General features: G+C 38.7%; 10 protein-coding genes across 12 annotated transcripts; 3 read left to right on the top strand and 7 right to left on the bottom strand.

The window, feature by feature from the left end:
* The first annotated feature begins 5689 nt into the window (after positions 1 to 5689).
* On the top strand, positions 5690 to 7321 carry LOC124282641 (orexin/Hypocretin receptor type 1-like). The gene is made up of 2 exons (XM_046718669.1): positions 5690 to 5752; positions 6145 to 7321. The coding sequence occupies exon 2, from the start codon at positions 6171 to 6173 to the stop codon at positions 7212 to 7214; it is 1044 nt and encodes a 347-aa protein (XP_046574625.1). The 5' UTR covers positions 5690 to 5752; positions 6145 to 6170; the 3' UTR covers positions 7215 to 7321.
* A 4369-nt stretch (positions 7322 to 11690) lies between these two features.
* Positions 11691 to 23907, bottom strand: LOC124282627. Its single transcript, XM_046718658.1, is given in 5 exon segments — positions 11691 to 14490; positions 14492 to 14897; positions 18764 to 18786; positions 21614 to 22879; positions 23773 to 23907. Coding segments are annotated over 5 exon segments (2667 nt in total). The 5' UTR covers positions 23863 to 23907; the 3' UTR covers positions 11691 to 13608.
* Positions 23908 to 29168: 5261 nt separating this feature from the next.
* On the bottom strand, positions 29169 to 31402 carry LOC124282596. The gene has a single exon (XM_046718616.1). It carries the CDS (start codon positions 31388 to 31390, stop codon positions 30041 to 30043), a length of 1350 nt encoding a protein of 449 aa, XP_046574572.1. The 5' UTR covers positions 31391 to 31402; the 3' UTR covers positions 29169 to 30040.
* A 3912-nt stretch (positions 31403 to 35314) lies between these two features.
* On the bottom strand, positions 35315 to 36636 carry LOC124282628 (5-hydroxytryptamine receptor 1A-beta-like). The gene has a single exon (XM_046718659.1). The coding sequence runs from the start codon at positions 36634 to 36636 to the stop codon at positions 35374 to 35376; it is 1263 nt and encodes a 420-aa protein (XP_046574615.1). The 3' UTR covers positions 35315 to 35373.
* A 3031-nt stretch (positions 36637 to 39667) lies between these two features.
* On the bottom strand, positions 39668 to 49625 carry LOC124282629 (cholecystokinin receptor type A-like). Its single transcript, XM_046718660.1, has 4 exons — positions 49189 to 49625; positions 46080 to 46654; positions 45403 to 45564; positions 39668 to 40864 (listed from the first exon to the last, which is right to left on the bottom strand). The coding sequence occupies exons 2-4, from the start codon at positions 46624 to 46626 to the stop codon at positions 39843 to 39845; spliced, it is 1731 nt and encodes a 576-aa protein (XP_046574616.1). The 5' UTR covers positions 46627 to 46654; positions 49189 to 49625; the 3' UTR covers positions 39668 to 39842.
* A 3613-nt stretch (positions 49626 to 53238) lies between these two features.
* On the bottom strand, positions 53239 to 55792 carry LOC124282630 (gastrin/cholecystokinin type B receptor-like). The gene is made up of 2 exons (XM_046718661.1): positions 55714 to 55792; positions 53239 to 54668 (listed from the first exon to the last, which is right to left on the bottom strand). The coding sequence occupies exon 2, from the start codon at positions 54638 to 54640 to the stop codon at positions 53396 to 53398; it is 1245 nt and encodes a 414-aa protein (XP_046574617.1). The 5' UTR covers positions 54641 to 54668; positions 55714 to 55792; the 3' UTR covers positions 53239 to 53395.
* Positions 55793 to 62708: 6916 nt separating this feature from the next.
* LOC124282597 (protein FAM8A1-like) lies at positions 62709 to 71222 on the top strand. Its single transcript, XM_046718617.1, has 6 exons — positions 62709 to 63298; positions 65753 to 65857; positions 66173 to 66293; positions 66757 to 66883; positions 68794 to 68945; positions 69693 to 71222. Exons 1-6 carry the CDS (start codon positions 62902 to 62904, stop codon positions 69841 to 69843), a joined length of 1053 nt encoding a protein of 350 aa, XP_046574573.1. The 5' UTR covers positions 62709 to 62901; the 3' UTR covers positions 69844 to 71222.
* A 5371-nt stretch (positions 71223 to 76593) lies between these two features.
* On the bottom strand, positions 76594 to 88542 carry LOC124282599 (protein disulfide-isomerase A6 homolog). Its single transcript, XM_046718618.1, has 12 exons — positions 88393 to 88542; positions 83792 to 83939; positions 83117 to 83174; positions 82359 to 82485; positions 82038 to 82153; positions 81401 to 81622; positions 80007 to 80153; positions 79508 to 79665; positions 79006 to 79078; positions 78481 to 78566; positions 78116 to 78212; positions 76594 to 77826 (listed from the first exon to the last, which is right to left on the bottom strand). The coding sequence occupies exons 1-12, from the start codon at positions 88397 to 88399 to the stop codon at positions 77758 to 77760; spliced, it is 1308 nt and encodes a 435-aa protein (XP_046574574.1). The 5' UTR covers positions 88400 to 88542; the 3' UTR covers positions 76594 to 77757.
* A 4774-nt stretch (positions 88543 to 93316) lies between these two features.
* On the bottom strand, positions 93317 to 102787 carry LOC124282600 (clathrin light chain A-like). 3 transcript variants are annotated; one of them, XM_046718619.1, is made up of 6 exons: positions 102595 to 102787; positions 100890 to 100936; positions 98512 to 98688; positions 95368 to 95482; positions 94954 to 95065; positions 93317 to 94335 (listed from the first exon to the last, which is right to left on the bottom strand). In XM_046718619.1, the coding sequence occupies exons 1-6, from the start codon at positions 102734 to 102736 to the stop codon at positions 94164 to 94166; spliced, it is 765 nt and encodes a 254-aa protein (XP_046574575.1). In that variant the 5' UTR covers positions 102737 to 102787; the 3' UTR covers positions 93317 to 94163. The 3 variants fall into 3 exon arrangements, with proteins under 3 accessions (XP_046574575.1, XP_046574576.1, XP_046574577.1); XM_046718620.1 differs by lacking the exon at positions 98512 to 98688 and adding an exon at positions 100066 to 100113 and having other exon boundaries at positions 102595 to 102785; XM_046718621.1 differs by lacking the exon at positions 98512 to 98688 and having other exon boundaries at positions 102595 to 102785.
* A 269-nt stretch (positions 102788 to 103056) lies between these two features.
* Positions 103057 to 116767, top strand: LOC124282631. The gene is made up of 10 exons (XM_046718662.1): positions 103057 to 103352; positions 108577 to 108768; positions 109189 to 109327; positions 110044 to 110122; positions 111129 to 111534; positions 111570 to 111674; positions 112044 to 112102; positions 112642 to 112784; positions 113562 to 113730; positions 114111 to 116767. The coding sequence occupies exons 1-10, from the start codon at positions 103119 to 103121 to the stop codon at positions 114259 to 114261; spliced, it is 1677 nt and encodes a 558-aa protein (XP_046574618.1). The 5' UTR covers positions 103057 to 103118; the 3' UTR covers positions 114262 to 116767.
* The last annotated feature ends 5129 nt before the right edge of the window (positions 116768 to 121896 follow it).

Raw genomic sequence — 121896 nt, forward strand, 5'->3', positions numbered from 1 at the left:
CGCCGCATCAGAAAGTGTGCAGCTATTCGCGGCGAGGGTTACAGGGAGGGTTCAAATCGAGACAAACAATAGCGTCAAATAACCAGCTTTATTTTCGTGTTCGAATCTTGTGGAAACATAACATTATTAAATTGTTGATGCTTCTAAGCATAGACAACATATATTTCCTGGTATCATTGTAAAACCAATGAGCAAGGAGAATTTCATTTAGTAGTTTTACCATTTACTGTTGAGTTTGAATCGGGACGTGAGCTTTGTACCACATTTAAATCTATTAGATTTGACGTTTCAAAGTCACATCCTTCTGTGCTAAGGGTGAAGCTGTCGCTTGTAGGTTTCGATGGTGGTGGGACGAGTTAAATTTAATTTGTGTTTAATTTCTCAATAACACAGCAAACCAGTTCATTTGTTTCCGTGCAAGGGACCAGTTTATTTCAAACACTGCAGGCTTAACGCTAACGTTGCATCGGCAGTGATACACTCTGTGGCATATTTCGAATAGAATAGAGCCAGATAAATACGTGGTTTGGCTTAAAGGAGAATACGAACGAAAACAAAACTTTTGATATATCGTAAAGGATATTCTAAAAGTCACATTCCGTGATTAAAATTGAACAAAAAAAGTTTGTAAAATAGCAATAAAAACACAAAAACGTACTCGTATTTCCGCCTATTACGGAAACACCCGACAGTTAATGAGCAGAGGGGGTATCACGTGACATGACGTCATAAGTGCCTGTTGCTGATGGCTTCCTCTTTGATTTTACCTCACAACTTAACAGTGTCCGTGGATTCTGAAGCAGTAAAAGATGTTCCTGATGTCATTTCTGAAATGGATGTTAGACCGTATCAATACGATCCGATTTTACATCTTGCAAGACAATCTTCCACTGAAGATGAAGAAGAAGAATCAAGCGAAACGGAGGCACCGCTTGAGGTCAAAATAAATGTAAAAATAGACCATATAATTTAACAAGATTACTATTTGTCAGCAAAATGTCATAGTTCCAGCCAGCAAACTCACTCCTATAAATATATGACTAGTCACTAAGAATTATTTTTTTAAAAATGTGATTACAGTTCATTTTGTGTCAACGGGGTGACTGTAGGGTGTCTGAGATTTAAAAACAAATAATATGCTTCAGACGAGGGAAAATAAAAAATTATCTGCTTCAAACATTACACTGGAATTATTTTGTTGAAAAACATTAGGATCCTAGTTCTCATTAATAACGTATCAAGTCTCGATACAAGATCCCAGCCTGGTCGAGCAGAGATAATATTCGCGACGCAGATAAGTTATTCCCCGAAAACTGGCGAATTATAAAATACTAGTCAAGACAACGTATGTTTCCCTTTTGTTTGGTTATGGAAATAGTTATGGTACTCGGTCATAGCCTTAGAATGACATCCTGTCAGCCAATGAGTATACAGAACAACTTTCACGGCACACACTACTGACAAATAGCGAGTCTGATGCCGACGTGTGTAATTGGACAAAATGGAAAACAATGAAAGCAACAAGTACTTCCTGATTTGCCGCTGTATTCGGCAATGTTTCGAGTTGACTGCATCAAACCGAAAAGAACGTTATAGCGAAACATTTTCAGGCTCAAGTGAAATCTCTTACTGATTTTGATAATATCATCATCATCATATATACATTTGTATAGCGCCGATATCCAGCTCCGCTCAGCTGCTCAAAGGCGCTTTGTTTTCCCTCGTTCACTGGATGTCAATCTCAACGGCACATCGTATTGTCAATCTCAACTCCCTGGGAGCATACAAACTCTTGCAAACAATATATATTCATGTGTACCAGTCGAACTGCCCCAGCTACAAAATGCCCCAGCAAATTTGGTCATTCATTCTAATTTGTTCAAATTTATTTATAATGATTGAATATATGCCGTAAATGCATAAATTTTGTCAACTTGTTATGATATTATGTTCTTCATATAAAAGTTATTAAGAAGTAATATTTCTGATAAATGTTTCATCAGTAAACTCATAACTATGTATATACTTACATATGAAGAACATAATATCAAAGTTGACAAAACTATGCATTTATGGCCTATATTTATTCATTTTAAATAAATTGGGGCATTTTGACTACCCCACTGGGGCAATTTGACCAAATTTGCTGGGTCATTTTGTAGCGGGGGCAATTCGACTGGCAATCGGACTTGATTTAATTTATGTTAAAAATACCACAGACAGTAAGTTGTTACAGGGAATGGTGGAGTATAATTAATGAATCTCGTTGTTACTTTTTCCTTCATCAGCCTAGCTTGGGGATTTCCATACCCCATGCGTGCATGTCTCTTTCATATGTGTCGGACTCGGAATGATCGGCGCATTTCTCCTGCCGAAATCTGTCATTTCACTTTGAAAAAGTGGTGGTTCTTTCCCATGTTCGATGATGCCGTGCATCCCCAGGCAGCGCAATACACCATCGTACCATTGAAAAACGGTAACCCCCATTACCCCTACATGCCACTACCCCTACAGCTTATAACAACATAGTTTACGGTCTGTTGCACTGTTAATCCCCTGCCTGTTACCTATTCCATACAATGGACTAATCCCTTAAGAGACATAATAACACACAACTAAAAGATAGAGAATGATTTTATTGAAGGTTGATATCATTTGTCATTAATTTTTGTCTTCAAAATTTTAATAAGGATTAACAATAATTTGTCATCATGATTAATTGATGAACATTAACAATTAATTGTTAACATTCAATGTACATAGTACAGAGTTGATACCCATAGTACAGTGTTGATACTAAACCCCTTTAAATAGAAATATGATTTTTGTCTTAATTCCGTGTATTTATTGCATGTAAAGAAATAATGCACAGCATTTTCGACTGGATGTCCACATGGGCACGGGGGCTGTCGATGATGTCTATCAAACCTATCAGCATTCAAATCAAATCAGTTTAGATCAAAAATAATAGTTTTGTTATATTGTCTTAATATCGAGTTTTTGAATCGGGATAAAGTATCAATATTTTGAATTTCAGAACTTAAAGAATTCCATAGTTTTATTGTATCAGGTAGAAATGATCTGGCATATGTCGTCGGTAAGATGAAAGATTTGTAGATAATTTCTAAACTTTTACGCGATAATCGATATTTTAAACTTCTTGAACATTTAATCAGTGGGCTAACTTTCTTTTCATAGAGTTTATGTGGATATCCCAGTAACAGTTATTTTGAAGGGTCAAGCCTGGATGATTATGATTATCTACGTCTAGATTATCACACCGTTCATTGTAAGATCAGGTTTAATGCTTCTATTTAGTTTTCTACTGCACTGTATTGAATTTGTTTTGTTAGGATTGAATGAAACCTTCCATTCTTTGGCCCAATTTGAAATTCCTAATAAGTCCTTATTTAAACAGTCTGCAGCTATGTCAGGATCATCAATTATAACGTATAGAGACGTGTCGTCTAATATTACTAGCAATATCAGCTACAAAATCATTAATATATATTATGAACATTAGGGGTCCTAAGACTGGGGTTTCAATATTACTGTGTACCTTTCATCCTAGCACTAAACAACATTTAACAACCTACACACTACCCAATTTGTAAAATTGTTCTACTCACTAGAGGTTTATCTTTCATCATGAAACTAAAACAACTTTTAGCTAATCCCAAATTTCCTTGACACAAAACACTATCCAATTTGTAAAATTGTTCTACTCACTAGAGGTTTATCTTTCATCATGAAACTAAAACAACATTTAGCTAATCCCAAATTTCCTTGACACAAGACACTAAACAACAGATTAATCCCTCCCATTGATCTCATCTTGGATCCTCTGTATACTCTATGCACTAACCCCTCCCTTGATCTCATCTGTATACTCTATGCACTAACCCCTCCCTTGATCTCATCTGTATACTCTGTGCACTACCATTGTAACCTTACTCCTGCCCCACTACGAAGCACTGTAACACGTGTGGTCTCATCTTAGGCAAGCGAACATGTTCGCAGTTGCCTCTGTTCAACCAGCAGTGAATGGGTACCCGGTAGAATGAAATGGGCATATGACTGTTAACCTTCGATGAGGAGCGATGAGTTACATACGAGGCACTGCAAACTACAGCATAAGTTGTTATTCCCAGACTATAATTAACAGCGGATAGCTTTTTGTCAGCTGGTTAAAGCGACAAAACAGTTTCCATTGTCACAAGAAAACTCCACTGAAAATCGAGTCAGCTGCTCAAATCCATCTATATCGTAAGCATGTGATTATGAATCACTATCAAACAGTGACCATATCAAGCTGTTCGCAGAAGCTGAGAGTATCCTGCGCTATCGGTCACAAACACAAACAAAGTCAATATTCCTGAATAATGGGTAAAAGCACTATATAATTATTATTTCTGTCCTAAACGACAAACGGTCATTCTTATACAATACACATGCAGCACTGTGCAAGGGTATATAACTGGCTTTCATTTGTGTGTTCTCAAGACAGCAATGGGATGGTATATACAATCGGCGTTATTGATATTATGTTCGAGGACATTATATGTAATCGCTTTCTTTATCTTCAAGTATGATCTTTATTACATTGAAAGCGGTCAGAGAATAAAGGCATCACGTTCATGATTAAACTGATGTCCGGTTCAGATACCTTCCTATATAAATAACTAAACTTGCAAGAAGCGCACGCAGTAGAATATTACAAAACAATAGTTTATCTGCCGACTCCTTATCAATTACCTTAGTGTTCTCAAGATTCCTGCATGATAGTACGGGACAAATCATATATTATGTAGGTGAAGCATGAGTGCTAAGGAAAAAAAAGTGCAAAACTCTTCCTATAACATAATAGACCTCTACTTAAAGCAAAGATTCGTGTTCGAGTCCGACTATATCATAAGCATGTGTTTATCGCTATCACAGTGATGACGATATACAATCACATCATATCCCACCGGTGACATCCGTCACAAAGACACGACGCAAGCAACTAATCTTTTCACCTGTAACAAGAGCGTATCGTACAATTCAATACCTGGAATTGCATACGTTTTCACACTGATGTATAGGTTTGGAAATGTCTAACATGCCTTCTGGACTAACGCTAAGTCTCTGAAAATATATACTTTTCAAGAAACAAAATAATTCCATTTAAATTGAAAAGGTGTCCCAGTGAGATGGGAGATTCAGCCTAAACCTGTGGGAAATCTGGATTTCATTTCGATTTTTCGCATTGCAAAAAGGGTAGATTTAGGGAATGTGAGACAGGCTACATACCTACCATAAAACGTTTCAAAGGTATACTAAGGCTTTGAATGTTATCAAAACAAAATGAATTTTTGAAACAGGCAATTTAGGGAATGTGAGACAGGCTACATACCTACCATAAAACGTTTCAAAGGTATACTAAGGCTTTGAATGTTATCAAAACAAAATGAATTTTTGAAACGGGCAATAAATCGGAATGATAAGCCGGAAGGGTATTGATTTGACTGTACACGAACCACATCAAGGCCAGGTGAACCATCGATGAACCGACAATTACATGAAACTAAAGTTCACCATTGTCCTTGGCCCGCCGAAATAAACGTGCAACCAGGGTTAACCTTGGACACATGATGGGTGACTCACGGACAGAGTACAACGTACAAAGTACGTGCATGTATGTGTGTACGAGTGGAATGCAGGATGCTAGTGGTTGGTTTAGATACACCATAATCCTGGGACATAACACACGGTAGGTAAGTTACTGGATACAATGTTATAAAATATATCAGAATCACTGAGGACGTCACTCCATTTCTTCTGACCTAAAACATAAACATCACCATGGCCGCTAACCTGGTTAAGACTTGGTTAATGATTTCATGTAAAGGTGTTCGGACATATGACATTTATCGATGAAGACTGATACAATTTTAGGTCGTAGCCAAGTGGATTAAGCGTTCGCTCGTCACACCGAAGACCCGGGTTTGATTACCCATATCGGTACTATGTGTAAAGCTCATTTCTGGTGTCCCCCGTCGTGATATTGCTGAAATATTGCTGAAAGCCACGTAAAACTAAACTCAGTCATCCATGGACAATGGACAGCAATGTTAATCAAAAGGCATTTTCCATTTTGTGCAGATCCTCTCGGTTTATTGTTTGTGACCATGAACCTCAGCCGTCAAGAAATTGACCTTTACCTTCGTCAACAAGACAACCAGTATGCAACTGAGGTTCTGCCTGTCATCTTGTTCCTCGCCATGCTGATGATTACTGGTGTTCTCGGCAATTCACTCGTCTGTTATGTATATCTCGTCAAGTTAAAACAAGGCACAACCCGATATTTCATTTTAGCATTAGCGGTATACGATCTTGTCAACTGTTGCGTCTGTATTCCCGGTGAAATAGCAGACATGAGTCACAACTACACATTTGGTGGTAATGGTTTATGCAAAATTATGCGTCTGCTCCTGTCATTCACATCCTACTCGTCAGTGACCGTACTTTTACTTGTGGCTTTTGACAGATACAGGAAAATATGCCAACCATTTCACAAACAGACTTCACCCAGATTTGCCAGGATCGCAATTACTGTATGTTCACTTTCTGCGTTCGTAGTGTCTTTGCCAAATGTCGCTCTCTATGGTTCAAGGACAATATCTACAAGTGACGGCCACGTCAACGGCTCCGACTGCACCACTGCCGACGAATACATCAGGACACCCTATCCTCTCATCTTTAATGGAGTTGAGTTCATCGTCTTCATCATCTCAACCATCAGCCTTACTGTCCTCTACTTCCTTATATGGAAACGTATTGCCAGGCAACATGAATTCAGAAGAAGCGCTGGGTCAAGACAAATAAACGATGTCATACATTTAAGCATGAGAGATCCAAATAATTTTAACATATGCCCTTCACATGCAATGTCCGTACTGGAAAAGGGAGCGAAAAAGACGATATCAATGTTGCTTCTAATTACCCTGGTGTTTGTGCTGAGCTTTCTCCCCCACCTCTGTGTTATGGTCGCCAGAGCAGTCAACAGCAATTTGTATGATGGCATTCATGGAGCTGGATTGATCGCCTATAATTTGTTCGTTAGATCGTATTTCTTCAACAGTGCCTGCAATCCAATCATATACGGCTTCTGCAATGGGCAATTCCGTCTCGAACTTAGGCAAATATGGCGGAAATTGATGTGTCGAGCGTAAATGTGAGTTGGATTGAACACCGCTTTGAAAAGTACTGAAAAAAAACAATCAACTATGTTTTTTTGCTTGCTTGTTGTTAACGCCGCACTCAGCAATATTCCAGCTATATGGCGCAGGTCTGTAAATAATCGAGTCTGGACCAGACAATCTAATGATCAACATCATGAGCAGCGACCTACGCATTTTGGATACGATGACTATGTGTCTAACCAAGTCAGCGAGTCTGATTACCCGATACCATCAGTCGCCTCTTACGACAAGCATGGGTTGCTGAAGACCAATTTCTAACCCGGATCTTCACGGGTACAATCAGCTGTGCCAAATATAGGACACACATGAAAACATAATTTGACCAAACCATTATAGAACTACTACAAGGTTGAAAACAGTCGCCGATACAATGTGCCCTGGACAAAATGTGATACCAGCATGAAATTCGTCAACGTGAACATTATCCTTGGCTGCGCACTTTCTTTTGTCCAGCAATATGGTAAATCAGTTTCATGAGGGAAACAATGAGAAGATATGAGGTGTATGGTGCTGACCAAACATTAAAGATCCTACACTGGGCGAGTTCATGACCGGTGCATCCTGGCATTTCAAAGAACACTACTCTTGACGTCTTTGCCTACTGGACAAGCGTGCCCCTACCCAATTACTCTATATCCGACATAACAACGTCCACTGCTTGATATGATATTTACATATTTGATAATGGGTTTACAAATAATGCTAATGCAGTACGTATGCTTGTAATAAATCATCGTCTATATTTTCAGCAAATTAATTACATGCACATTACTATATTCATATGTAATTTGTTCGTATATTGCGCCATGTTATGTATGCTGTCAATGTATAGGCCGAAGATGGCTAAAAGGATAAGGAACCTGCTGAGTCTTCCAGAGTGGGTCAATTCGGGGCGACATCTTGTCACTGGTAGAATGCACTAACTGAAAAAGACGAATCAATTGAAGTAGAAAAAACCCATTCTGCCCTGTCCCAGGTCTGTGTTGAGCAAATTGTGATTCTCTAAACCAAACTGGGCTGATCAATGCAAAAATAGATAGACCAAACAAACTGCCCATCCATGTTGACCAGTCGTTGTTGACAACCTGGGTGTTTAACAAATAAGATAAATTTGTCAACAAATGGTTGACAAATAAGATAGACTCGTATGACAGGTACCCATGGTGGGACACCAGCCTAAATGTAGGCGAAGAACAGTGAAATGAAATGTCAGTGCAGAAGAATATCCAGCCTTGATTAGCTGCTGACACAGATTCCATTTGGTGTACAGGGCAAAATAACTGTTTATGTGAACTCTGTTACACGGGGATTAAGCCATGCCTACAACCGAAACTCACACAATTGTCATAACTCAAATTGTTACTCATATCAAACAATGGGCTGCTTTAAGCAGAGATTTATTTGTATCATTGCGATTTATTGTATTTAATAAATACAGGCGGAGTGACACCCGTCCATGCTGTCGTACTCAAGCTCACTATTAAAGACATCTGTCAGAGGTGTGCCAGATACATCCTCGGTTATATTTGCATGACTTTGTTATACACATGGAATATTACATTCACCCAATACACGAACGTCTTTAAAGAGGCAAAGATTGGTCGGTCTGAGTTCATAGAATACACATAAAACTCCCATTATTAGCAGAACCATTATGCTGTCATTTAACTTTCGGCCAATGATCCTTTAATTACTATTTATTTAGATATTTACATTACTATTTAGCCACGATCCTTTAATTGCTGTTTGGTCAAGATCTTTATATTTTACTCTTTTGTCATGAATCTTTAATTACTATTTCTTCCGGGATCGGGTGGTCAGGCTCGCCGGCTTGGTTGACACATGTCATCGGTTCCCAGTTGCGCAGATCGATGCTCATGCTGTTGATTACTGGATTGTTTGGTCCAGACTTGATTATTTACAGACCGCCGCCATATGGCTGGAATATTGCTGAGTACGGCGTAAAACGTAACTCACTCACTCACTATTTCTTCAGTTTCCTCCCAAAATCCTGATAAGCTGTATTAACAATGTGCCACGAATCCTATCTCTCAGTCATATGTATTAAAAGTTGAAAGACAAAAGATGAAACAACTAGAAGCGTTAATGTATTAGCTCACTACTCTTACGATATCCTCCAAAATCACTACTATCTAAAGCAACAAAGATAGTGGTCCATTGGACAGTTAAACCCTTTATTGTGCTGGGTGCTTCAGACCCTCACAGGCCGAAATACAGATATAATAGGCGTGAAACAATGGGTGTTGTATGTCGCCGTGAGCACTGAACAGTTATGTCACTGCCGGCCCTGTTCTTGAGCATGAACAAAGACCCTAAGTGCAATCATATTAACACAGTCAGTCGCTGACGTCGTTGACCACCCTAACCAGGACATGTTTTTTCCTCGCTATAATTTACTGGCATGTATGATCCAGATTTGACTATTTACAGGCAGCCTTGTGGAAATGACAAATAAATATATTTGTTCTTTTGAATTTAACTTTTACAGACAATAATGTTCCAGACACACGGGGAAGGTGGAAGAGCCAAGCGGTTAAAGCATCTCCTCACGCCAAAGACCCGTCGTGAAGCCCATTCCTGGTGTCCCCGGTTTGAGGTCGTCCCAGAGAGTTTCGAAAACCAATCTTTCATTAAAAAAATACACCATACGTAACATCTAAAACTTAATGCATCTGCCAAATATCGTTGTTCTAAACACTTCATATTAGGTTCCAAAAAGATATTGCAGTTTGAAAGGATAGAAAATTATAGTCGTTTTTGCTTTGATCTATTAACGAAGACGCCAATGAGACATAAAAGCTTACCTGCATGAATGCAGCAACATCATTCGTGACAATGTTAATATCAATGTTCAGTTGTCAATAACAGTAAGTTCATAATACAGTGTAGGTTCATAATTCCATGGTTCAATTGAAGGGGCAAGAAAATAACCCAGAAACGTTGTGTTTACAATGAAAAGAAGTTGACATCCATAATATTTTGTCTTATAATGTCATGTTGTATTAAAAGTAACTTGGTCATTAACAGCCATTAAATGTGTATATGTGCACAATATTGCCTTAAAGCTACAATAAAAACACAAATTTTGGGTAGGTTAAAGGTCACATGCAACGTAAAACACAACTTTGCAGATTCTGATACCTTTCGGTATGGACTTACCGAAACAAATCATCAAAAAAGCAAATTCAACTTAAAAAGTTTAAAAATAACGCGATGAAAAAATACGAGCGAAATTGGAGTTCAAACGTTTCACTAATTTCCCCCCGACTTTTCGGGGGAAAACTGGTTTCAACAGCTGGGCTGCGCTCATAGCACGGGCGCAGTGAAATAGGTTTGCGCAAATTGGAAGCGGGCTGTCCGGTGAATACTCGGTGAAGGCTTTTTACTAATGTTTTGTTGATATCTCACAGGCGCGAGCTTTTTATATGTTATGACAGTAAATAAACCGTTTATATAATTTCATTTGTCTATTTCACCACACGTTCTTCTTACCGAGTCACTTTCTCAGTTCGATACTTAAAAGCAATGTCATTATTTAGCGTTGACAGAGTTTCTAACTGTGATATAGATATGTCGTTGTCACACACAAAACTCAATGTCTTGTTTTATTGACACCTGTGTGTCTGCCTGCCTGTCTGCTAATGACAATATTCAATACACAACTGGGATCACTGACCACATACAATTTGAACTTAACACTAATCAGGATATACACCATAAACAAAATGCATTGATTTATGGCCCGAGTTCGGTCTCTGTCACATTATGTAATTACACAGACAGGCAGGTGTGATACTTGAACACATGACATGTTATGATGTCTGTTGATTGCAAAACGTTATACACAAAAAATGAGCATGTATTTACAAAACCCAACATCTCTATATATACACACACAATGAGCCGTGAGGGCATCTGCAAATGAAGAAGCCGTTACACTTGAGTGCACACCCACCCGCTCTGACTGGGTTCGGTATCCCGGCGGTTGTATCCCATAACCCCTACATGCCACTACCCCTACAGCCCAGTACCCCTACAATTAGTTAAAACAACACAAGGCATTTACCTGTCTGGCATAATGAACTGACCCAAAGAGAGATTAGTGCATAGAGTATACTGCTTCGTTTCTTGGGAAGTAAACCCGAGTACACAATATTGCACTTTTGATTTGCAATTGTACGCTTATAATTTTGTTTATATGTTTTTTCATAACCAGCAATGTATATTATATGTCATGAATAAGTGATAATTGTGTTTTAATTATGTTTGATTTTTTGGTTGCATGTGACCTTTAACCAATTCCTCTTCCGGGTACAGGAAGTTGAACACACGAACCCAAGTTCCGCACCAAATGTCACCTACATGAAAATATCCCTGCATACATTCAGCATGAGTCATAGAGCTAAAGAAAGACAATACTAAATATTGAAAAACATGGTAAGTTTTAATTACTGGATGGATGTACAATCACATCTGTGAGATGATTCTGCCTGCACTGAAAAGTGGTTCTTAACTACGGAATCTGATTTGGTGCAGTCTAACCTACAAGCCTATTTGCTTTATATCATGACGCGTCAGCGTTGTGTGGAAGACAGACCGGAAGCGATGCATGACTTGCACATTTCTAATTGTGACAGAACCCACATCCACTGGTATGGTTAAAATCATTATAAGGGGCCGTTCATAATTTATAGGGGTCGGGGGGTGGGGGGTTGATATGATTTTAGTGGGCGGTCACCCATTTTGTTCTGGGGAGCTAGGGGGTTTCAGCAATTTGGTACATAAAAATATGTTTAAAATTATGCCTGAATAGGGGAAGGTGATTGATCTTGTACATGACATGCAGGGGGTCACTTATTTTGTATATAAATTTTAGGGTGGGTGTCATTCACATTGTACATGCTTCTCCATAAAAATCATCACACACACACCCCTAGCCATAAATTATGAACGGTCCCTAAGGGCGAGCCAGCGATCATTGAATCCGGACACACCTTCTAATTCCAATTGACTTCCTTTACAAAACTGACACATAATCGATAATTTAGGCTCTTCATTCCTATGTTGTATATTGTATTCGGCAGCATAATGCTATTCATCATGTAAGAACTACAAACTATTACACACAAAGGACAGGGGCGTGTCACGTTCAGAAACAGCGTTAGAAAGACATATAGGTATATAGACCCTATCCTTGTACTATATAAAAGGACCAGGGTTGGGTCTATATACCTATATGTCTTTCTAGCGCTGTTTCTAAGCGTGACACGCCCCTGTGACACTAAGGGCATGAAATAGCATGTTACCACATGACGTGACGTTTTGCATCCTGGTTGCAGTCTGACACAATTGTTTACAAATAACCTAGCTGCCAAGGAATACCTTCAAATTAGGTCATTGTAAGCAGGAAAAAATGGGATGAGCTTCGGGATTAACTAATGTTAACACAACGCATGAGGTTATTCGCTATACTATGGAATCCTGAAAGGGACATTGTCGCATTATCGCCCTTGCAAAAACAAGCAAAAAGTGTCAAAATTAACCTAAGTGCGACAGTGCGACATCGCGACAATGTCCCTTCTAGGATTCCATTCTATACAGATATTTGTGTATTTCGAACTACAGTATACTACACTTATAACGAACCGGCTGATATAACGAACTACGTGTTTGGACCAGGCCACGTGGTGTATATGTCACAGTCAATCCGTCAAACCAGTCATTTGACCAAATGACTGATTGTTTCAGGCATTTGACCAAATGACAGATTGACTGTAACATATATACCATTCGAAATATGCGTATGACGAACTACGCTTGTAACGAACGAAAGTGAGTGTTTTTCTTAGTTCGTTATAACCATATTTTATCATAAACTGTTCCCAAAAGATAAGTTCATCATATATTATAAGACATATGAAATGAAATGCTACAATATATAGTGTTGATCATTTGCATCTTAATTGTCCAACAAATAAAGTATATATGCAACACGAAAAACATAAACGATTATTGCGTGCAGGTAAATTGTTCAAAATAGAAAACATCAAATGTGGTAAAAATGCAACATTATGAAAACGTTTTGTGGTTATCATTTCCAGTTGTTTTTTTTGTTGTTGTTGTTTAACGCACTGTCAGGTCGGTGAGAATGGAGTCGAGACAATCAGTGGTTGATGTTATGAGCACCGATCCACGCCGTGGCAGGAAGACACGGTATCGACCAAGTCGCAGAGTCCTGGCATCTGATCTATTTGGTACCTTCTTGCCACTAGCTCAGATTGGTGAAGACAGGTTTTAAACCGGTGGAGGTCAGCACATATAAATGCAACATATGACAATAAAACTACGATGCTTGTCGTATGCGACTAAACCTTTTCACAACAGCCACGAGTTCCTGGCGAAACCGTGGGTTGCAGAAGCTGTAGATGATGGGGTTGAATGCACTGTTGATGAAGTAGGACTTGAAAAAGAAGTAGAAAGCACCAAACTGTGGCGTGTCAACTTTATCAAAGAATTCCTTGTTGACCGCTCTGGCTGCCATGAGACTCAAATGAGGCAGGAAGCTCAATACGAATGCCAAGGTTATCAGAAACAACATCAACGTTGTTTTCTTTACCGCTGCATCGCTCCTCTCGGGGGATGCGTTATTTGAGCGTTGTGACGTCGTTGGAACAGGATTCTCAACTTCTTTTTCAGATGGCACTTCGCTGGCTATATCGTCTGCAGGACACGAGGATGCGCATTCATTGTGAACATCAGATGTACGTTCCGTCGACGTCTCCAGTTCGCAAACAAACGCTGCATTGTCCTCATGATATACTGTTTCATGTTCCTGTCGAGATTTCGTCACACACCCAGTATCAGCTTCAACACATGAACTCGAATGACATTTTCTAGATTGTGTCTTCAACTTCCGTCTGTAATTCCGCTGTTTTCTTATCCGACGCCATATAAGCGAATACAATACACTCAGTGATACGGTCGTTGTAAGAAAAATGGTTAAATTGAATCCGTTGTAAATCAGTGGATATGGTGTCCCGACATATATATCAGGCGTGCTGCAGTCCGATCCATTAATGGCGGCAACGTCAGTGGTAACGGTCCGTGGTCCATAAAATACACTTGCAGGAATCCCCACCACAACCCCGACTGTGCAACAGGCACTAATGGCCATCTTGGCTGTTCGGATGTCCATCTGTTTCTGAAACGGCCGACATATCTTCTTTGTATCTATCCACGGCTACTGGTATGAGAACTAGGCCTGAAGACACTGACGTGAATGTTACAAACACGCGCATCGTTTTACACATGATGACGTAAGACCCGAATGTGTAGCGATATCGCATATCTGCGATGTCAAATGGACAACTGACCACACAGTTTATTAGGTCAATGACCGCGAGGGACACAATGAAACATTTGACAGTGCTGGACTTAAACTTGACCAAATACACACAACAGACCAGGGAGTTGCCGATTATGCCCGTTGTCATCAACACCGACACAAGCACGATAGCTGGTAGATATTTGTAGGCGTAGATGTCGTCATAACGACGTAGGTGGACGTTCACGTCGTGGTCGCTGAGGGTTGTGTTTGTGCCTGACATTGGAGATGGTTGCCCTCTGTGGATGCTTTAATGTATACTAGTACCTAGGAAGAATTTGAATAATAGCAATGGTTTTAAAGAAGCATTTGCATTCAATGTACTGAGTACAAACCATGAATATCCTCTTAGATACTCAGAAAATAAGAGCCTATTAAAAATTAATAAGCAAAATTTTGGAGTTTAGTTTAGTTTAGTTTTACGCCGCACTCAGCAATATTCCAGCTATATGGCGGCAAAATATTGGAACACTGTTATGGACCTCTACTGTGATCAGGTTTGAGACTGGGCATCATGAGATTCTAGAAAATGATTTGAAAAATCATTATGATTGAGACTGTTGAAAAAAATTGAAATTAAAGGCAAGACTATTTGTATGGATGTCAATTGCTTTTTTGTGACGGACACCTGATGAAAGAGTAAGAATATACTTTCAAACGTCGTCTCCATCACAATAAAGAAGTTGACATCCATTAAAAAAGTCTGGTCTTTATGTGTATCACTTCTAAATGCCATTCAAACACTCAAAATTGACATTGTCTGCCACCAAAACAACCTTAATGCAAGACGTATCACCCAAATACAAAGCTTTGCTTATAGCTTAACATATACCCATGCCAATAATGGTTGTCACCGCCCTCCCCACCCCAACCCCACACACACCTCCCACCCCACCCCTCTCCAATTAATAAAATTGAAGGGGGTGACAACCGGAAAATATACATACAGCCTCTACACATCCTCTCCCCACCACCACCTTCCCCCGCCCACTCCTCTTATCCTCCCGTACACCACACGGTAAGGCCCTTAGTGACTTAGATACAGATTAAACGCAAGAGTTACACGCTCGTGTAGGGTGTCCTAATAACAAAGATTATACTTACAGAGGTAGCGTGCCTATATCGTTTAACAGGTGTATAACTTGCTCAAGAGTCTTAACCATAAGGGTATTGAGATAAATGATTAATTCAAGTATGGAGTTCAGGCAATCTTATCAATCTTTTCACGTCATTTTTATCGCATAGATAGTAGCGTGATATAAACCTACCCAGAATTCTCGCTGCTTTTCTTCACCTCCAAGGCACTCTTATCAAGTTTGTGAAAGTGTTGAATAAACCATCTGATGTTTTTTCTCTTAACTCTCAATAAATGTCAGCTTTTGTATTGTTTAGGAAATGGGAACTGTTAAGTCTTGTTTCACGTAAAATAGTTACTTGTGCTGCATATTATTGCATTACGAAGAAATAACGCCTACATACCTGTGACATCCCAGGTTTAAAGGACGAAAGCAAAGGCCAGGGACACAAAACTACAACATGCCTCAGTAAACAGGGAGGTGCACCAACGACAAGTGTTGGGAGATAAAACCTGCACATGCGCCGTCACACAAACATCTTAAGCCTTGACACTCAATTCAAGTGTCTTGTGATATGACTTAAAATACATCTTACATAAAAAGTCTGTGATAGTGAATAGCTAAATACATTTTATATTAATATAGGTCTTTAAGTGAATGGAAGCGAATTACTTGTCAAAAATGTTATATTTGTTTCCTTGGTGAATCAATTGTCTCACTGCGTTGAACAATGAGTAAATATACTCTCCCAAAAAAGAAACGCATATAGGAATTTCAACTCTATTTTTTATGTTTATTTTGAAACATCTTGTAGGCTTTATGAGTCAATGAAATATAGCGAAATTGCAAACTGAGAATGCAGACTTATCCGTCTTTGGCACCAACTCGAGGAAAGTCAGTTTGAGTGTCACATGGAGACGTGGGGTGGCGCTGAAGTCAATACCTCGTGTGACCACCGTGGGCATCCAGAACTGCACGGCATCGACTCGGCATCGAACGAATAAGTCTCAGAATCTCGTGTTGCCCAATCGCAAGCTCACCCTGCATGCAGTGCCTGTGCGAGTTGCTGAAGTGTCTGGGGCTGAGGGTTACGGCGTCGCACCCGTCTGTCCAGGGCATCCCACAGATGTTCGATCGGGTTTTTAAAAGTCCGGTGATCTTGAGGGCCAGGGGAGCACATTGATGTTGTGGTTCTGGAGGAAGTCTCTAGTGTGACGTGCTGTGTGGGGCCTGGCATTGTCCTGTTGAAACAACTCCCTCTGGAGATCAATGATTGGAAGGAGGTGTGGGCGTAAGATTTGCGTCACAGTACCGTTGAGCTGTCAGGTTGCCCTGGATCATCGCCAAATCACTTCTCCTACGGCAGGTGATCCACCACACACACACACATCACACACACATCACTTCCCCGGCCGAATCTGTCCACCTGGGGAACGCAAGCGTCGGCGAAACGTTCACGTCGACGTCTGTACACCCGCATTCTTCCATCGCGTCGTTCCAATAGAAATCGGGATTCATCACTGAACCAGATTCTACGCCAATTCGGTAGGTTCAGGCCTGAATGTTGGTGCACCATTGAACTCGATGTCGACGATATTGCGTAAACCAGCCTCTCTCAACCTGTTCCTAGCGGTCTGTACAGCGGTCTGTGCAGCGGTCGATGACGCAGGTGATGTACCCGGATGTAGCGATCCTGCGCCGCAGTGGTCTCTCGAGGTCGCCCACTACGAGGGGCATCTGCTACCGAATTCTGCCAGCGATATCTCTCCCAGAGCCGTGAAATGGTGCTTTGGTGAACATTCATGCGTCGGGCAACTGCACGTTGAGACTGGCCAGCTTCAAGCAAACCAATGGCGATATGACGGTTGGCTTCACTTAGACGTGGCATTTTGCGTTCGTCAACAATATTCCAAATACAGTGAATAATCGACAGACAGCGATCAACCTTTTATACCCATCATTGAGACTATCTGATCCCCAACTTTCACGTGCATTGCATGTGAATTGTGTATTCTGTGACACTACACGCCGAAATTGAAAATCATGCTGTTAAATACGGGTATTTTACGGATGGTGCGTTTAGTTGTGATGTTTCAAAACATAAACACCATAGGACTCATAAACAGAGCAAACCCTTTTGTAAAATGAATCACGTTTTAATTCATTGCTACATGAAACTGCTATTTTCATGATGTGTTTCTTTTTTGGGAGAGTATATATAAAAGTTGTATTTGAGGAAGTATATCTAATGTCAGATGAGTGAAATATTTTTTCAGTGACTCAGCCAGCGGTGACCTAGATCCGCTTTCTTCACTTGTTTGCGAGGTTGTTGAGCGTGACGATGCCTTTTAACAACTACTAAAATAAACCCGCACAGACGGACAAGAAAACACTCATACATTAAAGGCCATGAAATGCCTCCCTCTCATGTCAAGTTGCCATGTCATGACCAAACAGAACGGCTGTTCATTGCGGCGTTAAGCCCTATATTTCCCATTGACACTGTACGCGTAAGGTACATCATAATTCCACATCTCGTTTACAAAGACTGTGGATATATTTCACTGGTATTTTGACATAATTTTTATTCTAGCAATTCAACCAGTAAGGAATGATTGTGAAATACAGTTGTAAACAGACCTACCACATACCTACACGTGAGTCAGTGAGTGAATGAGAGACAACTGTTTACCCCAACACTAGTCCAGTTGTAAACAGACCTACCACATACCTACACGTGAGTCAGTGAGTGAATGAGAGACAACTGTTTACCCCAACACTAGTCCAGTTGTAAACAGACCTACCACATAACTACACGTGAGTCAGTGAGTGAATGAGAGACAACTGTTTACCTAGTCCAGTTGTAAAAACAGACCAACACTAGTCCAGTTGACAACTGTTTACCCCAACACAGTACCTACACGTGAGTCAGTGAGTGAATGAGAGACAACTGTTTACCCCAACACTAGTCCAGTTGTAAACAGACCTACCACATACCTACACGTGAGTCAGTGAGTGAATGAGAGACAACTGTTTACCCCAACACTAGTCCAGTTGTGACCTGTGAATGAGAGACAACTGTTTCAACACTAGTCCATCATGACAGCCATGGGTGAGTCAGAGGTCGCCTCCCACAGGATCCCCCTTCAGTGTTCACGTACATACATAGAGCACTAAGGTCCTAATCTGACCCGGAATCCTTATGTGGTAGATACAGGAATTGAGATGTCTTACTTATATTATCCCCCCGTAAGACAGATGTCCCTAGTATGTGGTGTTGTTGGTGGTGGAATTGCTCATATGACAACGTGCATGCGTGTGTAGGTGTATGTGCGGCTGCTTGTACTAGCCCAGACTTAAGCTGGTTTTATAGTGCTAGCCCACTGAGATACCATGCCGCAGTGAATCATGAATACCCCACTCAGACACATTATACTGACTACGAGCCCACCAGTCCTTGTTGTACCCATTAATGCCGCGCGCCAGGCAGGGACCAACAAGTACCATATTTTAACGTCTTTTGGTATGACGCAGTCGGGGATCGAACCCGCGACCTTCCGCACTCCGGGCGGAGGCTCTAACCACTACACCACGGAGGCGGTCCCCTAGTATGTATATCAAGACCAGGGTAAAGGTGAAACACACATACATATAATGCTGACGGCAAGCAAAATTGTAAATGTCCTAGATTAAACACAATATGATTTCGGAGCGATATGATTTCACGCCCAGTGTTCTCGAAATTAACACACCAATTAAAACAGAGAGCGATATATATAGAAGACAATATATTTATTTAGTCAATATAACAACATGTATGTATCATATGTCACACAATATAACATATTTGTATATATATTTCATAAATCTCACACAATATATTTGTGTGTGTGTATTATAGAAATAAGTGATTTCTACATGTGTATAAGCAATAAATATATAAAAGATGAGTCCAGATATTTCTTCTCATCTGTAATGTTCAGCCAGGATGAAGCAACTCTGACACATGGTCTGTGTAGTTCAAGTCAGTAAGTCTGTCGGCAAGAAGGTCGGCCTTCAAGGATCGAATCCTAGCGTCGATGATTCGGTAGCAACGTCTACGGACGGGATGTCTGCTGTCCTTGGATCTGCTGAATTTTAACTTCAGTAGCTGACTGTTCTTTTTGCATTCATGACTTATCCTACAGTCAGCCAAGCTGTACATCTCGTTGTAGTATCTAGGATGTATGATAGAGTTCAATACAACATTGAAGTCATGACTTATCCTACAGTCAGCCCAGCTGTACATCTCGTTGTAGTAATCTAGGATGTATGATAGAGTGCAATACAACATTGAAGTCATGACTTATCCTACAGTCAGCCCAGCTGTACATCTCGTTGTAGTATCTAGGATGTATGATTGAGTTCAATACAACATTGAAGTCATGACTTATCCTACAGTCAGCCCAGCTGTACGGGTAGCACATCTCGTTGTAGTATCTAGGATGTATGACAGAGTTCAATACAACATTGAAGTCATGACTTATCCTACAGTCAGCCCAGCTGTACGGGTAGCACATCTCGTTGTAGTATCTAGGATGTATGATAGAGTTCAATACAACATTGAAGTCATAACTTATCCTACAGTCAGCCCAGCTGTACGGGTAGCACATCTCGTTGTAGTATCTAGGATGTATGATAGAGTTCAATACAACATTGAAGTCATGACTTATCCTACAGTCAGCCCAGCTGTACGGGTAGCACATCTCGTTGTAGTATCTAGGATGTATGATAGAGTTCAATACAACATTGAAGTCATAACTTATCCTACAGTCAGCCCAGCTGTACGGGTAGCACATCTCGTTGTAGTATCTAGGATGTATGATAGAGTTCAATACAACATTGAAGTCATGACTTATCCTACAGTCAGCCCAGCTGTACGGGTAGCACATCTCGTTCAGTATCTAGGATGTATGATAGAGTTCAATACAACATTGTACGGGTAGCACATCTCGTTGTAGTATCTAGGATGTATGATAGAGTTCAATACAACATTGAAGTCATAACTTATCCTACAGTCAGCCCAGCTGTACGGGTAGCACATCTCGTTGTAGTATCTAGGATGTATGATAGAGTTCAATACAACATTGAAGTCATAACTTATCCTACAGTCAGCCCAGCTGTACGGGTAGCACATCTCGTTGTAGTATCTAGGATGTATGATAGAGTTCAATACAACATTGAAGTCATAACTTATCCTACAGTCAGCCCAGCTGTACGGGTAGCACATCTCGTTGTAGTATCTAGGATGTATGATAGAGTTCAATACAACATTGAAGTCATAACTTATCCTACAGTCAGCCCAGCTGTACATCTCGTTGTAGTATCTAGGATGTATGATTGAGTGCAATACAACATTGAAGTCATGACTTATCCTACAGTCAGCCCAGCTGTACGGGTAGCACATCTCGTTGTAGTATCTAGGATGTATGATAGAGTTCAATACAACATTGAAGTCATAACTTATCCTACAGTCAGCCCAGCTGTACATCTCGTTGTAGTATCTAGGATGTATGAGAGAGTTCAATACAACATTGAAGTCATGACTTATCCTACAGTCAGCCCAGCTGTACGGGTAGCACATCTCGTTGTAGTATCTAGGATGTATGATAGAGTTCAATACAACATTGAAGTCATGACTTATCCTACAGTCAGCCCAGCTGTACGGGTAGCACATCTCGTTGTAGTATCTAGGATGTATGATAGAGTTCAATACAACATTGAAGTCATGACTTATCCTACAGTCAGCCCAGCTGTACGGGTAGCACATCTCTTTGTAGTATATCCATGATAATTATGTAAAAGCGTAACAGTACATTAACATATTAACAGCATAAGTTAAGTTAAGCTCGACACTTCATTTTTCTCCAAAGGCAGTACAGTTCCCGTCGGAAATGTTCATTACAGAAGCTGTAGACAATGGGATTGGAAGCACTGTTAATGAAGTACGACCTCAGGAACAGATTGTAAGCCGTCATCGCAGCTCCACGGAGGTCGTCAAACACGTGTTTGTTGGCGGCCCTAGTCGCCATCAGCCCTAGATGGGGGAGAAAACTCAACACAAACACCAGTGTGATGAGGAACAGCATGAACGTTGTCTTCTGCCCTTTCTGACGTGGTGACGATGTGTTGGTGCTGGAAGACTTTAGTCCTTTTGACTTTGTCCCAGCAGACAGTGTAGTTGACTTGGGAGTCATAGCACTTGAACATCCACGTTCCTTCAATTTAGGATTGATTGTAAGTTCCATTGCCGTTCCACTGTGTCGAGGACAGCCGGTATCCTTTATTGCCTTGTTCGCATCCCCTTCGGTTGATGAACTCAGAAAATCATCAGAGGTGTTATTCGTCTCGGATGATTGATTTCCCTGCGTTACCACTATTTTCAGTGTTCTTCCACGGTTTTGCTGAGCCCTAACGCTTCTCCTGAAGGTCTGTTGTCGAACCACCTGCCGCCATATCAAACTGTAGAGCACAACGAGAGTCAGCGTTGAGGAAATGAAGACGATGAACTGGACTCCGTTGTAGATTAGAGGATACGGAGTCTTGATGTATTCATCAGCCGTAGAGCAGTCTGAGCCATTCACGAGAACATCGTCTGTCGTCACAGTTCTCGAACCATAGAGAATGGCAGCCGGCAAAGACAAAATAAATGATACAAGTGAACAGATCATTATTGCGACTTTAGCTACAAACGGAGTTGTCTGTCTTTTAAAGGGTCGACATATTTTCTTGTATCTGTCCACCGCTACTGCTACGAGCACGGCCCCTGACGACATGGATGAGAACGTTACGAACACTCGCATTATTTTACAAAACCCGTACTGCCCGAACGTGTAGTTGAATCGCATGTCCGTTATCTCTACTGGAATACTGATGACACAACTAATTAGGTCGAATACTGCCAGGGCCAAAATATAACAACGGGTTGTGCTGTGTTTAAATTTGAACGCATACACGTAGAAGACTAGTGTGTTGCCAAGCAACCCAGTCAACATCAAAACGACAAGGAACAAGATGGCGACCAGGACTTGCAGTGCGAACTCGTTGTCATAGCGACGAAGATAGACGTCGTGGTCTTCATGGAAACTTAAGTTGTCCATCGCTTCGAGAGAAAACTGAAAAATAGAAATATGAAATGAATTTATTTTGTTTAAACTCAATGTCAGATCTCAAGTTACCATGCACAGGGAAAACAACTTATCACAAATGTGTCTTTATGCATTATTTTTCGTTGCTTGAGGCAATGGTCAATGTAAAATACCAAAACTACAGAAGCTTGATGTGTGACCCCACTATGTATGCCCCGCGTATATACGTGTAACTAGGTCTCACGTAGTTCGATCACTCTCAGCGTCATGCCAAAACACGTTAAAAGATTGTTCTTGATGTTACCCTGCCTGGCAATCGCAATCCGGATATAAAACAAGGGCAATGGTTAAAGGCATCTGAGTACCAGATACGCTGACTGACACCATGAATGAGACACATTCATGTCCATGACTAACAGAGGAATCAAATATAATTCAAAATGTTCAGAAAATATATTTCCATTGCTTTTCTTTTTTCATTTTTTCCCCTTTTATCCTGTCTAATTTATTGAAAAACTGTACTTGTAACTGTTTAAAAACAGAAACTATAAAGAAAATAATGAATTTTACTGACGCCATGTTACATGGTAGTTACAAATCAAATTCCTATAATTTTAAATGTTACTAGACACAAAGCCTAATGCTGCTACGTCGGAAGCATAAATTATTTTTTATTGTAATTTCTCTTTGCCTCGATTATTATCTACTCATCTCAGTTTTGTATCGAAATTACGATTATTTCCTTGTTACATCAAGTTTCTTTTCAAAACTCGAAATTTCAAGGTCTTGGAAGAAAATAACCGAAATTTCAAGAAAATAACTGAAATAACGAGAAAATAGTCAAAGCAACGACAACATTATTTTTGTATGAAGTGGGAGCATTAGACTTGCCTAACTAGGAACGAAATGCTTGTACTTACACTGAGATTTGCACATGGACGACTGCAACAACCAAACACGTTCGTTGAGCGGACACAAAGTAAATGCTTTGTGACAACACATCTACGCATCTGATTTAACCCATGACGCTCTGTAACTAGTGTCGAGCATCCAGCGATGATACAAAGCATCATCAGCATGAACAGGGGAAGGGGGAAGTGTCGACTGACTAGACCGGATAAGGTCACTTTAAACAATTGTGTAAATGTAATGCAGTCATGTTGTGACAGCATAGGTTACAGCGGTGTCATACTGCAGGAGTTGAAATATCAGGAAACCAATTACTCGCTTTAGGAAGACCGTAAGTGGGCATTTGATTCAGCACTTATAAAATGAGTATTGCTTCCTTTTAATGCATTGTTGAAACGTGCAAGGTTCAAGATGAAACATGGTGAGTGTTGGTTCTTTGTGTGTGGCTTTAGCTAACACCCGGTGTTTTCCCCGAATTTCCGTGGTCCATTCATGTTATTTTCACAGCAGCCCTGCACTTTGTACCAAATAGAATCTCTCTCTGAGGGAGGTCAAGAGGGTAGTATTTTGCAGTGGCGTTTTATCTTTCCTTGTTGAGTCACTGAATGAATGTACCAACTATACCACAGCGGCTTTTAAAGGCAAAACACACCAGTGAATGATTGCATGAGAAATGATTCACGCGTTGATGAAACGTGGCACACAATCAGATCATCACACTCTGCAACTCCATAAAAGCGTCAGCCAGTAAGAAAAAGCACTGGGAACAACAGGAACCCTGCCATAGTGCCCTTTATGTTATAATACACGCATTTATAATGCTCAGCAATTCACAATCATGATGTGCTCTGTGTGCTATATACATGTATGGCTTATGTCAGATATACGAATATGAATTTCAAAGATATGAATAAATAGATTTTTTAGTTTGAAGATATTATGCAAATTATCTGAGACTATGAGAATCCCTGTGGCATTAATACCACTTTTCTCAAATACTGTCTGTGGAAAGAAAGAAGGCACGTCCTTCGATGTATTAAAACTTACGATTAATGTTATCTTTGTGAGTCGGGGACTTTGCAGTATATTTGCTGGATCTTTAATGTAATATATGTTATATTTGGCATTACACTTTCTCATCAAGTATCGGTTTTAGAACTTTTGTTAGGTTGAGTCCCAAACTCTCAGCGTCTGGCATCTAATCGCCAGCACACAATTACAAAGTCAGTCATCTCACCCCACACAGCCGCTGAGCCGAGGCTTCCTCTAAGGGAAGTCGGATAACTGGCAATATGGATCACATACTTTAATGTATCTTTATTTGTATGATTTTATGGATCTTGGGAATACAGTACAGAAGAAACATGAAAGTGTCTACCATTCAACATCTGTGTTCTGTTATATCGTCCTTCCTTCACTTTCGTGCTCGGTGGTTGACGCTCTGTCGAGAAAACCGGACGTGGTTCTTGTTATGTCCTGGGCAAATATTATCACACACGTTAAAAGGGTGACTTCCGCTTAAATACAACTCGAGCACCACAGACAAACAGACAGACAGATATTTTATTATAGTCTCACATCATTACAATGATTTATACATATCTATAGTAAAACCCAAATATTTACACATAAAATACATATCGTAGGTAAAAGTACACATGTATAAAAAAGTAACGAGCCACCCTATACAGGGTTATGAGAGACTTTCTATAAAAGAGCATATCAATATACAGATAAACATCATATATACACGTCTATAAAACATATAAAAATATAAACATGAATTAAGAGTATATCAGTGGTCAGATTCTCTGACATGGTTGACAAATGTCATCGGTTCCCAATTGCGTAGATCGATGATCATGCTGTTGATCACTGAATTGTCTGGTCCAGACTCGACTATTTACAGACCGCCACCATGTAGCTCGAATACTGCTGAGTGCGGCGTAAATCTAAACTCATTCACTCACTTTCTGCTGGCCCAACGCTGCGTTACTGCTTGAATATTGCCAAAAAACATACTCTCACAATATTGTGCGTCAGATTTATGTAAAAGTGATGGACAGTGGTTCATTGTGTGACTTGAAACCAGAATTTGAGAAAGACCTTAAGGAATTTGATGTTAAAATTTGACATCGCATCGGCAATATTGCAGCTATATCGCGATCATTTTACGAATATAAACAGTGATGGTGTTTCCCTAAACTCGCATCCAGGTCTAAGATTAAATGAAAGTTTGATAATGGACATATTACTTAGGTTCCTTTCTGTATATTATGTGCCAATTCAAGCAAAGAATGAAAATATTTTATATCAAATGTTAGCGCCAACAGCGCTCACAGTATGTAGCTGACACCTTGCCGATAGCGAACTGTCAGAGCTAGCGACCTACGTGTATTCCGCACGTATGTGCTGATTCTGTACAGGTGCTCACCACATCATACAGTCTGGCAGAAAACTTTTCATGGCGGTGTTTGCTCACGTTACTCAAAAACTACAAGTGCAATCGTTTTCTAATTTGGTATGATGCATTATAATTGTTCTACCATTGTGAATTTTGAATTTCATTAATTATGATTTAATAATAGAAAAGTTGTTTAACAAACTATCATTAAAATATTGACACAGTTCACTATTTGTTACGAGGGAGGAGTGCAGAGAGAGGACCAGCCAGGTGTGCTATTCATTCATTTACCGGTGCTGAGCCTTTCTCGCACACCTGCTGTTTGGAAAGTTACTTTTACCCACATTGATCCTACCAACTGTAGGTTAATTCAAAGGCACAAAACGACGACTCGAACTTGTTTCAGCAAGAGTTGCGTCCCTTGGTATTTCAGTCGTCTCATAATATGGTATCAACCAGTGTACACATGTTTATATTGAAAACACAAATTGAATACAGCATGTTAAGTTCTGTTTCAAATTGAGGGTATTGATTATTATATTATTATTATTATAGGATATTTATATAGCGCACATATCCAGGCAAACTAGTGCATGCTCAAGGCGCTGGTATTGTATCCCTCGATCATTGGATGTCAATCTCAATGGCACATCGTATTATCAATCTCAACTCCCTGGGGAGTATACAACTATTGCAGCCACTAGGCGCAACGAGTTATTGTGGCTTTCTCATCCTAACGATTTCCTTTTCAACGCGACATGTAGATTTTAATAAATTTATAATAATTCACCACAACGTGCGAGCGATGTCCTCTCGCCTGACTTAACCTCACACAAAAAAAATAATTTTCATTCTGCTAAACATTTAACACAAACTTTCAAATCGGTACATTTCAGTGAGTTATTATGATCGTACTATAACTGATATAACTGGGCTATAACATCTTATGATAAGAGGGTCAGAAAGGTATAACATAAATTAACATATAAACAGAATCATAATGTTTATTGAATAAACAAACTGGCACTTAACGTTATTATTCAGTCCACTATTCTAATCATGGTTAGCTCGCTCGCTATGTATATAGATCATAGAGAATATATCGATTAATTATCGATAAACATCGGAGACGTAACTTTGAGCAAAAATGCAATAAATATGTGTGAAAGAAAGAAATGAATAATTCTTTTATGGATTATTAACAAATCAAAATCCTGGACATAATTTAGAAGCAGACCATGAATAAAGTCCTAAATTTGTATATTGTGTGAGAGAATTAAAACTTTTTTTCCGTCACAAAATGTAATGTACGATGTTATCGATTATACAATTTTCATATCAATAATCTGTAATATCAACGATATTTCCGATTATCGATCATTTTAGTCGGCCCTAATCATGGTTATATGGTGTTCTTACCAAAATCTCCTAATTGAATACCGTTGTCACAGGAGGCATAAATCAACTTGGTGTTCGGACATCGGTCAATAAAATAGTTCATGTTCCCTGTCTTCACGGACGTATGGGGCGGTGGGGAAGCCCAGTGGTTAAAGCGTTGGCTCGTCACGCCGAAGACCCGGGTTCGAATTCCCGCATGGGTACATTGTGTGAAGCCCATTTCTGGTGTCCCCCGCCGTGATGATGCTGGAATATTGCTAAAAGCGGCGTAAAACCAAATTCAGTCAGTCAGTTCATGGACGTATAATATCAATGACACTTTCTGAACATATTATTGTAAGTATACTGTTATCATTAACATTTTACTACCATCATATACCTAGAATATTGCAGAGTGCGACGTAAAACTAAACTCTAAAATAAACATCTTCCTAATTGTGTAAAAAGTGTAGAAATAGAAAATAATTTAGGTGTTATATTGTCAAGATCTTCTTGTTCAGAAGTTAACATTTAGATAAGAAGAGTATACATTCTAATGAAGTTCTGTATATTATTATGAAATCTGACGTTAAATTTAACCCCATACCACATTAGGCATTCTTCAGTCTGTTCCCAGTATTATCATATAGACCTAAGAAATAGGCAATGTATAGTGCGTAAATCCGATTAGAAAGCGCCTGACATATTGATAAATAACAATGAAAGATGTGTATTTCATGTAACCACAGGATATTTTTTACAAAATTATACAATGTCTGTTAGCCATTTTAACGTATTTCCTACAAGATATATATTCAATCGTCTTCAGTTGAAACTGTAATCAAGCAATAATTATAATCATTATACTAGTACATGTATCATAATATCATAGTATTGTTGGGGCAATCTCTCTTATAACGGCATGTTTCCTTAATACAGATGATGGCTTTGTAACCTCGGTTTCTGGCCTGTATGTGATAAATATACACTACTGAAATAGTCGTGTTGCTAAGAAACAGTCATGAATGCACGGGGAAAAGGACTTCCTTGTTGCCAGGAAATTCACCCATTCTTTCAAAATAAGGTCAACATGAGCGCCCGAGTCAACAATAGTTCTGTGCTACTAACTGACTTGAACGCAACAGGTGAACGATGATGTGATCTAGGGTAACGTTCGCACGCCCCGGTTTGGTAATGTTTCAAGTGAGTCGACTGATCGTGTTCACAGGTTTCATCAGAGTAGTGAACGTCTGATACCCACCTCATCCCACACCAAACCGCCATTCTGTGAACTGTAATACAGTACAGTGAGGCGTTAAGCCCAAGCTACTCATTTAGGCCGCACTCATGATTACATCTCGTTTTGCCCACTGTATATTTCCTCAGCAATATTTAACCTGTTTGACGTCGATCTGTACATAACCGAATCTGAACCAGACTATAGAGGATTTGATATCATGGGCATCGATCTATAGGGACAGGGTTATGTGCATCACAGTCAGCCTAGCCGCCTGATCCCGGAAGTCGCCTCCTACGACAAACATGTGTTCTTGGAGATCAGTTCTAACCCGGGTCTCGGCGAGTCCTTAACTGAAATACTATAGACAAATGGCAGAAGTAATGTAATGCCTTTTAGATAATTTTATCAGCATAAACATTTTTTATATGTGATACATTAGCATACATGAATGAACATTGGTTTAGAACAATGTCATCATGATTCGTAAATGCACAGACCATTATAACCCAAATAGGTCTTTAAGCCCGCAAGGATAATTATATAATCGTATGTCAACAGATGCAAACACAAATGAAGCACCACATTCAAGACCTTGCACTTCCAAATCACTGACAAGTGATTGCTAGCACGATGACATTGCACAATAAATCGGCTGTCCTTCTGGTAACAATGTGGTCACGGTAATAAAAGTAATAAAGGTAATACGAGTAAAGTGAAAATCCAAAACTTATCATTCATGAGGTAGAGTCTTAAAACGTAAGTTCTCTTAAGCGCTCGGCTCCAAAGAAGCTTTCAGTGAAGGCAACTAGATATCTATTAGCTTTATCTTACACAAAACCGAATAGTTTCCTGATGTCTACAGTAACATTTTAGCCCTTACACACTAATTCAGCCCTCAAGAGCCATTACCTGTACATGTCTGCCTTAAAGTCTGACCTCAAAGCAGCAATAAAGACAAAATATGACTACCTCGACCAGATCCTTTTCCGACTACAGTCCCCACAAAGAATCACCCGCATGAAGATACCTGTGGTCACAATTAGCGTCAGACATCGCTTTAAAACTAACAGCTTTAAATATTTTAAAATAAGGTCTGTTTTAATTACTTGATGGGTGTATAATGAAAAACACCCCACAAACATCTTACACAAAACCACCCAAACACATCTGTCAGATGATTATATCGGCACTGAAGGCTAGGAAAACCTGCTTGTTAGATTACGGATTCTTTTTGGCGTGATATAACTTGTAGATTGCTTCAGGTGTTTCGTGACATGCTTCTACAAAGCTGAGTCAGTTCCTGTCGAAATCGAACACTACAAAAACTGTAGAGGATTGGGTTGGAGACAGAGTTAATGAAGTACGACCTCAGGAACACATTGAACACGATGAATCCCACTCCGTGAAGATCTTCAAAAACGTTCTTGTTCACCGCTCTAGTTACCATCAGACCCAAATGGGGAAGAAAGCTCAGCACAAATACTAGGGTGATGAGAAACATCATGGTCGTTGTCTTCTGAGATGTTTTGTCACCATGTGACGGTGTGAAGGTACCGGGTGACTTTGTTCTCCCGAACTTGAGGAGGATTCTATTGGACTGTGATCCGAGAGCTGGTGTGCCTTCATGCAGGCATGTGTTGTCGTCCTCACATGATTCAACTGTTGTCATATCGGAAGATGACATGTCTGATTCACCTTTCGGTAACGAGCCATGAGCACCCTTCAAACCTTCTGCGAGTGATGTTGGTATGGGTTTGTATTCGATCTTCCTTTCAATGTTTTGGTCATTTTCAACAATGTCTGAATCATTTTTCTTGCAAGGTGATATGTTACATTCGCTTTTTGGGGACAGGTTTGATGTCCAAGGGATCATATTTGATGTTGTTCCAGGTTCGTCTTGAATGTTTAGGTTACATTGTTTGGTTGCTTTCATGCGCTTGTCTTGCCTGACAACTCGTCGCCATATGAGACCGTAGAGCACAGAGAGACTGAGTGTTGAGGAGAAGAAGATGAAGAACTGGACTCCATTGTAGATGAGAGGGTAGGGCGTCCCGGTGTAGTCGTCAGATATAGTACAAACGGAACCATTGATGTGAACGTCATCTGTCATCTCAGTTCTTGAACCATAGAAAGCTACAGTTGGCAATGACATTATGAAGGTTGTAATCGAGCAGACAGCAATTATCACTTTGGCCATGGATGGTGTCGTCTGCTTGTGAAATAAGCGGCATATCATTCTATACCTGTCAACTGCTACAGCTAACAGTATGGTTGCTGAAGCAAATGCTGAGAATGTTTCAAGAAACCGCAATATCATACACAGTTTAGACAGTCCAAATGTGTAGTTATACCTTACGTCTGCTATCTCGGTAGGGATGCATAATACACATATTACAAGGTCAAACGTTGCAAGTGCCAGGATGTAACATCGGAGTGCGCTTTGCTTAAATTTCAAAAGATACACGTAGCAGACTAAAGAGTTTCCTGTGAAGCCAACCAACATCAGAATGGAAAGAAACAGGACGACAGGCCATGCCTTCAGGGTGTACTCGTTGTCAAGGTGACGAAGATAAAGGTCAGGGTCGTGTTGAACGTGACTTGAGTTCATGTTGGCATGTGTCGCTGAACGTGAATGCTGAAAGAGAGAATTAAACATGCGATATAATTATCACAGTACATTATACGATTTAAATTAATATGCAAAATAGACCACACAAGTTAGCGAGAGCTGTTAATTCAGTTCATGTAAATGCCTTGAATAAATATCTAACCTAGACATAGCAAAGGGGGCGGTGGGGTAGCCTCGTGGTTAAAGCTTTCACTCGTCACGCCGAAGACCCGGGTTCGATTATTCACATGGTACAATATGCGAAGCCCATTTCTTGTGTACCCCGCCGTGATATTGCTGGAATATTGTTAAAAGCGGCATAAAACTAAACTCACTCACTCACTCACTTATTCACAGGGGTAGTCTGTGGTGCTCAAACGCTCTGTGATGAGTCGCAGGGTACACCAGAAGACTGTAGGTCGTAATATATGTTTACACCGATTCTAATTTTGGTTTTCAGCACCAAAGTAGTAAATGTTTAATACCTGCATGACATCGGACTTTCCTCCCACTTTAAGAAAACCCCAGACATTCTCTGACACTTCATGTAAATATTGTTGTTTCCTAATGTATTATCAAATCTGTATTTGAATTCAATATTAAAGTAAAAGATTTAATCGTACTATATTGTTTGAAAGAATGCATGAATTGTACCAATATAGTACAACTGATTTAGAAACTTGTCATTGTTTAACTCGCTCACTGTCTTACAACAGAAAACTCGCCATGTATGTATTTGTCAAATAAACATGATACAAATAGTTAGGATTATAAAAATGCAACTTATGGTCAAAGCCTTGAAGGATGTGGCCATTAGAAATGCTGTTTTCCTGTCAATAAATTTTGCAACACCTACCGTACTCGTTGCCGCTTGCAGGAACAAGAATATAATAATCCAGATCTAATATAATATGCGGAAGGCCATATGCATGGCTGAAGCATCCATTACTGTAGCAGGATCAAGACATCAAATACCCGGATGCAGCTTTATCCTTCCCGCGTAGCTGAGAATGCAATGTTGTGGAGTCTTGGTTGTTTTGGGGGCGGACTGACTTATATGATCTGGGGCTCCTTTCTCGAAGCACTAAGGTGATCGTAAGTCGCTAAGGTAACCTTAGTGCATGTTAAAGAATGGCAGTTAAGGTTAAATTTAGTAAAGGCTGCTTCGTGAAAGGACCCCCTGGGCCCCGTTCCTCAAATCGATCGTATGGCTACGACGGTCGTAAATCTGTGTTAAAGTATAGGAGTTGCGACCACCTTAGCGCTACGATCGCTTTGAGGAACGGGGCCCTGGTATGCAGGCTTTGTAATTAGTTGAGATGTCGGGGTGGCCCCATTGTCTAAGGTGTCGTCGTTAATTGTGCACAGTTGCGTCCCTTCGGAACGCCAGGACTGACTGACTGACTGAGTTTGGTTTTACGCCGGGGGACACCAGAAATGGGCTTCACACATTGTACCCATGTGGGGATTCGAACCCGGGTCTTCGGCGTGACGAGCCACGGAACGCCAGGAAACTAGGGTTGTGGGATCGAATCCCTTTTCGCTCCGATTATGTTTCTAGGTTTGTCAGGCCCGAGCTCCAAGGTTTACCCAAGGTGTTAAACGCCGAAGTTACTTGGGGACTTTGCTCCCATAGTTAGTTGAAGTATGCCGTGGCATAACTGGAATACAGATCAGAGCAACATTCTACCCAACTCAGTCGTTCACTACGAGCACTTACGTCAAACAGCGCTATTTTATGTATTATATATAAACATCGTAGACGTTTAGTTCAAAGAAAATATCTTTAAAACGACTAGAATAAAAAAAATCCCAGAAACTCTCTTTTGCAGTGGCCAAATTTGATATTACGCAGTTTCAATACTTGTCATTTGTAAAGAACAATTAAACATCTGTGGCGTCATTTTATTCTCTTTTTCAGGAATTTCCACTTGTTCCCTATCCTGAACAAGCATTCCAATTCATTTACAATTTCTGACAAGTGAACAATTTCAGGAAACGTGTTTTTGCAGATCTCATTGTTGTGTACAGCCCGGAACAACCATCTGTTGTTTGCCTTGCTGATTGACTGATAATGCCGAGATATCAGGCGGGAAGTGAGCGTAACTGTCGGATGTTGTCTTATATTTAGCTGCAACTAAGACAGCAGTGTGTTTGTAATGGATGCCTGTTATGAGACCAGACATTGTAAGTGAATTTCAGAATTACATAAATAACTTTGCGTGCATTTGATCGCAGTATTTCGTACTGGTTATACTTGTGTGTGTTTAAGATAAAAGGAAAAAACACAAAAAAGTCTTCTTTTTTTTTTAAAATGTCTTACTTCTTACTTATGGAATATCAGATTTGGTTTGGTTTGTTGTTTTACGCCGCGCTCAGGAATATCCCAGCTATATAGCTGTAAACAATCGTGTCTGGGCAAGACAATCCAGTGATCAACATCATGAACATTAATCTACGCAATTGGGATACAATGACATGTGTCAACAGAGTCAGGCAGCTTGACCACCCGATCCCGTTAGTCACATCTTACGATAAGCATGGGTTACTGAAGACCAATTCTAACCCGGATATTCACTGGTATATGGAATATCAGAAGGGACGTTGTCTCACTTACAAAAGCAATGAATAAATGACAAACTTAAAGGTAATATTTTAATTAAACAAGAGAATAACATCTTCTGAGAATGAAAATATCTGTAATGTTGACATAATGTTTTTCTGGTTGATAGTGTTGTCCTCTTGGAGAGAGTCCCTGATGTTTAGCTATGTTGTATAAACTTTCTGTATTTGTTTAATTACATCACATCAACTAAAACAGATTGATCAATATATACCTCCCATTCAAAGGAAGGGATTATATGACGTTACATGTATATAGTTATTCTAATTTTGTGTTTCGTCCTGACCCAAATATTACAGGGACATTTACATAAGTATGTGTAAAATAGCACGCAGTGATACCACAGAAATTGACTGCATTCTGTTTTAAATACTAAGAGAAACTGAAAAGATGGCACAATTATCCACAGAGCTGCAATGTCAGGAGGCGACAAGTTCATGGAGAGGGCAACATCCTCAGATTCTAGAAACTGTCTTCAAATATCTGTAATTGATCCATCAAAGGTTGAAGTTGATGAACACCAGTTAAACTCCAGTATACAAGAGTATCCACTGTAGGAGGAACACGTTATATGTATTGTACAGTATACAACCCTGTGCACTTAAAAGAACCCACGAATCCGTTGGTATATGATGGCAGTAACGTGCAGTAAGACTTGGACAAAGTACTGTGACTATGTGTCCTAGTCCACCCAGCTGTGAATGGCCATGGGTACCTCGTAAGGATGGGAAAGCCGCAATAACTCGGTGCGCCTTGTGGCAGCAAGAGTTGTATGGTCCCAAGGGAGCTGAGATTGATAATAGGATGTGCTGTTGAGATTGACATCCAATGATTGAGGACAAAATACCAGCTCCTTAAACATGCACTAGTGCGTGGATATGTGCGCTATATAAATATCCAATAATAATATTGTATTGTATGTATTAGAAATGTCCACATAAACTGTAAAATATCATCGTTACGGCTTTAATGATAAGTCAGTTTACGAGCTTTTGTTATTTAATACTGATAAAACAAAATCATCGCTAATCTTGCTGGAATTCAATTAACATTTTGGAGTAGCTGGTGCGGATGTGAATATGTTGGAAAGGTGTGGGACTGTACATTGTCTGGGGAAATGCTTCAGATGGCATGAAACATGACGTATATTGGTCATCCGGCCTGGAACGAGTTTAAATGTATCGGGAAACGTATGACAATATATTATTTAGGGCGGTACTAAACGTTTTCTTTCAGTACATGTATATACACTCGATTAAGCGAAAGCCATTCATCATAATTACATCTGACTATTTGGAGCAGTTCAGGGGAACATATCGTGATGGTGTGTTACTGTTATCTGGAGCAGTGCTTCAGGTAATTACTTCTTTATCCTTATTGTCACTCTTCCCCAAAGCTGAATCAGTTCCTGTCGGAATCGAACACTACAAAAACTGTAGAGGATTGGGTTGGAGACAGAGTTAATGAAGTACGACCTCAGGAACACATTGTACACGATGAATCCCACTCCGTGAAGATCTTCAAAGACGTTCTTGTTCACCGCTCTAGTTACCATCAGACCCAAATGGGGAAGAAAGCTCAGCACAAATACTAGGGTGATGAGAAACAACATGGTCGTTGTCTTCTGGGATCTCTTGTCACTAAGTGACGGTGTGAAGGTAGAGGACCGTCTTCTCCCAAACGTGGAGATCCTTCTGTTGGACTGTGATCCCAGAGTTGGTGTGCCTTCATGCAGGCATGTGTTGTCGCTCTTACACGATTCAGTGGTTATTATTTTAGAAGTACTTTCAGAAATGTTTGAATCAGCTGAATAAGAAGACGTCATGTTTGTTTCAACTCTGGGCGACGAGCCATTATCCTCCTTCCCTCTTTTTGCGATTGATTGTTCTGTGGCTTTGTGTTTGATCTTCCTTCCAATGGTTAGATCGTTTGCAGTGAAGATATCCATACGTTTCCGCTGCCTGGCAACCCGCCGCCATATTAGACCATACAACACCGAGAGACTCAGTATACAAGACGTGAAGATTATGAACTGACCTCCGTTGTAGATAAGGGGAAATAGTGTGTCAATATAATCGTCTGATATAGTGCAGCGTGATCCGTTGACGTGAATGTCGTCTGTAGGCACAGATCTCGAACCGTTTACAACAGCAACCGGAAGTGAAACTATAAATGTCGTGATGGAACAGACGGTGGTTGTGACCATGGCCAAACGTGGCGTCGTCTGCTTGTCAAACGGGCAGCATATTCTCTTGTACCTGTCCACAGCTATAGCCAACAGAATGATCACTGAAGCAATAACCGAGAATGTTGTCATTAATCGAAGCAACTTACACAGTGTATACTGTCCGAATGTGTAGTTGTGTCTTATATCTGCTATTTCAACGGGGATACAGATGCTGCATGTGGCGACATCATAGGTTGCCAGCGCTAAAATATAGCATCGGAGAGCGCTTTGTTTAAATTTCAGCAGATACACATAGTAGACGAGAGAATTCCCCACGAACCCAATCAGCATCAGGATGACAAGAAACGAGATGACTGGAAAGGACTGGATGGCGTATTCGCTGTCGTAGTGACGGAGATAAAGGTCAAGGTCGTGTTGAGAGTGACTTGAGTTCATGTTCGGCACTGGTGTTGGATGTCAAAACTGAATAAAACAAATATTTAAAATGTATTCAGGTAGTTATTACAACTGCATGTTTATTTGTATCATGAACAATGTGTATAATACATTATACAAGTGGATTTGACTACAACAAAAATATATGTTAAGGGTGAAAACAGTCGCCAAAATACATAACGCAAATTTTGATACCTATATCAAATATAGCACCATCAAATAACCATTCTTGGTACAGTTTAGGCTCCATCAAACAGTGGTGTACACTTTCTCTTGTCGGGTATATTACAAAATAGGATGAAGTCCCCGAAATACCACCAGCGATGATTATTAAATATGATATTAGCTAACATTCATAACGTACCAAGGAACAAACAATGTTTAGAACATTTGCACTTACTCATATACAAATCGCAATTAAGCATAAATGAGTGAGCGATTATGGTTTAACGCCTCTTTTAGCAATATTCCAGCAATATCACGACGGGGGACACCTGAAATGGGCTCCACACATATCACCCATGTGAGGAATCGAACCCGGTCTTCGGCGTAACGAGCGAACGCTTTAACCACTAGGCTATCCCACCACCCCTCCAGTGGGTGGAAAAGAATTCGAGATTAGATGATTTGACCCCTATCAATCAATTATTACATGATATTTTATAAAATCGAACGAAAACTATAGCTATATCTGGAGAGAATCCAACTATTTTCCCAATATAATTAGCTGCGCTACATGCTAACAAGATTTCATGATCCAAATAGATCAAAAACACATTTTGCATCTTATAATCGGCTTGTTGCAAATCCTGATAAGTATATGGGTGTTTTTGTGAATGTTCGTGCTCCTTTCCATCTAACTCGAGTGTATTACAAAGTGTGATTTTATTAATACTTTAAGCAAATCAAACTGATGCTGCTTTCTGGCTCATAACACACGCTTCACTTACCCTGATCGTCCCCGAAATCTTCCGTAGAGAGGAAAGCAACACACTCGCAACCAAAACAAAAGACCTCGGTGTCTAGCACACTAATAGAAAGTGTTGTTCTCTCGGGGGTAAAGTTCAGCGAACATTTCGATCGGGTTGAAAAATACTTTCTGAAGAGGCTACTTGAATGCCACCGACCGGATGTTGTATTTATTGTTCACGTGTAGATAAACATAACTTAATACACCCTGCGTAACCCTTGAAACCGTATTATTAGGCCATTGTAATTTGTACATAGATTTGATTGGATCATTTAGGAAGCCATTCTATGCTATTAGTTGGCCGGATACTAGCTGCATACTTACAAGAAATGTAGTTTGCTTACAAGAAATGTAGTTTACCTACAAGAAATGTAGTTTACTTACAAGAAATGTAGTTTACAAGAAATGTGGTTTACTTACAAGAAATGTAGTTTACTTACAAGAAATGTAGTTTACTTACAAGAAATGTAGTTTACTTACAAGAAATGTAGTTTACAAGAAATGTGGTTTACTTACAAGAAATGTAGTTTACTTACAAGAAATGTAGTTTACTTACAAGAAATGTAGTTTACTTACCTACAAGAAATGTGGTTTACTTACAAGAAATGTAGTTTACTTAGTTTACTTGCAAGAAATGTAGTTTTACTTACAAGAAATGTAGTTTTTTACAAGAAATGTAGTTTACTTACAAGAAATGTAGTTTACTTACAAGAAATGTAGTTTACTTACAAGAAATGTGTTGAAATGTAGTTTACTACAAGAAATGTAGTTTACTTACAAGTGGAAATGTAGTTTACTTACAAGAAATGTAGTTTACCTACAAGAAATGTAGTTTACTTACAAGAAATGTAGTTTACTTACAAGAAATGTGGTTTACTTACAAGAAATGTAGTTTACTTACAAGAAATGTACAAGAAATGTAGTTTACTTACAAGAAATGTGGTTTACTTACAAGAAATGTAGTTTACAAGAAATGTAGTTTACAAGAAATGTAGTTTACTTACAAGAAATGTAGTTTACTTACAAGAAATGTAGTTTACTTACAAGAAATGTAGTTTACTTACAAGAAATGTGGTTTACTTACAAGAAATGTAGTTTACTTACAAGAAATGTAGTTTACTTACAAGAAATGTAGTTTACTTACAAGAAACTTACAAGAAATGTAGTTTACTTACAAGAAATGTAGTTTACTTACAAGAAATGTGGTTTACTTACAAGAAATGTAGAGGTTACATTCTGAAATTGCTGAGTAATGTCTTTTCAGTGGAGTACATTAGTAATCAAACAACTACTACAATTTTCCTTTTGTTGTTTTATGCATGTGTGGTGTGGTAACGTCGCCTTGGTATAGAAAATATGAAAGGCCTCAACCCAATAGTACACAAAATACAAACTACTGTTTTGTCAGTGCAGGTATAGTTAGTGCATTTGAATTTCCTAAGGGTCAAATACAAAAAGGAAGTAAAGAAAAACAAATTGGAATCAGTTTTTGAATAAAAAGGTTTACTGGACATGAATATATATACACATAATCCATCACACAGATAAAGTCGGAGAAACACTTGACTCTGTTGAATTCGTAAGCAGAAACGTTTCTTGAGATTTTTTCATAAGATAATTAGACAACGCATGACCTAAATGACGAACGCCCGTTGGATCCAATCCTGTAGTTTGTTGGACTGACACTCACACCAGAACTGACATGCACCGAATATTGTGAAGTTAATAATTACACGTTTCGAAATCATTTCAGAATTGTAAGACTAAAGTTGTGGCTATCTATCTCCTACCTAACATATGGGCTCCTCAGAGGAAATTTCTGACAAATCTGCTGTCCAGTCGATACCTCGCTGGCACGTGAAGATCAGGGTTAGAATTGATCTTCAGTAATCTATTGTGTCGTAAGAGGCGACTAACGGGATAGGGCGGTCAGGCTCGCTGACTTGGTTGACAAATGTCATCGTATCCCAATTGCGTATATCGATGCTCATGCTTTTGATCACTGGATTGTTTGGTCCAGACTCGATTATTTACAGACCGCCGCCATATAGATGGAATATTGCTGAGTGTGGCGTTAAACAACAAACCAACGCCCAAAACAGTCAAAATGTATCAGGCAAGGGTTTTGTGTAATAAGTGGTAAAAACACATATCCATGCATATTTTAAATAGTTTGCTTCAACAATCCTGTTCTCCTCTTTGATTATTAAGCAGTGTACAATACAGTATTGTGTGCCTATGTTCTGCGAGTTAACCCTCCAAACAGCCGTGTCACTTCAAGGCGGAACCGTTCGTTGCAGAAGCTGTAAATGATAGGATTGGATGCACTGTTGATAAAGTAGGATCTCAGAAACAAATTGTTAGCTGCTATTCCAGCTCCTGTAAGGTCGTCAAACACGTGTTTGTTGACAGCCTGCGTAGCCATCAGACCCAGATGAGGAAGGAAGCTCAAAACAAACACGAGGGTGATGAGAAACAGCATCAGTACTGTCTTATGACCTCTTTGACGCAGTGACGATGTGCCGGTAGGGGATTCGTTTCTTCCACACCTAGAGGGATGCCTGCCCGGTAGGGATGGTGTGTTACCATCTGGACATGAATCAGGTATACGTTCTGATCTTCTAGCAGGTATGTTGGAATCACTTCTGTCGGAAGACAACAGGCTTGAATCCCATGTAACTGACGGACACTGGACATCGGATGATGAAGTATTAGGTATCATTTCGTGTCTGCTATCCATTTCCACATTTTGTCTTATTTCATATACAGCATTCATTCGTTTCCGTTGCCTGACAACCTGCCTCCATATGAGACCGTAAAGCACAGAGAGACTGAGTGTTGAGGAGAAGAAGATGAAGAACAGGACTCCATTGTAGATGAGAGGGTAGGGCGTCCTGACGTAGTCGTCAGACGTAGAGCAGTCAGAACCATTAATATAGCCGTCGTCTGTTGCAACTGCCCTAGGACCATAGATAACAGCATTGGGTGATGAAACCACCACCGTCATAAGTGAACACACGATAACTGTAACCTTGGCAGACAAAGGCGTCATCTGCTTTTCAAACGGTCGGCATATTTTCCTATACCTGTCCACGGCTATGGCTACCAGTGTTGACGCTGAAGCAATGGCTGAGAATGTTACAAGTAATCGCAATATCTTACACAGTGTGTACGGCCCAAATGTATAGTTATGCCGTATGTCTGCGATCTCTGATGGAATACAAATGGTGACTGTAATCAGGTCAAATGTAGCCAGTGCTACAATAAAGCATCGGGTGGCACTTTGTTTAAATTTCACAAGATACACATAACAGACGAGGGAATTCCCCACAAGCCCAACGATCATCAACACAGCCAGAAACAAAATGGCGGGCAAGGCCTGTAGGGCGTATCTGTTGTCATAGCGACGAAGGTAAACGTCAGGGTCCTGTTGATTGACACTGACGTTCACGTCGACCATTAACTTCATTGACATGTTTTCTATTCTGAAGAATAAAATAGGTATTTAAGTACATAAAGAAATATGTAACGGCAATGTTGATTATCAGAAAATAGGTAAGAATAAAGAGACTGAGAAAGAGTGGGGGAGGGAGAGAGTAGGGTTTGATTGGGGAAGAGGAAGAGAGAGGAACAGAGGTGAGGGAAGAGAGACAGAGAGAGTCACAGAAAGAATGCTATTTATTAATTATATCTATATAATTCAGAAACATCTATATCATTACTGTACCAGCATGATAAGATAATAATCTACTCAAAACACGGTCTGCATGTGTGTGTATCTGTCTGTCTGTCTGTAAGTGCGTTGACAGGTAAGTAGGTGGGATGGAAGGATAAATGTGTGTTATAATAAAAATATACATAAATATGAAATACAACATTATAACAGAATTATTTAGTTTATAATATTCTCTTACCTCTGTGCTTCCCTGTAAGTCTAAAAAGCGAGTTAACGTTTTATGGATACACTTTCGACCAGGATGAACTTAATTGAGGCCAATAGGAAGTTTAATGTGGCTGCCCTCGATTTGACCATTGTGTCTCTGTCATCATGGTTGGACCCGTGCCAAACTGGTAGGATCCGTGAAGAATTGATCTTCAGCCCCGTGTTTGTGACTTGGTTAAAACATGTCATCGTATCCCAATTGCGTAGGTTGACGTAGGTTGCGTAGGTTGACTCGATTATTTACAGACCGCCGCCATATAGATGGAATATTGTTGAGTGCGGCGTTAAACAACAAACCAAACCAAAATACATCCCAGCATGTATCACCTATAGTCACCTACTCAATTACCCATTCAATATATTAATAAATAGGTGCTGGATACGGTCACCTGTCTTTGAACGCCTACAAGCGATCCATAAACAGATGTCCATGGTATTGTCAGGAACACGTGAAGATCCGGGTTAGTAATCAGGAAACCAAATATAAGTCATCAGTAAACCAGGGTTGTCGTGAGAGGCGACTATCGTGAACGGATGGTCTGTTCGCTGACCTGGTTGATGCATGTAATCGTATCCCAATTGCCTGCATCGATGTTCACGATGTCAGTCCCTGGATTGTCTAGTCGAGGGTTTATTTCCCCACCGACGTCATACAGCTAGAGCACTGCTGATTGTGGCGTACAAGCAACAAACATCGAGGATCTGAGATCCAATAATGGTCAAAAGGCTTCTTCAGTGTTTCTTTAGTGTTGTGCATAAACATTCAGAGTGACAAAATAAACCTCCACAACACTGTGTGAGGCGATAACTTCAACTTTCCGATAATCATCTTTCCAGCCTCGCAACATTAGAAATACACAAGAACAAGCTCTTTCCAGGAAGTTTTCAAAGAGTGTTGAGAGACTCCAGCTAAAGTTGTTTTGATCAGAGTTACAACCCGAGTAAACGTTTCAGATTGTTATATAGTTTACATGGGTCGAATATATACACATTTGACATACAACTAGCCAAAGGTATGTCCGATACAATTCCCTATTTTGACTTGCACAAATATGGTTTCCCATGTGCGTTCAGATGAAGATTTAACATGCCTTTGCATGTGTTTTTGATGGATTCCATTGGTGGAGCTGTATAGGCTCCCCTTTCGGCGAGCTTTTGATATCATCACGAAAGTGGATTGCAATTCATTAGAATTTTATCAGATTAAAGATAGTATGCAGCAGAGAGCGTTCGGGTGATCCTGGCACAGTCAGGCTGGTAAGGCTCATCATCAGCTCAGGACCCTTGCCCCCTCTACACGCAGCCCAGACAGTGAATGGGACTTCTCCCAGGAAACACTGCCTAGTCGAACCCACCAAGAACTTTCTGGAGAATATGAAGGCTCCCCAAAACTGCAGCCTTCTGCATTACCCAGAGTGTCAGAAGGGCTGTACTGGAGAACCCGGGCACTCTCTTGATCTGCGCCAAGAGATCAGGAGGTACCAAACCAAGGGCACCGAGAACAGTGGGGTGCCTGACGACAGTGTACTTGGGATGCAAGTGAGACATTTCAAAGGCGAGGTCCGCATATTTATCATGCTTTTCCTGAATCTTGAAATCACATTGCTTTCAAAAGGGACAGAAAATTCAATGATTTAAATACATTCATTGGCTTTATCAAAAAGGACAAGATCAGATTTGTTGGCTGGAATTCTTCTGAGGCTGTATATGGGCCTGTTCCAGAGAAGTTTGAAAAAACATCATTTTCCATGACGCCCTGGACATGTTCAGGGTCGTACCATGGATGGACCTCGGAGTCAAAGCCACAGGAATGGCGGAGACGGTAGTAAAAGCAACGAGCCATGCCATCATGTCGTTTAAGATTATTATTATTATTATTATTATTATTATGTTTTACAGATTAAAGATAGTATGCAGCAGAGAGGGTTCGGGTGATCCTGGCACAGTCAGGCTGGTAAGGCTCATCATCAGCTCAGGACCCTTGCCCCCTCTACACGCAGCCCAGACAGTGAATGGGACTTCTCCCAGGAAACACTGCCTAGTCGAACCCACCAAGAACTTTCTGGAGAATATGAAGGCTCCCCAAAACTGCAGCCTTCTGCATTACCCAGAGTGTCAGAAGGGCTGTACTCCCGGTGGAGAACCCGGACTCTCCTAATCTGCGCCAAGAGATCAGGAGGTACCAAACCAAGGGCACCGAGAACAGTGGGGTGCCTGACGACAGTGTACTTGGGATGCAAGTGAGACATTTCAAAGGCGAGGTCCGCATATTTATCATGCTTTTCCTGAATCTTGAAATCACATTGCTTTCAAAAGGGACAGAAAATTCAATGATTTAAATACATTCATTGGCTTTATCAAAAAGGACAAGATCAGATTTGTTGGCTGGAATTCTTCTGAGGCTGTATATGGGCCTGTTCCAGAGAAGTTTGAAAAAACATCATTTTCCATGACGCCCTGGACATGTTCAGGGTCGTACCATGGATGGACCTCGGAGTCAAAGCCACAGGCATGTCGGAGACGGTAGTAAAAGCAACGAGCCATGCCATCATGTCTTTTAAGATACGCTGTTTGTGCCAAGGAAGGGCATCCACTGACAAGGTGTTGGACAGTCTCTGTGAATTCATTACACAGTCGGCATTTCATGTTTATATTTTCTTTAAGAATCACATTTAGGCGATTGCGAGTGGGAAGTGACTGGTCCTGAGCAGCAAAAAGGAAGCCCTCAGTTTCACATTTAAGACCTGCCGACTTCATCCAGGCGAAGGAGTCGGTGGGATTGCTATTCTTGGGTCATTTAGCTATGTACTCGCTTGTGTTCATCTCAATTGGTATCCTAATTTTCCTTTGAGTAACCAAATAAATTGTACCCACCTTATTGAAACTCAATTGGGTATTTTGCCATTAATCTTAAAGATATAATAAAACTTAAATGTTGGTTTACGTATTTGTTATTTATATTGATCTGTAAAATGAGAAACGATAAGAAAGTTTATATGCTTAAATAGAACCTCTCAGTATACCTCAGTTATTTTATTTATCCACCGGTACACAAGCTAAGATTTGACATTTTTGTGTGTATACGCATGTAAGATCAAATTTATTGAGTATTTACAAAAATTCAAGCGTACTTGTACGCAAAAGGCCTAATAGGAATTGAGGTTTCACATAAATATTTGCGTAATTTACGCAGATACGCAGCTTATCTGTACCTCTGCAGTGGTTTCTCAGAAAGCTTCTCCACAAATGACCGACTCTGGGCAGACTTGGTGAATGACTTCACCTGGTTTACTCCGATCGCTGTACCGTCCAGCAGTACATCGCCATCAACAACATCAACCTCAAATTTCCAACAACCTTGGCACGCTTAAAATAGCTGTGGAATTCTTTGCTTTCATCATGAGTTTTGACATGCATCACCAGAGGATCATTATTATTATAAACACCGAGTCCGACTTGCTATGAACTATGTGAACAACAAGGTGAAGGGTTTCAGAAGATGGGGTAGCCTAGTGGTTAAAGCGTACGCTCAAAGCGCCGAAGATCCAACATGGGTACAATGTGTGAAGCCATTACTCCCCATTAAACAGACATCTTGACTAAAGCTGAAGCTGTTCAAACCGGCTGTTAAACTCAGCTCACAACATAAAGACATGTCACTTTGATTAAGATGCTATTTTATTACTGTTAGATATGCGGTATTAGTAAATAAGAGCAGTAACATGCAAACTTATTAGAATGGGTGAAAATACAGTGTGGAAACAGTCATCTAGTTCCAAACTTCTCAGACTGTCACAGATGTCAGATGTCTTTCAACTTATATCTCACTTGCTCACTCACTATTTCCTTTTACAAATCAGTCGGAGTTCGCGGCGGAACTGCTTATTAAGAAAGCCATAGATAATGGGGTTGGCAGCGATCTGCAGGTGATAGGATTTTTCTAGGATGGAGAAAAGGGAGTACTTCATGGCGAGGCGTTCGTAGTTCTGAGGGTCTCTTGACATCATTGTTGTGACTGTGAAATAGGGAACACAACTCAGGACGTACACCATCGTCACCAGAAACAACGTCAACGTCATCTTTCTGACACCCTTATCATGTGACGCGTTCCTGACGTCACTTCCGGTTCGGACAGACATTGGCAGCGATGAATTTGTGGTTGTTGAATCATTATGGCTGTGCATTTCTGAACTAGGGTCAGATACCATAACAGAAGTTGAAGCAGTATTTATGTGAGAGGTCTCCGAACAAGGGGAAGGAACACCTACAGAGGTTGGGGTTAAATCATGTCTACATGTTGAAGTGTCTTCAGATTCATATGTATCCTGAGACGAATTAAATTTTACACCTCCTTCGACTTGGCTCCCTTTCTTATGCTCTGGGGGACGACAAATCTCTTCCACCGGATTTGATGCTTTTAATTTCTGTATGTACTTCAATTGCTGATAGACCCGACACCAGATACAGGAATACAGAACACCAAGGGAGGTAACCAGACCGAACAACATGAAGATCCAAAAGTAAGTGTACGCCTTATAGTAGTCCTCTCTGGCTCGAAGGGGCGACAAATGGTAATATTGACATTATATCGTGTCACAGTTTTAGGGCCGTAAATCAGTGGAGTCGGAATCATGAGCACCAGCAAGACGAGACACAAAAGTCCACAAGCCAGTTTGGCTGTATATGGCGTCATCTGCTTCTGGAAGGGTCGACAAACCTTCCTGTATCTGTCAACGGCCACTAATATTAACACCTGACCAGACGCAGTGCTGAAATATGTCACACTCGTTATCATGAACCTACACGCCCCTGAACTGCCAAACGTTACAAAGTTTCTCATCTGAAATATTTGTACTGGACAACATACTAGAGCATTGAGAATATCCAAAAGGGCAACCACAAGAATGAAACACCTTGTTGTGCTCGGCTTGAACTTCTTCAGGTATACATGAAAGACAACAGAATTGCCCACGAGGCCAACCACCATCATGGCCGATATGTACACTGTAGCAGGAAGGTATCGCTGGTTGTAGACGTCGTTGAACTGATCAAGGGTGAAGTTGACAGCAGTTGCCATGCCTCCTGTAGATGTGTGTCACCCGGAACTTAAATCAGAAAGTAATTGCTCTTGGTAATTGTTTTGTAAGGTTAAAAATGATATTTGAAAACATATTCATGGCCATGGATCAGTCATTGTTTTTTCAATAAAAGGAGGTTTTGTGTTTGTTCTGCAGTATTTATATGTGTTTCGGCCAGGCTCTTTCTCTCTTTGTAAACGTATCTTCTAATATTATGTTTTAGTCCTCAGTATCATTATAACATGGTTTTTTAGTGTTTTTTTAGTTTAAACATATTTTATTCACAATGTGAAAAGGATCAGGGACAATTTCTTTCAACTTATAAAACCCCTCTCCAAAGATATTAACAATAACTAATTACATCACAAGCAGTTATTAGAAACTGAGAAAGATTGACAGTTCAGGGGCAATGATATAAACTCTGTCAAAAGAAACGCAACCCCTGTCCTCAGATATGAAAAATTCGTTTGAATGAAGTTATTGCTTCAAACTAAATTTTATTCGAATGTATTGAAATGATACACGTAATTAATGAAGATTACCATCCAAACAACTGCATTTGTACGCATAAGTGTATTTTATTGCTTATTCCGTCACAACGCATGAAATGACCCTCATGGTGACTTCGCACAAAAACACATGCAAATCATGAAAATGGCAGTTAATGTAGGGGTGTATAAAGCCCATGTGCTTCCGTATTATATTCATTCATTTGTCGCCGAAAAGCTGTGTTAAAATGCCACGATTGAGTGCTGCCGACCGAAATATCGCCATTGGTCGTGTTCAAGCCGGAGAAAGTTTTGGAACTGTTGCACGGCACCTAAATGTTCACAAAACAACGATATCCCGACTTTGGAGCCGCTACAACAACTTCAATTTGACCAACGATCGCCCGAGAAGTGGAAGGCCAAGAATCACGACCCCCCTTCAAGATCGGTACATCCGGGTCCATCACCTGCGTAATCGGCATGCCCTACCAACCGTGACTCCCCACACAAATACCAGGTTTGAGGAGAGTGTCAGCTCAAACGATTAGGAACCGTCTGAAAGAAGCGGGTTTACGTGCCTGTAGACCAGTTGTTGGACCTGTACTACGCCCCCTACATCGACGCCGACGACTCAGGTGGTGCAACAACGTAAGGATACGGACTTTACAAAACTGGAGGCGAATCTGGTTTTCTGATGAATCACGTTTTCTTTTGCAACGTCACGACGGAAGACAGCGTCTGTATAGGAGACGTCATAAACGTTTTGCGCCCATCTGCGTCCGACAGGTGGACAGATTTGGCGGAGAAAGCGTCATGGTTTGGGGAACCATCTCATACAACCAGAAATCAGACTTGGTGATCGTTCCAGGGAACCTGACAGCCCAACGTTACATCAACCACGTGTTACAGCTTCACCTTCTCCCGATTATTGACCAACAGACACAGATATTTCAACGGGACAACGCCCGGCCTCATACTGCACGTGCAACAATGAACTTTCTGCAGAATTCCAACGTCAATGTCTTGCCATGACCCTCTAAATCACCAGACCTCAACCCTATTGAACACCTGTGGGATACTCTGGATCGACGCGTACGTCAACGTCAGCCGCCGCCACAGACGCTGCAACAGCTCGCCGTTGCACTGCAGGAGGAGTGGAGAGCCATTCCCAGGAAAGAATCCGGCGTCTTATCCGTTCTTGTCCAAGGAGATGCCGTGCAGTGATTGTAGCGCGTGGTGCTCATACGAGATACTGAGAAAGACGCCCCCTGGTGACAAACTGGTGTCTGTGAGATGACTTTTGAAATGACAATTTTAAACATGCCCATCTGGGTTATTATTCTGCCAAATTTCAGACTTCTGTCTTAAATAATAAAATGCCGTGTCGTCCTAAAACTTCAGATCAAAATCTCTAAAATACAGGGGTTGCGTTTCTTTTTGACAGAGTTTAGTACAAAAGGTGTATAGAGAGGAGGCTACATATCTGAGTATCAATACTGCAGTAACGTTAGTCTTGTGACTGTCACGTTTCAACTACTGACTTCATACCCAGGTGAGCTACAGTGACGTGGAGTTGTTTCATATTGTAGCCGGGTCGGTGGGGTAGCCTAGTGGTTACAGACTTCGCTTGTTACGCCGGAGACCCGGGTTCGATTCCCCACATGGCTACAATGTGTCAAGCTTATTTCTGGTGTACCCCGCCGTGATATTGCTGGAATATTACTAAAAGCGGCGTAAAACCATACTCACTCACTCATATTGTAGCCAAATTTCATATTTGCACACTGTGATATATCCTGCTTCTAAATACGATTAAAGTTTAGAAGGTCGATGTTGTAATTGATTCAGTAAATCAGAAAAGAGTAAACTGCACCATTACGACAACATTTTGAACGCAGCTTTCTACAGCTTTCCACTTATATGTCATTGAGGGTCAGCTTAAGTGGAAGAAACGCGCGACGTGATACACAGGGAGGTTTTACCAAGTTTCCATAAAACCTTGAAAATGATATGATATTCACCAGGACAAATGCGTAGTTTCAAACTGGACATTATTTATAACACAGTACTTACCTCAAGTTGCATCTATGAACAGCACTCTTCAGCTACTGCTGATATCAAACTGGTCACGTTGTAGGATGACAAACATGCTTTAACGAGATTGGGTCGAATAGTTTTGTTGAAACAATTCATGTACACGTTGGAGAATCTGCCAATACCTGCGTGGCAGTTATTTCCTCACGCATTTCATCATCCGGAATCGTGTAAACACGTGTAAACACCGCCCACGAGATGAAACGAACAAATACCATCAGCAGTAGTTTTCTGGGGAACCCAGCTGCCTTGAGCTGACGTACCAAGGATCATTACCGAGGCAAGTCTTGGATTCGATGCCATGAGTAGAGGACCATGTATTAGAGATTGTATGGTGTCTCAGTAGTACAGTCCACTGACCCTCCTATAGACAAGATGCAGTAGCGTTCTGGTAGTGATTGTGATCTCATCTTAGTTCTCACTTACCTTAATAAACAAAAACATCCCATTAGCAGATATCACTGGATGTCGCCTGACTTTCCATGTCACAAAGTCCAGATGAAATATTACACGAGATGGAGGCTCTTTCGGGAGACTGAGTATATGTTTGACGATGACATTATAAATGATTATGTATTTTCACTATCATTTCATGGTCGACAAAACATTTCACTATATTTCTCTGTGTTTAGCCTGGTGGTTAAAGCGTTCGCTCGTCACGCTGATGACACGGGCTCGATTCCCCACGTGGGTACAATGAGTGAAGCCCATTTCTGGTGTCCTGTGTGCTCTAACAGTGCTAAAAGCAGCGTAAAACTAAACTCACTCACTTATGAACTGTGCTTACCAAATGATATGGAAAAGAACAACAGCAAAACACTTCACATCCGATTATACACTGCCGTGCTAAAGAAACGCATGAAACTTGATTTGATTCAATTCTCTTTTTAAAACGTTACTATAACTACACCAATTCGCTCTGCAAACTTAGATCACCCAATTCAAATACTTCTCTATGGGATTGTTAATTTATCTTTTGTTTCGGTCGGGGCCATCTTTAAGTATGGGGTTAAAAGATCTGGGTTGAAGTTGGTTTTCGGCACTCCGTGTCCTAACAAAGTAACGTGAAATGATTAAGAACTGTATTATAAAATTAACTAGGTTTATAAGTCAATCCCATTCGCTACATTGTATTAAAATGTGAGTAAGTATAGCAATATAAAGATATGATGATAATATTCACCTCACAGAGGTGATAGTCAAGCTTCCAAAATAGTCTCAGGCTGAGAATCCAGGATGAAAAGTTATCTTCACGTAACTGCTTGTTATAATGTGAGATGGAGTGTGAGTTTACCAAGGCAAGAGTTTGCATCAATGTAGCGATTACAAACGTTATAAAAACGTTACTATGACTACGCCGAAAACAGTCTTCGAAATGTTAAATATAAAGTTCACAACACAACTATGAAACCCGCTTCAAAAACACTCTATCGAATAACTATTACTTGTTCATTTCATTCTTAGCAACCCTCAAATATGGGTGTATACCTTTTAGTTCGGCCGTTACTTTGACAACGACATTCCTTTCTTTTAAGAATAAGTTGATTTCATTGAAATTAAATTAATCCAGTGGGTATTAAATGCCTACATATTCACCCTTCAATGATAATATTGATATGCAAGGTTAATATGAATGATTGCTTCGCTTGTGGGTTTTTTTCCTTAAAATTGCGGAAAATGTCGAATTATAACGAGGTAAAACGATCATGTTTGGTGGATGTAAGATTATACTTAAAAGGGGTATGACAAAAACACAGATATGATTAATATTTATGTCCTCATTTGAATATTAGGTTTCTAAAGGGTAATATTCTGTATGATCTTTTACATCTAATAGGACATTAATGTGTTGAATAATAAATATTTACATCCGCAACCAGCTTTTGTAATGAAACTGAATTTAACTGCTTAATACTATATGTTATGTACTGGGATTAGGATGAAAATCACACATCAGTGTATCTGGGCACATTGTTAATGTCTCTACAAATGATCAGCCCTCAAGCAATTTCTTTGTTAACCTTTGGTGTGAAGCGTTTTCCTCAAGTGAACAAACATGTATATTCCATCCGGGAAGGATCGTTTAGGGTTTAGGGTTAAATGTATAGGGTATAAAATAATTAAATGATATCAGATTTAAAGAAAACCACCTAAGATCCGATTGTTGTACTTTAAAAAATATGTTTCGATGGAGAAAGTAGACTTTAAAGATGCTTAAATGTCTTAATTTGAGTGATCACTAATCTTAGAAGGATATATTTAATATTTTGGAAAATTCACTCATGAATAATTCCCTACACCTTGATTGTTCCCAAACAAACCAATACCTACGTAGGTAAAGTAGCTTTTCAAATATTTGAGGCCCATGTAATCCTACCATGTTGATCTAAGCCCAAATCTCTGAATAAAATGACAGGTTATATTTGAAACTCAAACATTTAATAGAACTGTGGGAGAAAGATTTTTTCGATTTTACAAAGCAACTATCTATAGGCATAGGAAAGCTTTTGGAATTACGTTTGTACTGACTTCGACCCTGACAATCTATTTGAAAATATAATTCCTAAATAGCTAAAAAACTAGGATAAGTAATTCAGATTGAAGTCGTTGTACTTCCACATTCATGATGTTTTGTTTACCACGACTTCAGTTTTGCAGCAATTAATTCACTTGTTACAAAAAGATGCCAGTACATCATCTCCTGTAAGCCAACTACAGAATCAGAAAACAAATCATCGGCACCTACCAATACATATACATATAATTCTAGGAAGTCTTCACCTTCAAAATGCCGATGCCACCATGTAGATGTAATTCGTCTTCAAGTTGATCGATAAACATGGAGAATATGCAACCTTGTCTGACAAAACTGAAGCAATCCAAATATTCTGAAATGGTAATAGTAGTTTAAGAGTAGATATCGCCAATGATGTTTACCATTTTACCAAGGCTAGTTTGCTTCAATAAGATATACCATAAGAAGTCTCTGTTCATAGAATCACACAAATTAGATTGGTTTGGTTGTTTAACGCCAGACTCAGCAATATTCCAGCAACATTTGTATATAGCGGCGGTCTGTAAATAATCGAGTGTGGACCAGATAAACTCGATAATTACACATACAGACAGTAGAATCTATCCGTATTTTTGAATCAGTGAGTGAAGTGTGAAAACTTTATCAACTGTTGAGTATCATTTACGAAAACATGCCCGACATTCTGGGTATTTATTATACAATCTACAAAATACTTCATTTTGTTGTTAAGAATATCTAACATTTTACTATCAATATCCATCAGGATCATTCAGGTTGACTGTCTTATACTTCTACATAGGAATATCTAAAATAGAATTTAAAATACTGTTAAAACATACATGTTAGTTGCGGTAACAACATGTCACCTCCATGTTTCCGCATCTGGGGTATCCCATCAGGTCCTTAGCCCCCCATTGACATCATGTGTGGTACTGTTTAGAATTGAATTGTTGCTTTTTTTGTACGTAATCGAACACATTGTCTGACTTGCTACGATAATGACTTAAGTAAGTGAACACCACTCTGAAAGGTTTCAGTGAGTGAGTGAGTATGGTTTTACGCCGCGCTTAGCAATATTCCAGCAATGTCACGACGGGGGACACAAGAAATGGTCTTCACACATTGTACCAATGTGGGGTATCGAACACGGGTCTTGGCCTGACGAGCTAACGCTTTATCCGCTAGGCTAACCCACAGTCCCCTGAAGGGTTTCAGGTGAGGTTGTCCAGTGGTTAATGCGTACGCTCAAAACGCCGAAGACCCAACAGAGCTACAAAGTTGGTTTCCCCGCCATGACATTGCTGGCATATGGTGAAAAGCGCCATAAAACCATACTCGCTGATGGGTTTGAGGGAAGAGGTAAGCATCAACCACCGATCACTCACTCACCGATCGTTAATCCGGAGTTTATTTCCCCATTAAAGAGTCATCTTGACTGAGGCAAAAGCTGTTCAAACCGGTTGTTAAACTCTCACAACATAAAGAGATGTCGCTTCTATTAAGGAACTATTTTATTATTGTAAGTGCTATAAGTAAATAAGAACAGTAACATGCAGACTAATCAGAATGGGTGAAATTTACAGGTGGAAACAGTCATCTAGTTCCACAGATGTCAGATGTCTTTCAACTTATATCTCACTTGTTCACTCATTATTTCCTTTTACAAATCAGTCGGAGTTCGCGGCGGAACTGCTTATCAAGAAAGCCATAGATAAAGGGGTTGGCAGCGATCTGCAGGTGATAGGACTTTTCTAAGATGGAGAAAAGGGAGTACTTCATGGCGAGGCGTTCGTAGTTTTTAGGATCTCTTGACATCATTGTTGTGACTGTGAAATAGGGAACACAACTCAGGACGTACACCATCGTCACCAGAAACAACGTCAACGTCATCTTTCTGACACCCTTATCATGTGACGCGTTCCTGACGTCACTTCCGGTTCGGACAGACATTGGCAGCGATGAATTTGTGGTTGTTGAATCATTTCGGCTGTGCATTTCTGAACTAGGGTCAGATACCATAACAGAAGTTGAAGCAGTATTTATGTGAGAGTTCTCCGAACAAGGGCAAGGAACACTTACAGAGGTTGAGGTTAAATCATGGCTACAAGGTGAAGTATGTTGAGATTCGTATGTATCCTGAGACGAATTCAATTTTACGCCTCCTTCGACTTGGCTCTGATTCATTTTCCTATGCTTTTTGGGACCACCGACGCGTTCCACCCGATTTGATGCTTTTAATTTCTGCATGTACTTCAATTGCTGATAGACCCGACACCAGATACAGGAATACAGAACACCAAGGGAGGTAACCAGACCGAACAACATGAAGATCCAAAAGTAAGTGTACGCCTTATAGTAGTCCTCTCTGGCTCGCAGGGGGTGACAGATGGTAATATTGACATTATATCGTGTCACAGTTTTAGGGCCGTAAATCAGTGGAGTCGGAATCATGAGCACCAGCAAGACGAGACACAAAAGTCCACAAGCCAGTTTGGCTGTATATGGCGTCATCTGCTTCTGGAAGGGTCGACAAACCTTCCTGTATCTGTCAACGGCCACTAATATTAACACCTGACCAGACGCAGTGCTGAAATATGTCACACTCGTTATCATGAACCTACACGCCCCTGAACTGCCAAACATTACAACGTTTCTCATCTGAAATATTTGTACTGGACAACATAATAGGGCATTGAGAATATCCAGAAGGGCAACCACAAGAATGAAACACCTTGTTGTGCTCGGCTTGAACTTCTTCAGGTATACATGAAAGACAACAGAATTGCCCACGAGGCCCACCACCATCATGGCCGATATGTACACTGTAGCAGGAAGGTATCGTTTGTTGTAGACGTCGTTGAACTGATCAAGGGTAAAGTTGACAGCAGTTGCCATGCCTCCTGTAGATGTGTGTCACCCGGAACTTAAATCAGAAAGTATTTCTCATGGTGATTGTTAATATTGTTTACATTCGTGTGTATCGTCATAAAAACAATGAATATACCAAAGTTGGGATTTCACTGAAAGATATTCATACAATACAAACGGATTTCGGATATGACCGCCCAATTAGAAACGCTAGTCATATTTGAAAACATGTTAATTTTTTCCATTATGGGTGTTTTTGCCATGCTCTTTGTTTCTTAAAAGTGCGGAGTTTGTTCAGTATACGTCTCCTCTAACGCGGTTTTAGTCCTCACTACTATTCAGTATCAGTAGGCCTACTGTGAATGTCATTTTTAGACAAGATACCCGGGTGGGCTAAATGCATTGGCATTGTCTTTATGCTTTAAATTGTAGCCAAATTTCAAACTCTTATGTATCCTCAAGATTATACTTTAATGACTACATACCCATTGGCACTGTTCAAATGGGGCGGTGGGGTAGCCTAGTGGTTAAAGCGTTCGCTCGTCACGCCGAAGACCCGGGTTCGATTCCCCACATGGGTACAATGTGTGAAGCCCATTTATGGCGTCCCCCGCCGTGATATAGCTGGAATATTGTTAAAAGCGGCGTAAAACTGAACTCACTCACTCACTCACTCACTCACTGTTCAAATTGTAGCCATATTTCAAATTCTGTGATATATCTTCCAGATTTTACGTGAATTTTAAAAAGTCGATGTTGTGAAGGATTTTACTTAATTCAGAAAGGAGAATGTGTGCAAAAACAAAAGCTTTTTTCAATGAAAACATTTAATTTAATGTAATTTACCATTGCCTACACCTGAATACTGTGTATGAGTGAGTTTAGCTTGTAACAGCATTCCAGCAGTATCATGGCATATTAGCTAATGTGGGGGGAGCGCAACGTTAAGCAGACCGCGGATGTTTACCACCACCACGGGTAAAGTGTTGTTAACCTACAAGCACGAGGTTGTAACCAGTTTACATAAATTCTAAAAATGATATGATAATGACCAGGACAAATGCACTGCTTCAAATGTAACATAAAAACACAGCACTTACCTCAGGTTGTGTCAATAAACACCAATCTAAAGCAATTACTAATATCAAGCTCTACAAAGTGCAGTAACATCTGGGTTACTGAATATGAGGAAAGAATCCTTCAACGTGATTGGGTAAATAGTTTGTTGAAAACAGTCACGCCCACGGAGCAGCTTTTGTCAACCTAGTGTGACAGTTTTTCCTCGTGATCTCTGTGTGGTCATTTCATCATCATTTCTATGAGGGGGAAATAAAGCGAATAAATCACTTTACAACAGCAATTTTCACGACAGCGTGTAAAAAGCGACGTAAAACCCAACTCACCCAATCACTCACCCTTTTGTTTCGGTTTTGGCCACCTTTGTGTATGATTCTCTCCCGAAGTTTACTTAGAGACTGATGCTCGCTGTGGATGATCAAAGTCCTATATATTGTACGATTGCAAATATTGGTAAGCATGGTTAGTTTTCTTGTTATAAGACCGGTAAAGATCCTGGTTAGAATTGATCTTCAGTAACTCATGCTTGTCGTAAGAGGCGACTAACGGGATCGGGTGGTCAGGCTCGCTGACGTGGTTGACACATGTCATCGTATCCCAATTGCGTAGATCGATGCTCATGCTGTTGATCAGTGGATTGTCTGGTCCAGGCTCGATTATTTACAGACTGCCGCCATATAGCTTGAATATTGCTGAGTGCAGCGTAACACTAAACTCGCTCACACACTATTTGTTATAACTTTCTGATTACATGTATCACATTATAGCGAGTTAGTAAGATATTATTTGGAGGATGTCATTGTGTAGTAAAAAGAGGGGGTGTTATGTAACAAAAACCCAGATATTACTGACAGACAGACAGACAATACTTTATTACCTTAAAAGGAATTCGTTTTGGTTCACAGAGCTTGACAAAAATACAAATGAATAACAGTATAAAATATGACATTACTAAAAACATAAAAAGAGATAAATATGTGCTTAAATAAAAATAAATGATAGCTGGACATTCAACATTTGTTTAAAATTGCAAAACTTTGAGGTACAAAAGACGTTCGATCTCGTTTAGTCTTGGTGATTGGCACTGTATAGCGGCGGCCCGAAGGTAAAAGCTTATACTCTAGATTTAGAAAATGTGTTGTGTCATTAATGATTTATTCAGACGTTGAAAGTACTTGCCGCTCATAGAGAAGTGAAAGATTAACGAAAGTGACCCCGGCTATTTTACTAGCTGTATTTACAATTTTGTTAAGTTTGGATTTGTTTTTGACTGAAAGAGACTCGAACCAGCACTGAGAAGAGAAAGTGAGTACACTCAGAATAAAAGTAGTATAAAACAACATCATAACAGATTGGGAAACGTTAAAAGATCGCAGTTTGCGCAGTAGATGGAGGTGTTGTTGACATTTACTTTAAGATGCATAAATGTCTAAATTTGAGTGATCACTAATCTTAGAAAACCATGTGTGGATATATTTAATTTTTGGAAAATTCACTCATGAATAATTCCCTACACCTTGATTGTTCCCAAACAAACCAATACCTACATAGGTAAAGTAGCTTTTTAAATATTTGAGGCCCATGTAATCCTACCATGTTGATCTAAGCCCAAATCTCTGAATAAAATGGCAGGTTCTATTTGAAACTCAAACATTTAATAGAACTGTGGGAGAAAGATTGTTTCGATTTTACAAAGCAACTATCTATAGGCATACAGACAGTAGAATCTATCCGTATTTTTTAATCAGTGAGTGAAGTGTGAAAACTTTATCAACTGTTGAGTAGCCTTTACGAAAACATGCCTGACATTCTGGGTATTTATTATACAATCTACAAAATACTTCATTTTGTTGTTAAGAATATCTAACATTTTACCATCAATATCAATCAAGATCATTCAGGTTGACTGTCTTATACTACTACATAGGAAAATCTAAAATAGAATTTAAAATACTGCTAAAATATACATGTTAGTTACCGTAACAAGATATCACCTCCATGTTTCCGCATCTGGGGTATCCCATCAGGTCCTTAGCCCCCCTTTGACATCATGTGTGGTACTGTTTAGAATTGTATTGCTTTTTTTGTATGTAATCGAACACATTGTCTGACTTGCTACGATAATGACTCTAAGTAAGTGAACACCACTCTGAAAGGTTTCAGTGAGTGAGTGAGTATGGTTTTACGCCGCGTTTAGCAATATTCCAGCAATGTCACGACGGGGGACACAAGAAATTGTCTTCACACATTGTACCAATGTGGGGTAGGTAACACGGGTCTTGGCCTGACGAGCTAACGCTTTATCCGCTAGGCTAACCCACAGTCCCCTGAAGGGTTTCAGGTGAGGTTGTCGAGTGGTTAAAGCGTACGCTCAAAACGCCGAAGACCCAACAGAGCTACAAAGTTGGTGTCCCCGCCATGACATTGCTGGCATATGGTGAAAAGCGCCATAAAACCATACTCGCTGATGGGTTTGAGGGAAGAGGTAAGCATCAACCACCGATCACTCACTCACCGATCGTTAATCCGGAGTTTACTTCCCCATTAAAGAGTCATCTTGACTGAGGCAAAAGCTGTTCAAACCGGTTGTTAAACTCTCACAACATAAAGAGATGTCGCTTCTATTAAGGAACTATTTTATTATTGTAAGTAAATAAGAACAGTACTACATGCAGACTACTCAGAATGGGTGAAATTTACAGGTGGAAACAGTCGTCTAGTTCCAAAATTCCCAGACTGTCACCGACGTCAGATGTCTTTCAACTTATATATCACTTGCTCACTCACTATTTCCTTTTACAAATCAGTCGGAGTTCGCGGCGGAACTGCTTATTAAGAAAGCCATAGATAATGGGGTTGGCAGCGATCTGCAGGTGATAGGACTTTTCTAGGATGGAGAAAAGGGAGTACTTCATGGCGAGGCGTTCGTAGTTTTTAGGGTCTCTTGACATCATTGTTGTTACTGTGAAATAGGGAACACAACTCAGGACGTACACCATCGTCACCAGAAACAACGTCAACGTCATCTTTCTGACACCCTTATCATGTGACGCGTTCATGACGTCACTTCCGGTTCGGACAGACATTGGCAGCGATGAATTTGTGGTTGTTGAATCATTATGGCTGTGCATTTCTGAACTAGGGTCAGATACCATAACAGAAGTTGAAGCAGTATTTATGTGAGAGGTCTCCGAACAAGGGGAAGGAACACCTACAGAGATTGGGGTTATATCATGTCTACATGTTGAAGTGTCTTCAGATTCATATGTACCCTGAGACGAATTCAATTTTACGCCTCCTTCGACTTGGCTCCCTTTCTCATGCTCTTGGGGACGACAAATCTCTTCAACCCGATTTGATGCTTTTAATTTCTGCATGTACTTCATTTGCTCATAGACCCGACACCAGATACAGGAATACAGAACACCAAGGGAGGTAACCAGACCGAACAACATGAAGATCCAAAAGTAAGTGTACGCCTTATAGTAGGCCTCTCTGGCTCGCAGGGGGCGACAAATGGTAATATTGACATTATATCGTGTCACAGTTTTAGGGCCGTAAATCAGTGGAGTCGGAATCATGAGCACCAGCAAGACGAGACACAAAATTCCACAAGCCAGTTTGGCTGTATATGGCGTCATCTGCTTCTGGAAGGGTCGACAAACCTTCCTGTATCTGTCAACGGCCACTAATATTAACACCTGACCAGACGCAGTGCTGAAATATGTCACACTCGTTATCATGAACCTACACGCCCCTGAACTGCCAAACATTACAACGTTTCTCATCTGAAATATTTGTACTGGACAACATAATAGAGCATTGAGAATATCCAGAAGGGCAACCACAAGAATGAAACACCTTGTTGTGCTCGGCTTGAACTTCTTCAGGTATACATGAAAGACAACAGAATTGCCCACGAGGCCCACCACCATCATGGCCGATATGTACACTGTAGCAGGAAGGTAACGTTTGTTGTAGACGTCGTTGAACTGATCAAGGGTGAAGTTGACAGCAGTTGCCATGCCTCCTGTAGATGTGTGTCACCCGGAACTTAAATCAGAAAGTAATTGCTCCTGGTAATTGTTTTGTGAGGTTAAAAATGATATTTGAAAACATATTCATGACCATGGATCAGTCATTGTTTTTTCAATAAAAGAAGGTTTTGTGTTTGTTCTGCAGTATTTATATGTATTTCTTTCAACTTATAAAACCCCTCTCTAAAGATATTAACAATAACTAATTACATCACAAGCAGTTATTAGAAACTGAGACAGAGAAAGATTGACAGTTTAGGGGCAATGTTATAATACAAAAGGTGTATAGAGAGGAGACTACATATCTGAGTATCAATACTGCAGTAACTTTAGTCTTGTGACTGTCACGTTTCAACTACTGACTTCATACCCAGGTGAGCTACAGTGACGTGGAGATGTTTCATATTGTAGCCGGGTCGGTGGGGTAGCCTAGTGGTTAAAGCGTTCGCTTGTTACGCCGGAGACCCGGGTTCGATTCCCCACATGGGTACAATGTGTCAAGCTTATTTCTGGTGTCCCCCACCGTGATATTGCTGGAATATTACTAAAAGCGGCGTAAAACCATACTCACTCACTCATATTGTAGCCAAATTTCATATTTGCACACTGTGATATATCCTGCTTCTAAATACGATTAAAGTTTAGAAAGTCGATGTTGTAATTGATTCACTAAATCAGAAAAGAGTAAACTGCACCATTACTACAACATTTTGAACGCAGCTTTCTACAGCTTTCCACTTATATGTCATTGAGGGTCAGCTTACGTGGAAGAAACGCGCGACGTGATACACAGGGAGGTTTTACCAAGTTTCCATAAAACCTTGAAAATGATATGATATTCACCAGGACAAATGCGTAGTTTCAAACTGGACATTATTTATAACACAGTACTTACCTCAAGTTGCACCTATGAACAGCACTCTTCAGCTACTGCTGATATCAAACTGGTCACGACTCAAGAAGCATTTACATGTATAATGTTCAAGCCCTATGTGTACGTGTTGGTGAAGAACTGTGTATCATACTTAGCAAGGGAGGAAATGTAAGTCATCGTTTCCGCGCAGTTACAATAAGTCATCGTTACAATAGTTGTAATTAAGTTAAAAGAGGATATTGTATACGATCACCACTCAAGGTTCTTCCCTTTCTATAACAAGATAATAAATACGACTCTGAGAAAGAGAGAGAGAGAGAGAGAGAGAGAGAGAATGAGAGAGAGAGGGGGGGGAGAGAGAGAGACTGTTGTTTAACGCTGTGTACAGTAAACAATGTTCCAGCCACAGCAAGACTGCAACTGTTCGAGTCAGGATCAGACAAACTATGCACCGACTCAGATCATGGATCATCGGAACGCATGTGGTCGGCCATGTCACAGAGTCTGATCTAGGTTGTGTTACAGCCTCATACCTATATTATTTTCCCTTCGGCCAAGCACTCCATGCACATATAATGAAACCTCCCTATATGAAGCATGTGTAGATTTTCCTCAAGGTATGAATCTCCAATCTGAAAAACTCAATTTAGCTATTTCTTTGTTTCAGAGTTATATGTTTTCAGAGACTATTAAGTCAAAGCTTGGTCTTTTGGTCCATTTCAGTAGATGCTTTCGAGAAAAAATTAACATGTGGTGAATTTTATCAGGACTCCCAACCGGGTTTCACAAACACATACCCTAGACTAAAACAATTACTTGGCGTTAAAACCACTTATAGGAAACAGACTAGTCTGTCTCACAGTCCCTGAACCACATTATTTTCCCCACTGCCAAGCTCTCTCTGCAGTGCTAAAGCTCTAAATAAAGCAAGTCTAGATTTCCTCAGGTTCAGAATCTCTGGTCTCACTTGGGCTCCTTTTCAATTTAAATGGGTTTATTTTCTACTATCACAATTATATGTATTCAGGGATTAAACGTTAGTCTAGAAACAGACCTGTGATCCGGGTTAGAATTTCGAGTTTTCAGGAACCCGTCATTTAGTTTGACTATTGCTGTGTCTGACGTTACACAGCAAACAAACAGTTAGGGGACATACGCTTGACGAAAACCCGATCAGGTGTTCACTCGCTGACTTTTACCTCAGTACAGAAGAGACACGGAGGTTCTCCCTCTCTTCATCCCATCTAAGATCTAGCAGCCAGTGTTCACCCAATTGTCACTTGAGGGTCCCCTTAAGATGTGTTGGGGTTTTTTTTAATTTAACAATACACAATTATATTTCACAGGCTGTATGTTATTATTTGATTGTTGTTTAATGTCACACTCCGCAATATTCCAGTGGTCTGCAAATAATCGAGTCTGGACCAGACAATCCAGTGATGAACATTATGAGCATCGATGTACGCATTTGGGATTCGGTGAAATGTGTCAACCTTGTCAGCGAGCCTGACCACCCGTTACCGTTAGTTGACTTTTATGACAAGCATGCGTTGCTCAAAATCAATTGTAACTCTGTCGACTGTATGTGCAAATTTGGACAGGGTGATTCAAAGAAACGCAGTGGAATCAACAATATTTAGTAAGATTGAGACATTGCCTCCGTGTAACTACGATAACCGGTAACATTTATATTCACATATTGGTCATTTTAGCGAGAAATCGAGGCAGCTTTTGAATAACTTCAGTCAAATTTGCAGGGACTGTCGCTCGCAACGTCCGGGTTTTTTTTTTTATTATGAATGCCCGGGGTGTACCAAATCCTATTCTCTCTAGGAATTTTCTGCATTCTGAAAAGTGGTTGAGGCTATAAACTGATACTATTTTTCCTAGTAATGTTTGATAACTTTTTGTGAAGACTAACTGAACTTCTCTTTAGAAATGGGGCGGTGGGGTGGCCTAGTGGTTAAAGCGTTCGCTCGTCACGCCGAAGGCCCTGGTTCGATTGCCCACATGGGTACAATTTGTGAAGCCCATTTCTGGTGTCCCCCGCCGTGATATTGCTGGAATATTACTAAAAAAGGTGTAAAACAATACTCAGTCAGACAGTCTTTAGAAATGTCCTTAAATAGATTAATGAAAGACACATTTTATTCATCATATATTTCTCCTTATCTTGTGCTATATTTCATAATTTGTAAATATATTATCCTATGTTTATGATGATAATACCTTTGATTATTTCTGGAGTGGGTACAGTAAGGTGTGCGTTTCCCTACATAAATCCGGATTGTCAATGAAATATGAAATGCTATCCTTCATGGAAAATCAGTCACGGAGCTGGGAGCAGGTCACGAGATTCAGATGTTCCAAACGAGAAAAGGCGAGATGTCACGTTAAAGATGGCGGACAAGGATCAGGAAACTCGAAGTGGTTATGTATCCCCGATTAAATCTCCTGCAGACGTCCCTAATGTGAAGTTTTCATATCCACAAACGGGTGTGGGCTTTGAAAATCAAACAAATGGAACTGATTTCAACATGAACACATATAAGAATGCTCGTGAATACGCACAAGCTGTTCGTCAGTGGTTGTGGCACTATCATTGCTGGAATTCCATGAACAGTTTCATGTCAATGATGCCCCTGTATGCCATGAGTTGTCCTCACCCCGGAGGGATGACAGGTTCTGCAGCAGCAGGTATTTCTAGATTATCAATCTGTGTGTGATTTGTGCGAAATTAATAGTTGTGACAACACTGCAGAATTGCTAAAGATAATAGAAGCCAACGTTTTCTATGAATATATCGAATATCTTCCAATATCTTTTGCATACAAGAATTTGACACTGGCAAGCTACATGACTCATGAGCCATATATTCATGTATTTATGTATGATACAGTAACTAAGTATATTTATTATGTCTTTTGCATGGGTCCAGGTGTTCTCAGATAACAATATTCAAAAACATTTCAACGATTTGATATACAGCAAATGTTGGCGAAATTCTATTGTAACTAATGTAAGATTTGGGAATAATTAGCTATTATCGCATTTATCCAGGATAAATGTCAACACTCATGTATGTTTGACAGTAATGTAGTCACTGGTCATTGTCGTGATAAAGTAACGCAGTCAACATTGTAAAAATATTTTTTTGGTTATTGATTCACTTGGTATAATGAATATGCATCAACTGCTGACTTGTTATTGAATAATGTATTCATTATCCAATATTCATATACATAACCCAGTTTTGGGAATAAGTATTATATTAATCTGATTCTTATAGTAGATTTATTACAGGCCTTGTACATATTGTATGTACATTATATAGATTAATGCTTAACATGCTTAATCTCTGAATATATATAATTTTGATCATGTTGACAATGATAGTGAGAAATAAACACATTTAAACTGAAAAGGAGCCCCAGTGAGATTGGAAATTTAGACCTGAGAAAATCTAGACTTGCTTCATTTAGACAGAGACCATATGATTTAGAGCATTAGCATTGCACGAAGGGCCGTGCTGGGGTGCCAGTCAAATCGCCCCAGCTACAAAACGCCCCAGCCAATTTGGTCAAAATGCCCCAGATTTTTGGTCAAATCGCCCCAGGTTTGGTCAAATTGCCCCAGGGGGGTAGTCTGGGTAAATTGGTTAAATATATGCCACAAATGCATAGTTTTTGTCAACTTCCATATTATATTCTATCTGTAATATTATATAGTAAAAGATTTGTATAATATGTTTATTGGCTTTAAATAGTTTTTGGTCAACAAATGGCATTATGTAATCATAACAAGTATGGTATCATATTTATTATTTAAACATATTTATTTCAAAGAAAGGAACCGATTGGTAAACAAGCATAAGCTTATATTCGCTCTGGGATACAATGGAAGGAAGATCGTCAAATTGTGAATGAATTAAATGTTAAATCATTGTTAAGCGGTATATGTTATATAAACAAAATATTTTGGATCAAATCTGCCTGTTAAATTTATAAAAGAGTGCACTGAAATTAATAGTTCATTGTTTACTATTGAGGAGCAGCATTGGTTTCCAAACAAAATTGATTTTAGGTCAAATCCTTTAGTATAAAAATACATAATTTGACGTATATCATTGTAAAGAGAACATGAAAAGAAATAGTGAGCAGAGTCTTCATAGTTATGGCCACAAGAGCAAGATGATGTCGGAGATATAAATCTTTCATGTTTGTGAGCATTAAGGTCACTACATTCAAGTTGGAGATGAGAATGTATGATTAGACAAAATTTGCTACAGAAATTAAAATCAAAATGACTGTAGATATTACAATCGTTCAATAGGTGATGGTCAATTAGTGAATATGTTTTTATAGCCTGAAATGCTCATACATTTGAGCCTCAACATTTCCTTTAACTAAACACAGCATTGAATGTCAATTAGTGAACATGTTTTAATAGTCTTTTTTTATCCACACTGTTTGACAAGATTAATTAACAAAAGCTCTAGATTGTTTTGATAAGCATTATACCATACTCGTTGAGAAAACCTATGCATTTACGGCCTCACCTTTTGACAAGATTAATTAACAAAAGCTCTAGATTGTTTTGATAAGTATTGTACCATACTTGCTGACAAAAACTATGCATTTATGGCCAATAAAAATTTTATACAAACATTTCATTTTATTCTTGTAATCCTTTACAAAAGTATTAATAACATGCAAATAATTGGTATTATAGTGTTGTTTATACATAAATATTACTTTCGCTCTTATCAGTTTACTAATAGAAAATCTATCAGATTTAAATATATTGGGGCAATTTGACTACTCCCCTGGGGCAATTTGACCAAACCTGGGGCGATTTGACCAAAAATCTGGGGCATTTTGACCAAATTGGCTGGGGCGTTTTGTAGCAGGGGGGATTTGACTGGCACCCCTGTGCTGTAGGGGAAATAATGTGGTTTGGGGACTGTGAGACAGACTAATACATGGTAATGTTGCATGATTTTTGCAATAATGGTGATAAAACATTTATGTAACAAAAGGATTAATCTTGTAGTTCTAGCTAGTAATGATATCAGATTGAAAGTTTATGTTAAACCGTACAGACACAGGATGAAACCTATAAACTATCTAAAGAAATATGATCTAATTTTAGGCCAGTACTCAAGTTTTGGGGGCAACCATAATAACCTGAGACAAAGAACTGGCCAAAATGTGCAAGCCCAGGTCCGAGCAGATAGGTCAGCAGGACAGAGACAAGGTGAGTATGAGATATTTCAAAATACTCACAATGTTAGTAATCAGTAAACATGACAACAGACTAATTGTTATGGAAGATGCATTAGGACTTTGGTTATTCATCATCAGCAGTGATGGTAGAATTCATGATAAAATGTACTAATAAACACTACAATATACCAAAACGACATAATTTTATTATGTAAATGATGATGATACACTACTTAGAAGCTAAGTCTTGGTCTTTAAAGTGGTGTTCATGTATTTTTGTATTGCTACAAAACAAGAAAAGTTGTTTTGTGATATTTCAGTAATTATTTGTACTTTTCAAATTCAGGGACAGAATTTGCATTGCCATCATTTTGGAAGAGAGTTGCAGCTGAACTGATTGACTTCACATTGCTGTTCTACATTAAGCTAGTTGTTACTGTCATTGTCATGAGAGAGCTGGGCTACATGTAAGTCTGCATCATACATTCTGTGTACTGTTTTCAGTCTGCTTCATCATGTTCATATAAAATCAAATTCTGGGTTATGTTTTCAATCTGTTTCGTATAAAATTAAATTATGTGAACTGTTTTCATTCTGTTTCATATGAAGTCACATTCTGTGTACTGTTTTCAATCTGTTTCATATGAAGTCACATTCTGTGTTCTGTTTTCAGTCTACTTCATCATGTTCATATAAAATCAAATTCTGGATTCTGTTTTCAATCTGTTTCGTATAAAATTAAATTATGTGTACTGTTTTCAATCTGTTTCATACAAAGTTAAATTATGTGCACTGTTTTCATTCTGCATCATATGAAATCACATTCTGTGTACAATTTTCACTGCTTTATCATGCTTATATATAGGTTATGTGATACTCAAAATGCATCTGTTGCAACAAATTTTCATGACATTTCTTGGTTAATTACAGGGATGGCAATGTTGATTACAATTTATTTTTCAACCTGGAAGAAATGGATTATGACAAAGCTTTCGCTATCACATCAGAAGTTATCGCAATGGAGATTGTAAATCGACTTCTTATTACCATGTTTGAGGTAGGTTGCTGAAATATGCTTTGTATTGAGTGTTTGACCATCATATTAGTTTTAACATAACATTCTTTTGGTACAAGAGCACCTTCAAATGTTCAGACCAGTCTACCCTTGTTTACTTTCATAAGTAGATCTGTGAATCGTGATTTCTCTAGAAATTGACATCCGTTAATGATCCAGCCTTAAGTCCAGTCCACAGTCAGTAAAAATCCCCAAATTGGACACATACATTTCCCAAATAATGTTGTGTTAGTAATAACGTATGTTAATGCTTTGTTGAGGTGACATGCAAAATGCCTGCCATGGGCACCAAGTTTGGAATCCTGGATGCAACTCAATCAATTGTACTTCTAAGGTGATCGTAACACCCATACTGTAACATAGACTTAGGACAGTGATAATGTTGAGGTTGCTTTGAACAACGGACCCCTGGAACATTATCAAGATCATATCTGGTTATGTTTACTTAAACATGTTGACAGCTATATCTTTAAGATGTGTGCTGTCTATTTGTTGTTTGAGAATAGTTGTTTATTTCAGAACAAATAGGTTCCATTCACAAACTCAGGGTTTTACACAGACTTTTAAAAATGGGAGTCATGGTGACTCACAATATCTATTTTTGGGAGTCATTTTCAATATTTGGGAGTCATGTAAATTTAATATTTCTTTGTGTTTATCATTCTCAGTATGTAACTTGTCTATGTCACACCACCAAATGAAACTACGGCATTGTTCAGTTCAAACAGCCAGGATTACTGTCTCCTCTGAGTTCTCTGGAACAATCTGACAGCTCTGTAAAAGTCAAACTATCATCGAACAATATCATTTTTTGCTTATCAAATCGATTTTATTGAACTGAATTGTGAGGGCCACCTATGAAACTTGTGTAAAGGTTGACTCGTATGATAGTATTTTGAGAGTTGTCATATTTTGGGTCCGAAACCAGGCCTGTGAATGCTTTGAACGATGTTTTGCGTCGTTGTCCTGCTGGAATCCAAAAATTTCCATAGAACACGTGAGCAGATGGAAGTAAATGTCCCTCGAGAATATCTGTGTACCGCTCACTGTTCATATTCCCTTCAAATACACAGAGGGGCGTTGCCTCCAACACTGATATGCCACCCCACACGTTAAATTTCGGACTGTACTTTGGGCGCTGATACAAAGGTTTTTCAGTTTGTTTGGTCCAGAATTTCAGTGTATTAGGAAACAGCCACACAGAACTTTCATCTGAGAAATTCACATTGTCCCAGTTAAAATTTCTGTGCTGTAAGCACCAGTTCAACCTTCGCTCCTTTTGTTCAGGTTTCATGATGGAAATCCTCGACTTTTCTGCCAACCCATTGCATGCAGCTCAGTTCTAATTGTCTCCTTACAGACAGCCACAGTTCCTCTATCAATCGTTTCTTTTTAGAAACAAGAATACCAAGCCGCCTCCTGTCACCGACAGTCAATTTTGTGGGCCTACCTGCGCCTCCCTGGTGCTTAATGCGATAACCATTTGCAATATTTTTCAAAACACGATAAACAGTGGACAAAGGGATGCCTGTCCTACTTGAAATCACTTTAGCTGATCTGATGTCCTTGTTATAATACTCTAAAATCAACTTCCTCGTCTCTAAATCATCCATACTGAGGATCACTGAAAATGTTGTCTGCTAGCAAGTAAACAAAGGGGGATAACTCTTCACAAACTAATGAAAAAGGATTAATGGAGTTTTCTGTCTTGAATGAAACCACGCACTTGATAGCTGGTCAAGGTTGTTTATAGTAGAAGTCCAATTAAACATATACCTAAAATACTCAATAATTTCTGGTCATACTATACAAATACAGTTTAAGCCACACTAACTACTAAAGATGAGAGAAAATGCAACTGATAACATAGAAATTTTATGATCACATTTCAGACGTTATGCTTACGTCAAGGCATTGGAACAATCGGTGGTTCTACACCTGGCAAGAGGCTTCTGGGATTGAAAGTTGTTTCGTGTAGTGACATCATAGATGTGGGACATAACCGTATTCTTGTCTATCCTGCCCAGAACATTGGCTGGGGAAGGTAAGGGATCTCGTGCACGCATGAGTAAGTAGGGCTGGAATATTGCTTAGTGGGCATAAAACAATACTCACTCAGTGAATGGTTACACACTTGATTTGTATACACTACATTCCCCTCTTACCTGACAAGGGGCGATTGGGTAGCCTAGTGGTTAAAGCGTTCGCTCATCACGCCTAATACCCGGGTTTGATTTCCCACATGGGTACAATGTGTGAAGACCATTTCTGGTGTCCCCTGCCGTGATATTGCTGGAGTGATGCTAACAGCGGCATAAAACTAAAATCACTCACTCACTCACACATGACTGTACATACAGCCACCAATGAGTTCTCAGGTTACATCTCACAAAGGGAAGTATAAAGGGTCATTTGTCCCGTAATATATGCCACAGCCTACCAGCAATCTACTCAATAGATTAGTTCATACAGTTGATCTCTCTTGAGTGTAAGTAATATATGGCCTTCTTTCATCACATTACTACAAATACACATGTTACATCTACCGTTTGTATTCCCAGATGCTGGAAGAACACATGAAACACACTTGACATACTCAAGTAAATGTGTCAGTTTCTGTATCAATATTGAATATCATTCCTACATCTCCAAGAAATTGGTCAAATTCAACTCCCACCTTTGAAGAATTTCTTTTCAAGAGTAGAGATGTCAATGAAAATAATGTTGAGTAGCCACGTTAATTATGATCATTTCTTATCTGCCCAAATCTGATGTCTTGTTTTTGTTTCAGTGCCCTTGTGCGATCAGTCATCAAGAACTTTACGATAGCCTTCTTCTTCCCAGCATGCCTCACAGTATTTTTCTTCAAGTACAGTCGTGCTGCATATGACGTTCTTGCCAGCACAGTGGTTGTCCAAGCAGGAGAGGAAGACAATATTTAGAGAATGGCTGAGACTGATGCAGATTGTGATATACTGGTTCTCATCTCTGTGCAGCTGGACTGACTAAGGGATTGTTCTGTGCAGACAGTGATATTCATGCAGCATTGGACTGCAACTGGGAATTTTAGATAATAATTTAATATGTTGATTCTGTAAAATTATTATGTTATTTCATGTGATGACTAAATATCATTAAGAGATAAGTGAATAGGTTTTGAAGATAGGGATTTCAAAATTAATTTTTGTAACCAGCAATAATATTTTTATGTGTATTTTCCTCATGATATTTATATTCAGGTTTTCGGTAATCTGGGTTCTGTTAAAGAGACAATTTTCTTTGAATTTGTCTGATTGAGCAATGTTGCTAAATTTTGGTAATTCGGCATCAGAGAGCAACATTTGTTTTAAAATGTGTGGAGTTTTTTTTGGGACAGTTTGCATAAAACTTTGTAATGATCCAACACAGATACTATTTAATCGTTTGTTCATAATCAAGATTAATCAAGTAATGAATATTGAGTGAGTGATTAATATTTTTCAATTTTATCTATTAATGACCCAGAAGCTGATGATGTTATTAAATAATCAGAATGGACACATTTCATATTTAGTTACGTTGTTGGCGATGAAGGATGAGGATGAACTTACAGTGAAGGCAGTAAGAGTTTATTGCATGTAAAAACTGACCTAGTAGATATATCTGTACTACCTGATTGTCAAGATGGACAATTGACTTGCTTTATTGGCTCAGTAACAATGGCGTATGAATGCATGCAGTGAAATTGATTAGCTTATGTAAATACCAGCATATAAGGGTTACATGATAGTAGGAGTGAAACGGTATATCGAGGTAATTTGCCTTCGGCTTGGTATACCATAATGCAATCAAAATATTCTGTATTTTCAGTCATTTTATTAACCTTTTTCTATAATGTCTAGAAATGAATCATTTTGTCAAAATCTATGCATTTCTTTGCTAGACGGACGCTGTTTTCCCTAAAGTAAGTTCTCATATACCGAACCGAAGGCCTTGTACCGCAATACGTACCGTACCGTGGCTAGAGCGTACCGTTTCACCCCTACACGATAGCATATAATAACACTCGCATCTCCACCACTAATTCCGGTATCATGAGGGTAGCTATCAGCTTTTGGCAGGCCTATTTAGTCATGAAGGCTACTGTTAAACAAACTTGTAGAAAGATCTTGACATGACAACAGAAAACATGGATTTTTGTAATAGAGGAAGGTTTGTTTCACATCTACCTGGCACATTGTGAGAACAATTCCATGAGCACCGTTTCTTAGTCAGCCTCAGACCCCGTTCAGTGAGAATGTTTTTTACCTCCACAAACAGTAATAAAACCGTCATAAATTTCTTTTTAGCAGTAGTGTTAAGTCTTTCCTTGAAGACATGTCAAAGTAGCTCAGATATGTTACGATATTGTTACTGTATTTTTTAATAGTTTGTGTAATTGTGAGTGAGAATGGTTTTATGCCACTTTTAGCAATATCACGGTGGGTGACACCAGAAATGGGCTTCACACATTGTACCCATGTGGGAAATCGAACCCAGGTCTTCGGCGTGACGAGCAAACGCTTAAACCACTAGGCTACCCCACCGCCCTTTGTGTAATTGTCTGTGTAAGCATAGTAAATACTAATCATGGTATCACCACTGTCTGTAGGTGATTGTAGTAATGGAAACAAACCATGTCAGCAGTATTTATGTTCACATTTAGGGAGTGGTAATACTTTCCTGCCAAAGTTGTAGCCCAAGCTCTTTTATCTTAATGTTCATTTTCAGTCTCTTTAGATGAGTTTGTAAGATATGGTGAAAAATTACACTGCTAAGGTTAGAGCACTGGCTGAACTTTATTTTCACATCACAAAAGAAAACTTTACAGAAATGGCCACACAAAAAGCCCAAAAGTAATGGAGTGTCGTAACAAATAGCATTTCACCTGTTTTATCTGTTTAAATAAAATTCTTGTGTTTTAGTATCAGAACAAAACCACCATATTGATTCCCTGTGCTAAACAAATGTGTATAGTTACATTTTGAGAATCAGTGCACTTTTTTGTTCTTCTGACAATGGGAAATAATATATACTACGCAAATGTGACACATTAGTGAACAATGTTGAAAATCTTGAGGCACCATAACCCCGAAAACACTGGTCAATGATGGTACACAGGCTATATTGTGATCCTGTTATTAAAGAAATTGTTAAAAATCAACAGTGGTAACATATTTAGGGGTAAGATGAATACAGAAATGTGGTTAGTAAAAGCTGGTATTGTAAGTGTTGTTAGCGGAGGCAGTGGCAAACAATGACAGGATGACACTCTTTTCTTTGCCTCCTGCAGGGAGTCAGGGATATAGAGACCCATCTGCCTGTCAAACTTCCAAATGTTTCTCAGACACCACTGTAGATATAGGAATGGTATTTTGAATGCATCAGATAGATCTCGGAAAAACATTGTCTAAAGACATATTTGACAGAATTATTGCCCTTGCCTAATACATGTATTTTTGGACAAAGTGCACTGTACTCACAAATGGGACAGATTTTCTAAGAAACCACCTAAGATACAATAATGACATTATGCATGCATCATTCAGGGATAAGTACCAGTATATATGTACATGGTTTATCGCCCCTGTCTGGTCCTTTGAACATAGCATACAGTACTGCCAATTTCTTGTAAACTACTGAAGATAACATTTGAAATTTGTCATAAGAGATCAATATTTTATCAAGTTTGAAAACTGCAAGCAATGTTTAGTATTTTACAGAGTTATGTCCCTTTTATTTCTTCTCAACAAGAACAAGTCACCCGACATCATCCCAGTCATCATATTTTCACTCTTTCAACTGTGAAAATCAGCAGGGATCAGACTTGCTTGTGTTTTGAAATGGGCAAACATTCTAAGAAAAACACTAAAATCAGTCTTTTGGACACCTGTTTATTCTTTCTGCAAAACATGAATGTGTTTATAAATACAGTCTAACTCTGGTTTTACCGATGTCTAAAGCATAAAATAGCAACAGACTTAATTTTGGTACTCGGGGCATTTTGTGTCATTTATGTCTGAGTTCTTATATTTATTATATACTAAATATTTAATAATTAGAAAATATTGTTATGGATAATGTTAGGTATGATGTCACACTAAATAGGAATATGGTGTCCGTTATTTATGACAACTCAAAGCTTCTTCAGATATGCTGGTTACTCACATGAGAGAAAATCTATCACATGCAAGGGGTTTTAGTGATGACAGCTTGGGAGACTATATCCTTAGTCCTATAGTGAGGTGAGGTGAGGTGAAATTGGGTTTAACGTTGTGCTTGAGAATATTTCGCTCATATGCGTGCATGCATGTGTATGTGCGGCTGCTTGTACTAGCCGGTTTAAGCTGGTTTTATAGTGCTAGCCCACTGAGATACCATGCCGCAGTGAAGCATGAATACCCCACTCAGACACATTATACTGACTCCGAGCTAACCAGTCCTTGTACCCATTAATGCCGAGCGCCAGGCAGGGACCAAGAAGTACCATATTTAAACGTCTTTTGGTATGACACGGTCGGGTTAGTCCTATAGTAGCTTGAATCCTGTTAGTATATGTGTGTTATAGATGTGGTTTGTATGTATTGTCGGTAAGGTTACCCTCAACCAAAGATGTTGGCATGGTGATATCATCATTTTCAGGGTGTATGTTGTATCTCAGACAAGGACTGATATCACTGACTGTGATGCTTGTGTTCAATTTAATTCTATGTTTGGCTGATCATTGTATTAGTCATTGGTTTGTCAGGTCCAAATTGATCCCAAGAAATTTTTAATGTCGAGACAGACTTACTGTGTGCATTTAGTTGAGATGGTGTTATTTCAGTTGATGATTTTGTGAAATTTTGCAGCCATTACTATCTCCAGTGTGTCAGTGTATCAGTTCATGTTTTCAGACACATGTACTGAAAAGTGTTGGGTTTTTTTCACTAAATCTTAAGATGTCACTTCATGTGCACACTTGTTACAAAGGTCATGCACCATGCATTCTTTATTTTCTTGTTATCTTAGTTATATCTACGTATATGGGATGTAATTACAATAAATAACCAAGACATCACCAATTCCTGATGAAATGTTGGTAAACAAGAATACAGTAGTCGCATTGGCGGATCCAATTGGCAGATTCGAACCCCCTTGAAAATGACTTAAGACCACATTGAATTTTTTTTATTTTTTTGCGTTGGTGGAGCCAATGGGGGGTTCTGAACCCCACCTCCACCCACCCCTTTCAAAATTCCTGGATCCGCCCATGACTCGGGTATGTTTCTTAAGAAACCATTTCTGTATTTCGATATGACTGTATCTTTTTTTAATCAAAACCAAATGTGCATCATCAGAAACTTTATATGTGATGCAATATTTATAATGTTTATTCTTATGTCTGACTGACTGACTGAGTTTGGTTTTACGCCGCTTTTAGCAATATTCCAGCAACATCACGGCGGGGGACACCAGAAATGGGCTTCACACATTGTGCCCATTATTCTTATGTAATCTTCAAGCTCATGCTGGAAGACGCCACTGCTTAAGATGTTTAAGTAATTTTATTTAATTCAAAGTTTACCATTGCTTCTTTCCATTATAATAGCCATTATTCTTCAGAGTATATTTAATTTGTCAGTTCTGCAGACAGAAACGTTTTTGTTCTTTTTGCTGACTAAATGTGTTACAAAATCACAAAGTGGGATGTGGAATTTTCTCTTCTCCAAATCACAAATTTTGGGGAATTTATAGTTTGTTAAGTCACTGGTTTGTGTTAAATGTATCATTATCTTGTGTAACATTTGGAACAGCCTAAATCGTCATGTATGGTGTCATGTACATCTAAAATTATTAACTTCATACTAGAGATCGTCACCCTCCGCGCTCTGTATTATACAGCAAATAACCATCTTTCTTCCAACTTTCATCTTCTAATTTGAAATCATACAACTCAAAGAGAATGTCATTTGTTTCCAAGTTTAATGAACTGTTCAAAGGAAAGTTCAGTTGTATAAACTAGGATTTGTCCAAGAGCCAGCCCACCAACCGTTTGATTGTCGTCTGCACATGATGTTCCTTTATCATCGACTGAATGGCTCTGAAAACTGAACACCTACATGTCAGATTTGTTTTGTGGAGATTGCTGACACAAAGCATCTAGTCACTGATTTATAATCAGCATTGAAATACTATTAAGAATTGACATCATGTATGAAGTGTTACCACAGCACTTATTTGTCATTGCAGTATTGAGGTGTCCTGGTGTTTAGATGTAATGTGTAGGATGTCCCGATACTTGTGATACAATATTGTGAAGTTGGCATGCCAATGCATTATCATTCATCAAACAAAGTTATTTATATCAATTACGTGTTGTTATTCTTCAAGACAAGCTGCCTTTAGTCTCTCTCTGCCACTAACTGGTCTTGGAGTCATCTGCACCATAGTGCAACAGCTACAGAATCCCTAAGCCATGCAGGCATGTGGTACAGCACGCCAGACCTGTATCATTAGCAGTGTGCGAAATAGTTTCGTTTACAAATTTTGCCAGTCGAGCTAGCTATGCCTGCACCATACTCAGCTAATGAGTTTCACCAATGTGTTAGATACCTGCATCAATATGGGCCAATTAAATTAAGCCATCATGCTGTGAAATACTGAAATCGCTCACTGAAGATGAAGTAATTAAAGGTCACATGCAACGTGGTAAAACACAACTTTGCAGATTCTGATACCTTCGGTATGGACTTTACCAAACAAATCATCAAAATGCAAATTCAACTTATAAAGTTGAAAATAGCGATGAAAAGCGGCTAAAATGGAGTTCAAACAATTCACTTATTTTCCCCTACTTTTTAGCTAGCCCACAAAATAATTCAATGTCTTGTTTTATTGACTCCTTCCTTAGTTGGCAGGCAGGTGTGATACTTGAACTCATGACATGTTATGATGTCTGTTGATTGTAAAATGTACACAAAAATGAGCATGTATTTACAAAACCCAACATATCTATATCAGCCCTTACACTTGAGTGCACACCCACCAATTAAGAACATCATGTCCATAATATTTCAATGTGAAGAAAGTGTAGACATTCTTACCAAGGATTCGAAGTTGCCTCCTTCCTTAGTTGGCAAGTATCGGTCAACAATTAAGAACATCATGGCCATAATATTTCTCTACCCCAAAGGATGCAGTCAGTCAGTAGTTGTCAGTCAATGTGTAGTTAAATTCCTCTCACCACCATTCCAAATTAACTGACTGACTTACTGACTGAGTGAGTTTAGTTTTACGCCGCTTTTAGCAATATTCCAGCAATATCACGGCGGGGGACACCAGAAATGGGCTTCACACATTGTGCCCATGTGGGGAATCGAACCCGGGTCTTCGGTGTGACAAGCCAACGCTTTAACCACTAGGCTACCCCAGCACCCCTCCAAATTAACAGTGTGGCAGTAAGTGTATATAATCAATTGTGGACCAGACAACCAATATCAGTACAAACTATTGGCTGATGGTACACATGAATAGGGGTGTTATGACTCATACACCACTGCCAAAAGGCCATTATGGACTGTACATGCTAAACAAACTGACCAGTCGGTTTTTGTTTTATTACCACTGATCAGTCAGTGACTATATCGCTTGTTTCCCTTCACTAGGTGAAATAAATGCAACTGACCAACTGATATTATAAATAGGTTTATTATTGATGAAACATGTACATGAACAAAATAGATGCAAATCTGTTGTAATTATTCAAATGTTTGAAGTGTTGAAGATAGTATACATTGAGGACTTATGAACAGATAATGGATTTATGAGACCTTAACCAGTTCTAAATCTCAGCTAAGTTATGCAGAATAAGTGAAGGATGAGACTGGCTTTTATTACACACAAGGTAGACCTAGAATCGAATGACACATTTTCCATGTGTCACAAGAGAAATCTGTTCACACAATTTCGTTGTCACAGTAAGAGTATACGTGCTGGTTCAAACAGTAGGTAATGTCACACTTGTCGACTTCCTCTCGTGTAAAAAGTGTTTTGTAACATTTAAACCCACAAAGAACAATACAAATTTTGTACAACTGAACATCAAACCATGTCGAGTGAGGTTGTTCTCAATACCAGTTCATTCACATAACCTGCAGACTTCTCAAAAATTGAACTGTAAATTCTGGACATCGTAACTGTTTTGAAACCATACTACCGTATTGTTAACATAATGTTAAAAGAACTCTAGCCATTGTGTCGAACAGCATCAAATTTTACCGATCTTAAGTATGTTCATCAGTGTATGAAATAAGTAATCTGTGCTGTCATTGATCTAAAATCAGATTCAAAAACAAAATCAAGAAATAACAAATGTATAACCTGGCAAATCCACAGCTTTACATAAAATTGCACCAAAGAATTAAAAGCTGAATAGATTCATTTCTCAATGAACAACTGAAATATTCACGAAACTGTTAACAGTGTTGGTTTGTGATGTACAGGTATCAGCAAACTGAGATGGGCACGCAGTTTCACACATATATTCAAGCATTCTCAAACATTTGATATATTTCTTCACACACGTCATCCAAACAGCCTAGTGTATCAGGCTTCAGTTTAGCTGCACAGAACCTTCTTTCATGTCACAAAAGCAACAAAGGTCATTAAATTAATGATTCATTCAAATATTTACAGTTGTCAAATTTATGTATTTCCTCAAAACTGCTTTTTTAGCTCATAATTTTCTCATGTCAAAGTTAGTTGGATCATGGATTTTCCCTGTAGCTTGGAGTGTTGGCTGCAGCTGCATGTCACGCTTTCATATCCCACACTGATTGTCTCCCTTGACCGACGCATCACAATTCATCCTTGTCCAAATCGTCAAGTTCTACATCGCTCAGATCTATATCATCTTCAACTGGGAGCTGTAATGAAAGCAATTCAACACGTTTCAAAATATATATCAACGTTAGATTTTAAAAAAAAGGATATTATCATACAAGTTTGCATCGTTTTGTAAAGGGCTTATGAAAAAAGAACAGGATTTGGCCTAAATCAGAGAAATATAATGCAAATTCCTCCAATGTTGAAAAGTCATACCCAGATGTAAGATGTTTATGTCACTTACAAGAAACCAAATGCTATTTCAGAGACATTTCTCAAGATTCTCAAGATTCTATTTAAGTTATGAGACAACATAAAGTGTGAGCTTACCTCTCCATCCTTTCCATCCCAGGGTTCTGAGTCTACAATAGCAGGCAGCTTGGCATTCTTAATTGGGGCTGTGGATCCACGGCCAAATGAAAGCTCCCTGAAGACAGCAAAAGTGACAGGTTTCAAAAGGGTGTCATAAGTTATACAATGGCAGGTACAGACCCAATCATGACCTAAGTTCACACAAACTACAAGTTCAAGTCCGGAAGAAAGACAAACTGTCTGTTGTGATAGTGCAGAGCCTGAGAGTTGCCTCAAGGTCACGGTGAGAGTCTCAAGGCCATGGCTCCAGAGAGAGATAGCAGAGTCTCAAGGATGTGGCTCACTTGAGGATATCCTCATTTGATAAGACAAGATAATCTCACCTGAGGAACTCATTTATTCCCTGTTCACTGAATGGTCCCTTAAGCCAGGAGTACTTCATCTTGCGGCTGTTTGCAGCTGCCAATGCCTGTTAACGGAAAAACGATTTTATACATTGTTTTACTTTTCCAGTTACATTAAATTTACATCAGTCTGGATTGATTCACATTGTTAGATACATGGCTTGTCAGTGCATCATCCAATCACTGTAACATCTGTCTGCATTAAAACTCAAGACAATGCAAACTCAAATTGTCAATTATTGAATATCAACAATAGGATCGTGTAGCTCCATATAAAATTAACGAAACCTCAAACTATTTCAGAACGACAACATCAAAGCCTGGTTGACACCATGACTGACTAGCTCAGTTCAGTAACTGCTTTATTACCAGCAGCACAACCCACCCATGCAAGCACCATTTACATTGTTTACACGCAATCACCATTTAACTCAACAAGGATTTTGGTATCATTCTGCTTTTGTAGTCCCAATACACATTCAACATTGACGACATTCTACTTACAGGGTATCCAAAGCCGCCAATTCCAAAAGCTTCCTCCATAGCTGTCTGAGCAGCTGCCTCGGCCCACACCCATCTGGGGAACAATCAGATCTTAGTTCAAGTAATGGGAATTGTTTCATTTGTTTAACATGGTACTTACACAATGCTTTAATAAGATTTTCACCTGTTTTCCAGAACAGAAATCATTTACTAACTGAAGATAATAAAAAACATTATTCAGAGACAAGTTGGTTACCTTTAATGTCTTACTGTGATTGATTGATAAGTTCTAAGCTTTATATCTAGTGAATAGCATATCAGTTACATATTTTGAAACTTTGTATATATCATATTTTGTGTTCAATTTGCTGTGGCCTCTTGTACAGCCTTGACTAATGATAGTATCATAGTGCTAGCCCACCAGGATACATGTTGGAGCGGATATCCCACTCAAGCACTGTCAACCAACTCCATAGACCTTCCATTATCTATGCCTCCACTTTGGTCCGTCACGTGCACTTACCCCCATTGATTTCTCTTGTACTTTTCGCCAAGTCGTGTGAGAATGGAGATGTAATCGTTGAGGCACTTGGACTGACAGTCCAGGATGTGAGGAAGGATAGCAATGATGCACAGCTGATGGTTCTCACAGTTGTCCTTCAACACCTGCGCATTCGTCACCTGAACAGGAGATTAGTAGGTGTCAAGGAATAGTCCTAAAAAGTTACACCACTCATGACATTCAAAGACTTTAATTATTATCCATTAATTTAGCTCCTTGAGAAATTATGTTGGCTTCTAAAATATGCCAACAAGGCACTTGCAAACATCAAAACATATCATCCCATCCCTACCTATTGGCTTCAATGAAAGACTTTCAGTAATGCAATATTCCAGCACTATGACTGTTTTGTTTGTGTTGCTTAGTGCCACACTCACAATATTCCAGCACTATGACTGTTTAGTGCTACACTCAGCAATATTCCAGCACTATGACTGTTCAGTGCTGGAGCACCTCTTACCTGAACCACTTCAGGGGGAGCGACGTTGGCAGCAGCCTTTTCTGTTGCCCAGGCGATAATGTCTGATGCTGTGCGCCCACCATCATACTCTTCTGCACCATCCTTCTTACCCTTTGGGAACATCTTGATGGTTGGGAAGCCTTGTATCTGTCCAAGTTAATTCCCATTAGTTATGCTTGAAGTGAATTCTTCACATATCACAAGTTTATTGATTCATCAAACAAGGACATGTCTCTTTTAGCCCTATTCCAGTGAAGCCATTGTAAAGGGACACCAGAAATGGAATTTACACATAATGTCCCTGTGAAGACTCAAACCCCGTTTTTCACTGTGACAAGCCAATGCTTCAACCACAAGACAACCTACTAACCCTACAAATGTCACTAGATTCATATGTCCAACTTATAGAGGTTTCTGTCAACAGTAATATTAACCCTTCAGACTGGAAACCCACACAGAGACAGAAATATGAATACAGAATTTACATTGTGTTTAAGATCTCAACATGTTACACAATACAGAAAGAAGACAATGTTATTTTTGTACAGACCTGGGCCCCATTCCTAAAAGCAATCATAGCACTACAACAGTCGGAAGTCTATGTTAAAGTATGAGAGTTACAATCATCTTAGTGCTACGACAGTCGGAAGTCTATGTTAAAGTATGAGAGTTACAATCATCTTAGCGCTATGAAGCTATGTTAAAGTATGAGAGATCAGTCGGAAGTCGGAAGTCTATGTTAAAGTATGAGAGTTACAATCATCTTAGCGCTACGACAGTCGGAAGTCTATGTTAAAGTATGAGAGTTACAATCATCTTAGCGCTATGACAGTCGGAAGTCTATGTTAAAGTATGAGAGTTACAATCATCTTAGAGCTATGACAGTCGGAAGTCTATGTTAAAGTATGAGAGTTACAATCATCTTAGCGCTACGACAGTCGGAAGTCTATGTTAAAGTATGAGAGTTACAATCATCTTAGCGCTACGACAGTCGGAAGTCTATGTTAAAGTATGAGAGTTACAATCATCTTAGCGCTACGACAGTCGGAAGTCTATGTTAAAGTATGAGAGTTACAATCATCTTAGCGCTACGACAGTCAGAAGTCTATGTTAAAGTAGGAGAGTTACAATCATCTTAGCGCTACGACAGTCGGAAGTCTATGTTAAAGTATGAGAGTTACAATCATCTTAGCTCTATGACAGTCGGAAGTCTATGTTAAAGTAGGAGAGTTACAATCATCTTAGCGCTACGACAGTCGGAAGTCTATGTTAAAGTACGAGAGTTACAATCATCTTAGCTCTATGATCGCTTTGTGGAATGGGAACCAGAACATATGGTACCTTTAAACAAGCACTGATACCAGTGTCATAAAGTTTAAAACACAATCACTTACTCCGTATCTGCTTGCCATGACAGTGTGAACTGTTGCATCAAGAGCACCCAACTTGACCTTGCCCTTGAGAGAGGTGGCAGCTTGAGCCCAGTGAGGGGCAAGGCTCTTGCAATGTCCACACCAGGGGGCAAAGAATTCCACCAGCCACATATCGTCACTCTTCAGCACCATCTCCTCAAAATTATTGTCTGTGAGCTCAACAACATCATCAGGGTTTCCAGGCTAGATGAACAAGACAAGTAGTTACAATACTGTAACACAGACTGAACGGTCCATTACCATCTACCGTCAGTGTTGTCCATTACTGTCAACAAGAAGCTATGACAGCTATCTGTCAAGATCATATTTCTTAATTCTGAGAGTGACATATGAAATATTTATAAATAAACTGTATTCATGGCATTTTCAAAACCTTAATTTAGATAATCAACATGGACTGGTCAAGTGGTCAATCATTGGCGGGGTATGATACAGATTCCTGACTGGCCCATCCAAAGTATTATTCAATAATACATCACTCTGGAGCATTCGTAATTTGCTAGACATCTTGTCCAGAAAAGTACAATCAAAAGAACTATGACTGAAGTACCAGCCATAAATTGCTCTGAAACAGAACACATAAAATATGGCATCTAACCTTGCCACCACTGCCGCCACTGCTACCACCGCCAGACTTGCCACTGAGACGGGCATTCACGAGACTCTTCACCTGACTCAAACCCTCGTTAACAATACTCTGAGCATCACGACCACCTGACAAACAGAAGACGAATAAACAGATTCATACAAGAAGTCTCTCACAACAGATTCAAGACAAAAATACTTCACAGTTTGTATCAGTAAATTCTGCAAACATTGCTCTGTAAATCATGAAATAATAATCTTAGCATCTCGACAACAAACGCTTCACAAACCATACCAACTTTTTACTTCAGAGTCATCTTGCCTCTTTACTTACCATTATAATCAGAGGGACTGTTCTTGTTGGCCCCAAAGATTTTGATTGTTGGGAAACCACGGATGCCATATTGACCTCCAAGACTCTTGTGTTCATCAGCATCAACAGCAGCCACCTTTACCACCCCCTATAACAAAGACAAGATATATAGTTGTCATTACCCTAAGTGTTGGCATCATCAAGGTCACCTTGATTCAAAATACTTTCAGTCGTTATAGCTCTTAATGAATGCAAACATACTTTCAGGGGCCATAGCTCTTAATGAATGCAAACATTTTCAGTGGCTTTAGCCAGGGGTGGAAATAACCCATTGCCCGACGTCCATGTCCACTGTTTTTTTCTGTCAGGCAAGCAAATTTGTATATCAAACTGTACCAGTGTCCAGTTGACTTTCCAATGTTAATTGTGTTGTTTATTTAAAAAATCAGCAAGAAAACGGTCGGTATAGTGGAAAAATGATCAGGGCAAGTGACTTTACATGTGCCACTGTACCGGAGTACACTATCAATTTTAAAGTTATTTCCACCCCTGTATAGCTCTTAATGAATGCAACATATTCTCACTGACTATAGCTTTCAATGATGTCATATTTAGTTTAGTAGAACCTCAAACACTAACCTTCTATCTGAATATTCCTGATATTTTTCCAATATTAAATCAACTTTAAAACATAATTTAACTACTTTTGTCTTTTTGTGCATTAGTTACAGAGGCATAATTAATCACACCGGATTCCCTATCATATCAAGGACACTCACCTTAAGAGCCTTAGCAGCCTTCTTCCACTCTGGAACCAAGCTGCGGCAATGTCCACACCTACAAACGTAACGTACATGTTAACGATGGAATACCTGGCTGTCTAAACAAGAACAACAGCATAGCATCAATGAATCACTCATTGAACATGTTGATAATTTTAGTCCATATTAACGGTAGTTCTTTTTCAACTAAAATATACAGCTACTGGACGAGAAGTTATCAAGTTTTGTCTGGGTTTGTTGTTGTTTAACGCCACACTCAGCAATATTCCAGCTGTCTGGACCAGACTATCCAGTGATCAACAACATGAGCATCAATCTACACAATTGGGAACCGATGACATATGTCAACCAAGTCAAAGAACCTGACCACCTGATCCTGTTATATTTTTGGTTGCCTCTTACGACAAGCATGGGTTACTGAAGACCAATTCTAACCTGGATCTTCATGGGTTCGTTATCAAGTTGTGTTATATCAGTCAGTTCATTATAAGCATATTTGTTATAAACAGTTCACTTTAGTTAATTCTGATTGCTCTTACACATTCAACTAATAATATACCCTATGATAAGACTAAAATGTACTTAGCTTGACGCTTAGTGATAAGTATAGGGCTCGTCACTAACATGGTCAGTGATTTAGATTCCTGTTTTTGAAGCTGAAAGGTTACTCACCAAGGAGCATAGAATTCCACAAGTACAATTCCATCGTAGTTTTTCACCTCCCTGTCGAAACTGGATTCAGTCACCTGGACAACATCATCTGATGGGGAGTACAGGCAGGACACCGTCGCCACTAGCGACACAGCATACAACGACCAACCTACAAGACAGACAACAATCTTCATGTATCTGTTTTACCTGCTTGCTTTATCCTGGCTGATGATAAAGCCTAATGACTGAAAGGATAAGTATCAAAGCAATGACTACACTAAGAACAGCCTGAGGCACAGTGTCAGCTGCAGAAAACATACAGGGGTGGAAATAACCCATTGCCCGACGTCCGAGTCCAGTGTTTTTTTCTGTTGGGCAAGCAAATTTGTATATCACACTGTACAGGTGTCCAGTTGACCTTCCAACGTTAATTATGTTGTTTATTTAAAAAATCAACAAGAAAACAGCTGGTATAGTGGAAAAATTATCAGGGCAAGTGATTTTACATGTGCCACTGTACCGGAGTACACTTGCAATTTTAAAGTTATTTCCACCCGTGACATACATAGCATGACAACATGTAAACATCATACACTCATGGAAACAACTAAGGGAACACCTGAAAGTACAAATGTTCCTCTATTCTTTTCCAGAATTTCACCACAGTGCAATACAAAGCTTGTGAAAAAAACCTGGAAAAGAATGGTGACCTCAGGGCTCGAAAAATTAACATATCTGCACTCGCCCTGCAGGGTGAGTAATATGAACTTTCCACTCGTCCTTCTAATATGGTACTTTCCCTATAGATCATGCATCACAATGAATATAAATATACATTATTTTATTCAAAATGTTTGCTTGGAATAAAACTACAAAAAACATTATTTACTTTGTCTTCTGTACAAAATCTTGGACAAAATTAAATTCGTTCACCATTTAAGATAGCTGAACTTCAAAGGAAAAGAAAAATGTTACTTTTGGGTCAGAAAACGTACTCGTCCTCTAGGACGAGCAAATTTCGTCCTCTAGGACGAGCAAATTATGTTTTTCACTTGCCCCAAACAAATTTTACTCATCAATTCGAGCGGATGAGTGGAATTTTCGGGCCCTGGCCACCATGTTCCCTTATTCTTTTCCATGAGAATAGTTATACTCAGGAAATGTTTGATCCAGCACTCGCATTAACACAATAAACAATCTGAATATTCAAATGCTCTGAATGAAACTTTTTCCACCAGTCGCACAGTCTCCCATCTATGATTTATCTGAGGTTTCAAAATGTTCTTGGCACGAAAATTGGGGAAAATATTATGTTGTTCCAAAATTTCTGGAAAGGGCTTAAAAGTTATTATGTGACATGAAGAAAAACTGATCCCATCATCAATGGAAAACTTGTTACCACTACAAAGCAATAGGATTAGTTGAACAGCAGTTGTTGGGAAAGTTGTATTTCCAATGTAGGAGTCTGTTTGTAAGTTAAATTCATAAACATTTTTCCCATTGTAAAGTAACATGTAGACCAAATACAGTGAATATGTGAGTTGTATAGAACACTACCTAAATAACAGTTATATATCAGGGCATATTAGAATCATTTGAAAGAAAGCCTGAAGTGATATAGGTCTTAGAGTTAGACATACAATTCTTTGGTGAAACCATGGGCAAGTCTTGACATTGTGTTGACAACCTGTAACCATTGTTGGAGATTTCTACTCATTATCAGTATTTGTCATGGAAGAATTGACCTGTGAAAATCCAGGTTAGAATTGGTCTTCAGCAACCCATGCTTGTCGTAAGAGCCGACAAACCGGATCGGGTGGTCAGGCTCGCTCACTTGGCTGACATGTCATCATCCCAATTGTGTAGATCGATGCTCATGTTGTTGATCACTGGATTGTCTGCTCCAGACTCCATTATTGCCACCATATAGCAGGAATATTGCTGAGTATGGCGTTCAACCAAAAAACCTACATGGAAGAATGAGTCTATAGTTCTTGCATAAGTAGCTTGTTCAGCTTGATATTGAATAGCACTTCCAGCGATGGCCATCTAAATCAGAGAACTTTAATGTATAGCAGCTTGCTGATAAAAGCAGCTGGTTAGTTTTTTGAGTTACATGTTTGATGTGTTTATCTGGATTCACTAGTGTTAATACATGATATATTAGGGCCATATGCCTCAATTTCAGCTTATGCCTTAAGCCTTATGTGCTCAAACAAATTCTATTAATGTTAATCGCCATCAGCAGTAAATTACTTGTAATCATAAATAATTACTTTGTAGAATATCAAACTGTTGTGCACAGCATGTTAACTGAACAGTTGTTGACTTACATCTGTTACACACTGGATCTGTTATTGCTTATAAAAGTTATTGCTTGGTTTCATCCTTTCTTCATCTAGAATGCATTAATGCATTACATGTTGACTATTTTGAAGCACCCATATGCAAATAATAACTGACACCAGCAAGCTCACTAGCCCTCCTTGTGTTGGGTTTCTGCTTCAGTGACCACATCACTACTTTTCATGAGACTAGACTTTTCTCAGGTTTGTGGATAAACATACTTTTTCTAAAATAAGTTTATTTGAATATGTCGACTTGTCAGAAACTGGTGAAAAACAGACACAATATCTTAAATGGACTGCTTATAGATACCATATGGCAGAGGCATTAGGTTTGCCAGAAGGAACTCTTATTAGGGGAGTGTTCTGCAACAACACGAACAACAGAGGCACTGTAATATAGCCTGTGATTAACACACTGATCCAATCAATCTGGGCGTGAGGATTTGTAATCATCTTCGAGAGAAATGACACAGTATTTTAATATACACATGACCAAAGCCAGTTACTCTGCATAGCACTTGAGTTGTTCAGTTCACTGATGTGAGAAGTGAATCATGCTTGAACTGAAAGTGTGATGTTTCCATCAGAAACTATTTAAGAATGATTTAAAACCAACCTGAAGTATAGACATAATGGCTTATTTTGACTTGGGAAATTCACAACAGCAGAAAATATTCTTTTTGTATCAACCAAACATAATGGTATATCAGTGCAATGCTTACAGTACCGAATTAGGTCAACAAATATAACGAAAGATCTAATTTGTCAAGTTAATTTCATCTTTCATAAATACTACTCATAAAAGTTGAAGACCACACCTGATTCATTTCATAATAATTTCGTGCTTTCAAGTTTACACAGATTCCCGAACGTTGGTTGGTTGAGAGAGCGGTCATGTGATCTAAATTTCAAGGTTCATTACTCTTGAACCCCTCTAATCGTTCATACTTGTGTAAACACCGTTCATAATGTGTGAAGTTCGGTTTCAAACTAACCTGTTTCAAGTCACCAAGTTTGCAATGTCATACTAAACGGATTGCCGAACATTGTTCCTTTTCACAGGAGTTTAATGTTTAAGTTCATGGTTCATCTGGCGGTTTTCTGCCCGAGGTCTGTTTAACAACTGCTCAATGGAATTTCACAATAAACAATCACAAATAAATAGTTACAAGATCAGCTTCCTTAACCAGACAAACCAAGTCGGTCACTGTAACGCGGTCAAACAAGGTATTTACAAGTGAAAAGTACAATTGTCCTCAAAATGCTATTGTTATTGCTTCTGATATTTGTTTCTGTTTGATGCTGTTTTGATGTTATACTTATTAAAGCAGTTTCCTCATAACGAATTTGTTGTTATATTTTAAAGATCGGATACTTTGAGAAATATTTCTTCAAGGGTTGGGATACATGTGTAAAGAAAACAACTTGTATACAAACATGCAATTGTTCTTGGAAGCTTAATGGCATTACAACATTTTACAGGTATTAAAACACACTAAACAATGATCATCTACAAATGGGTGGAAAAGTATCTGAACTTCAAAGCCAATTATAAGAATTGAATGTCAGTTTTTGTTTGCAGAAAAATGAACGATGTCAAAGCGGTGTTCTGTTTACGAGTTTGAACCCAATTAACTCCACATAATCAGTCATTACAAGACAGATTAACCAGTAATTGGAAAGAATTGGTTTTCTTCAACTACGTTTGAGCAGCATTTAAATATTATGATTTGTCATGCAGAGTTTAACAACTTATGCCAAAATTTGAAGTCTGAAGGCCAAATGTTTAAATTTAGAAAGATGTTTATGTCTGTTTACGATCCCAATAAATGTCCAAGTTTGCACAAAATGACCATTAGCCAGTCGGTTGCATTGACCAGCATCTTGGTTCAACTTTACGAAAATGTTTATTCTTATACTAGCTACATACCTAACCCTAAGGATCGTAAAGTGTGCCTAACCCTAACCCTAAGGATCGTAAAGGGTGGCATACCCTTACCCTAAACCCTAACCCTAGGCATCGTAAAGGGAGCAGCGAGGGCTGCGCCCGGTAAAGTGCATTCTAGCCGCTACATACTGGTAAATAATATTATGACAATATCAACACATATGAAAACACTATTTCAGACATGTAGCTCACGAAAACTGGGGACAACAGACAATAATAACACCTCTTGGTGCCACCGGTGGCACAGCCATCATATGTCTACAGAAAACATACAGTCGGGAAAATCTTGAATTATCGTTAGATGCATTAGGTTATATATTACTTACCTAACATGTTGTGCACGTCTATCACCAACCGGTTTTGCGAGATTGAATGAACAAGTCAATACCTCTGTATGTATTTTGCGTGGAAACGACCCACGTTGACTGGGCTCGCCAATACCGATCGTGGAGTTTTCTGATTGGTCAACAGCTGCAGTACGTGTCAAATATAAGCCGGTGCTTTCCTCCAAGGGAAGTAACTCTCCCCACCACACGATTCGCTCAATAATGTCATTGTTTGAATGCATTTACCGTATTATTCATGGTAATTACTCCCTCATCAAAACAAATAATGTTGCATAGTCCTAAAAAATATACACTGATACGAAAAGGTAAATGAAGAAATGTGTATTTTCTGCTTACTTCTAATCATCTTTCTCACCAAGTTATAGATAGTGATAGTTATTCAAACATGTAAGAATCCTTTTTGTTAAACTTTTTAATAAAACGACATACGTGCAGTGGCGCGATAACAAGGGTGTTTATATTGATATATACTTTCCTGTATGTTCGAAAGTTGATTTCAACAATAACCACATATAGATAGCAAATAAAGAAAACAAATGCCTATATATTTACAGCAGATTAACAAAATACAGCAATGCGATTAAATCAATTCATAAAATCACGATTGCGATGGAAATTCTTCTTCTATTTCATGTTGGCAAAAATTGTAAATTTTGTTTTCTTGTTTTACCTTGAAATGTTTTTGATTACGTTAATAGTATTCTGAATATACAAAACATAAATTATGCAAGCTTAACGTACATTTAATGTACATTTATATTAAATATGTAGTTTTACAATATAACATTGTGTATTGGCAAATATACCGTAAAGCGAATTTGCAGGCATATCGGTAATACCGTGCAGTCGAAGTTTAATGAAACACCTGCACGGTGACATCTTTACAAGACATATAATGTCATCCTGCTTCTTGAAGGAGTCGAGCATAATGAACACTGAGTTATCAGAATGGATAACGAATAATCAAGATATCTGGATTTCATCGTGAACACATCGAATCTGCATCTTCTGCCCCGACGAGTGAGTGATTGGGTATGGTTTTACGCCTCTTTAAGCAATATTCCAGCAATATCAAGGCGGGGTACACCAGAAATGGGCTTCACACAGTGTACCCATGGATAATCGAACCCGGGTCTTAGGCGTGACGAGCAAACGGTTTAACCACTGGGCTACCCCACCGCTTCCCTACCCCGACGGGGTTGTATGTTATGTTGCCATACCGTGCGCTGGCGTCTCTGGTCATCATGGCTGTAACACGTATGATGGTAATAACTCCTATGGTCATACAAGCCGCGATCAAAGTCACTACGCCCCAATTCCATCTGACAATAGTATAATAAAGATGATACCACAGATGTTGATGTATTGTTATGTATATGGACTCTGCACATGGATGTAATACTCCATATATTGTCATTATCGTATTTCGCGAGAATGTCAGTGACAGTATCCAATATATTCTCATCGGATGTACTGTGTCTCATATGTTGCATTCGTCAGGGAGCCAAGTTCATCAGATAACATTTACGCCGTGGGGATGTGCGCCCATGTGGACGAGAGATTGCTCTAATGTCTACGCATCGATTTAAAGATAGAGATTTGACACCGTTCAGCGATATACTTACCAAGATGTTATATATATATAACACTCTAGATATTTATTTCGTGATTTAGGTTTCACACTCCATGCAATAGAAACACAATGTGTAATGTACACACTAACGCAATGTACACACTAACGCACACACAGCCATAAATGTCTATTTCAAAGTTGATTGTAAAAATCGCACTATCTGTAGAATGCTTTCTTCTCTCTTTTCTTTCACTCTGTCACATATTGCATTTAATCATTAAGTTATTTAGCGTTTGTACAATACATAGAAAACAGTAATCCTAGTGATTAACCACATGTCATCTAAACAGATTCCTTGGGACATAGATGGAAGAACAGCGGTGATAATTCTAGAATCGATCCCGAAAATGACTCATGGCCCAGGTGTTGGTACAAAGACCGGAATTAAGGAAACAACGTAATTTGTACAATACGTAGAATACAGTAAACCGATAGGCGGATCCAGAGGTAGGTGACTGAGTGCGTGTGTGTGTGTGTTGGGAAAAAGAATTGAAACTCGGGTGAAAATGAAGTGTGCACCCACCACCACCCCTTTCTCAAAGAGCGTGCGCGCGCACGCACGAAACGTTCACAATACACCATTCTCTCTGAAAGCTGCATCCGCGCCTTCAAACGAACAGATTTTTATATTTTCATCCAAACTGAAAAACAGCCTTGATGATTTGATGATTCTAGAATCGACCCCACAAATGTCTAATGGCACCAGGTGCTGGTACAAAGGCAGGAATAAAACTATAATTGGTATATATAAACTCCTACATATGAATGTTAACAATTAACTCCCTCTCAGAATTAAAGTATTGATTATGCCTTTGAAAATGATTTTTAAATATCAAAAAAACGGTCAGGAAATTGTCACACATGCATAGAATCTATACATATTAACGATGTCGAATTCAGACTGAACTGTCGCGGTATAAACGCATAAAGATATTACACGGTATAACGATGTCGCGGTAGTGGGAGCCAATTTAGTTCTGATAATAAATACATAAATACTACCATTGTATGTCTTTGTTTTACTATTAGTAACACTGACATTGTTATTGTTCTTATTTCTACAGAGTATTTTATTGTAAACATAGGCGTGTTGACTCCTGTACTAACACTGTTATATGGATTTAAACACGTGAGTTGTTCTGGGAATAACACGTCTTTACTGCCTGTTGGCTGTTTTGTTGGCATCAGTACTAGCTGCTGCCAAGAAAAATATGAAAAATGGCACCATGTCCTCTGTAAACTATTGTTAAAGCAATCTGTATACTTTTTCCCTATAAATAGCCAATGGATATCAGTGCTCGTGTTGGGATGACGCAGGACCCGTGAAGATCTAGGTTAGAATTGATCTTCAGTAACCGATGCTTGTCGTAAGAGGCGACTAACGGGATAGGGTGGTCAGGCTCGCTGACTTGGTTGACACGTCATCGTATCCCAATTGCGTAGATCGATGCTCATGACGTTGATCACTGGATTGTCTGATCCAGACTATTTACAGACCGCTGCTATATAGCTGGAATATTGCTGAATGCGGCGTAAAACTTAACTCACCACTCAGTTGTTTGAGGCAGGTGTTTCGCAAAATTGGAGTTACTATTTATATAGATTCGTCGTGTTGAGCTTGTTTACCATGCTCTTTGGCGTCTAAAAACAGACTAAACATACCATTTGGTGGCATGTATAAATTTAACAAAATTAACAATGTAAGTTACCTTTCTGTGCCTAAAAACGCAAATGTTTCTTGAACCATGTGATAATTTATATTTGTATTTTAAGTCCAGTCCGTCTCCAAATTCTGTGCAATCCTCTCCCCACTAAAATACTCATATATGATACACCAACCCAAGTCAATATATAATACAAAATATCTAAGCAGATGTGATAATTGTAATCAAATCGCAGCTTGAGCGTGAGTATTACATGGCCGTACTTCCGTATCTGAGTTCAACAATGTAATTGATACCTGCAGCTGACACCTGGATATTGCGATACTGGGTGAGTGACATGCTGATTCGTATCTAACACGTTGGTCACAACGCTGGGGGCCACAGGTGACGACACTGGGTCAAGGGAAATAATTACACCGGTCTAACTGATCAGTCAGTTTGATATCATGCTGACCAAAGTCACCACAAGGCAGATATATTCGCCCACTAACTAAACATTGAAATATCCACGTACAAAGTTAGTATTTTTCATAATTGATAATTTATATTTCCTGCTTCCCCTGTTACAGAAAAGGCAGCATTCTGCGTACTGAACTGTGCAAGGCCTGGGTGTCCGGTACCGATAAGGAAAAACAAGGCACATTTGTCATCACTCACTCACTCAATGTGAAGCTTACATTGTGACTCACTTAGAAGGGCAGCTTCCTGACATATCATTGCAATCATACGACTGAGCTCATTGCTTTCTGTTTCTTCACCAGTCTGCCAGTCATATCTACCATGAAAAGTATCGCAAGTCTGATTAAACTCATATATCTTAGTTCTCGTTACTGTCAGACATTTTATTGTGCTGCACAAGCAAAGGCCAGGTCGTCAGCTGGTGCATTTTGCTATATGAGGTTTTTCAGAATGGTCTTTTTCTGTTTCCATGGCAACGACATTCAATCTATTTGTCTGTCAGATCAGGTTGTCAACTGTTGGGTATTTGTCGTCTGCCGATGATCCTCTGGATCTTTACGAAAAATGTCAGCAAGGAAGATGTCCTAGCAAGATATGATCTGATTGCCTCTAACCCTTCCGACATTGGCTTCATGAAGTGGGGCTTGCTGGGACATGGTATGAGTGAGTGAGGCAGTATGGTTTTTACACCGCTTTTAGCAACATTCCAGCAATATCACGGCAGGGGACTCCAGAAATGGGCTTCACCAGTGTATGAAATAAGCCAGAAACACAGCCAGACATCAGGGCTGGTAACTACAAAATGTTACCAGCCCAAATGGAATTTAATCAGTCCAGACACCAAGATATGGTGAATTTATACTCAGATGTATGGAACATCTCAATTTTTTACCAGACCATCGGGCTGGCTAGCTGTAAATTTTGACCGTCCGTCAGAAATCTAGCCCGTCTCGGGCAGGCCTATTTCACACACTGGTGTCACACACTATACCCATGTGGGGAATCGAACCCTGGTCTTCAGTGTGACAAGCAAAAGCTTTAATCATTAGGTCAGAAGTGGTGTTCAGCAACCAATGTTTAGAAGTTGAGAGTATTTTCTTGTTTCTGTACCATGTAAACCATTAGTCACAACAAACAATTAAACACATATAACTGATAATGTTTATTTGTAGACATGTCAAATAAATATACACCTGGAATGCAGTCATTCATAGACACAAATTTCTCACTCTAAAATCCCCAACAAATAATTGCACTCTACAATCTAAAATTGACAGTACCATGGTAACTGAGAAATGTGACTAATGACATACACTCACTCCTTGACCAGCAAATTCTATCAATTTCATTTGCTGCATGATTCATGCTTGGTCTTTCAATGCATTTTGTTGACTAACCACAACAGTAAATATCTACAACATACATGTTTGATTTTTACAATAGGTGCAGATGCCCTTAATTTCCTTAACTATATCAAAAGTGTTAATTACTATTTTCCTCACATAAAACAATTCCTGATAGAAGTTTCATATATATCATAAACAAAGATGAATAAGTAGACACCTGTTCAGAACGCTATCTGGTTATCGTTCCTGCCTACGATGAGTGACATGATCAGAGTATACATTACAACAAACTATGAAACACAAATATATGGGCACCTTTGGATGTATAGCAAGGACGACTTGTCAGTCAGCATACACGGTTGTCGGAACACCTAGAATCTTGACTATCTCTGAGAAGAGGGCAAGGGTGTGTCTCACTTCCTACAACCTTTCTTAACAAAGTACTTACAATTAAGAACAAAGATAAAAAAGAGCTGAATTTCTGTGAAACATTTTCAGGTGTGTCCTACCCAAAAGTGTAGAAATCAATGTATGTTAGAGTACCTGACTCTATTTTGTGGAGACGAACAGACAAAAGATGACTCTAGTCCTTCCCTATTCCTTTCTACAAGAGACAATCTGATATTCTAGTATGGATAAGATGAACACCTAGCGAACAAGAGGAGTCTGCTTCAGCTGCAGCAACATGGAGCGCATTCTGGACACATCCTTTGTGGACTTCACGTTCTTGGGGTTGAACTCGCACAACCGACATATCTTCTCCCACTGAGCTCCAGGGATACTCTCATCACGTTCCTTAATGAAAGCAGTTTCTGCAGCTCTGAAAATAGTGAGTGAGCGAGTGAATATTCATCTCAATTATATATCAGGTAATACCAGGAGTCGAAGTGTGGGATGAACGGTTTATTCAAAGAATATATGTAAAACACAAATCATTATTGTGAAATATACTATAGACCAGTTGCATTTAAACTCATATCATGCCATGAGGCATCTCAGATTGGTTGGACAATTCCATATGCAGTGAAGTGACTGAAAGGAATCTCCGGGGTACAGACAAAAATAATAATCAGCATTACATCAGTCTATAGTATACTAATCAGGAGCAAAACAAACAGTCGTGTCTTCTTCATGTTCTTTAGGACACTATACAATACTCCATAATAGTCTTGCAGTAGAGCGTGAGCGGTGTCATATAAATGCTCATTTATGTGAAACTTACAAGCCATCTGGGATGACACCAGACCCAATCAGAGCTAAGACAAGGAATGAGCATCAGAAAATAACCTAAAATCTATAAGAAAGAACAAATGAGCTTTCCTCCCTCGGGTATCCTACTACTAAAAAGGAAATGGAAATCTGAATGTGAACATTTGAAATGCATAGTACACATGGATGTGTCTGGTGAATGGCAAGAAATGTATCTGTTCAGCCCTACCTATTGTTCTCCTTGGCCTTCTCCAGCTGTTCAGCATGATGCTTGTACCAGTCTTCCAGTTCCTTCCTGGCAACCTCATTCCACTCCCCCTTCTTCTGCTCCTCTTCCTTATCTGAATGTCAACACGGTGAAGTTATTTTCATTGCAAAATAAACCACATCTGCATACAGGGTAATAGGAAATAATGTTGCCTGCAGCAGTCTTTGCTGCAATAAAGGCATAACACAGGCAACTGAGCCAGTCATATTTTTATTAATATTTCAGCCAAATCACAGCACGGGAGACTGAAAATGGGCTTCCTTTTACATGTCGGAAATAGAACTTAGTCAAAGTCTTACCACTAGGCTACCCAGAGCCCTTTCTAAACAAGTAGAAGTTTCACATTTTCAACAAATGGCTTGAAAAAAGACACACCTTTTTTCTCTAATCTATTTTTCTGTTCCTCTCTCCAAATTTTGATTTGTTCAGGCTCAGCTCTTTCTGTGTCTACCTGTGAGATGGCAGAATATGCATCCGTCGGACCATTGGTCTGTAAAATCAACAATAGCAAACAATTATCCATTAGTCCAAGTGTGGCAGAGGCAACAATACAAGCATCCTTACACAGCAATTCTTTACAGTTTACAGTTACTTCTCAGCAGAAGATGTCTTTCAACAGCAGTGTTACGGCATGGTACACAGGACACTGTGCTCATGATGTGCCTGCAGCCAGTTTCTCATTAAACAGTGATTCACTTTTTGGCTTGCTCGGAGTATCAATACAGTTCAGTGTTGCACTGTCGACATGATCTTCCGGTTCCACAAAGCCAACATCTTGAAAGCTATCAATGGAGGTTCCTGCATCCTTGAGATATTGGGCAATGGTAATTTCAACATCAGGATCAGGACAAGGATGTGATGGTTTGTCTCCATTCATAAGAATCAACGACTGATGGAAGGCATGACATAATGTTACATCAAGTAAGTTAGTAACACTTCTTAGTGAACATTTCTACACATGATGTAAAGCAGTTACACCATAAATAATACAATTAACGAAAAGCTATAAATAAGCACAGACTGTCAACAACAAGTTTGCAGCAAACGGAAAAACAAAGAGCACAGAACATAAACAAGGAAAGAGGCATGGACATGGTGGAAGTGTTTACACATCGATCAGCCTTTAAAATATACACTAACTTGTTTGCTTGACTGACTATACTAACATGTGTTGTGTACAAGTAAAAATCTACAGATGGTATTCGACATTGACTAGCAGCAGCTGATTGCTATAATTCTGAACCAGTTGTTAATGATTCAGTTTTGCCACAAAGTGGAACTGATTAAAACTGACGTAAAAATGTTCTACTAGTAACTGTTTTTATCTTTTTACAAGCCATACTAGTAAGAAACTTTCAGTAAACCTGAAATAATATTCACATAAATTTGGTCTTAAAAAATAACAAATTTCTAAGGCTGTTGATGTGTTGTCAAGATAGGGTGTGAGTACGTTTGTTGTGCCATAGTCATCACAATTACATGACCTCCAAACTTGACCAATAGCAATCTGTTCAAAAGTTCAAGCAGTGCACACACACATGGCAGAGTGTTGACAACATAATGGGAATAGAATAGAATAATACTTTAATGCCTTTTCAGGAATTTGTGTTACATCAGCAGAGCTACCGACACATTAGAGAGATACAAACATAATTACATAAATTCATTGATTTAGGTATCTTCACATTTGTTTTCACAATTGGAACTTTGTAGCGGCGGCCTGAAGGGAGGAAGTTGTATTCGAAAATTTAAGTAGTGAGTACGGTCAGATATAATTTTGACAGCTTGATTCACGATTTGCCGCTCATATACTGATGATAAACATTCAAATCTGACTCCAGCAATTTTAATTGCAGTGTTAACAATTTTGTCTATTTTAGATTTGAGATGAACTGAGAGAGACCCATACCAACAATGGAAGGAAAATGTTAAAATACTCTGAATAAATGCTGCATAAAAAGATGACATCACAGATGGGTTAACATTAAAAGATCTCAGTTTACATGAGGTGAAGACGTTGTTGACACTTTTTGTATAGGGCTTCAGTGTTAGAGTTCAAGTTCAGCTTATAGTCAAGTTCACTACATCTATGGGGATGGTAACATGTATAGTTGGAACAATTTAGGGTCACCGAGTATGACTTTATGCTGCTTTTAGCATTATACCAGCAATATAACAGCAGTTGTTACCTTAGAAGGTTCTGACATATCATACCCATGTGGGTATCAATCCTGGGTTTGGGGCTTGATGAGAGAACACTTTAACCACTTGGCTACCCCACTGCCCCTGGAATGACTTAGGGACTCTAAACAATAGATCCAATCAAAGCTATCTTGCCATTTGGTTTGTAGAGGTTATAACACTTTACAACAAAACTAGTCTTTGATTATAACATCTTCAATGCCATGTTCCTGCGCAGTGGAGAAATACTGTTGATACTTCAAGATCTTGTAAATACTACTTCCTTCTATCATGAAGTGTTGACAATAAATGGAAGCTTTCATTAATTTCATATTGTTCTGATCATCAGGGCTCCAGATACTTTATACAAAATATGTTAGATAAATCACCACTTCTGAATAACTTTTGCATGGTTTACATATAAATACACCTAATAATAAATGAAAAATAGAAAAGCATGACAAAAATATGTGGTTCTGTGTAAATACCCAATGCATCTTTTTAAACTTGCATTCTCATATTTCTTTAGCGATAATTATTTACAGGCCTTACACCTCATACATGACTTCTAAAGCAGAGAATAATCCATGGAAAAGGTCTCACTTCTTGTTCATTAGACATGTATATCACTGTTGTGAGTTAATGATGACACATAAACAGCAGTTTAAGCAGAATTGTCTTTAAAAAATACCCTTTATTTGTAAATTCATATGAAGGAGAAACAAAAGGGTGTAAAAACATACTGAATACCTAAAACTTATCAATATTCAATGTGAATGATGACATGAGTAAACTTAAAAACATCTGGAGCCCTGTGAACTTTAGGGTAAGATTATATTTGAACTGTAGAGGAAAGGGACGGAAGATTGAAGTGTGGTGTTTCCATATGCACTCCACCATAAAGTGTTTTGAACATTATTGTTTTTTTAGCATGGATATCCTAAACAAAGGTAAGGACCAAACTCACACTTATTAGTTTGACAAAGCTGTCATTAGTCTGTGCTATAACCAACTTCCCAAAGCTAGAAGTCAGGCTTGTAATCAGGCTCGGCATATCTTTGTTAATAATTTCAGTTAAACAATTAATAACACTGTACTTATGGCATGCATATTGCCTTCCTTCCAAATTTCCTCTATAATCCTTCTTGATCATATACCTTCAAAAATATTCTAAATGAGTTTGAAGATTTCCATCAGAATACTGGCAAAAATACAATCACTCGGGCAACTTTGGGAAAGATCACTACCAACTGTTCAACAAATGAAATACCCGTTTAATTTTTAATGCAATGGAAACATAGGGATTGAGGTGGCAGGGATGTAATACAAACTGCTCACTGCCGGTACAAATTGTTCAGGAGCTGACTGTTCAATGACCAATGGAGGAGCCGCATCCATATCCAGCAGTCCCCCAGAAGGCGGTACTGACCCCATATCAAGGAGTCCGTCTCCCGAGGAGTTGTCTCCCCCTAACATGTCAAACCCACCACCTAGACCGCCACCAAACAGATCATTCTGAAACAACCAGTTCATGTCTTACATCTACTGTGTTTGTACTTTCTGACCTGGGAAAGGGGTCCGTTGGATGATGGTGATGTGTCTGCACAATGTTGTATGTCTCAAGAGATGTCACTATACAGCTAACCTTTTCCCACAAGGATAGACAGGACCTTGTATATAATTGCATGTCAAGAAACAAGCCTTCAGATTCTGCTCTAATAAGCTGCATAAACTTTGTCTGTATGGTTGAAAGACAAAAAAATGTTTGAAAAAAACAAGAAACAAGTAAGGCCAAAATCAATACTGATGCATATTTTGAATAAGCTAATTTCTACCATCTCATAAAAATACCACATCTTTCACTCTGATAAATCTGCCCTCTGCTTTGACATAGATCAAAGAGATTGATAATCATTTCCAAAATATCAATTGATTATTTACAAATAAAAGACATTTAATTTTGAACAATAATGTAAAAACATCTGAAAGAAATCAACATATTTCACATCTCTAGTGATCATGTGGAGTGGTAGGCACTGGCACCACATTTCTGCATGGATTATTAACACAAAAAAAGTCTGGAACAAAATTCATAAACTGATCATGAACAAGGACTTAACTTTGTGTAACCATGAATAAATTATTACTGTATTTCATCACAATAGTGTATATATGATAATATCAATGACACAATTTTCGTCTCGATAACCATTAAAAATTCTTCCCATCAATGATACTTTCTATGATCAATCATTTTAGCCAACCATAGTATCAGAGTGAAATATCTGATTTTAATGAGACTGATTTCTACTGACTAGTAGTGTTTTCTACTGAATAGTGTAAAATTCCAGTTATTTATCAGTATCATAACAACCTCAGGAACAAGCCCTGGATATACAACAATAATTTTATATGGATGCTCCCCAAAGTAATCATGGCTGTTTCCTAAGGGAAAAACTCAGAGAGTTTCGCTGGAACTCAATTCTATCTTCACAATACATAAGAATTTTATCAAAAATAAAAAGTTCTTGACAGCACTTTCTACTAATATCTTCATTTGTAACTATCACAATTTTGATTATTCATTTTGCAATACTTTGACAAAATCAGCATATTTCTTACTCTAAAAATAAGTTCCATGTGTTTCCACTCATTCCTTCAAATCAGTATGTGTTTGCACTCACTCCGTCAAATCAGTACCATGTGTTTAAAGTCAGTCCCTCAAGTCAGTACTATGTGTTTGTAATCCTTCCCCCAGATCACAAATCAGCAGTACATGCTTTGCAAACAAAACAAACACAGTTAGAACATCCCATTAGTCTTCCATATGTGTAGAACTACAGGACAGAAACTACAGGAAACATACTACAGTGTAAAACTAAACCAACTCACTGCAAACTCATCAACATCAACATCATCATCATCATCATCATCTTCTTCCTATAGCATGACAAATAACAAAGTGAAGCATGGCATATTTCACAACAATCATAACCATGCAGAAGCTATGTTTCTACCATGATTCAGCATGCAGCACACATTACAATATCCAATACAATAGTGTTACATATTGGTGCACCATGCATTGTGGTCAATGTACTTCCATATCATCAATACAATAGTTTTACATATTGGTGCACCATGCATTGTGGTCAATGTACTTCCATATCATCAATACAATAGTTTTACATATTGGTGCACCATGCATTGTGGTCAATGTACTTCCATATCATCAATACCATACCATGATAATTTCAGATTTTTACAGTCACTGAACACAGAAATTGAATTTTCCTGCTGCTTCAAACTATGCCAACATAAGAATAACTGATGAAGGCAACAACTGACATGGTTTTCCTCCAAGTCTTGTGTTGACCACTCTCAGCAATTTTCCAGCTATATGATGAAATCAGCCAGAAAATAATCACGACTCTTTTCAAGATCTTTGATCATTACTGTGAGCAAGAATCCATGTTGTTCAGGTTGACACTCAAAGAAGTCAGCGTGTCTCAGCTCGATTCAATACGTCAGCCTCTTATGACCTGCACAGAATGCTAGGGAGCAATTCTTACACAGAATGCCAAGAGAGTTTAAACCTAGCAAAGGTTTATAACATTATCTATGTTAATTTTTAACCTTTCTTTAAATTTTTACTTCATGTTAGTAAATCACAAAAATAATTACAAATGCACATCAAAACAAATTTTTAGTATTACCTGAGCTGCAGGCTCTGTGGCTTGACTGCCAAAAGCATCAAAGTCACCTGGAACAATAACATGAGTTGAAAACAACAATCAACAACAACAAATTTAAAATTTTCCAAAGTTGACAGAAAAGTACGTAGTTCAGTTGTTAATGTGTTTCCAAAAATATTGGTAAGATTTGTTGACAACTTCATCTGGGACATGTATTACCATCATATTTGTAAGTGCACCAGTGTAACTATCATAAACATGACAGACAGAGAAGAGGGAAGGAGATAAAAAAAATAGTTTAAAAGGGTGGGAAAATGTTGAAAACCGATTTCTTAGCATAATGCAAGGATGAGTCAGTGTAACAGTGGACATGCTCGTTAAGCATTACATTTAATAAAAAAGTTCAGATCATGCAAACTAGCGCCTAGAGTAGGTATACACAGATTCCTTTTACGAATTAGCCATGGTTGCCTCAGTTATTATGTTTACATTCATGCTAAGAACTCTAAAAAAAATAAAATAAAATAAAAACTATTTTAGAAGAATGACCATTTATTGCACAAATATACTTATAAACTGACTGACTGACTGAGTTTGGTTTTACGCCGCTTTTAGCAATATTCCAGCAACATCACGGCGGGGGACACCAGAAATGTACTTATAAACAGGCACATATGTGACGCATAACTCTTTCCATTTCATAACTGTTTTCAAGCTAAATTCTTGTCCAAACTTCTCTGCTGATACGATATACCAATCATACAAACCAAAGTAGTTTACATGAAGACATAAAAAAATACGAATAAAAAATTTTTTAATAGAAAAAGCTGAAATTGCCCTTTTCCATAGAATGACCCATTAGCATGTATCATTTTATCTCAGAACATATGTTATCATATGTTAACCAAAAACTTCAACCAGAATAAACAAGCCGCCCATCATATGTTAACTAAACAAACAAAGGACAAGTCACTAAAACAATTTGTGACGCTTATTTGAAAAAAACGGTAATATAATACCAGCGCCTTGAGCATGCACTAGTGCGTGGATATGTGCGCTATATAAATATTCTATAATAAAAAAATATATAAATTATATATTATATATATTGATTCCCTTACTCAATGTCACTTTCGCGGCGATTCACGGCACCGAGGTTTGTACTTGAAATGTGGCTTTAGCGGCAATTGGTATTTTTCAAATGTGGCTTTCCCGGGCGGACACCGGGTGCTCTACCTTAAGGTTCATAATGGAGTGTTTATCCGAAGGGGGCACCTAACCATGAAGTCATTAATGATCATAAAGGGATAGGGAAGGGATTCATGGGCTAAGAGTTTGGGGTAACGTACCCTAACCCTGACAATACGTGAACCTGCATGGTCCCTGATAGTAACTAGCATGAAGACCCTTTACTGGCTTCAGCAAATCTACCATAAGAAAATATGATCATGCTCTCAAGATGATAATTACCATACACAGAGACCAAACAATTGATTCAAATGTACGTAACAGATACTTATTAGTCAATGCTGTCATCAACAACGAAATAATCATTCGTAAAAAAGAATTGAGTATGGAAACAGTATCGTCAATTATCATTAATGATCATGAACAATTTATATAATCATGATAATAGCATCGACTTTAGAAAATACTAAGCCCAAGACTGGGGGCGTGGAGAAAATATGGGTGGTTTCGATTAAGAAATAACCCTTTCATTGTATACCTCCCGCTTGCTGCCCAGCACTATCTCCTCCGAAGTTATCATCTTCCAATCCTGCAAGTTCTGTCTGTTCTCTCGCTAGAAATTCCGCTGCAGGATCTTCCTCTGCGGTATTAGCACCCTCGAAATTGTCAAAATCTGCCATCTTTCTCTCTCTCCCACTTGCAACCCGGCAATGACGTCAGAAGGGAAGTGCGTGACAAGCAGCTTCGCAAAACTATTTTTTCGATTGGTCGTTATTTTTAGAACTAACTTGATGTTCAACAACATATTTAATAGCGAAAATTTTAATTATCAAAAGATGTACATTAAAATGGACAAACAGTATTGACCCAAATAATATATGAGAGATACTTATCATGTAAAAAATGCTATCATGTCCTGCATGTCTTCTCTTAAAAAACAGCATTATCATAAAATACGAGGAGGACATCACGACTACCAAAACAAAAACAAGTTGGCGTGGCGTCAACATTGTGATGACATTTACTATATATATGCTTTAGCTCAGGTGTTTCAAACTCAAAATGGACCACATACCTGAGACACAGGTAATCTCTGAGAGCATGGAGCAGAATAACAACAACTCAAGAAATGTCAGCCGCAAACGGTTGGTCAGAAAAAGGTCATTCCTTGATGCCCTTAGAGAGAAATACTGTGTAAATATGAACGATGATAATTATGAGTTCGTGCACATTGTGATCACGGGTAAACCACGCAACAATGGAACGGACGCGGAACTCGCACATTTAAGAAATGTCGTAAGTAGAATTTTTACTTATGAATATAACTTAACATCATGTGCCAACAGAAAATTGTTACTGCCATGTCGAGATGGCACAAATACTGATGAAGGCTGTATGTTTGCCATCAGTACCACTTGTGGGTTATTTCCTGTCGGTAGAAGAGTCATCTTTTTTGGTCCATAATGGTCTATCGGAAAAACTCAAATGCAATGTGGTGCGATCGTTTGCGTCACTGAATATTTTATTTCAGATGGTTTGTGAAAATGAATGGTAATCAACAATACGCATATTATTATCACCATTATAATAAATGATTGATTTCATTTAAGATGTGAGTTGGAGAAAATGATTTTTATCATTAACTCTCTATAAATATGAATACTGCATGCATGAAAGTATATGATTCATGTAGTGGTGTGAACCACCTGTGCCTTAAAATGTATTCCATGACATGTCGCTTTGGTGTACAATGTATTTAAATATAACTAAAACTTCATCTCTTGGACTTTATGACTCAGCATTATTATACACAAACAAATTGAAAATATTAGCCATTATGCGTTATTATAGCTGTGATCTGTCTCAAGAGCACTGCTAGTCTCCAGATGTAGAGTTAGAATGCTATGAAGTTGATGAGATGAATAAATAATCATGTGCTGGAACACCAGCATATCTGGTGTGTGAATTGCATTCTCCACGCAGGCTTTCCAGGTATTCGAGCTGTTACTGAGTCTATTATGGTATTGATTTGTGGGAGCAAGCTGTTGAGAGAGGTACGCAGGGATTTAATTGCTATAGCCTGTGTATCTGTACTGCTGGTAGATGATTGCATGTTGTCCTAACACGACACCTTGTGCAATCAAGGGTAATTTAGTCAACTGTCAGACGACCAACCCAGCTCTGCAATCCAAGTTGATCCCATTTGTTTATTCAGGGAACACCATTTAAAATCCATTTGACATTCTAAACATGGAAACACTAATTAGGATCCATGAAATCAAACATTTGTAACAACACCACGTCATTGCGGGTAACATAAGTACTGAAATAAACAGGACAGACCTAAAATTATAGTATGTTTGTAACTAACAGCACCTAACAAAAATTATCTCACACAAATTATTTTACCTATCCACATTAAAAGTACTATTCATTAGCATGTTATCGAATATAAACCTGACGTAAGGTGAAGATCATGTGTAAAAAATCAGCTATAGTTGTTATTAGGTCATATGTCATATGATAAGTTGTACTTCGATGTGTTATATTTAATCTTCTATAAATTTAGGCATACACAACTTTAAGCCTGCTGTAACTTATGGGGAATAGATCACAAAGATTGAAACACAAAGAAACTAATAATGAGCTGGAGTAATTGAGAGTTTTGGAGTGAACTGATTGTTGATAATCTCATTAATCAATTAACAAGAGAAAGTCTTTGTTTGGAAGACTTGTGTTGATTAGTTGATCATAATGCATTGAATGATTTATGACTCCTCCCTGCACACTTTTCCTTATTGACTAGAGGTGTTATGAAAAAGTAATTACTGAAAAATAATTACAATTGGTGTATCTTGAGATTCATTATTCTTCTGTATAATATCAGTTCCTTGTTTAGGATCTGCCAACAGTCAGTCACCCGTGGAAAAATGATACCTGGAACAGTTCAGAACTTGAACTGCTGTAAACTATGGTTATAATCAACACACTTATGACAAACTGACAGGCATAACAAACTCACTACTGGCTAGCAAACAATTATCGCCATATTTTAGCAGTTTTTACAAAATTACTTCGCCAATGTTAAATTAATGAAACAGAATCAATTATGATACTTAATTAGCTATTCACCGATGTGTCCAGCCCGTTCACTGCCACCGATCATGTTTTTATATAACGCTGCGGAAGTGAATCATGGCGGTATAAATAGGTGTTTTCTCACAACTAACTGTAACAGTTATCGCCATTCAGAATTTCTCATGCCATTCATGAAAGAATATATATTCATATCATACAGTCACCTCGAATAATTGATTGTGTGACTATTTGAGTGTTTCTTTTACAGTAGATGGCTAGGGAATGAAACTACTAATGACTTAGATGCTTGATTGGCATTTAGAAGATGATATTTGATGAACATAGAGATTTTTTCTGGGTTACATAAAAAGAAGATGTAACCCAGAAAAAATCTATGTTCATACTAATGACTTGTGAACATGAACTTGCTATTATATAGGTCGTGGGACATCCCCCCGACTAAGTTAAAATATTTTATAGGGTTCATAACTTTATCTTTAAGTTTTCTCTTATGTTACTTACCGTGAAGAATTTTCTTTTGCTGCCCTGTACTGTTGTCAAATACCATAGGAAAAAATACAGGAATTGTAATTGACTGGAACTGTGCACGTGTGATACTGATGTATTGGCGATAACTGTTATGTGGCGATAACTGTTCGCTAGCCAGTACAGTTTCTTTGGTTCTGTCCACATGCTGCATAATATCAGCTGAAATTCAGATGACAACAACAGGTCTACGAAATATTTGATTAGTGGTAATTAAGAGTTTGCTATAACCATAGTTTACTGTATTAGAATAAGATTCAAGTAAAACCATCCCTTTGAAATGTGAATGCCTATAGAAAAATCTAAATACATGTATGTCACTTGATTGTATAGTCATGCTTGCTCCCAGCTCTTGTATTACGAAAATTATAATGTATTACAGCTTCCAGCTTGTGCCTGTTGTTGATGTGTAATCCTGTTATACATACAGGCTAGATAAGGTCATGTTTATTCTTTGTACCAGTTTAATACAATGCTGGCAAATTGCCGGAGTCATAAGCACTGATGTGTAAATCTCAAGCACGAACATTGTGTAGAAACATTCTGCTGACTGTATGACTGGTGAAGCAAGAACTGTTTGAAAGGCTGTTATTGCTGCTTATGTTAACTTGTGTCAGCATCCAACTGGGGACAACATGTGTAAGGAGACAGCTGTTTAGTAACAGCTGATGAGATATGTGTCAGTGATGACCAGCTGGTCGAATACCAGGAGAAGGATCAGTGTTGGGAGCTCTGTTCACACAATCCTTTTTTGAAACAGTCTTTATGTTCAGATTTGTGTTTGCTGTAGAGGTAGAAAGACATAATTGAAGATGGGTTGAAACAGACAATTGTCACAAATACATGTGTAAACAACGAAGTATGAGTCATGACCCTTGCCATGTTTACCTCAGCTCGGTAATCACTTGTCATCATCATAGCACACAAAGGCTCCAGTGTCCCGACATATGTTTTGCAAATTGCAATACATAATTCTGATACCCATTTATCGCTCTCTCTTTTTCATCTGAAAATTTTAAAGAAAGTGTTTTTTAGCACTGGTGGATACAGAGGGGGGATGTTCACCCATGTTTTTCAGCATAACTGTTAATTGGACCCTTAGATTCAGCTCTGTTTGGGTACTTTGTTAAGTTTAAATATAGTTTATTCACAAGGTGAAAAGGGTCAGGGACAAGTTCTTACTACCAGTGTTCACTAATGGTGTTTCAAAGTAACAGGACATTGGGTCCTGTAAGTTTCAGATGTCTGTCTGACCCATTGAAAATTCAAAGGACCCATAGAATAAAATTAAACACACATTTCAGATTTAACATTTCTTATAATTGGCATTGAAATTATTAACAAACATAAGATTTATAAACAGGAAACAAGTGTTACATGCCACATATAACAACTTCAGTCAAAGTCATTGTGAAACATACAGTCAGACACTGGGGCCGGTGGGTTGTAGACCACTATCAGACCGTTGGCGAATCTGCCGGATTTGTCAGAGGGTCAGACGCTATTCGTGAACACTGTACTACTTAAAAAACTCCTCTCCAAGAATATTTACAATAGCAAAATGCATCACAAGCAACTATTAGAAACAGACACAGAGGAAGATTGACAGTAAAGGGGAAATATTATAATAGAAAATGTACTGAGTAACAAAACTACTGTAATTGTTTTGATTTGCCAATATACAGATGTAAAGTTTCAATACAATTTCATTTTTATTATTAGCCAGGTCTGCAATACCTTTTAGAAGAGTAGATAATGTAGTCTCGGATGTCTTGAATACATTTAACACAATTTTTATGCTGTTTGTATGAACACTCAAAGCAATAATAAGCATTTTCGCATGGGTTACCACATGTGCAGGATGGAGAACCCTACTCAGTAGAGATCGTAACTTAATCCACTAACCCTATGACATATTTGTGTATGTAGTATATTAAGTTGTTTAATGCTGTAAGAAAAGTAGGTATTTCAGATTGCTTGGGTTCACCTATTGTGTTGTGAACTGATTATAAGGACAAGGCTTAGGTGGAAACATAATTTGTTTTCATTGCAAAGGAATTACGATTTCTTGCATTGTGACTTGTAATAAAATCACTTTACTACAATACCTTTGAAAATTGCATTATGTACTTTTGTCATATTGTCATTGGGAGTGTTATTTTTATGTCTCAGTCAACCATTCTGTGTTCAGTAAGAAATAAAAACATGATCTAAATCCCTCAGACCAATATTGACAGACTGTTGCTAGTTTCATGTCATGAATGAAATAGACCGTTATCGGATATGATTGTGGATAATTTCCGAACCCAACATAGGTAGTCACTGAAAATAATATACCACATTAGGAAAATATTATCATGCCTATGGCATTTGAATACTTAATGCAACTCATCAAATTGTATATTAGATATACCCACATTTGTATTTCATACACAACAGATATATATGTTAATACCATTCAACCTGGCAATTAGTTTCTTTCTGTGATTTGGTTTAAGAATGTGTATATCATGACACTATGTCGCAGGTTAAAATGTCAGTTTTCATATTTGTATAATGCTCACAAAAAGCAATACTGAAACACCTGATATTTTCATATGAACTTAGTTAAACTGTCATGCCATGACCAAATACATCACATGAAAACTTTTAGTGTTCTTTTACTTCTTCTTGAGTACTGGTGGTACATTTCATATCTAGTATGCCATAAATCTGTCATCTTGTACAGTGGTTTTGAATTAAGGAAAGTCCTGATGTGTTTGAGGGTTGTCCTTATAATAGTTGAGTCCCCATAAATTGGGTTAAGACAAGGAATCCTTTATTTCCATGCTTAATTTCAAACTCTAGTTTGTCAAATATTTGCATTGATGTATACATGTACTGTGATGTATTTCAGGTGTTAGACCGACAAAACATATCCCATGCTGGACTTCCACAGGAGGGACTCACTTCCATCTGCCCTAATGTGGTTGACCTTGACCTTGCATGTAACAACATTGACAACTGGCCAGAAATACTGCAGATAATTTCAAAACTTCCCAAGCTCAAGTTTCTCAATCTCAGTGGCAACAAACTCATGAGAGATGAGGTAAGTTGTTCAGTAATGAACTACAGAATCTCTTACAACAACTCTAAGCAGTACATGTTCCATTAGTTATACAAACATGTGATAGGCATTGGATGCATGTAGAACTGTATTGTAGAAGGTAGCAAGTGGAACATTGATATAAGTGGGCAGCCTTAAAAAAACCTCAACAATATTTGCAAGATTTTGGTCTACTTTGCACATCACTATTCCTCTGTCAAATTGCTCATTGTGATGTCACAGTCTCATGTGGCAAAGCACCAACATTCAAGCTCTCTGCTGTTCCCAAGACTTAAAGTACATTCTCTTTATAGATTTCTATGTTTTTATGCACAAAATGTATTGCTACACAGATTTTGTATATTAAATTAACCACAAATATATAAAATATGATATTAAAGTCAACAAACGCCTTTTAAACAGGAATTGCTTCGTGACTGGCCTCAGCAACTACCAGGCGTGGAGAACCTAGTTTTGAACAAGACTGCCATCACCTGGCCGGAGGTGGAGACACTAGCACAACGACTGCCTACTTTGAGAGAACTGCATGTCTGTGGGAATGGTATGTCCTGAAGCCTGTATACATTAATCAAGGCTTGGAGCTATGGAATTCTGGGATCAATTTGCTTCCATTTCTAAGTGCATTGACACAGAAATTCTGCAAAATGTCTGGCTATGTCTGTATGTGAAATGTTTCTCTGTGTATTCATTAGTTTATCAGTGTGGTATTGGTGGGGATATGTAGATTTTGGTGTTCGTATTATTATTATTTTGAAAATGTTTATGGATGTATTTCGTAGTACTTCTCCTTGAAATCTGATTAATATGAAAATTTGGCAAACAGAACAGTTTTAAGGATTCCTGGTTAGGTAATGTACATGGGAGTCTATGCATGTTTTTAAGGTTTGACTAAGTGGATTTGGTGATAGGGTGTTGAAAGTTTCTCATAATTACCATCTATCGATGGGTATGATGGGTAGGAAATTAGGTGCTCAGGGATTCAGGCTTGTTGTAAGAGTTGGCTCAATGGATTGAGTTGTAAGGCTCAGTGACCAAATCCATGCGATCCATATAGTCAGGTGAAAAGTGAAACAACAAAAAATCAAATCCTTATAATAACAATCACTGGACTGTCTGGTCCAGACTGAATATGCTTACAGGCCACTGTAATATTGCAGGAATTTTGCTTAGATGTGATGTTGAATGACAAACAAACAAACCTGATTTTCTTCCTTATTTAAGTTTAAAAATGGATTGATAAAATCATTTCTTCTTCAGATTTTGATGACCTTGAATGCGAGTGGAAGCACTTTTCGAAAGTGGAATGTTTACGACTCAACAACAATGCTATCAAGAGGTGAATTTTCTGAATAGACAAATGTTTGTGTTTATTATTCAAGACTGACTGACTGAGTTTTGGTTTTACGCTGCTTTTAGCAATATTCCAGCAACATCACGGTGGGGGACACCAGAAATAAGCTTCACACATTGTACCCATGTGGGGATTCGAACCCGGGTCTTCAGCGTGACGAGCCAACGCTTTAACCACTGGGCTACCCCAACGCCCCATATTATTCAAGAACAAGATCAGTAGTTATAAGCACAGCCCAGTGACACGAAACTAAAAATAATCACTCCTGCTTTGTCTGTTACTTCTGTTACTTAAGGTTCATACATTTCATTATAATGTTTATCACTATACAGGTTCATATAACGATACTTTGTGCTGATCTGTAGCGTGAGATTATGGCTGGATGTATTGCATGTATATTTTTGTTTCAAATTTTATTAGAAGTTTTCAACTTAGGTATCACTGTCTGTGCTTAATAATGTTGGTTTTACAAACCAAGGGTTCCATGCTCAGTTCCACTGTCATTTTCTAAAATAAATATGTAGAAGTTTCATCCGTTTCTTGTTGTACTATTTGTTGCAATTATCTTCTCAGATCTGATCTAAAAAAGTCCATGCAACCTTTCATATTCAGAACACAGAATAGTACTTGACTTGTTAGAAAACACATATTGCAATAGCATAAAAAATGGTTAAAAGTTCAAATTCATGACTTTATAGAAATGTTTAAGTAGTAGAAGCTAAAATAATGACAAAATGGCACAATTTTAGTCTACAAGTCTACTTTGGCCAAAAGCCAAGTGTCTTCAAAGATTGTATTACCTTCTAAAACTGGATCCACGACCTGGAACCTCCAAGTCGTCCTCAACTTCTTATTGCTAACAATTTGTGATAGCTGTAAATATTTGTATCCCAGTATGCAAATGAATAAAATGAATATGCTGGCATTTTGCATTGTATTGCATCCTGTATTGTTGAAAATGTGATGTGACATTCTGAATGCTCTATTTCAGCTGGTCAGAAGTGTGGAAACTACGTGACCTCCAAAATCTAAAAAACCTCATACTCTCTGGCAACCCTTTACAGGATGTTCATTATGATCCCAGTTGTCAAGGCAACCTTCCATGTGACCTCAAGCCAAAAATAACCTCTGTGCAAGACTGCAATGCCATCATTGATGCCCTTGTGTCAGAAGCTTGTCAGTCTGGAGATAACTCCGTGAATGAGAAATGCTGGAGCATTGTTGATGAGCTGTTCAATGAGGCTTGTTATATAGCTTGTGACTCATGCAACCCTAAGACAAATGAAAGCAATACTTCAGATACTTTCCAACCAAAGAAAAGTTGCATACCAGAAAATTCTGTAAAACCCAATGCCAAATCAGATCAAGTGAAGGGGACAACTCTGAGACTCCTGATTCGGGAAAGGGTGATAATAATGAAACCAGCACACCTTTCCAGCAGCTGCACACATTGTGTTTGAGCAAGACTAGCATCAGCGACTGGGAGCACCTGCAGGCATTGTCTCAGTTCCCTTCCCTTTCATCAGTGAGGCTCACGGTGAGTTGGATGACAGATTATCAAACTTTTAGTCTGGACCAGACAAACCAGTGATTGATATTATATGCAGCATTCAACATGGGGTATGGTGACAAGCAATCAAGTCACTGAACCAGACTGTGCTGTCCATTTAGCTGACTCTTTGGACTAATAGCTGGAATATTGCCGAGTTAGCCATGAACAAATATGCTATTTCAAGCACTGGTTATATTTAAAACCATTGATTTACAAAAACTAATTGCTATTATTGCAACTATTTATTTGGTCAACTTCATTTTGGTAGACTGTACCTGGTGATTGAACCGGTATTTATCTTCAGTTCAGTGTTTAATTGTGAACCAGTACTTTAGAAAGGATGTATCATTGCAGGGGATCCCACTTGTTGCACAGATGGAGCAGGACGACCGATGGATGTTGTACATAGCTAGGTATGTCACAGTTTGAACACTACTGAGTTGTGTTGAAAAATAAGTTCAACATGATAATTATATGCTTGACCAAGTTTTGAAATGAATCCTACACGATAAAGGTTAAAGCAAATGGTGATGAGGAAGAGAGTTTTATGGATGTGAACTTCTTTATTATGAGGAACACGTTTCGGAGCATATCTGTACTCCTTTAACATTATGTGTATCACTTATAAATGCCATTCAAAGACCCAAATGGTGATGGTTGTCTTGACACATGGTTTCAAAATAAGGGACAAGAATTTTGGCAGTTCTCCCTGACAATATCATAGTGACCTTACAACTTATATCAAGTATATTTCTAACATGTCATCAGGTGTTATCAGATCTTGTCATTAGATAACTTATGTCACTTTAGCAATACTGACGCTTTTATTGATAATATTTTTACACAATGTATCTTGTACTTAAGGGTTTTGTTGCTCCATTTAATCAATACCTTTTTCTTTCTCTTTCACACTATCTTGAAGTTTGTGTATAATGGGACTCTGTTTCAACAGCTTACCGAACATCAAGCTTCTGAACGGCAGCGATATCACGAACACAGAGAGAGAGAAGTCAGAGCGGTTCTTCCTACGACACTTTCTTAACACTGCTGAGAGCGATCGGCCAGCAAGATTTGCTGAACTGGAAAGGAAACATGGTACGAGCAATTGAAAGGGACAGGATGAAAATATTTTGTTTCTGTATTGATGGTATAGCAATAATGTTTTGTCAATGTTTCTTTGGACAAAACTATTTAAATTTCATGAACTGATTAATGGCTTAACATAAACATTTTATTATCTCAAACCTGTGTCTTTCAGTCAGTCACCACTACAGTTCCTCATATGTTTTAATATACTTTCCACAATCACTTGGAATATACATTACCACAGTTCAATGGAGTTATTCCTAACCAATAACTCAAATGGACGGTGGGGTAGTCTAGTGGTTAATTCTTTCACTCGTCACACCGAAGGTCCGGGTTCTGTTCCCCACATAATCCCATTTCTGGTGTCCTCTGCTGTGATGTTGCTGGAATATTGCTAAGCGCGGCTCAAAACCATACTCACTCACTCTGTAATACAAACGACCTGATACCTTTGAGAGGGTAACCAGAGTGTAATAAGACCTGAGCATAGAGTGTACAGAAACTCATGATAGTTTCCAAAAGGATGAAATTACCAACAAAAACATTCTTGTTATTCAGATATATGTTTTCTGATCCCCACCCTCCTACCCACTATAGTTGTCATACATTTTGGCAAATGTTGTCTTTTGCTGTATCATTGTTTCATCCCCATCCATACCTCACTCACTCACCTTATGAAAGATAACCAGTTCCTTATGACACAATGTCTAAGCTTAATTTGGAACTGTACAACAATACAACATTTTTTACCATCTTTACACATTCCTGTATGTTTTATTGGTACAGGCAAACTGACACAGATAGTTGACATTGACCTGGGTGCAAGGTACGAGGAAAGGCCAACCTTGACCTTCATCCTCTGTGGGAAAGTGGCATTTAAGGAAAAGATCCATGTTGTGGGACCTGTAGGGAAGCTGCGCAAGTTTGTGGCCGACAAGTTGGGTGTGCACAAGCGGTGAGGCAACTATAATTAATTTGTAATGATCACTATTTCAATTTTGAAAAGAATACAGGTACCTAAGAATTGTTTAAGATTTGACAAAGTGCGAGGTTAAAAAATGATGTAATGCAAGTTATTGTAATGAAGACACCATTATTGACATCTTTGATGATAAAATTCAGACTTTTTGTTGACAAATTGCAGAAGCCATTGTTGATGTCATACATAACGCCATTGACCTAATATAGACAGCATTGTCATGACCTTGACTTTTTCTGATTTTGTCAAAGCGCCAGGAGCACCAATTGATGGATACTAGGCGCTATATAAATCCATTATTATGTTATGTTATGTTATGAAAAACTCTATATGTCCCACTCTTCGCCCTCTTGCAGTCAGTTCCGGATGTTCCACCAGTCCATGGTCCGGACATGCATCGGAGAACTCCCCGACTTGGAGGAACTGTTCCTGGACTCACTTCCAATGAGCAGATTTGACTTCTTGACCGGTGATGAGATCCATATTGATCTATTCTCATACCAATAACAAGATGGAGTCACACAATATTTGACTCAGTTTCAAGTTAGATACAGTTATCAGAACGTTTTAAGAACTGACTTCAGTGTTTATGCTGTTATGAAGGGATAAATTTGAAAAAAGGACTGCAAACTGTTTAAATCCATTAAGAGGCACATGCAGAGTGTGCACACTGGTTGTTACATTAATACCTTCATAAATGCAAATACATTTGAAGGAAAGTATGATACATAAATGTGTCCGACTACGCATAACTCCACAACATGCCAACTGAGTGCTGAAAACCACAAAACTGTAGACAACCCCAAGGAATCAGTGACACTGTTGAGCACAATAATGCAACTCAAGAACCTCGTACTCTATTTTCATATTATGAGAAAACAGTAGTTTCTTAGTGGGCATGGCTTAATGTCTTTTGGGTTTATGTGCAAACAATTTTGCTTAGTTAGCCATTGAAATGAATCAGGATTGCAATTTATTCATAAAAAAGCCTAAAAATGTAGTCAGAATATTTATTACAAGATCGTTAAATGTATGTCGGAAATTTTTTGTACTCTTGCAACCTCTAAAAGGTTAGCCAAGGCATTCCGAATGATAGTTACAAACTATGGTGAGCATGAAGATATGATTTCTGTCAGATTGTGTATATCGTTGACATGGGTGTATAACAAACACTCCTGTTAAGTAGTGTGTTAAAGAAGACAGTTTTGTCATGCAGATTTGCATCCAAATCCACACATGAAATACAATTTCACAAAGAAGTTTAGTAAATTATTTAAGAGATGTCTGAAATATATTCCTGTTTGTTCCAGCTGATTAACTGCATTAATTTGATTAATTCAATTTACTTTTAAGTTCATTGACATGACATTGAACTGATAATGTTTTTGATTTTTAAAAAATGCAACATTACAGCCATACCTTACAGTAGTGTGATGAAACAGCAAAAATAATTGGTTGGATCATCATAGATATATATATATGTATATTTATTAATATAACCTATAACAGCAAAAATTATAATGTGAATGGAACTATGCATTATGAATATATCATAATATCCTATGTTTATCTCCCTCCATACTATGCAAAGGGGTGAAATGACATCACTGATTCAATGCATTGTGGTACAGGGTATGTTTTTTCTGTATCTATATGTAGTGATACACTTGCTTGAATAAATAATATGCAACAGTTGTAATGACCACTCCAGTGCTTTTGTCAGTCAAATATTTTGAAAATGTGTTATAAAACATGGTTCTTGACGAACCCTTTCCTTTTGAACGTGTTCTGAAATATTAACTATCAAAAAGAAGTCTCCACAATTTGACGTAAATATGCATATTGTGATATGCACTGTATCGTATCATGACTTATGTATTATTATACTTATCATATCTGGCTGTATCATTTCACCCCTAATTATGCATGGAACTGTGTGTGATAATACTACTCACATCAGCGTCTGTGTACATACTTAATGAGTATATATGCTATAAATGAACAAATACCCCATATTTCACATACTCAAAAGTAAACCTCTATGCATCCTTTATTTGATGCATTTTCATTTTATAACTCTGGTGTTTTTGAACATGGGGGAACCCCAACAATTTTAGGAGGAGTTTATATACCTTACTTCAGCTCAGGTGTAATTTGTTAGATTTGTGGGAATACAATGGAAGGAGTTACTTTGTATCGGTTTATCAGTTGTGCTTACTGGATGAGAGGCTTCACAAAGTAACTTCTTTCAGTGTGCCATTTTTTGCAGCAACAGCGATAGCCTTGACGCTTTGAGGAAAATTATGTATGCCAGAATTTTATTGCAGATTTCTTCTCCTTTCTTATTGTTTAAGGCTAAGAATATCATAGTTCACAATTCACATCAGCTATTATAAAAATAAAAACCCTGCATGAAAGTATTGCTATTTTCTGTAGATTTGTAACTTTCATTTCTTGGTGTGTTTGTTATGTATTTGTCAATAGGTATGAGATAAAGTGCTATCATCTCACATTCGCAGTTAATACTTGAAGAAAGGTTTCAACAAATGTACAAATGGAAAGATGTTAAAATTAAGAATGTTTTCAGTCAGTTCTCTATAAAAATGTTTTTGTTAATTTCTTTTAATTATGAACAGGGCAGGCATTTTCTTTTAAGGAGAAAATATTTCACTTTTAAGAATCCACAGCAGAATTGCCTTGTTTGCTTTTCAGTCTATAGGATACAGACACTATTTTTGTTTATTATTACTACTTGTGTGATAACTTTGTTATTAACATTATAATATTCATTATTTTGCTATTTAATTCATCCCCATGCTACCATATAATAGTGTCATGTTTGTAGCATAGTTAAGAATCAGAATTGTAATATATGAGCATATTTTGGTGGTTGTCTTCTGAATGTGAGTCAGAGTTCTTTAGTCATGTGTATCACATGTTGTGTATCAACTGAATGTGTATATTTAAGTTATAGATGTGTTGTCAGATATTTTCTGTTAGCACGCCAAGCCAATATCTTTGTATGTTGTCGAATATTGTTTGCATTTTGTAAATAGCTGGCATTTATTTAAGCAATAATGAATATATTTGAGTGACATTACGATATTTTGCAGACACTGGTCAAGTGAAATTAGAATATTCAGGATATACAGCACGAAGGAATTTCAAGGATTTGCTGTAGATGATTATAATACTCTGTAAAGGCTATTTTAATGCAGCATAAAAGACGATTCTGATGCTCTGCTAGAGACTATTCTAATGTGATGTAAAAGGTAAATTTTTAAAGGAGAATACGAGTGAATTGCAATAATTTGCTGGGTGAAAGATAAAGTCATCAGAAACATATTCCCAAATATTCAATTAAAAATTATGTATAATTATGTTTTAATCGCGAAAACAGTTTCAGTAAATCTCAGCTTCGGCCATTATGCATATTTAGCTGGAACCCACGTGACCTTTCCGCTCGTGACGTCAAATGTGCCTGGAGTCCGCCATATTGCCAAAGACCAAGCGCTACAGTAGTACAAATCGTGTTGTTTCTGTGGTTTTTAAATGGTACGATGGTGTATTGCGTTGCCTTGGGATGCACGGCATCATCGAACATGGGAAAGAACCACCATTTCTTCCGTTTTCCAAGTTAAATGACAGATTTCGGCAGGAGAAATGTGCCGATCATTCCGAGTTGGATGCATATGAAAGAGACATGCACGCATGGGGTATGGAAATCCCCAAGCTAGGCTGAAGAAGGAAAAATGACCCACGAGATTCATTTATACTCCACCATTCCCTGTAACAACTTACTGTCAGTGGTATTTTTAACATAAATAAAAATCAAGTCCGATTGTCAGTCGAATTGCCCCCGCTACAAAATTTGGTCAAATTGCCCCAGTGGGGTAGTCAGAATGCCCCAATTTATTTAAAATGAATAAATATAGGCCATAAATGAATAGTTTTGTCAACTTTGATATTATGTTCTTCATATATATAAGTATATGCATAGTTATGAGTTTACTAATGAAACATTTATCAGAAATATTACTTCCTAATAACTTTTATATGAAGAACATAATATCATAATAAGTTGACAAAAACTATGCATTTACGGCATATATTCAATCATTGTAAGTAGATTTGAACAAATTAGAATGAATGACCAAATTTGCTGGGGCATTTTGTAGTTGGGGCAGTTCGACTGGTACACATGAGATATATATTATCAAAATCAGTAAGAGATTTCACATGAGCTTGAAAATGTTTCGCTATAACGTTCTTTTCGGTTTGGAGCCCTATATGATGCAGTCTACTCGAAACATTACCAAATACAACGGCAAATCATGACTGACTGACTGAGTTTGGTTTTACGCCGCATTTAGCAATATTCCAGCAACATCACGGCGGGGGACACCAGAAGTGGGCTTCACACATTGTACCGATGTGGGGATTCGAACCCGGGTCTTCGGCGTGACGAGCCAACTCTTTAACCACTAGGCTACCCCACCACCCCGGCAAATCATGAAGTACTTGTTGCTTTCATTGTTTTCCATTTTGTCCAGTTACGCACGTCGTCATCAGACTCACTATTTATCAGTAGTGTGTGCCGTGAAAGTTGTTCTGTATTCTCATTGGCTGACAAGATGTCATTCTAAGGCTATGACAGCGTACAATAACTATTTCCATAACCAAACAATGGGGAAACATACGTTGTCATGACTTGTATTTTATAATTAACCAGTTTTCGCTGGAATAACTTATCTGTGTTGCGAATATTATCTCTGACTTGATACTTTATTATTGAGAACTAGGATCCTAATTTTTATCAACAAAATAATTCCAGTGTAATTTTTGAAGGAGATAATTTTATTTTCCCTCGTCTGAAGCATAATTATTTTGTTTTTAAATCCCAGACACCCTACAGTCACCCATTTGACACAAAATGAACTGTAATCACATTTAAAAAAAAAAAATTCTTAGTGACTGGTCATATATTTATAGGGGTGAGTTTGCTGGCTGGAACTGTATGACATTTTACTGACAAATAGTAATCTTGTTAATGATATGGTCTATTTTTAAATTTATTTTGACCTCAAGCGGTGCCTCCATTTCGCTTGATTCTTCTTCTTCATCTTCAGTGGAAGATTGTCTTGCAAGATGTAAAATCGGATCGTATTGATACGGTCTAACATCCATTTCTGAAATGACACCAGGAACATCTTTTACTGCTTCAGAATCCACGGACACTGTTAAGTTGTGAGGTAAAATCAAAGAGGAAGCATCAGCAACAGGCACATATGACGTCATGTCACGTGATACCCCCTCTGCTCATTAACTGTCGAGTGTTTCCCTAATAGGCGGAACTACGAGTACGTTTTTGTGTTTTTATTGCTATTTTGCAAACTTTTGTTCAATTTTAATCACGGAATGTGACTTTTAGAATATCCTTTACACTATATACACGACGATGGAGGTAGTTGAAGCCACATTCTCCGGTGGATTGAAATCACTAACTCTTACCGTTATCTACCGGCCCCCAAAGTCAAGTAAAAATCAGACCACTTACAAGGATTTTCAGCAAGAATTCGTGTCTGTCGCCGAGACAAAATTGTCTCTATGTCATGATTTTATGATTGTCGGAGACTTCAACATTCACATGGAAGATCCGAATTGTACCGATGCTTGCAATTTCAAGGAAGTATTGGACAGTCTAAACCTTCAACAGCACATAAGTGAACCAACCCATAGAAGTGGTCACGCTCTTGATTTAGTCATCTCAAGACAGGCTGAGCAGACAGTCAAAACAGTCACTGTGAAAAACCATATGATCTCTGACCATTATTCAGTATTTTGTGAACTTAACCTCCCAAGAGCTGCCCCTATGAGAAAAATGATTAAATACAGAAAAACGAAAAATATTGACCTACATCGCCTAAATTGTGACCTACTTAAAACGCTTTTACTGAAAACGATGTTGTTCAAACGGGGACCATTAATGATCAAACAAATGAGTTCAACCAAATTCTCTCAGAAACGATTGAAGCACATGCACCTGTACAGAAAAGGGTTGTTACCATTCGACCTGATACAAGCTGGTATACAAATGAAGTTCGAGCTACCAAGCGAGAGAAAAGACACGCTGAGAAACTCTGGAGAAAAGCGCTTGGAAATACATCGTCAGATGTACAAGGCAGCCAGAGATAAACACAATGCCCTCCTAGTTCAAACTCGTACGCAACATATTAACTCCGCGATAGCTCAATCTTCTTCCAATCCGAAGGCTCTGTTCAAAGAGTTGAATAATCTGTTACATAAAAGACAGACATTCTGCCTAATCATACCAGTGAACTGGATCTTTGAATCGCTTTGCTGATTTCTTCACTACCAAGATTGAGAACATCCGTGTCGACCTACAACAGAACCAACCGAACATAATAACTCCAGATAAAAGTTCAATGGACAGTGCCTTAGTACCATCAGACCAACATCAGAAAGTGAGATAGCACGCATAATAAAGAAGAGTCCATCAAAGTCATGTGAATTAGATCCGATCCCAACATGGATCTTACAATCTGCATTGGACTCTATCTCACCTAACGTTAGTGGCCATGTTCAATACATCGCTGGCTGCATCTGAAGTACCAAGCACTTTCAAAATGGCTCTTATTCGTCCCACTTATCAAGAAAACTTCACTTGATCCAAATGACATTAGAAATTATAGGCCGGTGTCTAACCTACCATTTCTATCAAAGGTACTTGAGAAGATTGTAGCAATCCAAATCAAAGAACATCTGGAAAAAAACAACCTGATGGAAGAGTTCCAGTCTGCCTATAGAGAACACCACAGTACAGAAACAGCACTCCTTTCGTGTGCAAAATGACATCCTTTCTCATCTCGACAATCAGAGAGTAGTACTTCTTGTTCTTCTAGACCTGTCAGCAGCCTTCGATACAATAGACCACAGTATCCTTCTGTCTCGACTTGAGAAGACTGTTGGTATCACCGGACCAGCATTGATGTGGCTTGAGTCATATCTTAAAAACAGAACTCAGTCAGTGAAAGTGGGTGAGGCCGTGTCGGAAGAAAGGTGGTTATCATATGGCGCCCACAGGGTTCAGTCCTTGGACCACTCTTGTTTACCATCTATATGTTGCCACTAGGTGATGTTTTCCCGAACCACTGCATTGACTTTCAGTGCTTTGCAGATGACACCCAGAGCTGTATCGCCTCCAGGATTGTATCACTTCAGGACAAGATAACGAAGCTGGAAAGCTGCATCAGTGACATCAGAACTTGGATGAGAATTAACTTTCAAACTAAATGACAACAAAACGGAAGTATTCATTGCTGGGCCAAAGCACTTACAGGAACGTATGACAGAATTCTCAGTCAATATTGGACCTGTGAATGTGCCTGCCTCTTCCCAAGTGAAGAATCTAGGAGTTGTTTTTGACTCCCACATGACCATGAACAAGCAGGTCACCCAAATGTGCCAGTCTTCTCACTATCATCTTCATCAGATTGGTAAACTAAGACGATATCTTTCAGATGAAACCGCCAAAACTCTCACTCAAGCAACAGTCATATCTCGCCTTGACTATGCCAATTCACTTTTGTTTGGGATAGCAGCTTCCCTGGTTCATCGACTCCAGGTTATACAAAACACAGCCGCCAGGATAATAACTCGTTGTCCTCGAAGAGACCACATCACCCCCAGGTTAAGAGAACTGCATTGGCTACCCCGTTGCCAGACGCATAAAATTCAAGGTGCTTACCATTATCTACAAGTGCCTGAAGACCAACACTGCTCCATCTTACTTGTCATCTCTTCTCAACAACCATAGACCAACAAGAACTCTTAGATCACAAGATAAAGATCTGCTTATCACCAGACCATCCAGGACCAAATACGGGGACCGCTGCTTTGAATGTGCAGCTCCCATGCTATGGAACAACCTCCCTATGTCGCTAAAATCCGCCCCAAGTCTACCAACTTTTCGAAAACATTTAAAGACACATCTATTTGAAATGAAATAGACTGATTTGCACAAGCGCCTGTGAGCAGCCTAGCTGGAACTCGGCGCTATAGAAGAAGTAGATTATTATTATATCAAAAGTTTTGTTTTCGTTCGTATTCTCCTTTAACTGG

This window comes from Haliotis rubra, unplaced genomic scaffold, assembly GCF_003918875.1.
Source record: "Haliotis rubra isolate DU_JTF1 unplaced genomic scaffold, ASM391887v1 Scf30, whole genome shotgun sequence".
NCBI classification, from domain to species: Eukaryota; Metazoa; Mollusca; class Gastropoda; order Lepetellida; family Haliotidae; genus Haliotis; species Haliotis rubra.

Excerpts from the sequence above, each read along its gene's own strand:
- LOC124282631 (XM_046718662.1), top strand. The coding sequence starts at position 103,119 with ATGGACCACATACCTGAGACACAGGTAATCTCTGAGAGCATGGAGCAG. Across the intron at positions 109,328-110,043 it reads ACTGCATGTCTGTGGGAATG|ATTTTGATGACCTTGAATGC; the intron begins GTATGTCCTGAA and ends TTTCTTCTTCAG. Across the intron at positions 110,123-111,128 it reads AACAACAATGCTATCAAGAG|CTGGTCAGAAGTGTGGAAAC; the intron begins GTGAATTTTCTG and ends GCTCTATTTCAG.
- LOC124282600 (XM_046718619.1), bottom strand. The coding sequence starts at position 102,736 with ATGGCAGATTTTGACAATTTCGAGGGTGCTAATACCGCAGAGGAAGAT. Across the intron at positions 100,937-102,594 it reads TGCTGGGCAGCAAGCGGGAG|GTGACTTTGATGCTTTTGGC; the intron begins GTATACAATGAA and ends TTATTGTTCCAG. Across the intron at positions 95,483-98,511 it reads CTGAACAATTTGTACCGGCA|ACCAATGGTCCGACGGATGC; the intron begins GTGAGCAGTTTG and ends TTGATTTTACAG.
- LOC124282597 (XM_046718617.1), top strand. The coding sequence starts at position 62,902 with ATGAAATGCTATCCTTCATGGAAAATCAGTCACGGAGCTGGGAGCAGG. Across the intron at positions 65,858-66,172 it reads GTCAGCAGGACAGAGACAAG|GGACAGAATTTGCATTGCCA; the intron begins GTGAGTATGAGA and ends TTTCAAATTCAG. Across the intron at positions 68,946-69,692 it reads CAGAACATTGGCTGGGGAAG|TGCCCTTGTGCGATCAGTCA; the intron begins GTAAGGGATCTC and ends TTTTTGTTTCAG.
- LOC124282596 (XM_046718616.1), bottom strand. The coding sequence starts at position 31,390 with ATGAACTCAAGTCACGTTCAACACGACCCTGACCTTTATCTTCGTCAC.
- LOC124282641 (XM_046718669.1), top strand. The coding sequence starts at position 6,171 with ATGAACCTCAGCCGTCAAGAAATTGACCTTTACCTTCGTCAACAAGAC.
- LOC124282599 (XM_046718618.1), bottom strand. Across the intron at positions 82,486-83,116 it reads AGGCTGCTAAGGCTCTTAAG|GGGGTGGTAAAGGTGGCTGC; the intron begins GTGAGTGTCCTT and ends TCTTTGTTATAG. Across the intron at positions 78,213-78,480 it reads GGAATAAATGAGTTCCTCAG|GGAGCTTTCATTTGGCCGTG; the intron begins GTGAGATTATCT and ends TGCTGTCTTCAG.
- LOC124282630 (XM_046718661.1), bottom strand. The coding sequence starts at position 54,640 with ATGGCAACTGCTGTCAACTTTACCCTTGATCAGTTCAACGACGTCTAC.
- LOC124282629 (XM_046718660.1), bottom strand. The coding sequence starts at position 46,626 with ATGGCAACTGCTGTCAACTTCACCCTTGATCAGTTCAACGACGTCTAC. Across the intron at positions 45,565-46,079 it reads AGAGAGGACTACTATAAGGC|TCACAACAATGATGTCAAGA; the intron begins GTACACTTACTT and ends CCTATTTCACAG. Across the intron at positions 40,865-45,402 it reads CCGCGAACTCCGACTGATTT|CACTGGCTACATTTGACCTG; the intron begins GTAAAAGGAAAT and ends GCTTTATTGTAG.
- LOC124282628 (XM_046718659.1), bottom strand. The coding sequence starts at position 36,636 with ATGAACTCAAGTCACTCTCAACACGACCTTGACCTTTATCTCCGTCAC.